At 42.3% G+C, this 144,179-nt stretch overlaps 1 protein-coding gene across 4 annotated transcripts; it reads left to right on the top strand.

Moving 5' to 3' along the window:
- Window positions 1-34,751: 34,751 nt before the first annotated feature.
- cntn3b (contactin 3b) lies at window positions 34,752-98,181 on the top strand. 4 transcript variants are annotated; one of them, XM_030420324.1, is made up of 23 exons: window positions 34,752-35,218; window positions 46,463-46,600; window positions 48,669-48,804; window positions 60,411-60,586; window positions 65,573-65,671; window positions 69,346-69,549; window positions 72,365-72,467; window positions 72,819-73,003; window positions 73,396-73,532; window positions 75,691-75,820; window positions 76,465-76,615; window positions 79,455-79,582; window positions 82,045-82,220; window positions 85,322-85,439; window positions 86,414-86,572; window positions 86,700-86,849; window positions 89,092-89,162; window positions 89,555-89,789; window positions 90,176-90,285; window positions 91,641-91,827; window positions 93,463-93,575; window positions 93,676-93,841; window positions 94,413-98,181. In XM_030420324.1, the coding sequence occupies exons 2-23, from the start codon at window positions 46,546-46,548 to the stop codon at window positions 94,502-94,504; spliced, it is 3,081 nt and encodes a 1,026-aa protein (XP_030276184.1). In that variant the 5' UTR covers window positions 34,752-35,218; window positions 46,463-46,545; the 3' UTR covers window positions 94,505-98,181. The 4 variants fall into 4 exon arrangements, with proteins under 4 accessions (XP_030276184.1, XP_030276183.1, XP_030276182.1 ...); XM_030420323.1 differs by lacking the exon at window positions 34,752-35,218 and adding an exon at window positions 37,293-38,031; XM_030420322.1 differs by lacking the exon at window positions 34,752-35,218 and adding an exon at window positions 37,294-38,020.
- The last annotated feature ends 45,998 nt before the right edge of the window (window positions 98,182-144,179 follow it).

Here is a 144,179-nt window from a genome sequence, read left to right as displayed (position 1 = left end):
GGCGGTAACATCGACAACACTGCGATGTGAGATACCAACATTTGATCAGGAGAGCGGAGGCACTGAAATGTTTATTTGGAGTTGTGTGTGGGTGTGATATTTGAAAAATCCCACTGCAAAAATGAGTTTTGTGTTGTGCCCGTGAATCATTCCAGGCAGGCATTTTTATTCAAATATGCCTATTGAGGCAGTCACATTCAAATGCTAAAATGAATGTTCCTTGATAACATAAAAACAGCGTGTAACCATCATGACGACGTCGGTGAAAGCGACTTGGCTCCCGGAAAAAGAATCACAGGTGTTTAATTTTTCAGTGATCGTGTCAGGTCTGCTGTGTGTGTGTTGCATGGGCTGCGCGTGATGATAAAAGTCGTATCAGAAGAACACTGTCGAATGATTAATACGCCGGAGTCACTCGTGATTTGGGTGCAGTGTGAAGGAACAGAAGAATGGCACCGTGCATAATCTCTCAAAAGGGACATGAATAATGACAAAGCACGGTGGTGTAAGTAGGCATGGTATGTGGTTTCATTTACAAGGGCTCATATAAATCTATCCTTATATCTCACTATTGTCTCTTCCCTCAATCTCCTCACTTTCACTGTGAAAAGGAAGACAGCTCTGCAGCAAATGCAGTAAACCAGAGCGCCCTACCCGACACTTATTATCCTGCCGTCGAGTCGAAATTGTTGAGCTGTTTCTCCATTTCAGCTCTCACTGTAAATTCATGTGCACAGATCAGAGGGCCTGCTGGCCCCGGCTCTGTGGGCATAGATTGTTGTCCAAGCCTGCCGATCTAATCCGGGCCACACTACTTGTATTGGGAAGAATAATGAGCAGATTCTTGGCTGATGCTGTGAGCATGCCAGAGGCAAATCTGCCCTCCATGTGTCTCTCCAAGCATGAACGCTGTGAACAGGGAGACCCCAGTAGTTTACCAAGGGCACTGTGGGATCGTGGACATAAGGCAATACATTAAATACAGTCTGAGACATGTTTGAATACAGAGAGGCTCTAACTGGTATATCGCTGCGTTATGACACTCTTGGGGTGACTATAAAATAAAGGCTGATATTTAACTGAGGAGCCTCTGAGAGCTGGAGTTGATATAGTTGCTGAAAGGATGTAGTAACATTTAACATCTGAAAATAATCCGAAAATATTCAACAAATGTCACAATTTCAATTCTAAAATGTTCATTATCCTTTGTTAGTATCCATTAATATGTTGAAATGTACCATTCAAATGGTTTATCACTGGACATTAGAACTCCCATTAGAGCCACATTGCTTGATTGTTTAATACCTCCCTCTAAAGATACCCTGTGCAGGATTAGTGCCCATTAGTGACACTTAGGAGCAATGTTTTGATGATAGGACCCTCCACCTTATTTGCTGTGAATGCACACAATCATGCATATGTAGACACAGGTGGTGCGCTACAGGCTACATTCATATTTCAAACAATTCCAGACTGACAGCTGGTGGCAGCAACACACTCAGAAATGTAGCACCAAGAAAAGACAAGTAAGAAGACGACTGAGCAACAAAACTGGCAGATCCAAAGTCCCAGCCCCCTGAGTTACTGTTGCTGTGGTAGATCAAGCCCCGACTGAGAGTGACAGGCTTTGAGGTCAACTTTTGTAGTGCCCAAATTGCGTTATTACAATGTCACATGATGCAATGACTATTTCACATAAGCTTACGTTGTGAAAGAAGCAGCTGTATATGGGTGGATCATTATTTTGAGCAATGACTATTTCACATAAGCTTACGTTGTGAAAGAAGCAGCTGTATATGGGTGGATCATTATTTTGAGCATCAAAGTCCACGGAAATGAATTGTTTGACAGAATTTGAGCCACAGTCTAGAAGAGCCTCAAGAGTAAATCTTCATTTCCATTCAGGATAGCCGGGTGCTAAACTGGAAGTTAGCCGGTGTCTTTCATTTGCAAGGTCTAAGGGCCACAAAGCACAGAAGATCTGGGTAGTTTAGACCAGGGAAGTCAAGCTTATTTCATGGGAATGAACGAAACTTTGCAGCCAAAGCTGTATCCAGATTTGAATGTTTACATCCATAAATGTGACTTATAGGCTGGACAGCCTACACTTATTCTCACAGCCTTTAGGCAACAAAACAATGCAAACTGAGGCCAAGTCATTCAAGTCACTATGAAAATAGGAGACGCCTCCATCTTTTCTGGCTAACCATAATTCATGCAATCTTAAAAACATAGCAGTCACCAACCAACCTACCTCAGAAAACATTGTTTTCCAAATAATTTTGACGTTACCACAGAAATCAGGAAGCAAACCTGGCTGACGTTGGAGATCTGAAATTAGGCAAACAACTTGACGTAAGGTTAGCTAACCGTTAAAGAGTTGCTAGCTAGTAAGGTTTGCATTCTGCCAACATTGGCTGATCTGAGCTGGGACTATATACAATGTGATGTGTCTGGGAAGACTGTGGCATCTACAGTATATATACTGTTACTTTACGTCTTAATGTTACCTTTGAACAAACTTATGTTTCCTTGGTGATGGTGAGGTCTACCACTCAACGTAGTTCACTTTTTACATCGCACAAAGTTTGCCTTCGGTTTCGGGGATGGAAAAAAACACATCAGTTGATGAAAAAATGCTTTCAAAAGTCATAAAAAATCAGGAGCAAAACAATCAACACTTTGTTCTAATTTGGTTAGATCAATGCACAAATCCCCCTGCAGTGACCATGTCCACATAACCTTTCGATCTAACAGAGAGGTGCTGGTAGTGTGCTTGTGTTCCAAAAGAAAAAAAGCACTGCACATTGGGGTTTGATTGACATTCGCTTACGCTATGGTAAATTGACAGGTGACTACACAGCTAACAACAAGCCTACAATGCACAGGGTGATAAAAGCACTCATCAGCGTCATCGAGGGTACGGACGATCTGCTCCCACAAATTGGCTTTACTATCTCTGTTTAGTTTCTGCCTGATAGAGCTCAGGATAGACAGCTCAGGATTGACAGGCACAGCATAAGAAAAAAGCTTCGCTATTTTTTTGGTCACCAGGGCAACGGATGACATGTCTAGCCCCATTCAACATTGTGTGGTTGCCTGAAAAAGAGCGACAGTTATGAGCCCAGCGGCATTCTGTAAAGTTCAGGAATATTCAACCAGAAGCGCTAGGGATGGTCGCTGTCTTTTATCTAGGCGGCCATGCGTTCTTGGGTACACTGAAAAAAGACGCTGGCGTTCACAAAAGATCAATATGTTGGCACTTGGAGGTTACCCTTAGAGGTTTGGGTTGGAAAAAAGCCACTTGGGGGCACTGCAACAAGCTGTAAACACACCAGTGACATATCATCATCTCATTAAACTGATAACAGAGACACAAGAGGCGCCTGTTAGGAAAAGTAATGGTAATGGTAGGCATTTGAACACATGGCTGATGCCGTTACGATACCGTAGGTTGCAAATAAACCAAAACAGTTTTGATTAATTCATAGAGACTTCTGTCTGTTTGCTTCTCACTAAAGCGGACTTAAGTTTGGTCAGTGATCGGCTGGTCTCATATAGCAAGTCTTATCACCACAGTGCTGGGTCTACCTGCAACTTGTATTTCTTTAAACCAATCACAATTGTCCGAGGCGACACCTAACCCAGGGTGCAGCTACCGTGCCCCTGCAAAAAAGCGTTTCGATGGACTTACCCGCAAAAGATAGTTAAAAGAACAGCTAGCTTGTTTTGGCTGGTGCCATTAGCGAACAGGTTAGTTTTTGGGGTAACTAGTCATTTTTTTAGAGTGGAGGTTGTTGTTGTTTTCTGCAGAAAACGTGGATTTTGACACCAGTATCACGCAGATAGCGGCGAGGCGGAGGGAGTTGTCAGAAATAGTCGCCCAATGGCATTACTCACATTCTGCATCTGGTGAGTCAGACTACCAGAAGTACCAGAACACTGTCAATCACTGAACAAACCACACCTACACAGTTCTGATGAAGCGGATTGACTATGTTTTTGTGTGGTAAATTTTTAATAAAATATATCTTTCTGTTTTTTATTTTTCAATTTTTATTATCCAAACCTTTAAGTGGTGCTCGTAGATAAAAAAAAATAATCACGATGTCGACCCAAGTTTTCAGGTGCTTTAATACAATATGGGGACTCAACATACCTTATTAAATGAAAAAAAAAATCCCTTGTTTGAACATTTAAATAAGCATAAAATGAAAAATACACCGCAGTGACTGACAGTCACACCAAATATAATTACATGACGGTAACAGCTCGCCCTTGAGTACCCCCCCCCCCCCCCACACACACACACACACACACACACACACACACACCCTACCCACAGACACTGCAGATAGACAGATATTAGCATATAAAGATGGCAGAGCTTTCTATACCCTCACGCAAATAATAAAACCAGCCGCTCCTACAGTAATACGTGATGACAGAGCTGCATCATGTGAATGTGGGAATATGTTTTGAATGCACTGCTGGGGAGCCTGGGGTTGGACCTGACGTGCGCTGGTTGTGATTGATTGTGTTGTTATTGCTAAGGACTCTCTTCCGGCTGCCTCCGGGACCCTTTTCGATCCATCCACTGTCTGTTTGTACTGCTGCTCATAAATTTTACAGCCCGTGCTGGAACCCACTGGGAGCTTAAACAATTGCTTTATTGATGAATTTCACTCATACAAGGAAGAGCACCACACCAGGCTGGCGTGGTACTTTGCGCCGCGGCAGAATGAATATTGCTGGCCTTTTTTTATTTGTTATTCATTTATCTATTTATTTAAATCTGATAAGTGCTGGGCGGTTGTGTAGGTGAGGGTTGCCCTTGAAAATGTTTTTTTTTTTACTGGTGTTCTTTATTGACTGCTTTTTACCTGGGCCTCTAAAAACAAAATGCATCTTTAGATGGAGGGTTCGAAATCATGGTTTATGTTGTTTGCAAGGTCTTAAGTTGTTTCATTACCTTCCCTGCGGAGGAATAAATGTAAAAGTGTGACATTAAACAACGACAGCCTTTGGAATTTGCATTAGGAGCAGGGGATTGTTCATTATAAAAGTAAACTCTGGAAGAAACGTTAATTACAGGGAGAGGCGCTACTGTGATGCAGGTGTTGTATGTGAGTGAGAAAGCAAGAAAGCAGAATTTACGGTGTGTGTGATGCTATTTATAGGTGCAGAGAGGCAGAGGGGGGATATGTTATTAGTGGGAGGATTATTGGTGTTATTAGTCTTGTGCTACTAACCTACATGGGAGTGAGCTGGGGAGATATATTGTGTCATTAAAGTGAGCATCTTTAAATGGACACCAGATCACGCCCGGCCACCGTAACCTCTCGAAAATCGGCCAATCAGCGGCGCCCTGGCTCTTTTTGAAGAATAAATATTGCAAGGAAAACATGTTTAATTCTTGCCCGGATCAGCTCCAGGTTTCCTGGTGAGTCAACTGGGGGTTGGGGAAATAGAGTACTGAAATATTTATCAGAGCGTTGCATATTCAGCTGAGGGTCCTTTGTGCGTGCTCGTGTGATCTTTCACAACACGTTCACAAATTAAATATTTATCGCATTTAAATAAAAAGGCGAGTGCCGGGTCTCGCCGAGTGGGAGTGTGTGTGAGTGGGTGTGTGTGTGTGTGTGAGAGAGAGGGAGGGAGGGGAGAAGCGAGTCCTGTGCTATCAGGGATGGTTGGTGTGGAGTCCCGAGAGGCGGGGGTGTGTTGAGCCTGTCAGGATGGAGATATGAGACTCACCTCCCTATCTACTCATTCACAGAGACTGGAATCAGCCTCAGCTTAACCACTGCGCCGGAGCTACTGAGGGGGCTGCAACGGACAAAAAGAGCACCGTGCCTGACCCGGTGTTGCAGTATGCCACATACACAGCTGCATACAGAATCATCCAAAAAGTAAATTACATGTATGCTTATCACATTTTTGTCGAGTTATGGTTAGACTCATTTTGACATCCCAGATAACCCCTTTTCTTTCACGTATTTTCCGCCTTAAAAAAGACGTTCTGCATTTTGCTGAGCTGCGTACTTACATAAACCGAAATCTATCCACCAGATGTGACGTCAGGGAGCGAGGAAGGACGGCGGTGAACCAGCTGCCTAGCTGGTTGTTTACTCTAGCTGTTTGCTGTTGTTTGTATTGCTCGCACATGATCGGGCACGTTTGATCACTTCCATTGGAAAATGTAGCTCTCTGACAATGACGACAACAACTCCCATGATCCCCGCGCCATCGAGCTCTATCTTTTATCATTGTCTGGATTTAGAGAGTTGCAGTTTGGTTGAGTTGAGGCAGGTTTCAACACTGAACACTGTGGTCATGCGGGTTTCAAAAATAGCCCTAGCATAATTCACATACACGTTACATACGTCCCGCGTGTAACTTCAAAGACCTGATGCATGTGACTACACAAGTAAGTTGAAGTAGCTTACCACTGACTCTTTGTCTCACACAGAATGAAGCCGTCTCCTGGTCAAAGTCTTCAGTTTCTTTTGCTCTTCATGCAACGGCTCTCACTTCCTCCTTTGCTTCTGTAGTAATTGCTACAGCCACTAGAGGTCACCATCCAACGTAAAACACAGGCTGGGTCCATCAGCTGTTTGCGCCGTTGACCAACACTGTTGCTTTTCTGATCAGGAAAGGCAGGAGACTTTACTAGACGGTCCACATGTGGAAGTCTTTTGTGACTTAAACTGCACGACCGAAAAAATGAGGGGGTGGAAACTGTTTATTATCAGTGTAAAGAACGCTTTCAGTCCAACCTACACCGCAGAATATAAGCTATCTATCAGTTCCAGTGATCCGGTCAAGGCCAAGTTTTATGAAAGCCGAGGATGGTGTTGCACTAAAACTGCCTTGTTATTAAGGTGCGACAGCTCACACTGTGGCTGTGTGTTCGACGCCAACATTTGTCAGGCTCTGTGATCAATGTTTTGCTAAACATTCTGACCTGCGTATTTGAGTTTTCAGTTCGTGGCAGCTGATAGAGGTGGTGATACCTCACTTTGCTGTGCTGCAATTATTCACAGCAAAAAAAAAAAAAAATCGACTTGTGTGCAGAGTCTCTCTCTTGTGCGGCTGATAAATGTATAAAATCCTGTATTGACACTTTTTTGAACGGAGCTTCGGCTGTGTACACTGCGGTGGTCTAATATGAATTTCCACACTAACACATTAGGCATGTATGAAGTGTCCGTGCCTCTGTGCTTGCGCAGAAGTCAAACATCAGGAATTTCCAGTTACTATTACTTTTATTTACATGGTTTGAGGCACATTTTCTCTGTACATGTTTTCCCTGCTACGAGCTACACTTGCTCACTGGAATGTGTGTCATGTTTACTCAGGGCTGCTGGATTGAAATTGGGTTTTTTTTTTTTTTTTTGGTGGGGGTGGTGGTGGTGTTGGGGGATTTCAGAGAGTTCTAACAATGCAATGCAGATGCAAATTTAACCAACCCAACAGACCTCAGAGTGCACAGTTTCTGTGTCTTTGGTTTAAAATATTCATGTAAGCGTTGTAGACAGTTAATTCCGTGGATCATCTATAAAGGTGAAGTTGCATTAGGCGCCGATTCTTAAAATGAGATGTTGCATTTGAAATGTGTTTGGACAAATGAAATTCCACTCATTCAAACTCACACAAATGGACAAAACCCACATCATCTGAATGGATAGACACCAAAAGAGGTCATTGAGAAAATTGTAATTTTAGTTGTAATAGTGTGTCTCACAATATAATGATATCACCCCAAATATAGTGTCTGTCATAATCTTTGTATTACTTGAATTTTCATCTCACTGATTTTGTCAGCAGATGCTCGGTTATCAGCTGAAATTGACCTGAAAACGACCTGTAGACACTCGTATTGATGCTTTGCCAGCACTGAATGTCTATATCTTCAGAATATGTCACAGACATGAAGAGCAAGGAAGGGCAATTTTTCTTCCTTTCTCCCTCTGCCTGCTTCCCCATCTCCCTCCCACTTTCTCGCTCTTTCAGCTGGCGTGAAGGAAAATCACATCATCATTTTTATTGATAATTATCAAAGGCAAACTCATTGTTAAAATATGCCAGTAACTGCTTTGCAGCAGCAGCGCTGCCTGTGTGGACACAGCAGCAGTTCAGCAGCACAGCCGCCACACAGTACACATGCAGGATACATTTCACTCATAGAGCAAAATGTCACGGGTAAACTCGCCTGGCTCAGGACGGTCTAGTGCCACCTCATGTTCCAAATTAGTGGGTGAAAAAAAAATCAACCTTGTTTGTGAGGTGGAAAAGCAAAAAATGTACCATTAGCTTCAGATTTATCCCATCTTTGTGTCTGGCATGACTAATATATATGTTTTTTAATTGAAGTTATCACTGCTATGCATACTTGTTCAAATGCACATGGCAACTAAGCAGGTCTTTTGAACAGGATTCCATTCAGTGGCATGACAAGCCTCGTTAATTAAAGCTGTTACAGAGTCTGTGTTGATCACATTATACTATTTTTGGACATTTCAACCTGAAATATTTTCGAAAGTTTAGAGCAAGGTAAATGAAGCAAAGCTGTTATGATTGGACTCTGTGACGGCCTGTTTGTGGTCTGTTTCTGTGCTTTTTGTTCCAGAGGTGCTTGGCGAGGCTGTGCGCGGCTTTGTTGCTGGTCGGAGCTGTACCGGTCCACACACCTGCAGCGCACTGAGTATAATCAGCAACTGCTCTTATACCCAGACGTGCCCTCTGCACGGTGCCAGATTATTGTCACCAGCTCCAGTGGTACTTGATCGCTCTCAGCATCTCAAGTGTTTATGTATTTAGAAAGCTTTCTTGAGTTAACTCGCCAGCGCTTTAACCCTGCCTTCCCCCTCTTCCAGTGTGACCAGACCATGCCTGTTTGTGTATGTAGGTGTGTCTTCTTCAGCAGAGACCGATTTTGATGCTGAAATGTTGGAAAAAATGGCTAATGTTGTGACTTTGTCCAGAAAAAGCATATTTCACTTCGTCCCTCCATGAAGGCTTCCCCTTACTGATCAAGAAAGTTTTTCAAGCAACGTGCGTCCAAGCCTCAGAATTAACACCTCACTCTAAAAGCCTGCTAACTGCTAGCTTATCCATAGTTGATGTTAACCCTGGTCAATGAAATGTGGCCTGTTGCAGTGACAGAAGTTTTAGGAAATGCAAGGATAAGTGTCGCATACTTACTTACCTCTGAACAGTAATTGTTATCCTGCCTCAAAAATCAGCCGCCATTCATCCTCTTCGAGTGTCTGTAACAGCCGGAATCGCCGGCGATGGTGCAGGAGGAGTGGTGTCAGACCGGACTATTGTCGATAATAATCATAAGTTTGTGGCATCTAGCATGCACCTACTTGAAATGGGTTACTGGCCTCCCCTCCCCTTTGGGGACGGTGGCCTGGTAACCTGTGTATGTGAGGCTGATGCATTGGTTATGGAAAGTGAGTCCCTCTCGGTGTGAGGTACCAGCGCGTTGCCGCGGTCACACAAAGTGCACGCTATTATACTTTAGTCAGCCGTAAAGTACGCAGACACGCTCAGTTTGCAGTGTAATAGTTACTGACAGGCTGTGTATTGTGTCGGCTGCCACAGAGGAGAAACGTGTCTGTTTATGCAATGGTAAGGCATCTTCTGGCACTCCTCACAGCGGGGTTGGTCTGGATTGTTCAAGGCTAGTTACCAGCTACGAGCCAGGCATAAGTAAAGTACAGTAGCGTAAGAGGTTTGGGAGCTGTGGCTCTGGGGAGGTGACATATGCAATCTTTGTGATTTGATTTAGCTTGTGGTGTCTACTACCCCTAAAAGCCCAAACACCTTTCCTGTCCAGAGGATTAAACCTTATCTACAATTCTGTCCCCCTGTTGTTAAACCCAAGGACGCACCACCTGCCAAGATACTTTTGCCCTGAGACACAGTGTGCCAGTCCATTCACAAGCCTTTTAAAGGGACAGTATGTAGTTCTGGAGAAGAAATTCAAACGCTGAATTTTAATATTACAATGTTAATGAGGTAATAATACAAACTCAGAAATATCTATTGCTTTCAAAAACGGATAAACAACCTGTTCTCAAAAAAGGTCCCCAGGACACTGTTTGAAGCTAGAAAGGTGGCAGGGCCCGCCACATATAAACACAGTAAAACAATATGAAACTGTGTTGTCCTTTAAGGTCAGTTTTTTTTAATTTGTTTTATTATGTTATAAAAACAAAGAGAGTGTGTTTATTTAGTTTGTTTAGGCATAAATAAATAAAAATCAGCCACTGAAGATCTTTCTCTGCTGATTAAAATGTCTTACCCAGAACTACATAGTGCACCTTTAATGTGCTAAAATGTTAGCACAAGTTTTGATAGATTTTGCTGAGAGTCATCTTAATGGCTCATCTCTACCCTAGCCGTCATTACATTATGCTTTAGCATGTCACAGATACACACAGAGAAAAAGAAGAACCCTGTACCTCACTAGCAGACATTAAACTAGGTAGAGGTAACCTCTACAGTTTACCCTGTTAGAGTAACATTAGCCTGCTAGCTAAAAGTAGCTGATACCTCCATCTGTAACATGACCCTCAGGAACTAGCTACTCAGGGTTGACTAGGACTATCATTCTTTGCAATTATGGGAAATGCAATGTGCCATAATTGCCACAGTTAGCGGGCAGAAGCTTTAACATAATGTGTGTAACTAATATAAGAATCCTAGATCTTGTTCAGAGCCAATGAGAGTCCACAGTACTGTAGGTAAATAAGGGTATTGCATACCCAGTTGGATGCGGTTTCTAACCAGCTTGCTGCTAATTTCCAAACGTCAAATGTCGCTGTTCTACCTTCCCGCTAACCACACGAACAGAAATCAATTAAGAGCTTATAAACACATTCAAAAAGTCCAGCAGCAGCGGGGACTTTTTCATCCCAGCATGTCCCAGTCACATCCGGCCTAATGTGGCACGTATTTGATTTCGTTTTTTTTTTAAACACATGCACGTCCCAGTGTTGAAGTTACCTTCAAAGCACAACAGAGCAAGAATGCGGCTTCTCACCATTCCCCGGGCCGATCTTGAAGGATGGGTCAGCACACCCTGCGAGGAGACGAGCCCGGTAGATAAAAAAGCCTCAGGTTCTGCTGTCGCTGTGGCACCGTGTGCGACCAACCGCGACAGAGACATCAAAAACGAGCCAAGCATAATTAGCATTGAAATAGTCAGCATGGGGGGGTGTTTTATGTGCAAAATGATACCTCATCAACATCAACAACAGCTATTAAAACATGACGGAATGCCTCTATTGATGAGCACCGGCCCAGCACGGAGCGCTCGGTAAATCTCTGTATGATCCCTCTGAGGCTTAAATTGGCCTCTTTTTATCTGAGGATACTGCGCGGTTATGAATTCAGCTAAACAAACAGGTACGTTTTTTCTTTACATTTCTGAAAGCGGCTCTTTAACTCCCTTACGGATCGTGCTGCGTCAGGCGAAAGTTCCTGTTGACAAGGACAGCCTATGGCGAGAGCAAATTGACCTCCTTGGAGGGGAGTTTCAGAACAGCTTTGTCTTGAGAATGCAGCACCAGTTCATTAAAGGTTAATGGTGCGGTGAAGATAAGTTTCATCCACCTCCTCTCTTCCGGACTGATGGCGCTCTGCTCGCATGTTGACACCTTCCACACAGGATGAATGTTTGAGTCTTTGGATAAGATGCAAAGGGGTTTGCTGGTGGCCGAGGCAGCAGAGCGCTCTTCGCAGGGGGGAATGCCAGGAAGTTCTCTGGGACAGGATTTACAACGGAGGACACCTGTATTCTCACCTCAGCAGACATGTCAGTAAATCTTCTAGTATTGAGAGGATAAATCTGAGGCGCTATGATATGTTTATAGCCCCGTGTCTCAGCTTGCTCTAGGCGCCGGCGCGGGATGTCACAGAATGTTGCAATACGGAGACTCAGACATTCCTGAACTGAGAGATATGTCTTAAAAAATTGCAAAAGTTAAGATCATGAACTTAAAAGTTAGCTTTCCCACCGGGCGTTAGAGATGTGGTGGTAGGACATACCTTCATATTTCAACAACTGCATTGGCAGTGATTACAAAGAGGAGCTGGAGGAGCTTGTCTAACTCATGGAAGCATTACGTTATCTGGGTGTAGTTGGAGCCACTGCACCATTTATATTCAAGTGTTTTTGAAATGAAAAGTGGTGATAGATATGGCTTTATAGTGCTTATATATTAGCTCTGGAGGGAAGTTACCGCAGTTAACGTTCCTGGCCGGCAGCCAGCGTGAGCTAACTTCTTCATAAAGGGAGACGTTTGAGTTTTTGATATAGGGTAGGACTATCTATCCATGGATATTAACTTCAGCTATGGACATGTTAAACAATGCATGCCCTATTAAAATGCAGCAGCCAGTAAAAAGTATATCCAAAGTGCAATACGCTCAAATAGTTTCTCCTTCTTCCTGCCCAGTAACCTGCGTTAACGCCTTTCATTGACTCTGCATGCTCGACTGCACATGAATTGCACATAAATAATATCTTGATACGTCTCTCGGTGGCTTTTAGCTAACTATTTGTCTCGACGGTTGAAATTTCATTACGTGAAAGATTAGATTTTGATTGTGTCTTAGGGCATCACTAGCCTGTTAATCAGACGGAATTACCATTTTGTTTCACATCATTCATTCAGTCTGATATCATGTTCATGTCAGGGAGGTGGGGAGGCTGTTTTGTCTTGTCCCAACCCAATCAGCAGTGACACATTTGTGTCACCACTCTCGGCTGACACGTACGCGTTGGCGGTCAGCACTTAAAGAAATGTGTCTATTTACATTATTACAGACCGTGTCCTGTAATTTGCCTTTGGTTAAAATACAGAGGAGCACGGCGGAAATTTCATTCTGCCATCCAGTCTGCAGGCTGACAACCGCCTAATCACTGTCATTTAGCGTTTGAAGTGAGGAAACCAGGCTCTACAGGTTCTGCGCTCGAGGCTGTTAAAGGATAAGTTATTTACCCCACTAAGCTGTAAGTGTTGAGTGCGCCCCGTCTGAAGAGGGCCCACGCGCTTGATGGCCTGTTGAGGGTGTACTGTTTTTTCCCAGAGACCTGGACCACGCCAGATGAACTCTATGGAGCCGTATCAGTTTTGTTTTGTCATTTACATTTACATTTTAGGGCATTTAGCAGACGCTTTTGCCCAAAGAGACTTACAGTAACTCATACACTGATGGCGGTGGCTGCCATGCAAGGTGGCGACCAGCACATCAGGAGCAGTTTGGGGGTTCAGTGTCTTGCACAAGGACACTTTGACATGCAGACCAGGGGGAATGAACCAGAGACCTTCAGATAACAAGATGCTGGCTCTACCCCTGAGCCACAGCCGCCCCTTCTGCTTGAATTGTTTACTTCACCCACTTTCCATCCACGTGGTGGGTTTTCATATTTGAGTGACCTCATCCTCGGTCATCCTTAGTCACGTTTCTCTTTCTAAGTCTTTGGCATAAAAAAGCCAAACAACAGCCCCGTAATGATGGATAATTATGATTACTTTAATGCGCCGAAGCAACACCGCTGGTTCAGATTGGCGTGACTGGTCCACACCCAGTCTGCCCACGTCCCGGGCTTCCAGTGTGACGGTTGCTAATTGCATTTGTGCCTTTTTTTTTTTTCCCCCTCCAAATTATTGTTTTATATCAGAGATATTATTAAGCGCATTACGTTTCAATTATATGTTTGCCCTCATTTAGTTATTTCATATACATCACTGCTGTGGCCACCTGTGCATATTCTCTTGAAATTGATTTTGTAACTCACTGCAGGCTTCACACTTCATCAGCAGTGTGCTATTTTAGACAGCCTGTGCCCGTGCAGTCCGCACTGTACCTGCTGGTAGTGCACCCCCACATTTAAGAAGCCCCCTCATTATTTTTTTTCGCCACGTCATTTATCCTGCAGTGATCTAAGCTTTAAATGAAGATAAACAAGGATCTCCTGTCGAATTTAAACCCCGTCACAGGCTACGACGGTGAAGGTCCTCCTATCTGTCCTCGCCTTTTCCATTTAGTCCGGTTCAGCTCAGTCACCATGCTGCACAAACCTGTCAGCTAAAAGAACGATCAGCTGCAATTTTTGCTAGTCTACAAGCTCTACCTTTCTGGCCACGGAGGCGAAATCATCTTTGACTTGTCAAACCCTTTGAAATCCTACACATTGTTCCGTGGCCTCCGGACGGAGCATCACCATGTCGGCACAATAACCATCTTCCTCCCACTTGCATCTGCATCCCAGAGTGGATTATCCGCAAACCAACAATGGACTGAAGGAGTCAATGTCTGTTCTGTGGCAGAGGGAGCAGTGAGGGTGCAGGATGGTGCCAGGATGCAGGGGTCATGTCTGATTTATACTGAAAATGTAGTCGATTCCACACAATCCGTCCCTCTAACATAGTGTTAGGAGTTATAACAAAACACATTGGTATTTAGAGTTAAGAATGTTGTCGCTGAATGTGGTAATCCAACATCCCTCCCCCACCTACTGAGTGCTATAACTAACTGTGCAGCGACAACTCTCACGCCTTTGTATTCTTATGTGCCGCTGTGTGATTTTTTATTTTTTTTTGCATTTCTTTTTGCATTGTGCCTTATTATAACTCCTGCTTTAAATAGCTAATTTAAGACGCGTGCTGTAATCTGTCAAACTATCGCGCTGCTCACACTTGGATTTATTCTAAGCTAAGATCTCTCTTTTGCTTTTTCTGTGCGCTTTTGTGGCGAAGCTGCACACAGTCTGCCGTGCCAAAAGTTCAGATGTTTCTGAACTTCAGAAACATCTGATCTTTCTGAACTTCGTCAAGGGTACAGCCAATAACTGAAGGCTGCTGCTGCTGCTGCTGCCATCAATAATGTGCTGCTGTCGACAAACGGAGGAGGAATTAGCAGACGGAATATTCCAGAACACTGAAATGACACGACAGAGGAAGAACTGCGAGAGCTATCAGCGTGATGAGATGTCACCGTTCTGAAGGCAGCTATCAGATTTCAAGATTCGAGGGAGATTGTTATTCATTTTTTAAAAAAATTTTGGGGGGGGGGGGGGGGTTGGCATTATAGAACACGGCTGCATGATGAAACGGGGGTTTGTTAACTAACTTCATGCTACAGGAACGTGGAACATGGTAATATGCTTGGCATCTTCATATGAACGGTGTTTCTGTGTGTAATGTAGATTGATTTCTGTAACCTCAGTAGCGTGTCAAGTGCTGTCAAGAAGTGCAATGATCAGACATGGAGCTGTGCTTAACCCCGTCTCCTAGAATTTATGTTACTGTTTGCCAAATGTGTCATGGCAGAGGAACTCGCTGCCTGGATTTCACTTTAAGAGTGAATGTATATCTGTGTTCTGCACGTTCATGGGGGGTGTGACCTGAGCGGATACTCTGGGCCGCGTTACATTTGTTGCTGATTTCTGGGAGGCATGTTGGTAGAGCTGTTTATTCCATGATAATCTGGGTGGATGTGCTTTAGAAATGTATGTATATAATGTTTATCATCATCACTGATGTTTGCCTTTTGTGATTATATATTGTGCGGCTCATGTCGGTGCTGTTGTTGATTCTGCTCAACAGAGACAGTTTCGGGCCAACACGGACAGAAGACATCTGCCGCTGATTTAAATTCATCCTAATTTTGAGATAATGAGTCACCAGTGTTGCTTAACAAATACAGATAGAATCATTCTTAACGATAAACCCCCCCATTTACTCTGTACATAATGGATATATTCATGTATACAAGCTCATAATGTCCATAATCCATCTACCCCATGTATGGATATTCATCCAATAGTTAGTCTTTATTTCCTCAGACTAACTCTGTTTCTTTTTTGGACTTCACAGATGCTGCTGTTCAGTGCTGTCCTGCACCACTCATCAATCTTTATTCTTTCCCTTTAACTCATTTGTTCCCTTCTTGTTGTCCCTTTTCCGAGCTTTATGTCTATTTCTTTGCAGTAGACTGAGCGCAATGCGAACTCAGACTCATGCTCTGGCACGTGTACACATATTGGCCGACAAAGGCGATTCTGATTAAACTCGATTCACTTTTTTTGTCAGAGGTCATGGAGTTTGTGGAGGGAGTGCGGAGAGATCTCGGTTGAGCGTGTCAATGTTTTCCAGTCTTGTCACCCTGTTCTGACTTTTCGGAAGGCAGCAGCATCAATCATTCTGGGTTTCAGTATCAGTGCAACCTTCACATCGCTTTGCCTTGGACATACTCGTGACAGGCTAGGTAAAGATGATGCCTACCTCTTAAAGACCATCACAAAACACTGGCTTCAGAGAACCTGCCCCCCTGCTGGCCTCTTGGTCAGTAATGTAAAACACTTGCATCTTTTAGAGCGGATGACTTACTCCATACGACTTCAAAAGGAATTTGAAAAAGAAAATGGGGTGCGAAAAATGGTGTCTCTCCAAACGAGATTATTTTTAAAAAGGCCAGATTTGCGTTGGTTTGCTGATTGTCCCATGGCCTTGTGTTCAGATTTAACTTTTTGGTTCCTTTTCTTCTCCCTTATTTGCCTTTTTTTTCCACGGTTCCTTTATTCTGAGAAAGGTACGGTAAAATAAGCTGTACCAAGGTGCTTAAAACAGATTGGTGGCGTGTCCAGAATATTGAATACAAGTGATGATATTCTTACAGTCTGACAAATTCAACAACAGAAGACATTTCTCGCTGCCCTTTGGGGCATCACGTAGAAGTCTGATCTGATGCTCCTATCGGCTGGAAGACGATTTATCTGTGCCTTCAGAAACCTTGAGGCTACAAATCACAGGATTTCAGTTCAAATGACTACATAAGGTTGGGAGCCATGGTGACAGTAATAAAAACATGATTAAGGTTACGAAACAGTCATGGGCATGGTGTTTAAAAAGACACATTTTGTTGACCAATTCATCTGACCTGACCTCATCCACATCCTGACTGTATCGCTCCATAATAGCGTCACCTGACTTCCTTCTTTGCTCATGCCACAGTTGCTACAGATGCTAGAGGGCGCTGTCACTTAAATAAATATAAATCAGTTGTTTTGGGGCACCAGCTGAAAGGACAGTCTCTTTTTTATCTCCACCAGGGAGGTTATGTTTCAACCGTGTCCATTTGTTGATTGGTTGGTTTGTCAGCTGGTTTACACAAAAAACTACTCAACAGAATTCTACGATACCTGAATGGAGTATGGGTCTTGGCCCTGAATAGAGCCCATAACTTTCGGTGCGGATCCAGATAAAGAGATGGATCCATGAACTTTTTTCCAAGATTGGCGTTCTTCAACATTCTCATTCATTTCTAAAGGAATAATGCATGGATCTTAGTGAAAACAACCGGCATATTGAAGTGAATCAGGTCAATTTGATGCAGATCCTAATAGTAATCCGGATCTAGTGGACTTTTAACGAGCTGTTATTTTTCTGTATCATGTAGGGTATTGGGTGAGGTGAAGGTACAGTGTATGCTCTACTGGGTGCCATTCTAGTTGCAAAGGCATCATCAGGCAACACAATGGATTTATTTTGTTGGATGTTTTTGGAATTTTTACTGACCAGGCTCGAGGAAATACATCTTGTAGGGTTGTAGAAGAAGGGAACTGGTATTGATTATATAGATTTTATTGTATCACAGCTAATGGTTCTGGCTTCACCTTGGCTCAGTCACGTTGCTCCACTGGAGATGTTTCAGAAGCTAAGCACCTGTTCTCAAGCCCCACATTTATAGAATAGTTCAATATTGTTCCGACTAATGATGTTTTAATAAACAGCCGACCGGTTCTGCAGGTCAGGCAGATGTGGAGAAAGTTTCGGTAGCGGATGCTTCGCGGCTGTGCTCGAGAATGAGAACCACCCGTCGCTTCTCACCTCGTCTGTCATTACTTATTTCAAATGCCAGTGTGGCCGACGTAAACTGTGCTCTTGTTAATTTTTGTCTGACGTTGTTTGCAGAGAATTATGGCTGACTGGGAAAAAAAAGGAGTGCTACAATGAGAGGCAATGACAACAAGAACAAAGGACTACAAAAAAAACAAAAAAACGGGCTGCTTTGTGAGAACAGCGAACAATGAGAGCGTTTGCGACAGTTCCTTCGGAGGCCCGGAGGTCTCCTGAGTCACTTTATGTCTGTGAGAGAGAGTAACCTCAGAAACCAACAAGAAGAAAAGTTGTTTGGGAGCCAACCGAGGAAGCTCTGAGGTTGTGCCGGAGCTGCGCTCAGAAGCTCGTTCTGGTTTTAATTAATACCAGTGGACCTTCCGAAGACCTCTGAGTGAGAAGACGTGTGAAACGGGTGCTCATTCAACCAGAGACAGTCATATTCACCAGCTAATTGCGTTCATGTTTTCGGTCGGAGGTACAGAACATGTTTGTGTGAGTACACTGTGTTGATGTTTGGGCATGAGAACAAGATTTTTTGTTTGTTTTGTCTGTTTTTTTTTTTTTTTTCAGCACTGCTACGCTGTCCTCTGTCACACGCCCGTTTGTTATCCTTTGATGAATTATATAATTGAACATTCTTATTGCGGTAATTACCACTGAGCCCAAAACCATTTAGCAGTTTGAGCTCTGCCTTTGGTCCTTATTGGTTTCATGTGGTTTCTTAACTGACAAATGTGCTGTTTCCAGCATCCATTAGCCTACTGTTATTGAGATTAATGTTGTTGTGATTGTTATTACCTGTACCAGCGACTAGCGAGAGAGGGCCGGGGTGGTGGTGGTGGTGGGGCAGTCAGGAGAAGCAATGCGACAACTTACTGCTGAGGAGCTGCAACGCCGGGTCTGTTCACTTGTTAACCCCGATCGCTGACCCTGACACCCGCCCCGCGTCTTCCAACACAGCAGCCGAGTTTCTACATTGCTCATCGCCGAAAAAGCTAGTGGCAGAAGGAAAGAATCAGTTAGATCGGTCCTTTGTGTCCAGCTGTGCAATACTGTCTTTGGCCCAGATCAGTCAGCTTCGCTCCAGGAGAGTGTTTGAGAGTCAGTGTGACGACTGTCTGATCACTATTTCTAGTAGTCTGTTCTCTCTACGCTCTGACATCCGAATTGCACTTCTAATTATATTTTTTTTTTTTTCTTTTCCAGGGAATGATCAGAAACAAGATAATTCAATTGCCAGTATGTTAGGAGGCCCCCCCTGCTGCCTCTCTGTACAGGAGGCTGATGTATTGGTTTCTTGCAAGTTCCTCTTTGAGTTCTTGTTTTTGAAACTTTCTTGCTGAAGCTACACATACCAAGGCGAGTCGAGATCGTGGATAAATAGCTATTCTCAGAGCCGCGAGGCCCGGGGCTGTGCATGTGCTTTAGTAGATGGGTAGCGATATACATAATATTTCCGTTTTGACAGCAAATCTGTTCTTAAGTTGGCGTGACAGCCACTCAAAATCATGCCAGAGAGCTATCAAATGGAATGGATTATTCCGCACGTTCCCTGTCTACAAACCAAACTGAGTGGGGCACGACACAGTTCCTCTGGCAGTGGTTTGTGGGGTGGCATTCTGCCAAGGAACAAAGGCCCCAGCTTGGCAGGGCCATGTGACGGAACAACAGGAACATCTTCATAGCCCCGGCTCAACCTTCGAAATCGCACAGGTAAAGAAAAACAGCTGTGCACAGTCGCAGCCGCGGCCTCACTCAGACTCGGAAAACACAGCTGCTTATTGTGCTCGGCATGGGAGTGAATCATCCCAATTAATGTCCTCATGATCCTTCCTTCCTGGTAAATTTGCGTAAATGCCGCCATCGGTTCTCTCTCGGAATTGCCTTCAGTACATCTCCAAGTATCAGTGTATCGACATCTGCAGAAAAGGCCACGTGTGATCACTGAGAGGCTCTCAGCTGCATGCACTATTTATATTTCCCCCTAAGAGGTCCCCGCTCTTCCTTACCATTCACTGAAATAAACAAGCAATTCACACTGTTAAATGTTTCTCTGTGCTGTAGTCATCGTTTGACATGTTCCATCATTGCCTGCACAAGACAATTTCATTACCATATGACAAGACTGTGGAGATACGACAAGACTTCTCTTACAATTTAATTCAATCCGGCTTTGAGCTAATTGCCCGCAGAACAAATCCAGTTTGCAGACAGGTTTTACTGCACACATCAGTGGGGAAAAAGCATGGCATAAATAATAAAAAAAACATCGACCAAATGCGAGTCAACAACATTAAACAAATTTAAAATGTTCATCATTCATTCAAGCAGAGGAACCCGCAGCCCTGCGTGCTGAAATTAGGCAGTCTACGAGGTTCTTTCAGTCCAGTGTGGAGGGCACAGTGTCAGCTCCCCTCACCACCACCACCACCGCGCTCCTCCAAGACTCGAGGGCCGTATGAACAATTACCATAACGATAACTATAACCGTAATGAGGTGAGCATCCACACTGATGTACGATAATGCTCTCTAAACAGCGGTGCCAGGTATGAGCCGCACGCTCCGGCGGTGTCGGCTGGGTGGCTGCGGCGGTAGAGCGGCCGTCCACCAACCGGGAAATCAGAGGTACGATTCCAAGACCCCACGGCGTAGCATCCATGGGCAAGATACTGAACCCTAAAATTGCTCCCAATGGCTCTTCCTTCGGTGTGCGAGTGGTTCTTGCGCCTGATGAGCTTGCATGGCACCAGCGTATGAATGTGTGTGAATGGGGGAATGCTGACTTGTGTCGTGAAGGCTGCTAAGACTAGAAAGGCGCCATATACGCAGTCAGCCATATAGTACAGTCCATTTAACTTAGGAAAACAGGTATTGATCACCTCACCTCACTGCTGTACAGAGAATCAATAAGAAAACCAAAAAGACATTTTAGAGTTTACACAATTCTCCAAAGATCAGAGGTGTTCAACATCTGTTACAGGAGAATCCGTCATGTGTAACAAGAGTCTTTTGAAGACAAATTTTAGTCTTACTTCTGCATCAGTCAATGTCAGATATTCTGGCAGTTGTCATAGAGGAAACCGACTTCAGACACTTAACCCCAGCAAAGACTGTTGTACCTGACCTTGCCTCAAGTAAAATGACTTTTTATATGTGGAATATTCGACCTAATATTGTGTTATATTAGCGTTGAATGTGCTGAAAATGTGTCATTCTGTAAATGTGTTCGTTCGCCCGCTGTTGTTGTCGTTATAGTTGTGGTGCAGACTCTACTTTCCATTTGAGCTGGAACGATTTTTCAAATGTTCTACTTACAGTTTTTGTGATAGTTATCTTGTGTGTCTGATGGCCCTTTACTCACATTCAGAAATGGAACGTAACTAAGTAGTCAAGGTACTTGTACTTTACTTGAGTATTTCTATTTTTTGCTACTTGCTATTCTTCCATTCCACAACATTTTGGAGGGAAATATTTGACTTTTTATCACATTCGTTTGATAACTTAAAGGGTAGCTTTAGATAAAATAGTATAAAGCCGTTTGTGGCTCCGGAGGAGGCTGCATGTAACCTGATAGATTGGCTCCAGCGATGTCACTCAGTGGCTAGGGAAATGTAGGCATCAGGGTTTGAAAAGCAGTCCACTGGTCTGGGGTCGCACTCCTACCACACTGTTGGACTCATTGCGGACAGTCTGAAAACAAATGATCGGAATCATTACAGCATTACCTTCTTATTCTCCCATGTGCTCTTCCAACATTTTAAAAACCTGGCGCCTACATTACCCACAAAGCAACTTGACCAAAAAGTGACATCACTGGAGGCAATTTAGCAGATTACATGCAGCCCCCCCCCCGTGACTAGTTTCTTTGTAGCATCCATGTTGAGTGTATTTTTAAATCAATTAATAATAATAATCAGAAACATGCTAAATATCCAATCTCATAATCAAACAGGTTGATAACCTGTCAACCCCTCGTATACAGGATACACATGTAACTTCATGTATAATATACTATCATGTACATTTAAAATGGGATAGGTAAAGACTTTTAGGGTTGCATTTTAAGTATTAGCAATATAACATTTGAACATAATATCTTCCTCAGGTATGACTTGTGGGTACATTTTACAACACCACTCACACCAATGAAGACATAATTACTTTCACCAAGTTTCCCCAGACTGTTTAGATTGTGTTTCAGCAGCCAAACCAATGTGATGAAAACATCTGAATATTAGAATTGGCAGGCACATGGAAAGAGCATAACCCAGGGGAGAGGCATTGGTTGAAACAAGCCCCCGTGAGAGGACGCCGACCCAGATAGAGTGAAATCCGTCAGCGCATAACCCCAATATCCTGCTCATAATAGTCATGTAATGTGACTTGATTTGATCTGATTTATAGTTTTAATTAACGCATGGAAGGCGTACGATTTCTTATAAACTGCGACCTGAAACACTTTATTTATACCTCGGAATTTTATCAGCTCCCCATAAAGTCTGCTCATGTAAATCTCCAACTCTAAAAGCCCTTCTCCAAACTTTAGTGATATTTCCCCCCACATTCCATCTCCCCTAATTCCAGTATCTGCCTGCAGTGAATTAGTTTGTCGAGGGCTGCTTGGAGGTGTGTAATGGCTAATGTTTTCCAGACGGCCTAATTTGTCCACGTTTTATCTCCGTCTTTATTCCTCCCTAACCTCCGGGGCCCCGTTCTTACTACTTTTTTCACTCTTCATAGGGATGCAGTGCTGATCTGCTTGACTCTGCAGCAGTTGAGTGGTCTCAACGTGTTACTGAAGTTCATGTACAGGTCAATGAAAGCAGCAATATTACTGAATCAGTGTTGAAAATGAGTACATTTCAGCCCAAGGGTTGAGGTGAAGAAAAACACTGAGCTTAATGCCTCTGCTCACTACCAGGAACATATTTGGTAACATTGATTTCTCTTGTTTTTATTAGATTACTCACACAAACAAATAATGATAACGTAAAATGTGTGATTTTTTAGTTTGTAAGAAATGGCCAGAATCTGAAGGCAAACCAAGCAAACCTACTTACTGCTGCCCACTATACTATCTCCTGCAGCTATCTATGGCTGGAGCGGCCCTGTTTGCTTAGGGGAGGCTGACTGCACGCCAACCTTGAAGAACGAGTGAGTTGGATGTTTGTGAAAACAGCGTGGAGAGCTAGAATATTTTCAGATCTTACTCTGTGAATTGAGGACATGTTTCAACCAAGCCTGAGTTGAAAGACAAACCAAGATTCTTTTGAGAACCCTCTCGCGGTACAAGTTTGCTAGCTGCAGCTAACCATGGTTATCATGCTAACACCAGTAGACATCTCTGCTATACAGTATGCAGATGTATTTGACATAATGTCAACACTGTTGTCCCTTCACTCTATATTGATAATCTTATTTCATTCTTAGAAATGTTTTAATAACTCTACACAACTAAATAAGACAGTAGCCAGTAGCTAAACCCAAACAAAATGGAGAAAAGCACCTAGCTAGATGCTAAAGATAGCCTAACTAACTTAGTGTAATCATTTTTTTATACTAGTGAAATTCACCTCTACATCACATGTTTGCATGTATTGAAACTTAAATGAGTGTTTGAAATAGATTAATTATATATTAATTGTTTGCTTTAAATAGTAGCCTATGAAGTTGTAATCAACTTAAAAACAGGCTTCATTTCTAATTCTGATGAATTGTAAATGAAAAAACATTATTTTTTCTTAACAAAGGTTTAAAATGATGTTTGATGCGATCTTTCCGTCTGTTTCACAGTTTGCTTGCCGGCTTGAAAATATCGAGCTGCCTTTTTTTTCTTAACGTCGCTGGTTTGGAAGTGCTAATGAAAAAGCATGATTTATGAACAGCAGCTCCAACATTACATGTGTAATATATGTATGAGCAATATTTTTTCCGTGGTTAAAAGTGGCCGCTATGTGTAATAAACAATACTTCATGAAGAACAAGTAATGAGACTGAGTAGTTCAATTGATTAGCACATTAACCCAACTGCCCAGGGGCGTCCAAAACCTACAAATGAACAAGCTTTCAAATGGCCAGTGACTCTGTGCCACCGTGTCGGCCCGTGAACTCATACAGTATGTTCCCTTCTCAGAGACGGTGTCTTATTCTGCGGCTGCATGTTTTCGTACTCGAGTTCACGATGTTCATATTTTTCTGCACACATGTTACTAAATTAAAATTGCATGACTGGGACATGTTCCAGCGTCTATTGTGAGCAATTGTTGGCTTAGTCGTGATGAATAAGTGATGACAATTAAGGTGTTTGTGCAGCGCAGTGTTATTTTACAGTTTGCCTTAGCCTGTTTTTATGAATGTTAAAGACGAGGTTGCGCGTCACAGGGTCCCCTTTATGTTGATTTCACTGAAGTCATAATGAGTAGTTTGAAATATGTTGTTAATAATCTCATGATCAGCTCTGGGGACTGTGCTGTCCCAGATACCCTGTGTTTCTACTGTAAAGGGCTGGTAGGTCACACGCCTGTGGGTTAATGTAACATTAATTTATTTTCTAGTATAATTACATAACATATGAGTGACAAAATATTAGGATAACCTCCTCTATCTTAGCTCACATTATACATTGTGCAAATTATGGGTGTGAATTCCAGCATGTCCAGTCACTTAGACAGAACCAGCGTTTTCCATGGCGACAGGATGCTAGTCCTCGTTCCCTGCGCAGTTGGCCCAGCGTGTCATTCGTTCATGAAGGGATCTGGGCTTGCAACTTTATAATGACACCATTATTATTGCTTAGACGACGTAGCTAGTGCTTCGAGAGCCTTGAAAGTGCCGCCGGTGCATCAGTTATCATGACACTTCGTTATTCACACCAGTTCCGCCGAGCACAGGAAGTGTCACCCATAATCGTTTCCCCAGAGACCTCCCGAGGAAACTCATGGATATCTTTCATTCACCTCTCTGTAAACAACCCAACATCATCGCGGCAACATCGTCATGCGTGTTTCGTTTTACCTTCCGGCCGATCCATCGGACTGTTTTTTTGTTTTTCCCTTGCCGTCCAGAGGGTGTCGTCTAACATCCATCATCCTGAATGTAGCATAAATCTTCGCCGAGGGGCAGTGAATCCCTAAAACGTCCTCTGGTTACCTGGCAACTTCGTCCACAAGAGAGACAGTTCCAACCCGTAACTCCTTGTAACACAAACTGTTGTTTTTATGCTTCTTGTATGAATTAGGCAAACCAGCTGCGTTAATTTGCAAGCGTTGGTAGTGTTTATATGCAGCTTCCTTTGATGTCCATTCTTATGATCACCCAAGCAGATTTTTCTTGCTGGTTGTTCCTTTATGTCTAGTGTTTGGAAATGTGTGTGATATCGATCTTCTTGGGGGGAAAAAAGTGTATTTCTCTAAATGCCCAGCAATAACCTCAACATATATTGTGATGTTGTGTCTGCAATTGTCTCCTGACGCTTTGAAGAAAATGGATCTCTTACTGTATGTGCCGGCTTGCTTTTGAAATGATGAATCCCACCAGGCTTCCAACAATATAGTCGTCCTTTGTGTCAGTGGGCTGCAGATTGCGAAGCCAAAAATAACGCTTTCCATCTATTCACTTAAGGAAACCTAAACAAAATGATAAACAATTACACAGGGAAGCGGAGGAGTCTCACAGCATGGCTGGCTCAGATGAGAATTTTCGTTGCACTCAACAATAAACAAATATGCAATAGTTCAGTGAGAAGCAACAACGTTCGACGAGGTTTAACAGGACAGTTCACAATACCTCAAGCACTAACTGCCTCTGCTCATGCAAACTGCTACAAAACAAGGCACATATTCTCAGATCTACATATTAATTGACAGAATTGGTCAGTGAAGGCAACGTGTGGGAGCATGATGTCTGCATTCAGGCTCTCGCAGCACCAAACAGGGGCAGGATTTTCTACTAAAGGGCTGAAAACCCAGTGAGAGGCATTGCAAAATGTGACGAAACAGCAGTCAGACAGACGTGTAGCACTCAATCAGGAGAAACACAACTGTTTTTTTTTTTAAAGTATTTTAAGAACACGTCCTGACTGTTATTCCTGCATACAACTACAGAGCAGATGTAGAGCAGACGCAAACAGCGCAGCTTAATGGTTAATCTTTAGATAAATTGTTCTTGAACAATAAATATATTGCCAGTGAAGGGGTGTTCATGACAAGGAGCCCTGGTGGGTTTCAAGATTACTAACAATATTAAGTCGTGCTGCAGCTGGAGCTGAGAGATCTGTGTATTTGCAGTCACTCCGTCTTCACATACAAACACACACACATAAGTTTGGGAATAGAACCTTACCTAGGATGAACGCCGCGAAAGCTGGCACCTAATTGAGTTTGGCAGTATTCTACAGCAAGAACAGGGGAAGCAGATTAAAAAGGAAGAGGAAAAGAAAACACTGGCGCAGGATGCAGACAAGCGCTCCATAACAACGAATAGATTTAATGCACGTGGGAAGCACTTTCCAAATGTTTATGGAAGGTGCCAAAGTGCTGTCTTAACTTTCATGACCGCGTTGGTTTGAACAATACAGTACATGTCCACGCAAAGATGATAAACAGGTCACGCATACACATCGCACTCGGTGATTTACAACCAGCAGCAGTCAAATCAACAACAATGTCTGTCAGAACGCCGGTGAGTAATCAAAGCGGCGCGAGCTGCCCATTTAATTTACTCTTCTGTCCACTTTAAAATGACTTGTAGCAAAGTGCATCCACGGAATTATGCCTCCACGGAATGAAAGAAATAACAAAACAGGGTGGCCTAAGGAGCCGTCAGAAGAAAGGACAGGTCGGTAGGTAATTCTAAAGTTTCCTCCACACGGCGCCCTTTTCAGGACAACTCCAGGCGCAGCTCCACGTTGTCACCCCGTTAAGTATTCTGCAGGTGTTTCTACGGCTCCGGAGAGTTGCGTGTAATACTAACAATAGTGTGTTAATATGTTAATGTGATCATGTTAGATCATCCCTGCAGACTTGTATCACCAGAGGCTACTTTGAATTTCGCCAATTTTGTAAAATTATTTCTTTGTTGTGGTTGATGATTTTTAATTGTCAGGGTGTTTGATGCTTATGTTTCAAATAAGGAAGAAGAAGAAGAAGAAGAAGAAGAAGAAGAAGAAAAAGAAGAAGAATTGTATCATGAAATATTCCACCGGTTTTTATATTAAAATTCTAAATTGTATCATGCCATCAGAAATAATAATCACAATCTTTCATTCTGTTCACATTCAAATATCTGTTCATGCATGATTTTACAGCTGCAAACTTCTGTCAAAGCTGTCTGCTTACCCCTCTAGCGTCAGTTTTATGTGTGAAAGGCACTACGGTCAAGTGAGCAATAATTCCTAACATGCAACGTCCAGTGAGACTTCAAAATAAAGACTCTGTTATAAAGTTAGCAAAACAACGGTATCGACAACACCCAGTTAGACTTCCAAAATAAAGTTTCCTGACAAATGGTTTGCATATTATGACATATTATTACTTTCGGACTGTTATAAACTTTGTCTAATGGTCGGGGTTTAGGCAGGGTTGGGCACCAAAAGGGTTAGATTCTCGGTCACAAGGATGGATGTGAACCAGGGTCCTGTGAATGACCCGAACCCTGACTTAGACTTTTCTCACTCTTTATACTACTGCACAAGTGTATCGTATGTAGATATTTATGCTATTTTAAGTGTTTGATCACTGTTTTTACATGAATTACCATAAATACATACTCAAAACATGCAGAGCTGCACAGCAAACCTAATATCAGATGTGGCCAATGTGTTTCTTTTTCAGGTCTGTATGCATTGTCATTAAATTTACCTCAAGTATTTCATCTTTTTACACTGAGAAGAAATTGTGTTTATTTTCTTTCCTTGGCATCCTTTGCATTGCACGGGGAGCATCCTACACTATGTAACAATAGTGGTTTTGTTTTTCTTTTCTTTTTCCATTTTTTTTTTCCAACGTTTTCCGCTTGTTCCATCTTTGACAAGTTCACAGCGAGGTGTTACCCGCAACCACTGTTGTTTTTTTTTTCGTTTTTTTTTTTCCCGAGCAGCACAGACCCAAAGTGCACCAATAAAACATAAAGTGTTATTCTCGCCAGTGGATGTTGTTATACCTCCAACTTTAGAGAACTGGCAGAAACAACAATGAAAGCAGTACAGTATGCTGCCAAGCCTGGAGCTTAAAAAAAACTCACCAGTCTCTCAGTCAAAGCTGTAAAACTCAGTGAAAAGCACTGTACACCTGCAGGTGAATTTCATCTTTCTGATCACTTTCCACTTGTTTTATTTTTCCTCTAGCTTCTCTCCACACGCAGTGTCCTTTCAGAAAAAAGAGAGAAAATGTGTAAAGCAATACGAACCTTTAATAGTTATATATAATGTATATTGTATAACAATGTATAGCACTTCCTGTTCTGGAAAAGTAAGAGAAGCTAGATAGGTATGGAGCAGCATGAGAATCATTGTTTTAAGTTTAAAGCTTCCCCTTCTCATGACCTCTTTATACGTTTTGTTTTTTTTGTGTTTTTTTTCTTCCGCGTTTCCAAATGTTCGTGCCGAACACACAGCTTTGTACAGAATCGCTCAATGTGGTGCAACAGCCCCTTAAACCTGACAGACTTACAGGAGAGCGAAACACATACAGCACCCAATGCATAGCAGAGGATTCCGACTGATGCAATTTGCACCAATAATCTTGACCCTCCCTGCCAGTATCATAACTCAGTTAAACAAGAACACATATCACACACACTGAAGATTAATACTTTCACTTCACCACAAACATACTACCGGAATCAGTGATTTTTCTTAAGGGATCCCAGTTTCAGTTGAAGTCTATAAAAAAATTTTTTAAAAGGACGCTCCATGTAATTTCTGATCTTGCTTCACATTGATCAACGGTTGATGAACATTGATTTACAGTGCTAAGCGTCAGATGGTAGTCACACAGTGGCGGACTCAGAATGTCTGAGGGGCAGGGGCAGAACATATAAGAAGGGCTCCAGCTGTATGCGGTGGGGCACCAGCACACAAAAAGTCATGATACATCTAATGCTAGAGGACACTTGATCACATTTTCATTCCCTGTAAGGTTCCCCATTTTTGTTCTCTGATGGAAGGGCAACTTTTGAGGGCACTTCTTCACTGTTTCTTCACTGAAAGGGCACCCTAGAGGACACCTTATTACATTTTCTCTGCTTGAGGTGCACCCTAAAGCGCACCTTTGCTTTCTTTTCTTTTTTCTAACACGGGGGCATCAGTGGTGTTATCATCATCAGATTGTTTTACCTCCATTGTTACAGTTCCAAACAATAGTATTCATCATTAGGGTACAAAAACAAAAAGAAAAACTTCACACAGTGTGTGCGAGTCAACCGCTTATGTGTGTGATGTATTTCCGGTTACTGCCTGCAGTGCCCAGGAGGTTTATGAGAGCCGACTGGGACAGCTCGGTTAATGAGGACATCCCGTCACAAATACATGGTTCACTTGAGCTCGGATGATGTGTTGGTGATGCATATTTCCTCACAGAGAAAAGAAGCCCGATCAACCATGCAGCATTACAGCTGATGACAGTAAAAAACAAATGCTCTATCAGGAGCTGAGAAGCATATGGGTGTACGTAAACAAGATATGACATGGTGTTATTTTGAATTGTTTCTGGAGCTCCTTCTCGTCTGTAAATAACTCTCAGTCCTAAACCACCTTTAAGGGGAACTGGTGGTCGTTTCACAGCAGGAATTGGTGATGAATTGCGGGAAAGGCTTAGCTCCGAGTACTGCTCTATAGTGGTATTAGAATACATCTAGAATACATCCAGTGTGAGCTAAAGTGTTTATTTGCCACTCACTACCCAAGGGTTGAGTAAATCACTTGTATTGTTAAGACCTGAGTGTCGGTATTTGGACAGACCCTCCATCCAATATTACACAGGGTGTGTGTAGGTCATGAAAAGTCTTGAAGCACCGAACTCAGGTACATATCTTCTCTTGCATGCTGTCGGCTGGGTTGTTGGTTAAAATATCTTTTTTTGACTCTGACTGCATGCTGCAAGGAGACATTTCACACCTCTAAACTAAAATGGTTCTGATGTGACAGTGGAATATGCTGCAGGAGGGTTTTTTACAAAAATAAAAACAACAGGAGTGAGCCTTTTTTTTGTTAACACTATCATATTACATTTGTTTTTCTCTGTGTCATGCTTTCATGCATTGTCCTGTCAACACCAGACTGTCAACAACCATATCGGTTGACAGTTAAAGCAGCTTATTACAGTTCATATTTAGATTTGTTGTGGCATTGACCTCTAATGGCCATAATAATTACAACAGCAGCAGGGGAGGAAGTCTTGTGAGTTGAAGGGGTAATGGGTGCACAGGAAGTGCAGGAGATAGATGCCCCGGACTATTCGCTGAGACCCTATTTGTACTGTTGCTGAAGTTTTTTTGCCGTTCTGAGCATTATTTGTGGCTTTTTGGTGGCGGTTTATATTTGGACCCATTTACTGCAGTGTATTGTTGTCGTGCGGTCGTTTCTGAGGTTGATAAAAATCCGTAAATTAGCGGTCTGCTAACTTGATCTCTCGGGAGGGAGTCTAACACAGTTTCACGGTGATTTAGACCATGGATTAAATTTACACCGGAATATCCCTTTAATGGAGTTGCTGTGTTTGAAACCCTGGAGATACACATGGAACAAAAAGGAGCAATTTCTCACTGTATTGTTTTTTTTTGTTTAAATGATTGATAAAAACTATCCTAGAGCTTGTATGGTACCACATGCTTCTGGCTTTTCTGAGTCGCCTAATTTATTCTGAAAACGGCAATATATGACACACCTAGACACATAATGACTATGCAATAAGCCTGTAAGTAGAGCGGATGAAAGGCAGACGAATAGAGTCTAGGGCTCAAAGGATTATTATTAACAAGCCACACTCTTTGCTGCATTTATCAAAAGGTGAAATTTCACACTTAGATTTGGAGGCAAAACCTTGGCATGCTGTGTAAAATGTGCAAGACTCAATATTCCTTCTAAAGGCCTATTGAGTTTCAAAGTTGGTCTGTAAACTTTATAGATCAGATGTAACTCAATGCGTCTTTGAAATGCAAAGCATCACCTCAACTTTTAATTGTGGGAGCGTATTAATTTTCCGTTGCTCGTCCTCCAAAGGGAAGTCAGAGTTGAGATTCAGCTCTGAAGCAGCACCATACCTGGTCGACCTTCAGTGTCTTGCTCGAGGACTCTTCAGCAGGACCTCTGCTCCCTGCAACCGATGCTTGTACTTGCACAATGGTCTCATTACTCATTACGCCAGCTTAGTTACCCGTGGATGAAGCTGGATTATCTGCAGTGGCAGAGGAGGTGGTAGCCTCATATCTCTGCTGACCTTGAGCTTTCATTTTTTTCCAAACACAAACCCCCACTCCACCACACCTCTCCATAGCCAATAAGACACCAAATGACCTTAATTAATAGCATTTCACCTCCTCTGCATTTTCCATCAGTCTCTCTGGGAGCCCCCTGGAGTTCTCCTTTGCCCAGAAACATTAAATATTCATATCTCCATCATTTTAATATTTAAGTGAATCAAATGGATTGCACCAGATAAAACTAACAGCAATTATCTATGCAGTGATAGAGAGATTTATTTAGTGTCATGAGTGACAGTTGGTGTAACATGAGGCTGAATGTCTGCCGTTCTCCTTCCTCTTCGTCTATTTTTTTCCCTCTTTTTTTTGGTTTTTGACAAGAGTGTGTCTTTAAAGGCTTCCCTTAACTTAAAAGAGCATCACTGGCACAGCTCATCAAGAGTTTTGAAAGTGAAATATCCACTTTTAACAAAAAGTGACACAGACCCTTTCACAGTGGCTGACAACATAAGAGGAATTACAAACTGCAGTGCCATTCAGCAGATTGTCGCGGATAAAGTGGCTAAAATAGCTCAAGTGGCAGCTCTGTTTTATTGGGATTCAGTGATAGTGACCCTCACATATATGATTTCACTATTGTTTGGGCTTCTTGGATACAGACTGCACTACATCGGCCTGAATAGACCCTGTTAGGTTGCAGAAATTAGAGCACTGCCATTGTGTGCACTTGAAAGGATGTCAGATATCTCCTCTGGGAGGAAATCTTGGTCAATTCTGTCAGTTGACCCTGAAAATACTGGCCTCAATCAATTATTCAGCATAATGATGGATTATATTGGTTATCAGTATCAGATGCCCTGCAGCTTTGGTACTGATGGTGGAAAGTCTGGTTCGCTTATTTATGGTCATAAATCAAGTATGTACATGACCAATGATGGATTAAATAAGGAACCTGCTGCATTAGATGAACACATTCAGCCTTTTCTCTGAGAAATAACGTACATGAACAAATTTACAACAGCAAATAAGGTTTGATTGAAAACAGAAGAATTGGGTTTTCTATGTTAAATGACATACCTTGAAAGTTGCAAAAACGTTGATACTAAATGTATTATTAAAATGTTCATTGAAATCATATTTAATTTGTTTTCCAACAATCGACTCACAGTGACTACAGCTTTATTCAGCTTTTTTCTATAGTTCTGTGTGGGCAGTGGCAGCCCATTGTCAAGGTTAGGGAAGGATCGCAGTCTGTGTTAAAACAGAAAAGGTCAGCTTGAGACAGAGGATTGAATTCAACTCACATCAAAACCTTTCTCTAACCTTAACCAAACTTATTTGTTTCCTAAACTTAAAGTTGTTGTTGATAACATTCAGCAACTTAAAGTGACATTCCACCTCCCCCATCTATTACATTCAAGTGGTTGCTATCTGATGTTGCTGATGCTATTTAATATAAACGCTGCAAACATAAGCTAGCTAGCATAAATGTTGCTAATGCAAGATAACATTAACGTCACTAATGCCTGGCAGCTAACATTAGGGCAGTACAGTATGTATGGTGAGTACTGTTGAGCTCAGCCATTTTTGTTTTGAGATTTTTTCCACAAACTAGAAATGGCCAAGACTCTTGATGCTGCTGAAAAACACAGATGCCATGTGACTATTGGCGGACACCACCTTGCTAGAAGCTAGAGCTGTTCAAAATTAGAACACAGAGACACTTTGTAGATGTATCATTTTTTTAAGAACGTGATCTGTCTATTTGAAAACATCACCAAACCATAGACTGGTGTATATATGAACCATGGAATCATCATTTATAGATGACATATACACCTGTCATCTGCCCCAGTCACTTTCTTGTGATTCCTACAAATTGTATTCACTCAGTTGTCTCTGAAACACAGTCCAGGTAGTATTTAAGTTGTCCAGCACAACAAAAATTTTAAAAATAATTTAAACACACCTAATTTCTAGGCTACAGGGCTGATATATCACTTTACTAGGTACTTAAAGCAGCACTGGTTTATTTTTGTAAACACAATATTGACATTATCATATCAGTAATGTTGCTCATGCTGCTGGAAACAGCAGTGACGAGACTGGTGAGCACAAAAACCTTCAACATATGGAACCTCAGTGGGGCCCTTTCCCTCAGTATTATGTAGATTGTCACTTAAGTTTAAACATACAAGTAAACCTATGCATCTACAGTGGTTATAAGGGCAAAAAGTACCATTTTTCTGGCCGTCACTATACCCATATAGCTTAGACAACTGTGGAAAGACATCATACTCTGCCAGCCACAGTGAACATATGTGAGTGCATTACTTTATTTTGTAACACACAATAACCATCTAAGACTTCATTGGAACCATGTTTTATTTGCAGATTTATGTGCAAGCCTTACTGTTGCAAGAAAGAAGTAGTATAACAGACACTTGAAGGCACAATCATTCAATATACAAAAAGGTATTAACAAAAACGTTCTCAAACTAAAGCTACTTTATTTATGAGCACGCTCTCAATAATGGCCCAATACAATCAAACCAGCTGCGTTGCATAGTAAGATTAAACTGAACAATAAACTGAACAAAAAGTTGTGCTCACAAAATCCTTTTGCTGCTTTTTTTCTTCCTCTCAACTGCTATTTTATTCTCAATTTGAAACTTGATTTGAATTTTTTGTCTGGCTCATCTGAAGGCATTATCGCGGAGTATTGATTTCATTTTGCATATTGACTGCTGGAGTGGTGTAAACCATGTGCATCTTTTCAGAAGATGAGGACTCCTGACAGGCTGTTTGTTGATTTAGATGCTATGGATTCCGCCAATCGTAATAGTGTGCGCATAGCACCAATGAAAAAAATCTTTTTTTTTTTATTTTAAAGGCCCCCAACATACTGGATCCCTGGTTACTCAGCAAGTAATGTTGTGGGCTGGAAAAAACAAAACAAAACAATGAGCTGAAAGATACTAAAATGCCCAATAGAGCGGAAGGAAACTACAAAGTCGAGAAAAAAAAACTTTCAAATTACACATCTGATAAAAATGTACCAACTAAATAAATCAATAAAGTAAACAGTTTATTAGATGACCTAATAATGTGTGACTTACTGTTTAATTTACTGTATATTGCTGTGACAACATAAATATAAGCTTCTATTATACAAAAGTTTTGTTTTCAGCTTTTAAAACACTGACAGATTCTCACAATGTTCAGTTATGTGCAGCATTTTTTTTTTTTCTCTCCTTGCACAAGGGCTCCATCCCAACGCATCTGAGCCCGCTGCCAAAGATTTCTGCCAGGAAAAAATACTGGGACACCAGATTCAAAAGCCGCATACTCTAGCAACAGGCCTGCGCTTTGGCTTGACAGCAGTTACGAGTCCAAAATGTCGAAGGCGATGCAGACATCTCAGGGCCGGTTTTGTAACAATGTTCTTTCATAGAGTAGCGTTGGTGCAGCAAGTATTGCAGCTGAGTCCAGCAAGGCCACAGAAAAGCTCCTCAAGAAACGGTGACTGTGACTGCGGTCCAAAAAAAACTCAAATAGGGCGGCAGGAGGAGTTCAGCTGGGTTGCCAGTCGCACACAGAGACACCTCACTCAAATATATCTCCAGCGGAACTGTTGCTGCCTCATGGTGCAGTGCGCCTGGCGTGTGCTCCTGTTTGGTTTCATGTTTTTGTTCGTTTTTTTTGGACGGACAAAAAGTTTTCAGAGCAGGTCGCAGCGTTGGATCCCTCGTCAGCGTGACACTTGGCCGGGCAGCTGGCGCACGCTGCCCCATTCAAGAGCACAAGAAGCAAAGCATCGGGACACGACAAGGTGGACGGATAGACAAAATGTTCTGCACCATTTGTGAGAGGGCAGGTAGGACAAATAACAGTGGATCAAAGTATTTGTGATTCAGTGCTGTTTGTTTGCAATCTTAACATCAAAGGAAATATGTCTTTTAACACGCGTGACCCTGTCCGTGTCCGAAACAAGAATGCAGAAGCCCAGAGGTAAAACGTAACAGCAATCCCATGTTGTTAGTCCATGTGTTTATAATAAGCATGTGACTGAAAAAATACCCTTGAAGAGCAACACTTGTGACTTTTCAAAGAGCTGTTAAAAAAAAAAAAAAAAAAAACTCCCAGAAAAAACACTGCGTGATTTCAGATGGTTGCATCATGAAAACTCTGAAATCTGAAGTAGGTGACATAATATTTATAGGGCACAAGGCATTAAAGGCCAGAGAGGGCAAGGCACTGGTCAATGTAGAGATTTCGGGCCCTGTTTCTATAACATGTCTCTCTCAGACTAAAAGAATGAAGAAAAAAAAAGGATTTTGGTTCAGATTTCCGCTCTGAAAATGTATTCAAATTTGTAATTATTTCATTAGACTTTAATTTGCGTATTTAAAAGTGCGGTGTGTAAGATTGAGTGACATCTAGTGGTGAGGTTGCAGCTCGCTACCAACTGAATACTCCCCCGCTCCTCAGCTTCTCCGAGCATTAAGGAGGACCTATGGTGGCTGCTGAAAACGCAAAGGCTAGAGTCAGTGTTCTGTTTGACCATTAAGAGCTACTGTAGGAAGATGGCAGCGCAACATGGAGGACTCCATGGAAGAGACCCTGCTCCGCCTGTTTATATGAACGGCTCACTCTAAAGTAAAGAAAACACAATGATTCTTAGTTCAGGGTGATTACACACAAAATCATAGTCATGAACAGTGGCTACCCAAAGTGGTAAGGTTCAAGGTGTTTTTTATGTGGTTAAATGGCCTTAAAATATGCAAGATCCCTATTTATTATTGATTAATTCTTAGCATGGGAATTTGGGATCCTTTAAGATAGGTGTTGCTTTTCGGCCACCGTTTAGTTTCCATTTTGGCCCTCCAAGGGAAATAGTTTGGGCACCCCTGCTCTAAACCCTTCACAACGGACCTGAAGACTTAAGACTTGAACTTTCAGAGAACCTGTGAAACAAAAAGTAATGATCTTAATGTAGCTGTTCAACTGAGGAAGTCTCACGGTGCTATCTATTGGTTCACGGTGTCAGATCTTCTGTCAGTGCAGCTTGTGAACTGTGATTGTGTTGTTCCGTTCTGTACACGCCACATCTCTAGCGTGTCTGTTCCTCAGTTAAAGGGCTTTTATTCTCAAGTTTTTCTTCACCCGAATCGAGGGTCAAAGGACAGGGGATGTTCACTGTACAGACTGTAAAGCCCATTGAGGCGATGCGATTGTGATTTTGGCCGACAGAAATAAAATTGATTGGATTTGATTTGATTTAGTTCAAATGTTTACCCTAATCACCATTTTTGTCTTGAAAAAGAAAAAAAGATACTGTTTACAATATATTACACTCAGCTAAGCCACACTTTCCGGTCTCATTCCTAAAAGGTTTTTCACAGAGGGTATTCTCATACATCACGCACATCAACATGTGCATAATATATGATTTTATCCCTAAAACATCTATTAAATGCTTCATTCGCATCTTGAAATGTTAAAGTTCTGAAAAACTGTCATAATAAAAAAAACAACATTGTCTTATAGTGTCACGGTGATATCCTCATGGCGAGTCTCTTTCTCCCTCAGCTGCAGTGTCTTGCCTCTCCTGTGGTCTTTCTTCAGCACATCCACTTTTGAGACTCTTTAAAGTGCTCCATATGAAACCCGCTCAGAAGGCTCCTACACTAGGAGGGCTCTTTCTTCATCTATTAAAAATCATTCTTGATGGGTTTTTTTTTTAATGTATAAAAAACGTCTTTGTGGGCCAATTTTGCTCGTGCACATCACTTTTGCCCCCTCTGCCTCTTCTTTGATTGGTCAGCAGAAGCCTCATGTCCACTATACCTACACGCATCAATTTACCGCAAACACACCTTAAAATCCGTTTCCTGACGGGTTCAGACACGAGGCAGTTCGTTTATTCTGATAAATGTTTCACTTTCGGCTCATTATCATAACGCCCTCCTCAGCCCTTTCCTTTCTCGTTTTTTTCACATCCCGAATAGCTGATGATTCGGGAAATATTTCTCTTTTAATGTCCACCTCGTCTCCACTCCTCCTAATGACAAACACCCCGAGATCCAACGTGCGCTCTGCTTAAAGCATAGGAATGGCAGGTGCCCACAAGGGTGGTGGCGCATTACTGTGCTGCGATGGGTGTTTTTCACGCGTCACCAGTGGGCGCCTCTTCCTGCGCACAAAGAGAGCAGAGCCCGGGGATGCGCACAATGTGAGTCTCCGCTCAGAGGCACCGCTGTCCTCTCTGCGTCTTGGCAGCATCTTTTGTGGAGTGTAACACGAGGAGGTCGAGGATCATTCCCCGGCGCTGCGCGTTATCGTCCTCGGCACCGCAAGAAAGAGAGAGAGAGAGAGAGAGAGAGAGAGAAAAAAAGAAAAAACTCACAGACTGTGGAATTTACCGAGCTAGAGGTTACTGTTAGTCCCATCCTCCAAGACGCACTTAGACGGTGCAGAATTTCAAAAAACTGCTGGAGCAGAGAGGAGAGCAGAGCAGAGCAGAGCAGAGCTCTTCTTGTGACTGCTCAGAGGACAAGAGTTGCTGCGAGAAAATGTTCCCCGCTCGCCAGAGCCTGAAATAACACATCCGACGGATACTGGAATTACAATCTAAAGCAGTTTAATGAAGAGGAAAAAAATTGCGTCCTAGGAGCAAGTAAGTATCCGGTGAGAAACCCAGCCCTGGCATGCTTTTTGCACGTTATTTCCCTGCCTTTTCTTTAAAAAAAACAAAAAAAAAAAAACAACTAAAAATCTGAATGTGTGAGGAACTAGGTGCTGCTAAGTTGGCATCCTTTTGAAATAGTAGCGTATAACAACTTCAACGACACAACCCACCCCCCCCCCAAAAACGCCACATCCCCGCGTCGAGATGTCTTAATCTGACGCTGGGAGACAGAGTGCTGCCTGCTGATAGTGGCCGCACATGCATGATGCTGATGATGGCGTTTCTAGACGAGCCTCGAATGTTTTTTTTTTTTTTTTTTTTTTTGGACGGTCCTACTGGGATTTCCAACTGCTGGGTCTCATTTCTCCCCCTCATCTAGGACAAAGTCCATATGGTGCCGCTCAGCCCAGTCACACAGAGAGAGACGGCATCAGGACTGTCCGCCCGGAGAGAGAGAAGAAAAGCTGCCTCTCTTAACTTGTTACAAGGCAATTATCCCAGTCCCTGCAGAGGAGGGGGGTCTTTAAAATGTGATCTTGTGTTGCTGAATTGTATCAGTGTCACCTAAATTATTATTTGTTTTAAATCATAAAATTCTGGTAATTGTCTAGCATTTTCTCCTCCAGGATGAGGGTAATTGCAACCTACAGGGGAGAGTTACCAGAGGAATGAATGCTTCACTCTCTTTTTTTTTTTTCTGGAAAACCAAATGTTTGGCCACCAGCGGTCCGCACACAAGTGTTCTTTTCTCCCACCCAGGCTGCCAAAGGACAGACCCAACAGCGAGGGGGAGAAAAAAGAAAAAAAAAAAAAAAAAACGCTCGTCCCGCTCCGTCTTCAAAGTGTCCTACCATTCAGCCGGGATTGTAATCGTTCTCCCCCTCTATTCATGTTTATTTATAGATCCTTTGCACGTATTCTGAGCTGTAGCCAAATGAGAGGTGAGACACGTCTTTGAAGCCATGCAGTGAATTATTCTATAACGCGGCAGCATCCAGCGTTGGCAGTGCAGGGGTGAAAAAATAGGGGGAAAAAAAACACACACATAACCCTTTTTGATTGAACCAGAGTGGCAATTACATTGCACGGGCAGTTTCCTTTTCCAGGAAGCCTGAGAAATGGATTGAATAGGATAAAAAAAAAAGAAAAAATAATACATCTAAAGCGTCTGCCTGAGTGTCTGCTGCTCCTCATCCTTGACCTCCGGTTGTATCTAGGATGAGGGTCTGGGGATGTGGCTGGCTGATGATGGGGTTGAGGAATGGATCGCTGCTCCCTTCTCTTTTAAGTGCACTTACTCTCCTGCCCCTGCGTTGGGAGGCAGCTGGGGGGGGATGCAGCCGTGTTTAACATTGCAGGGAGTCACTGGGGGCGTCCTGCTGTCTTCAAGGGATTCAGTGATTTTTTTTTTTTTTTTTTACGCTTGAAAATACACAGCTGTGTGGTGTCGCCCTGCCCAGATGTTAAGCTCCACTGTGGTAAACAAACATTCATTATGTAAGGAATGAAATGTCAGGAAAGGTGATGAGCGAATGAGAAATTCATTTCTTTGGGGTTTTTGTGTGTGTGTGTGTGTGTGTGTGTGTGTGTGTGTCAAATTCCTCAGATCGATGACGTCCCCTCCTCTTCGACTTGAGTGGCGTTTCCAACAATCGGACCCACTCATTCAGCTCGCTGCACGCTGTCCTCCGGCATTCAGACATGACCTTAGACACAGTTTCTTAATCACGCCGCCGTATTCATACATGCACGGTGTGACCCGTCCGTCCCTTGCACGTGTGAAGTGGCTACTTTTTTATTTAGCCTGCGAGGGCTTTGCTGGAAATGAAATGGAAGAAACATCTCAGGAGAGAACAATTCCTTCACGAATGTTAATGTAACAGCTGCTGAGATTGTGTGTGTAGAATGGGGGGGGGGGGGGGGGGGGGCTACATGAAATGCCTCTTTATTTGAAACCTCATTGTACAATCTGCCATGGGAGGCATTACTCGCTCTCACCTGAGATGATGATGCGGGAGTTATGGCGCAATCAATACCCAACAATTACTCCAGCTCTGCTTCTTCTTCTTTTTTCTTTTTTTTTTTAAATTTTCACAAACATTTCGCCGTTGCCTAAGCCCCGGAATATACAGGCACTAAGCCCCACGCTTATTTGTTAATCACGTCACTTATTGCGCTATCCGGCCCTCGCTCATGTAAAATAGACTCATGCAGGTCTTAGTCGGAGTGAATTAGGAGGCATCAGCACGCCGTTGATCGTGAATTCTTCATTCATTTGCCAAAAGCACAGAGCAGCTGTGTGTTCAGATGGAGTCGGTCCCTGGTGGCGGATCCTCGTCTCCCAGGTTGTCTTGCTGAGTGATTTAATGGAGATGGCAGCAGATAGTCATAAAGAAAATAACTCAGTGGAGATGAATGCATCATACGGTTGTAGTGAATTCATACCCATTGTGCCACTGGTGTTCAGTTTTTGAAAGAGGGAGCGCTTTTTTTTTTGTTGTTGCTGCATGAGCTGATATATCTGGATCTCCCGCCTCCGTGTATCGCCTGTGATCTGAATACAGACCTTGAGCGTGCACACCCCTCTGATAGAAAACTCTCTCCATTCCTCCCTCCCTTATTAGATTCTTTTGCAATTATGCTGCCCTCAGGGGGGGAAATGGATGCCTTTAACCACCTTTCCTATCAATTATGTGCCAAACAACAGCCCCACTAACCAAGAAGTCATCTCATTTACTCTGGAATGCGTTTAGTCAATGACTTCCATTAGGTTTAGCTTCTGTGGAGGTGAAAGTGTGATGCCTCATTACATTTGGCAGAGCAATCTTTTGCTCATCATTTCAGCTGAGAAAGCCGGAGAAAGAAAATGCCGTCTCACCTTCATCACCGCGGTGCCCAAGACGAGTTTTTTCTTCTTCGGTTTTTCTCGGTGTCCAGGGTTTGTTTTGTTCTTTTTTCCTTTTAGATCTGCTAAAGCTTAACCTAATATGCAGCTCTGCAGGGTTTGACAATGGTGCAGCTTTTTGAAGGTCAAAAGTTATACAATCCTTTCTTCAATTTGAGCAGCTCTGAAATGGCTTTTGGAGCATCGTGAGACACTTAAGTTTTTCCACTAAAAAGCTGCCCACTGAAAATGAAATTCTTCAAGGCAGGACGAGTCTCCTTTTCTGCACGATCTGAAAGTGCCGGTTCGGGTTGTTCCTAGGACGTCCTGATAAATGTTGCTCGCGGGTCATCATTGCAACCGACCAATCAACAATTCGGTAATGTCAAAGCTTTGAGACTGACATGGGGATGTTAAACTTGCTTAAAATGTAGTTAACATAGTGAAATGGTTTCGATTCAACCCAGTCATCAGGATAAATGTTTGATCTGTAAGTTTATGCAAACCAAGAAAATATTACAACTTTACATTTCTGTAGGTTAAATTCTATCTTGTCACGATGCTTAGCTTACGGTCCGGTGAGGTTAAGGTGGAAATATCAAAAGCTAGGGTCCGGACAATGTTTTATTTTCGCTCAAAATACCCGGGTTTTGTAGCCACAGCCGTGGCTTGAAAAAGGTCCTGAGATCTCCTTAACAATATCCAGTAGTGTTACCCTTCTAATGTCGAAAAGCAGTCTTGAAATGCAGTCACTGGCTTGGCAGCCTTCTCATTTGTGACTCCACCTCAATCCCCTCCACCTTCTGAATCAACACAAAATGTAACACACTTGGTAGAAATGTCAATAAGGCACAAATCCATCCCGTCCTGATCAGAACAATGACCATAGGTTAACTGTGAAAGTAGTTTAAAATTACCCCAGTGTTTCTTGTGTGGTGGCACCACTCTAGCTGCTGTAGTAATTATCATGGCAAAAAAGAAGGAAGTCAGGTGAAGTAGTATAAAGAGCGATAAGTCCACATAGGGAGGTGGTCAGGGATGGATGGTCGGGTCTTACAAGCACAGGTATGTCACCCTGGAGACCGCAGTTCAAGTCCAGTGTGATAGAAACAGTAAACAGCTCTGACCAACTGATGAAATGAAGTTAAGTATGTCATGTAACTGAAGTTACACACGCAACGTAGTTATTTTAACCCAAACCACAATGATTTCCTAAACCTAACCAGCTAGTTTTAGTAAGTAACCTTATCAAACTGTGAAAGTCTGGTACAAAGTCGCTGCTATGTTGCAACTGTCCTATTCTTTTGGGAAAAGTGTTAGAGGTCGTTTTGGGAGTCACTGGTAATTCGCCTGTTCAGCCATCACTGTATGAGGCTGTGCTTTTCGTATGACTCGTACAAATTTGAATGTATCCGTGTTTTGCAGAAACTTTATTGCTGCTGTAAACCCAGCCAAGTAGTTTGTCAACAAAATCATTAAAAAAAGTGTAATGATAATATATTAACGGTAGCAAAATACGTTCCAAACAGGAAAACAAACCCCATTGCACTTTACCAATGCAGCCACAACAGCTCGGTACCAATGACGACTTTTCCTCAGATAATGGTCCAGGAGCAACACTATCATGGGGACACCAGATAAATTCACCTTTCCTGCACTATGACTGGTAAAACCGGCTTTTAATGGGCCTTTTAATGGGCCATTAAATAAGAAACAACTCAAAGAAGCAAACGCTCAAAAGAGGGAAATGTCACTGTGTGTTTTACAGACTGCAGAATGAAGCTGTGCTCAGCGACAGACATCAATCATATCAGCAGAGACACCGTGCCATGAACTGTGTAACACCCAACTTGCAAAAAAGTCTTTTTCGAGAAGATTTTCCTCTCAGGATCTTGAAGCTTTTTGGACTGATGGGTTGGGATGACGAGGTCGGATTCTCCAGAAAGTGGATGGCAGTTAATACCGCACTCAAACTGAAAAATGCAGCACACATTTTTTTTTTTTTTCTTTTTGCTCCAGTAGAATCTCAAACCGTGTAATCCAATGTGATGGGTTTTTAGAGTGGCAAAACGCCCCCTAAATTTTAAAAGACACCAGGAAATCCACTCTGAATCGCACTGTGCCTGCAATTACACCAGATGAGGAACAATTACTGGCACCAGGATAGTATAGCTAAGCCAATACTGGCCATTAAGTTATGATCAGGAAAATGAGACAATTCCCCCCCCCCACCTCCTGCAGCTGCTTCATACTCCTCCATAAGATTATGTAGCCATGATTTTCACGTCAAACCACAGCCACAATCCTACAGTTACAAGTTGATGAAACAAGTGAGTGGTTAGTATTTAGGTCTGTTTCAAGAATTCCAAAGATAGCCCCGGGTTAATCCGCATAACAGGGTTGTGTTGTAAGGATGAGGGGTTGGGTTGAATTCCTAATCCTGAGAGGCATATCAGTTTCCACTTACTGTGATGTAGGTCAGAGCTTGAGCAAAGCCCCTCCTGTGCCACTGATACTACAATTACAGTCTTAAGACGCTCCGTTCCACCTCCGTATAAGGAAAGTTGAATGGCAATTTTAGGTCATTGATCACTGGTTAGACTGGATGTCTGATGCAGCAATTTGAGGATGATCAGCCTTTCGAGCGGAGCGCCCTTTTGACACTAATGGGTGATGAAGGTTGGAGATACCTGGAATGATGAAATCTTCTCTCACAATTCAATTTTATATCGAGATATATTGATATTATGATGCAAGGATTGGATTTTTCTTTTTTTTTTGCAGGTGAGGGAATTAAATACCTGTTAAATCAAAGCACGCCATCCAATTGATTGATACGAAGCAGTTCTTCTCAAGGATTTGCAACATTTCCAGCGGACATTTCCAGATATTAAAGGGGCACTCCAGCATTCAAGTACAATTTTTCCACAAAGTTGGGGAACTAACAAGAGACAGATTTTTAAAGGGAACAGTCGAATTCATGTCATTGAATGCTCAAATGTCCTGACCTTTAGTCCTTCGGGAAAGTCAAGCCCCCAAGAAAATGCATCCATTTCCCATAATGCCATGATGATGATGTTTTCTGTGCAGCTTGTAACAAAGGTCTTTTATTTCAAATCTGCTGTTAAATCTCCCAGATTTATTTGTCTCATCCCCAGCTGGTCACATATTAATGCTTTCGGAGGACGGTCGACCCGACCTATAATCCCAAAGCATCTGTATTACTAGCTTCCCAACAGAGTCTTTAGGCAGTGTTGGGGAAGTTACTTAAAATGTGTAATTATTTACTTCCTACTTACTACTCATTGAGAAAGTATTTATACTGCTTTTTAATCACTAAACAGATAAAGTAATTAGTTACTTTACTTGTTACAGTACTCAAACCAGCTCCTTCAAAAACTCCCTGCCTTCCAACTAGAGCTGCAGCAATTAATCGGTTAATCAGTCAGTAGTTAATCACCCAACTATTTTGATAATCAAGTAATCAGTAATTTTTCAAAGAATAATAAGAATTTTTAAATGTGAAAGTTTTCTGGTTTACAGTAAATCATTTTGGGTTGTGGTGTACCAAGACATCTGAGGACTTCATCTTGGGCTGTAGCAAACACTAATGGACATGTTTCGCCATGTTCTGACATTTAATAGACCAGACAACTCAGTGATTAATCAATATAATAATCAACAGATTAACTGACAATTAAATAAATAGCTGCAGCCCTACATCTAACAACTCCAAAGTCACCACATCCACTCAACTTGTGTATTCTGTGTGTAGAAATAAAAAATTACTAATGGTCATTGATATCCATCATTAGTAAATGGGACATTTGTAGTTGATTAAGTTAATAATTATTTTAAAAAAATACTACCAAAGTATATATAGTGTTATAGTGTTTGAAACTGGCTAGAATAGAATCTGTTCCTTTATTTGCCATGCCTCTGCCGCCTCAGTTGAATGATAAGGAAACATTAATGTAAGTTGCAGTTTACAGAGTCAACAGCCTTTACAGCTATTATCCACAACTCGTAGTGTTGAATTCAAAAAGCTTTTTAAGCTCTCAGATGGTTTGATTGTGTGTTCACCACGGCTTGCTAGTCTTTCAAAGAGAACAACAATAGCCCAGTTTACTGACAGAGCAACAGCACCTGGAGCGCAGCACAAGTACTTATTATTCTGTGCCTTTACACTGTCAGATCCACATTATAGACTTTCACCATCAAAAATGGTAATTTGACTTTGAAAACAAAATTACAGCCCCAATTTTAACTGACCATTACCTACCAACAGCTAGCTAAGCCCTGCACACAGCACATGCTCAAAGTGAAGCTGCAGGGGTGTTCCCATGCCTTCAAAACTGAACAAAAGCCAGATAATTCCCAAAGACCATAGACAACTGAAGTTACATAGCACACTTCTCTTCTTCTGGCAGTAACAAGCTGCCTCCCCGCCTCCCGCCGCCGCCACGTCCCAGACCGGTCTTAAAACTGTAACTGTGTGTAGCTAAACTCCAGGTTAAACAGAAAAGCAGCCTACCCTCAAAATGTCACATCATCACAGAGATTAGTAACTGCAGCGTAATTACCGAATTTCAAAATGTAGCCCCTTAACACTGTGTTACTGACAGAAGTAATCCCAGAGCTGTAATCCACTCCTCAGGAAGGCGTCGCTGCCCAACACTGTATTCTCCTGATGACGGTTATGCTAATGACACAGTCAGAGTCATTGTCTCAGACTTGACAAAGCTCCTCCAGAGCCACAGAGGAATACAGCTGTTTTCACAGGCCGAGTAGTACTTCCTCTACAGTAAATGGATCTTAATGTGTAAAATTGTTGGGAGTGCCCCTTTAGATGGATAAACACTTTGGTCGAAAAAGGTGCGGTTGACAAATTTCTATCCTGGTAAAGAATATATTATCATGTCAGTCAACGTTATTAGATGACGAATGAAACGCAGCCAGTTGTCATTGCTTAACTGTCCGGCCCTCTTGTAATTTGTGCACATCTAAGGGAGTGATGCATGTGCATCAGAATGAAAACAGTCAGTTTGCTTACATTCGGTCGGCCACCAAACCCTTTGTTAAAGTATGAAGTGGCAATTTGAGGAGCGCTGGTACACAGTCTGCCAGCTCCTATTAATAGTCAAATAGGGAGAGAGACGTATCTTTTGAGGTCAGTCATTTCCCTCCTCACTTCTCTTTAAAGCGGCGGAATTGAGCTTGTTAGGCGGGATGAGAAACGCGCCCAGCAGAAGAAAACATACTCATTTGGCAGCTGTTTCTTCTTCTGTGCCACCTGAAAATCGCACTGGCGTGTTTTACCCTCAGGTTTTTTTTTTTTGTCTACTGCTGTTTTCCCCCCGTCGCTTCTCAGTTCCTCAAGATTCACTTTCTCTCGTGGTAACTCTGAAATAATAAGAACCTATTATGTAACTTAGCAGTGCTGTAATCGTGTTTTTTTTTTTCTTTTTTTTTCTGATGATGAATGCTTGTCGTATTTGGATCAAAATGTCATATTTTAATCACATCCATAATTGCTTTCCCTTCAGATTAAAATTCTTGTATTCAAGGCGAGAGCGTTCCTTTCACGAGGCAATTGGATGAGAGTCTTATTAGCCCCCGGCAACTAAAGATGATGTTACCATGGAGACAAATTGTTCTGCTATCAATCACTGGATGCCTTGCAGGTAAGATATTATAACACGTTTCATATTGAGTCTCAATGCAATTGTTGTCATGTTCTATGTCACCACAATGTGTCTCCTAATAAATGAGTGTGTCTGTAATGTGTTTTCATTACAGAAGCATGTCTTTTTTCTGTGTTATTCGGTAATCTCACAGACTGGATGACTCCAGCGTCTGCGAGGTTCAAGGTTACAAAAAGCATTTCATTCTTACCAACAGTGTTTCTATGAAATATAGAGTTTCATCCGAAAAGGTTGTAAATAATCTCCGAAAATCTCTTCTCCTCGACCAAAAAGGTCTACACTGATTAAGTTGCAGTCGTTGCATGTACAGCTCCCCAGCGTGATGTCCTTCACCGCTCCCCCGAGCGCCGGCCTGCTGCGTTCACAGTACACTGTCAGGGACGTCCGGGAGTCCGATCCCGTCCCTGTTTATGGCCTGTCCAGATCATTATCAGGATCCATGCAATGAATCCAGCCCGGCGTTTTAGCACAATCTACTTGCCACCGCGCCTCATGCTGCCCTTGCGCGGCCACCAGGGATTTGAGCAGGAGAAGCAGCAGAGACACTCCACCAGAATGTCAACCCTTGTTCAAATGACATTGTAAATCCCAATGAATGTTATTCAAATTGGCTCATGGGTAATTCACACCCAGTACTCTGGGGAGCAAGATCCAAGCGGGCTCACCTTCCTAGCGGACAAGTGTTTTTTCGCCACTTGGGCCTCGGCCGCCGCCTGTAGTTGCCAGTTCTTATTCAGTGTTGCGATCATACACTTGGAACACCCTCGAAAAATCACTACAGCTGATAACAATCATTACAACAAGTTGTCTGGCTCTATTGTCTGGGATTTCACAAAACGCAGCTTAGAAGTTAGGCTGAACGGCATTGTATTCAAATCCACATTAGGGAGAGGCTGATAAAACCAAACTGTGAGGTGAATGAACAACCAGCAAAAGTCGCTGTGTCTTTTCTCGGTCTCTCGCGGGCGGTGAGATATGTTGATTCCCTGACATATTATCACCGGTTAAAACCACGTGTAGAACTGCTAGCCACATGCTGCAATCTGTTAGCAGTAGGATATTAATTAGGCCTACTCTGGCCGTCTGTTGACTCCGCTTTCATTTAGTACCAGATTGTGTTCCACATCCTTTCCTTTTAAGCTGCTGGCAGATGAGTGCATCCTTATGGCCTCAATTAACCGGTGCATGCGTAGTATGACATAGACGGTCTGGAAATAGATCACTCTGCTTTATTTATCTACCCTGTCACTTGCAGGGAATCATTAATTATGGGTGAAATAAGTGAGAATTGGCTTTCTACACCAGCAGTCAACCATTGAAGTCTTAAGCGCTCAACTTAAATCCCCTTATTATCTATCGCTATGACATTATTCATGGCAATTAACACGGAACCTCTTGGTTTAGTTCTATAACTGAGTATACGTGCATTTAGCTTTCCCCGGCCACGTTTAAACAGTGTCCTTGCTATTTTTATTTACTTGCATTTTTTTGTTTTTTTTTTACCTGAGAGCTTTGAAGCAAGGAGATAATAAATATGTTGGACCGCGGCAACAGCATTTATAATATTTCATTCATCATGATGATAAAGTGACAGAGAGAGGCCCGGGCAATGTGGAAAACGGGGCCTGCATACAAAACTGGAGTAAACACAAGCCCCATGGTCAGTGTTTATGTGCGCCGGGTTCATTTTAAACAAATGCAGAAGAAGCATACAGTGAAACAGATACTGAATATGTCAGCATTAGCAGTTGATGCCTAGCAAGGGTAAGTGGGATGTACACCAAGTGTATATACAGTACCTTTATGAGAACGTCCCGACGTATTTCTGTTGTCCTCTTCGGAAAGAGACACATTGTTCAGAGAATATGAGACAATATATACAGTATACAGAGAAAGCGGTATCGCAAAGGTGCTGTATTTCAGCAAGATGAACTATTTTTCCCCACCCTGCCTGTGTTTTCACTGCATTCTTCCAGTGTTTTCTCCTAAGGTCAAAGAGACAATTTCCCCGCCTTGTACTACTATAGACTTTCTCCCCTTTCCCCAGCCTGTACAGAGGATGTCATATTTCAAGGGCCAAGATGGAGGACGGAGCCAAGTGACCTCATTTTACCGATCAACTCCCCAGACCAGCGCGCTACGTTCACGTGCGAGGCAGAAGGCAGCCTTCCTCCGCAGTACAGGTAAATTACCACATCAAAGTTCCGTTTCCCCCGCAAGCCTCCTCATCTCCAACTGTCTACCCGCTCCAGCTCCACATCCACATCACATGATGGGAATCCATCGCTGCTTAATTGCTTCGCGAATCTCCGTTGCCGCTTCCACGGAAATCAAAGAGGGCACCGATAGCGTTGATTGCTATTGATTTGTTGAAGAACGTCGTTTTTCTGGACATAAATGCTTGAGAGAGATTGCACACCATCCGACTGAAAGACGGGCTTTCAAAGAGCAGCTGCCTAATTTGAGCATCAATTTTTTAATTGAACAAAGCTTATCTATTTTCAGCCTGAGCTATGATGTTGAGTTAGCTAGAGTCAGGTTGATAGTGCCAACACCTCAGATATGAGTGAAGTTAACTTCATTAATGATACAATTTAAGCCACTGAGCGGCTTAAGATGATGATTTAAAGTATGGAGCACGGGCTAAGGAAATCATTAGCGTAGAAAAGGAGATCCCAGCGACTCATTTGCACCGCGGATCCTTTGATATCTCCCCGGCTATTCCCCGGCGGTGCACGGAGCCCGCCTGAAAATGGCAGCGGGCGATGTTTTTTGTGGTAGATTGTGTTTCAGAGCTTGGTCAGCACCATGTAGATGCGCAGCAAGCAGGGCAGAGAGGCAATAACCTTGTGAGTGACATTCCGTTAAATGCTTACATTTCCTATAATGTGTCTGCACTGAAAACATGGTCCAGGCACAGCTGGGGGGGGGGGGGGGGGGGGATCATTATACTTGTTGTGCAACCTGAGCTTTCCCAGGATGAAGCCGAAACCGTCGCTGGCATTATTTCCCCCGCAACTTAAAACATTCGGATGTTCACCGGTGGCGCTGAGGAGGTTTTTCTCCTTCGGGTCCTCGATGGCCTTGAAGCAATAGCGGGGAAATGTGTAGGTGTCAGAATGATCTGCAACTTTTACTTCAGCTGAGCAAGCACGTAATGTTACGAGAAATGCACATACCATCGCTATTATAGTGTGACATGTTAGCTACACACCAGAGCTGCGCCAATCAATATTTCCTATGAATAATGGAACAAATGACTGCGTAAAGTGAAAAGAGCTGGATCATCATTAGAAACCAACAGAGATTTGCAACCGACTCTGCATTTCCCTTTAGCTTCATGGAGTGTTTTAGTGTCCTCCACCTCACTGTTTCGATTTTACACCCTGAAATCTTGACTGTTTTCAGTATCCACACTGGGTCCGGCAGCAGAAAGAAGGCACCTGTTTTTAAGCAAAAGAAAACCCAAACGTGAATTATTAGCTAGTATACTAATGATCCCACTTCTGCCTTGAGTTCTTGATGTTTCTTCTATTTTGGGGAATTTGGGGGAATTTCTTCCACAAGAATGGAACAGAAAATTCATTATGATAATGTTAGTCGTTTTCTTAACAGAGTTGTTTATTTATGTATTTACAAGACCAAACAAGCTAAAAGAGCTTGTCGAGCACAGCAAACTAGCCGCGAACAGACACATCTCGCAGCTGAGCAAGAGCTACGGTGCGCGTTTGTAGTTTGAGTTTTGGAGGGATTCCCGAAGGAAGCGAGGAGGTTTTTTTAGTTAGATACTTAAAAAAAATTTGCTTGCACCCAACTTCCACAAGATCTGGTGATAACGATATATTTTATGACCCTTCCACTGCTCTGATGTTATATAAGCCTTTTGTTATAAACTTTACCCTGCCTCCCTAGCGAGTCTTGTCTCATCTCCTATTTTGTCTACTTCTAGTTTTTATTTCTGAGTTCACTGATTTTCCACCATTTTCAAAGCACTCAGCCTCTGTTTGTAACACAACACAACACAACACATATATCTGACTCCAGCGATATTCATCTAGGTCAGTAGTTCCTCCGCTTGGAGTCAGTGCCCTCAATTATGAATGAAATATCTGAAACCAGGTTTAAAAGGAAGAATTGATGTTTGAGTGAGTGAACGCTCACCACTGTGGATTGACGTGCCTGATAATGCTTTTAAAGACACACGATGTCTTTCTTTAATATTAGTCTGAGGAAGGAGTCGGGTTCTTTTAGGTTTATTTGGGTTGCATCAGTTTTTCTGACACTGATCGTCCTTGACTTTTTTCCCTTCGGGCAAGGAGAGGACTGTTTTGTCCTGATGATAAAATAGAAAGCATAAATTCTTGCCAATTTACTTCACTAACACTGAAATTAGAACCTCAAAGTGTCCTGAGCAGACTGAAATAATGCCTTTAGGATGTGGTCATGCTGTGACTTTCACCAGATTCTGCAAACTATGCATGGGCCCAGACCCTGCAAATGAACAGTATTTGTATAATTAGATATGCCAAGCGAGAGGGTATTAAATTCAGGGCCCCTCACTTAATTTCCTCAGTTACTGCAGCTATTAAGAAAAATTCATCCATTTGGTTTAATATCCATAGAAAAAAAAATTGGGTCGCACAATATTGAATTTGTCAGAGATGATGATGTCAGGGAGCCGCAGTAGCACTGGAAGTGTCAGTCTCCTTTTCGTTGGGTGTTTCAGCATTCCTGCCGTGATAAAGCGTATGTGAAATGTAGATAAGATGAAATTATGATTGGATATTACCTGAATCCAGTGGGCAAATACCAAACACAATAGATATCCACCACAGCTGGACTTAACTATAGTATAGTAAGAAGTAATTCCTATAAGATACAGAATGGTTTTAGTATTTTATTTGTGTCTTTGACATACAATTGGCCAGCCTTCACAAACATTTTATCTGTCGTTTAGACAATATGCTGCCTTGCATTAACAGACTGCCTATAAAGAATAAAAATCATTATTGACTGATTAAACTGGAAATGGTCAACTGACCTCCCCCAAGCATTTCGAGGTTGTTTTATCGTTGTCACAAGACAACCGGATAGTTTCTGTTTCCCTCAGAGTAGCAAGCAACTACCAACAACACGGGACAAAACATGAGCTTATTCATTCGTTTAGTCTGTAATGGAGACATGAAGGTGGTTGTAAATGGTGCCAGGCTGCCAGCCTGACTGGATCGCCAGTCAGCCCTCATTTCCCTGAGAGATTTTGTGCCCAGTGGCAGACGCAATTGCACAGTGAGAGCGAGGTTTATAGAAAACCAATCTAAATGCAGATGTGTCACTCTATAGCCAAGACACCAACCTTTACCTCATAATGGGTTGTTAAAACAAAAAAAATTGTCTATTGCACTCCCAAGGAAAAGGAGCATTAGCCTATTATGATAATTACACTGAACTACAAAAACAAAGTACATATATCTGCATGCTTATACAAAAGAAAAATCTAACATCACCAGTCAAGGGATGGCCATGTCCGTTCCCTAAAATGAGTGAATTGTGCATTTGTTATTTATTATTTTAACCAGTGGATTGGCACACATTTGTTGTTCTAGTGAGCATGTACAGCGGCAGGATGTACAAGTGCTGAAGGTCATGGTAGGTAGTTTAGCTCGAGCACAGAGGAATTTAGCTATATCATGATTTGACCAAACATATTTTTAGTAGGATCAATTCATTCTTGGTGTCGGACTTTTAAAAGTTCAGTGCATACGATTTAGTGGCATCTAGCAGTGAGGCGGCACATTGCAACCAACTGAATACCCCTCACTTCACCCTCCACTTCAGTGGCCACTAAAAATGCAAAAGGCCCTCTCCAGATCCACTTTTTGGTTTGTCCATTTTAGGCTACTATAGAAACATGGAGGTGCATCATGGTGGAAGAGGCTTATTCTAAGGTCAAGACAATGACAGATTTTTGGTTTCAGGTGATTCGATGCAGATGCAAATTTTGTCATAAAACTCATATTATGTTCCTGTCTGTTAATACCCTGTTTAATGGGATTAATTGAGCAAACAAAACATTTTTACCAGACTTATACTCAAATTTGTGTAAATCATTACCAGTAGCATCATCACTTAGGGACTATCAAAGGACTATCAAAGATTTTCAGACTCATCAGTTTGCGTCGATACTACCCAGTAATCACACATGGCAAAATCCATCATGGACCCAGTAGACCAGGACGTGTTGCAGCACCGTATTTTGGAACATCTAGGAAACCACTACATGTAAGTGATAACTAGCAGGGATGAGGTAGTGCAAACCCCCTAAATGTGAAGTTAAACTTGCACAACTGCTCCTGTGATATACTGAAAATAACAGATTGGATATATCTAGCTGTGATATGGACGTGGAGAAGTCATTAATCAGGCTGTTTGACAAGCTCGAAAATTCTGTCCGGCTTGATTTAAGCAGCCGAGCACAGATAGCAGGTATGTTAAAATGAGAACATCAGGCTGTCATTTGTGTTTATGCTCATAAGCTCTTCTAGTTAGCTTCATTCTGTCTGATTTTGTTTCCCGACGCCTCACTCCGCTCCACCTCACCCACTCAGTGACACCGTGAGAGTACGACTGGGAGCCCTGACAGTTCTGCGGTTGACAAATGGTCCAGCGTAGCGCCAGAGCACACTCCGGGGCTCAGAGCTGTGCGTTATGAATACACCTGTCACTGTGTTTACTATGAATCTGCTGTAACACAGGATCAAGGGCACCGCAGTGATTGGAAAGGGGGAATGAAAAAGTACTCTGGCTGGTGTCTGCTATCATGTAATGTGACTTCAGGCAGATGTATGACTCTACCTTTGTTTACGGGTCGGCACAGGGTAACAGGGACATAAATAGAACGGTGAGCGTGTGATTAGAAGGTGGGTTTTTTTTCTCCTTTTTTTGGTTATGAATTCAGCCGCAGTTTTGAGTCAGATAACAGGGCTGAATAGAGAAAATGTTTAATTGATTTTTATCTTTTGGAGGGTCACTTTTGGAGAAATCTCTGTGATCCTTGGGCTTTTGAGATCTTACAAAAACCAGTTGGATGAACTGGAGGAATGCAGGCACGTGGTCTTAAATAAAAGGCTTTATTACTGAACTTCCAGATAGTAGACACTGTATATGGACTGGCGCTTGATGCACATCCGTTATTTATTTTCATGTTTTAATTTCATTCGAAATAAAACAGCATGTATTCACTGTGAATGTTTTTATGCCTGCATATAAAGGTTTTATGCACATACATTATATATATGATGACATTTCACTGAATCCATAGGATTTTTTTCTAAAGCTGATACATACACAGGAAACACACCCACACGCGCGCCGACAGACACTCACATTTATACAAGGTGGTTTTAGGAATATTTATCGTGTTACATTTGGCTTGAAGGCCAAACGAACATCAATTTATTAAAGAGCAGCAGCAATAACCTGCTAAACATAATTGTAGAGAGTACCCTGGTCAGCAGTTGAATTTCCATTATCAGCTCTAAGCTCTGCGTGTGTGCGTGCGTGTGTGTGTGTGAGCGAACAGTATGTGGTCTGTGTGGCCACTGCTGTCTCTGTGGGTGTCTGGCCTCAAGGAAAGCCAGGTGAGCCAGTGCTGCAGTACAATCCCCGGTCTATTTGATGAGGAGACCTCATGCAAAATTGATGTGAACCTCAAGGTCACGGGGAGTTCATTCAGAGCATGCTCAGATCAGCCCGCGCCTGCAGCACACCGCAGCAAATAGGACTGTTCCCCCGGACTCCGTTGGACTTAGCGTAAGCTCCTCTCGGCCTGATGGGGCGGTGGATTCAATATGATTCACTTTGGGCTCGCTTTATCATCAAGACCTCTGCTTTGCCTGTGTCACCTTTCTGTTTTCACTCCTCCTCTGTATTTGAAATGGAATTATAATGAAGGAGAAAGGGAGATGTTTTCTTTTGAACAAAGAAAAGATATGGCTCTGATGTCTTGTGCTCGTTAGCAACACGCTGGCCACAAATAGAACGCTGCCTCTCGGTTATGGTAACAGTTGCGTAGTTGTCCAAAGGAGTAATGGGGTATTGTTTTGTGGTTGTTTGCTGGCCTCTTCGGCGTGTGGCCCCTAAAACAAAGTGATGTGTACACGACACGTGACATCTCATCTTAACATTTTAATATGTGCACGTGTTGTTAGCAGTTCTATCCAAGTGTTTCTCTGAAATCACTTTCTGAGGCGTGAAGAGGTGAAAATGTCCGGAATATCAGATGAGCAAAGTATTAGCAAAATGAGAGAAATGTCAGATGCATTATGTCTTGACCCCTGTCATGACCGCTCAGAGTATATCGCCCAGTTGGTGAGAGGAGAATTCTTTCAACCCAATCGGCAGAATCAATGTTGGCAATGTACGTTTTTTGCGAACCACAGATATGCTGAAACGTTACATTTCTGTATGCATTTCTTTATGTTTATTTAGGTTCAATTTTCAAAGTTATTCAGCCCTACCTCATCAGAAAAACGATCACATAGGTCAACTAGGAAAGCAGGATATTATGAGCTATATTGATGTTTCTTGGCACGGAACTCTAGTGGCCATAAGTATTATTACAGGTGCAAAGGAGGAAGTAAGGAGAGGTAATATAAAGGGTGGAAAGTGTGTATAGGGAGTTTCTTAGGTAACGTGATTTCAAGGTCTAGTTTGTACGAAAGCTCAAGAAGAGCTTTGCGATCGTAGGTCGGCTCAGCCACCATCTGAAGTGTCAGTATTTTGTGAGTTGGGAAACCCAAAGCATCAGTTTTTGATGGGCTTGATGAGGCACAAATCAAATATCTCGCAATTTGGACTTTTACAGCCAAACCACAATGTCTTCCTAAACCTAACTTAGTAGTTTTGAAATTAGTACCATTCAATTACAGTCGGTACGCTTTCTGTTGGTATGCTGCAACAATCGTGTTGTTTTGGGACCGGTTAAAAAATGCTGTTTTTAGTGAGTGTGGTTATCTGCCAACTCAGTTGTTTTGACATGAGGATGTGTTGATCTTATCTTGTAACAACATCGGGCTTATGTTCTGGTTAGGTTTAGGAACAAAACCACTTGGAAAGGGAGTTAGGTTTCGAAAATTATCCTGTTTGGGCTTAAAATACCTGCTTTATTGCCACAAACCCGGCTAGAGATAGTCCTCTGGTCTGTTTAAAAATATCCAGTGGTGTCACACCTATATATGTTGAAACGCAGACCCGAACTGTGGTCAGGCTTCTTGCCTCTAACCACACCACCAACCCCCTCCATCTCCTAATGCGAAAGTCATGTCACAAATGTGGATGCGATACAAGACGTTTCCCAGAAATGTGAATGTGGTTGGTATCGTATGATGCCTATGAATGTGAACGCATCAGTGGTTTGCTGCCAACTTTTTATCCTGGCGACTCTTTCATTAAACAGTCCTCGAGATGAATATTTCTGTATCGCTGTTTCAATGTTTAGTGAGAATTATCTACCCATATAGTGGATACCCTAGAAAATGGTGCAAGATCAATAGTCACTGATTTATCGGCACCACTTTCTGATAAGGTGCATCTTATGAATTGTTTATACATTCCAACTAATGCCTTCATTAATAGTTGATAAATCATTGACTTGCTTCCTTAGAGCAGCTGTAAGCACACGTTTTTACTAGACCAGCTTTCTGAGTTTTAGCTGATCCATAAAACATCAATTATTTACTTATTAACCCCCATAATAAAGTTTTTAAAGGCACTTCATTAATCAGATCTTATTAGAAGGGGGCGCTTACTTATCTACCATCATGCATCGTGCAGAAGTGGAAAACAAAGCAAATGAAAGGAATGAGCCGAGTAATATTAATGTATTGTGTTAATATAGTTCTCGACATGGAATTCAAACGAAGGATTCGTGAAGTTTTGAGCCTACATTAATGATCTGGTGGCGGATGTTGGAGGTGCGGAACGAAGTAGGGTTGCAGTAGATAAGACAGGGGCTGATATTCATTGCATTGTCTCACTTTAAATCATGGCGCAGTGTTTTATCACTGGGGTGGAAAAGGAAGAGGTAAACATGTACATGAGCGGTCATTAAGGGAAGGCTGCATTACTCACATTACTGTGTTTTTTAATTCCATTGTGTATAAAGGCGTCTCAGCTTGGCTTACAGAGAGGCCGTGCTCCGTGTGGTGTGCTGATGTTTCGTCCCGTTTTCTGAGTGTGAAGATTCACATTTTTTCACGTACTCTCACTATGTGAGAAATCACAAGTGCTTTAGATAGTTCACATTGCATTAAGGCTAGGTATGAGGCCATCGATGACAAAAAAGACAGCCGCTTTTGTTGATCTTTCCTCATCTTTGCTTCAAACCCCTTTCCTGGGTTCACATAAAAAAGGCGAGCTCTACCCTGTAATGACACCTTCCCCATGTCTTCTCATATCATAGCCTGTCTCGGGTGTATCTATGGCAAGAGTAGGTAGGTGGCTTACTGATTGTGTCTGCGGCGCAGAGACGCCTTCACACCCAGCCAGCTGTCTGCTGCAGGGGTGTGTGATCTGTCCAGGCTGCCCACCTTCCTCCCCCATTAAGCTCAATCACGCTGGGTGGCTGCAAGTCTAAATATCTTCTCATCCCTCTCCATTTAACCTCCTCCCCTCTTCCACATACAATAATCCTCCCTTTGGCACAAACAAAGGAGGAATTCAGATGGAGAAATACAAGGACTTTAAACACGACAGCAAAGTGTGTGATGTAACTGGGTACGCTTTTACATAGATTCTTGGAAACATAAGCTTTGCCATGACAAGGATAGAGCATTTAAAAGTAATATTGTTGGAATAGTGACAAAATCAGTGAGATTAAGTGACTGGAGCAGACTGTTAGATGAATAATGCAAGCAACAAGATGAAAGACAGCTTCGTCTTGTAGTCTGTCAGGCAGGAGACTGGGGAGAGCCATGACTGACTTTAAGACTGCATGAAGCATCATTCTAACAGCCTGTTAGTTTGCCTGGGAGGAAATAAATGATATTGATTTTTTCCCCCTCTCCTTATCATTGGAAATGTCATTTTACAGTCCTGTCACTAAGGCCGACTAACACACAGCACTCCAATAATCCTTTGTTTCTCCAATCCTAGAAGGAACGGGAGGAGTCATTTTTCACCAGTGTTAATGATCTGAGATAAAGTCTCATCGCCCTCCATATTTGTATACGTTCCTCCTGCGCCTTGCATCTCCCTCAGATGTGGCACTGTCACACCGACAGACTGATGTCAGTGAATAACGCACAGTGTGAAGTGTTTTCACTGTACAGCGTGAACAAAATTTGGCGTTTTGTCTCTTTTGTAGCGTTGATTAATAGCTCATACTTCCTGAACTGAGCTGGCATGACAGAGTATCTTGTGACCTTTCCCTGAAGGAAATGGTCCGTAGACAACGCAATACGAAGGTGTCAGAAAGCAATAAGTCAGAAACACAAAAGCACAGGCATAAACTAATTAGAAAAACTCAGAGCGCGCGCACCGCTGCCAAGGCTGCACAGTCCTTTAGACACGTCAATTTCAGAACACAAAATGTTAAGGCATATTTAATCTGCATCTGCATCACAATGTGCATAGTCATCATGGGATGCTTTTGCCATTTTTTTTCAATTTCTTTTTTTTTTTTATTCAAGTAAGTGCAGTGCAGTCTGCAGACACACCGGTGCCTCTGTGAGGCTGCTGGCACGGAGGTGCTTTTGAGTTGAAATCAGCAGGCTCTGGGAATAGCAGCAACTTAAAAGTCAATTCAACATAGTGGCCGAGCCCTGTAATTATAACCTAACTTGATGCACAGTGGCCCAAAAATGTATGTCCCATGAGCTTACATTGTGAAAGAAGTGGCTGTAAAATGATATTAGAATTTGATACAATAGGTCAGGTAACATTTGGAAAGTTGAGAAGAGTTGCACAACTAAGTGATTTTTCAGTAAGCGGGGAGCTAAACCAGAAGTTAGCCTCCTAGCTATAGCAGAAGTCTCTGGTGGGATGGCACTATGTGAAAGATCTGGCTGGTTGCATACCTGGGAGTGGCACACATAGCAACACAGAATTCATTTCTGAGGAATGAATGGGACCCTGCTCAGAAATTGTATTTAATTTCTCCTAAATATATCCAAAATGCTAACATTTTCATTATGACAACACTAACATGCTAATGTTTAGCAAGTCTAATGTTTGTCATGTTTACCAGGTTAGTTTAGTTTGTTAGCGGTGGTGGACATTAGCAAAGTTAATTTATGTACATTTACGCTTTGGACTTAAGTACAGTTGTGAGTCATTTGTACTTAATTTCATTGTTTTCATAATTGGGTATTTTATACTTCTACTCCCAGCCCAGTCCCCACAATAACAGTTTAGCAGTTAGTTTCAGGCGAGAAAGCTACCAGGGCAGTGTCTGCGTTTCTGTGTTTCAACATTTGTAAAAGTGACACCACAGGATATTTTTAAGGACACCTCAGGACAATTTTCAGCCGTGCTTGTGTTGACCAAATGTTTTTCTTAACCCTAACCAAGTGGGGTTTTTTTTGCCCAAACCTAACCAGAGCATAAGCGCAGCATTGTGACGAGAGATTAATTAAAAATTGCACTCAGCCAATGTGTATTCTATTCCATTTCATATAAAACACAATGCATTGTCACATTAACATTGTTTACAACAGTAAATAAAACCACCCAACAGTAGGCCAATGTAAAATGATCTCCACCACTGCTAAAACATTCAAATGCAGCTTAATGTTACTGCATCTATAATAATAACCAAAGATTTTTTTATTTTTCATATTGCGACCTAAAGACGGTATTACGTCTTCTCCTGCTGTGTTTTTTGTGGATTATCACTAAACTGAAAATAAGGTTGATGCTGATGGGTATGTCATTAGTTTTGCAGGTATCTGATAAACTCCAGTACTGACAAAGTGAAAGTTTGAAATGGAAAGTCAAAATCACCAGGATTAGATTCTTACAAAACACATGAACGTATGAGTACCGTTAATATTTACCAAATTTCATGGCTATCCCTCTTACAGTTATCGAGATTTTTCACTCTTTATCACAAATGTTGACCTGGTGTTGGCGGAATAGAAAATTCTGGGGATCAAAGAAGTCAGCAGGAATCATCCTTTGGGAACAGTGAATTAATTTTATGCCAATAATGTGGCTGAAAATAGTAAATTGCTCCATCACTGTGCTATGAAACACAACCTCATGTATTGCTACATGCGCAGCAACACTTGTATCTCCTGCAAGGACGGTATTTCCATCAAATGTCACTACAATCTGTTAACATTTGTCAGATATTCTGCTAGCAGACTCAAGCTGCACCAGAAAAAAAAAAAACAGTGAACGTAATTAAAAATGAGATGAAATAAAATCCACTTCACCATGCAAGCAGGAGAAAATCAATACTCACCACAACAGATTTTCTCTCTTTGGAATTTTGCCTAAATTAAAAGCAAAACAAAATACTTAAATGAAGTCAAACTGTTGAAGAAAAAAACTGGAAGCCGTATCTGTGCTTAATGTCAAGACTTTTATTTTTGCTCTTTCTCTCCTTGCCTGGAGGCTTATTCACAGCATTCAGATCCCTGTGTTAATAATACAGAGCCCTGCTCTCATTACTCACCTTTTATCTTCTCAGCATGATGTGGGTGGACCGATCGAATCGATCTCTGTGATAAACACTGTGAGCGTGCATCTCCAGGGGGCTCAGCTACTGATTGTGTTTGCGTTTTTCCAGATGGTCACTAAACGGAACACTCATTGATCTGGGGAATGACTACCGGCGTCACATGTCTGGGGGCAGCCTGATCATTAGCAACCTGGACAAGGACCAAGACACCGGGGTGTACCAGTGCACGGCCTTCAACGCGTGGGGGTCCATCCTCAGCCGCAGAGCCAGCCTGCAATTTGCATGTAAGTGATCCCCACAACTGCTTACACATTTCTGGCACGGCTCTGACACAGTTATGACATCCTGGCACTTCTTCGTATCTGCCGTATATCAGTCTGACATGTTTGTTACATGGTTGTGGCCCAGGCTTTCCCTTTTTTTTTCATTTACTATTCCAATTTCTCATTGAGATTGCCTGTGAATAGATTTCCGAGAGGGGAAATGGTAATCGAATGAAATGTCAGACGCAACAAACACAGTGGGTGAGGCAGCTTCTGACTGCCTCTGAACTCCATTGATTCTCATTAGTGGCTCCAACTCTGACAGCATCTTTGCTCAGTCCGAATTGACTCATATTTTGCCAAGTGATTCGCCGGCCCCTGTGATTCCCACTGTAAAGGAGAAGAACACAAATAATACTTAAGAAGAATTTGCATCCTTGTAATCGGCAGCCACGTCGTTTTGAATAATATACACAGCAGACCGTGAGCGGATCAGATAGTGACAGGCTGTCTGCTGCTCCCGTCTTGCTGTTTTAAAAGGCAAAAGGCGGGTTGGAAAGTGATGCTGTTGAGTGGGGGCCTACCTTCCAGACAGGCGCTGTAGAGGCACCTCTCTTCTCTTGATCAAGCTTGCTGGCTATTGATCATGTCCCAAGGATAGAGAGCCTTTCACTTCCTCTCAGGAGATGGGCTGCTATTATCCCTATAGCCCAGTAATGAATCTCACTTGTGGGGACCGGGTGAAGAGCAGAGCTGCTTGACATTTATTGTCTTGCCTAATGCACAGTGAGGGAGGTCTCGGAGATCAGCATGGCTGATACTCTGTTTTTGCGTGTAATGAGGCCACTGCCCTAAGATAGAAATGTCATGCCTTCTTTGCTGCTTTGCCTGCCTTCAGAATTCAGCTGCAACCACTAAAAGCTGCCATATCCTCCCACAGCACACAACTGTTGGGGAAACATCGGGAATAATGCTTAGAATTACAGAAAAATGTCATCTACAGCATCAACACACGCACTGTGGAACTGATAAGTTAATCTTTACATACCGCCTGAGAGAAACTCTGGTTTCATGTAATCTGGATGTTATTTTTATAGCTTTGGCCGTCACCATTGGTTAAGATAACATTGTACTCTTCGAGTCAATTGCTGAGATCTGGGAACTTTGCAGCATTGGCCTACTGCATGTGCACATTAATGTTTCTCTCCTCTCAGTCCCGCTCAGCCCAGACTTTACATTTGGACAAAGTTATGCACACAAAGATCACTATTAAAGGCCCGGAAATGTGACATTTTAGGGTTTAAAAAACAAAAGTTTAATCCAAGGAGTGGAAATGTTCCTTGTTTGTGATCAGAGGTGTCCTGTCATTGTAACATTTAGGTTTATAATGACGAGTTACGTGGGCTGTCTTGCAGTACCACAGTTGACCACTGGGGCAAATTAGCATCAAGTAGACAGACACGTCATTGACGCCACATTGGCAGCTTTGGTCATCGCTGCAGTACGTCATTATCGCCATCATATCAAGCTGGGCAAGCAAGTGTTCAGAGATTGAACACTGAAAGATTCCAAATAAACCTTTGCCACTGTTAGGAATAAAACCCACTAGAATGTTTGTATTTCTCAGCAGATCTCATTGAGTAGTTTTCATATTCAAGGGTAAATGATGTGTGGGGGTCAAAAGAGTTTTGTCTCCAGTTACTTAAAGTCTCAATTGTTAAGGTGCATTCACTGCCAGACTCTCAAGAGAGGAGATTCAGAGTGACTGGAGGGAAACTCTTTGTACTCCACATAGCTACGTCTAAGCCCTTGAACATAAGAAAGACTCACTGAAATTGCCGGAGAAATATAAATGTTAAAGTGCTTTTTATTTAGAAAGAACATAGCTGCACCATTTACCCTCTACATATTTGCTGTGTTGTGTCGAAGGTGTCCCCCACAATGACAAACCCACAGGAAGGACACATTACCTAACCTGTAGAGCCTTTTAGCTCCTGTCAGCTAAATGTTGGTTTTATGGCCCTTAACTGTCCTCTTCGGTCCACTCTCAGCTCTTTCATCAATGTTGCTTCCAGCCACAGTTGCCAGCTGCGTTTAGTGAAATACTAAACGCTTCCTGAATCAGCGCCAGACGGCAGACGGACACACTGGGTGGTTAGCTGGTGAACGCAGTGGAGTATTTTAGTAGCTTGAGAGCCAGATACTTTACCTCAGGAGTCGGAGGAGACCAAAAACAGAGCTAAAAGAGAGTGAATGTTCAACTTACATTCAACAGGTGGAGTAAAACCTGATAACAAGAGATGTTAGCAGGTTGTTTTGTGTCTGCTGGATGTGCGGGTAAAAGCAAATGCTGGAAGAAACATAATCTCAAAATATCAAATTTCAACATTCATTTTTTCTCAGGGTGATGATAGGTATGCCGTCAGTGTTGGGAAAGTTCACTTTCTACACGAACTGGTTCAAAGTTCAGTTCACAAATTTTAAAACAAACTAGTTCAGTTCATAGTTCATAATTCAAACTTTTAAACTAAGTTCATAGTTCCAAAAAATAACTAGTTCATAGTTCTTTTTTTTTCAATATGTTGCCACGAACTATTATTTTCACAGTGATTGCCACAGCCCATATAGAACCACAGACAGCAATTATTTTATCAGTTTTAACACTGAAACTGCAACTCTCCAACAATATACTGCAAAGCCAGGTTGTCCTGCTGCGACTGGGAGATGAAGACAGTGGAGCCGGTACTGTACGGCATTAATGTGATTTGGGTGGTAGAGGATCTGTTTTGGCTTACCGTTGCCGTGTCTTTTGATTTTTTATTCACTCGCAGTTGCTTCTTGAAACCCGGCGGGTGAAGTTTACACAAAAAGGTTCCGATTTTTCCCACCTGGATCATCACTAACCCTTTCATAAAATTGTCTTAAGTAATCATACGAAGATGCCGTATTAATGGTGGAGGCAAAGTCTGAGGTATCGCTGCCTTCATTTGTTTTTGCCTCCATGCTAGCGTTTTGATGAGCCGGGGTTTTCACCTGGAAGGCTCTATGGAAATCTGGCACTCTCTTGCGAAGTTAAATTGAGAGTGCGCCGTTCACAAGAATGCCAGAATGAACGCGTTCGCAATAACGTTCAGCAGGCAGAAAAACAGTTCATTCAGTTCACGTTTGCCAAAAAACGATCGTTCACTGAACGCGTTCAGGCACAACACTGGCCGGCGTTGTGTCTGCACAGCTGGGCTACACAGTCCGGGTTGTTTACCACCTGTGAAACTGTCTGAGCGCTAACATTTCTTGCTTGTGTTGCACTTTGTTGTAATTATGTCGCCTCGCTTGTGATTCTCAGCAATTGCCTCGATAGCGCTGTAATTGATCGCAGACAACGGCCAAAACCACCAAATATAGACCCGAGTTTAAAAAAACTTTCCTAAAACAGGAACCCAAGAATGCAATAGCTGTGTTGTGTTGCCCTCTCGAGCAGGTTAAAGTAGCCTCACTCGAAAATCACTGCTGGACACAATTTATAACGGAGAACGTCTACACAACACGGCGGCGCCATTGCCCAGACCGATCATCATGGAGCTGTAATGGTCGCCGTGTAATCTCTGGGCCAGCCATTCTTATATGGCAGAGACTGATTCTGCTTACAAAGGAATCACTGCAGCTACAGTGAGTTTGGCCTCCAGCTCTCAGAGTTACAGTGTGTGGTCAGTTCACTCCAGTGAAGCCCATTATTCTTCCGCTCAGAGGCCAGAGAAGGGAGGCGCGTATCCCCTCCAGCGTCGAGCCCGGCCACATCTCTACCCTCCCCTGTGCCATTTTTTGCACGATCTCCGTGAAGGAGTCATCCTTTCCTCAACCCCTAAGTAATTATCCACGGCTCTCTGATTCGCCTCCCGCTGCTTCCAAAAAGTGTTGCTGTTATAATTATCATCCGCTGTTTTTTCTTCGCCGGGCTTTTTTCAATCAAAATCGAGGAGGTGAAACTCTCTCCAGCGCCGGTTTCCTCAGAATCGCAAATGCCTTTAGGAGATCGACTCTGCATTTACAGAGGCAGCCTGGTGAGATCAGAAGGACATCGCCTCTGTCTGTATTTCAAGTCGGCCATCTCCTCCTGTGGCCTCCTCTGTGTCCTGCCGTGACTTGCTCTGTTTGATTCCACTGCGGTCATCAGAGAGCCGCTCATTAATCTTACCAACACTCTGTCCCACTTCTCTCCATAATCTTCCCTCTCCTAATTTCCCTTATCGGTCACACTGACTTTCTTTTGTTTGTGTTTGGAAGGCTCACTCTAGGCTGTTAGCCAGAGGGTGCAGACAGAGTACAGAGCGGACTGCGGCAGCTTCCCTCCATCAGTCATGAAGCCAGGGGTGGTTTATCATCCCAGGTTTGGGTTTTGTCTGCCAGCAACTGCTCATTCATTTACAAGGGCTAGGTTGCGCTGAGAGTATTGATGGGGAAGCTAATGCTTTTAAGTGCAAGATTACACCACATTTAATAATGATGTTACTTATTGCTGCTGGCACAGCAAACTGTCATTTGTCATGCAGGCTCCCCCGTGTTTGTTCAGTCCGCGCACAGCGTCTTCTTCCCCTCCGCTCATTTTATCCTATTGCAGCCTAATCTCATCCCAGCGTTGAAGTGTGGCGTCGCGGGGTAAACGTCACCAAGTCAGGTCCATCTGTTTCATCAGCGCCCTGCATGCCTTTGAACGCCTCATAAGCTGTCAGCCGGTGTCCCAGGCCAATCAATGATGCCCCATTAAAGTCCCACTGCTCAAAGTGTAACATCAAAAACATGCCTCAGTGAATCAGCGGAGGGAGTTTAGGGACAACTTATGTCTCCTTTTTTCAAAACCACTCCTTTTCAAAGAAACCCTGGAGTGTATGGACTGTGTAAAAAAACGCACTTTTTTGGCTGTCTGATATTCTGCTCTGTGCCGCTGATGATTTGACGTTCTTTTCTTCAGCCGCCGTCTAAACCCATTTCGATCTTTTTCTGACATATTAGATCTCGATAACTTCAAAACTCAAACCGTGAGGAGCGCTGTCAACGTCCGTGAGGGCCAGGGCGTGGTTCTGTTATGCGGACCACCTTTACATTCCGGAGGTAAGTTTGCTGCGTGCGTGTGTGTGTGTGTGTGTGCGCGCTGCTTTTTCTTCCCGTCGTGTCTTATTTAAAACATGAGTCACTGGAATTACCTCCGCTCGATTCACGTGGAAACCTTTGATAAAGGATTACTCCCTTACTCCTAACTTAATCTGTTTTTACAGCCATTTATGTGTACACATGCTCTTAATAATCATCCTCTTATGTATTTCATACTGAATATTACTAAGTAAATCCCCTGGGTGTTTCTTTCCTCATGCTGCATTTTTTTTTCTAATTAAAGTTTCTGAAGTAAGTCTTGAAGGAATAGCTTGGCATTTTGGTAAATTGAAGTCTTTGGCTTCTTGCTGAGGGTAAGATGAGAAGACCACTCTGGTTTTTTTTCATTGAATATGTAGCTACAGAGAGCGGAGACAGCTAACAGCGAGTATGGCCTTTTTACCAAAAGTAATGATATCTGCACATCAGCACCTCTGGCACCTTGTTTCCGCTTAGCTCTGTACACATATGTGATCCGATTCCGTACTCTTGAATAGGCAAAAAAACCAAACAAATAAGCTGCAAAGAGTTGGCCGCAAATGTACCAGCGTTATTTGGATGCTAGCTGACAGAGTGCACAGAGTGATTCATACTTCCTGGCTCAGGTCTCGCCACGCGTTATTGGTCCTATTTTTGTCTCGCTGATGCTACTACAACAGTTACGGGGGAAACAGGAGAAGTCCCAAGTGCAGACATCACACGTGTGGCAGGATTGGGAAACGAATGGCGAGCTTTATTTAAAACATAGCTGAAGGATACAAAAAACAAGAAAACCAGTTAAACCAAAAACGAGTCACGGCGACAAAGTAGCAACAAAAAGGGCTGAAACAAAGTGCAAACACAAGCAACGTACAAATCAGTGAAAACACAAGGAGCATAAAACAAAAACATAACACGGGGAGACACCGAGTGCAGACAGTGGAGAAGACACTGGAGGTGACGAGGGCGGGAAACTCAGGGTGGCATCACAGGCATCACAGACAAAGACATGAGGGACAACAAAGGCTATACACACACTCTAACGAGGGGATCAGGTACAGGTGGAGTGAGGCGGGAAAAGGACAGGTGAGGAACTGAAAGGCAATTTCCTCATGTTGTCCATAACCGTCCATAACGTTCACACCGAAGCATCAACACAAAAAGTTGTGTTTTTTAAATATAGGATTATGGGCTGGACTCCAACTAGTGATCTTATGGACTGTAGTGGAAACCTTCTATTAATTCACATTAAACTGTGTGATAAGTGTTCATAGATAGATAGATAGATAGATAGATAGATAGATAGATAGATAGATAGATATTCATCTGTGAGCATCAGAATCAGAAATCCTTTAATGTCTCGCAGACGGGGACATTTGTTTGTCCTAGCAGCCAAGACAAAACCAATGGCAAAAATAGACAATACAATTACAAAGGTAAGAAATAGAATAGACGTGTAAACATACATATACATATAAACATGATTAGCTTTAGGCGCTAATAGGCAGATGACCAGTATCTTCAAACATAGCCAGACTAACAGTGTCCCCTGTATCACGTATTTATGCTAAGCTAACCAGCTGCTGCCCGTACTCTTATGTTTCTGTCAGAGGATTTATCAATTAGACGATCTGAAAAAAAAGATGATCAGAAACTATGCTGATCATCAGTTTTTTCAGTGTTCTTCGGTGCTCCCTGCCCTCCATGTTTCGGATGTTCCCCAGCACCACCACACCTGATTCAAACAGACGGGACGTTATCAGGCTTCAGCGGCTTGATCACGGTCTGATCATTTGAATCGGGGCCGTCGGAGCAGGGCGACATCTAAAAATGTGCGGGGACCAGGGACGGCAGAACACCGGATTCATCCTTTGAGTCGTTTTTCAAGAAGAAATGTCAAACACTTGCTGGTTCCAGCTTCTTAAATGTGAGATTTTCTGACATTTTACAGACTAAATCAAAACCCGGTGAAAACATTCTGCAGATTAATGGATGAGATTAATCATTAATTGCGGCCCTTATCTAAAGAAATTCAAAAAAAGATGCTTTAATTCTTCAACAGAGAGAGATGAATATGTATTCTTCCGATGAGAATGCCGTGGTGTGGAGATCCAGGCGCAGACTGTTTGGCCCCACCTCGCTGAGTCTCTGCAGAAAACTGAGAACATGGACAATGGCTGCTGCCTAGCTTGCCTGCCTCTTGACACAGTAGCTTGCACATCGGGACAACCAATTTCCTTCACAAGAGAACAGTTTGCGGCGCAGTGCATTGTACAGCTGGTCTATGGGATAATGGGTCAGAGTACTTTGTGTGAAATACAGTTTGACAGCTTCCCTCTGACATAGGATTATATGCGGTTGGCTGCTGGAACCGTAGCGCTATTGTGTTTTCCCACATTTTTCAGAAGTGAATGAAAGTAAGCCTGCTGTTCCATTTTTTCCTCTCCCTGCCCTGTTGCTCCCTCTCCTCTACTATCCCCTCTATCCCTCTCTCTTCTTCCTCTCCTCCCCCCTTCCGCCCTTCCTCTCTCTTGAATTTTGAAAAGCGTCGAATTGCCACACCACCTTGAACTCCGCCGAAGTTACCACTTCACTTATTTAACACCTACAAGGCTCACCCTCCGGTTGTCATGACGCTCCATCGACTTTGAATTCCGTGAAAGCTTTTCCCTCCGCTGCCGCATCCATTATCACATCACTCGGATGTGATAAATTAAATACAATATTGTCACAAGCGATTGCGATTTTATCACTTTTTGTGCTCCGCCAAAGACGTTTGTTTACTCGCCGGGTGCGTAAGTGCACAAGTCACTTTCTCTGTTGTGTAAAAGCCCTTGTGTTGTATTAGCACTCCTCGTCTGACTTACAATTGTTCGGCAAATTTTCCATCACAGCTTATTACAGTCACATAGTTCAGACGGAGGTTAGGCTGACTCCGACTGTGTGGCTCATGCTCGCCTAATCAGAAAGAGGTTTGTGTCCGCATCGCTGCAACCGGCCCGGACGCCCGATCCCTCGCGAAAAGCCAGGAGGCGCGCTCTCTCAGGGGGGGGGGGGGGGGGGGGAGGCACGGGATATGATTGACAGTCATCGCGTACGCCTTTTGACTCGGCGCACCTCACCTCCGAAGACGCAGATTACACGGAGCATCTCCCCGCCCCTGCGAATCTGTGCAGCGTGCGCTTCTCCACACGACACGGTCACTGTTTATGGCAGACCTGCTGCTTGTGAAGGGGCGTCGCAGCGTATTTCTGCTTCCATACATCAATCCACCGACCCTTCAATCCACCCATCCGTCCGTTCGGGGCCTCCCACGAAACGGAGCAAGTCACTCAGGGACCCGGGGAATGGAGGCCGCGTGTCAGGGGAGCAGCACTGACGCACTGTAATCCATTTTGTTGCGCTCCCCTTTACTTAGGTCTCCCATTTCTTCTGCACCGATAGCTACTACATTTGCCACGGTATCTCCTCCCAAGGAGACCGCTAACATTTATAGGCCGCAGTAGGGTATGTTCCTTTCGGTTCAGCCGGCCCCCCCCAACCCTCGGAGGTTGATGCATCTAATACTGCATGTGCGGAATCAGTCGAGCTTTGAAAGAGCCATGGTGGACCTGCTCTAAGTTGAACCGCTTGTCTTTTTTTTTCCTCCGGTCCAGAGCTGACATTTGCGTGGATCTTCAACGAGTACCCGAACTTCATTCAGCAAGACAGCCGGCGATTCATCTCTCAAGAGACGGGGAGCCTGTACATCGCAAAAGTGGAGCCATCCGACGTTGGCAACTACACCTGTGTGGTAAACAACACTGTGACGAGGGAGAAGGTGCTCAGCTCTCCGACACCGCTGGTCCTCAGAAATGACGGTAAATGCATGAAACTACAGGGAGCCTTTGGTTTGTACCCCACTGTCTAAAAATCAGTCAAAAGGGATTTTTTGACTTTATTTGTATTTATCAGATTAAAACTGTAGTCTAGTCTGAGTTTCACTTTTTATCTTCCATCGCTTGTTATTTAAATACATAAGCTTATTAAAACTAAGCTAGATTTCCTTGATATTATGCCATACATTTTTTTTCAGACCCTCCTGACATCATTTAATAATATTTAGATGTGACTGTGACATTTTAAAAGTCATTAATTCATTAACAACAGCTATATATTTAGCGAGATGTAGTGACAATGAGAAGCTGTTACACCTGACAGTGTTATGATATTCGCCAGGTGACACCTCATCACACTGGTGACAGCGCTATACTTAAGCTGCTTGAGCTAACGTTAGCGTTAGCTTCGCAGAGTGACAGCACGAGCTGATCTCAATTCAGAGCTTTTAAGGTGTTAGGCTGGAAGCGATGATGCGACGCGGTTAAAAATGTAGCTGAGACTGACACGAGGCAATCACCAAGATTGTTCGTGTTGGAAAACAGCGTGCCAGTCTGCTTTTTATAGACAGTGCACGGACACTTCCTGTGCGGCATTCGTTTCACACCACATCATCTTTGGCGTAGTATAAACATATAGACACTGCAGCATGCAGAGAGCAGACTCACCTGACAACAGCCATCGCCACTACTGTGACAGCTTGTTTAAAACACTGTTAATGATGTAGTTATAAATAAAACTGCCGCTCGTCAAATAGAGATTTCCGTATAGAAATGCCGAATTTCTCACCCATGCGTTGCCGCACATACCGTTGCCTGTTACAGTTGTTTTTTAACAGGATGGTGAGACCTGCTTCACATGTGCTGCTCATTTAAATTCTTTTGAAAAAAATAAGAGGGACAAAACAAACAAAAAAATAACAACCTTTTCAACCAACCCGGAGGCCTTTTGATCTGCGAATCACCTAATGATCGCTGCAGTGCTGCAGCGTGTGTCTTCTCAGTCGCACACTGTGCACAGCACTGTGATGTGTCGTTGGCACCACTTCCTACAACCTCTGCACTCACATGTTTCCTGATCACGGCTCCAGATTCGGTGGGTTAAAGGTGACTGATGTTACAGTTGAACAACTAACTGACTGACAACAATTACAACAGCATGATCAAAACATGGGTTAAATACCAGCCATATGGCCAACCCTTTTTTTAATGTAAATCATTTATAAATGGTCAGTTTATGGTAAATTAAACATTAGCTAATAGTTATTTCACCATTAACACACAATAACATGCTTGATAAACTATTTAACAAGCAATTGCTAACATCAGTAGCAACTTTATAACGGCCACCCAAATACTGTTATAAGTACTATTATCAGTTGCAACGTACAATACATTGGTCCTCAAAAAATGGTTTACAAAGCATTTACCTGCTTGTTACCAGTCATGTAACTATTAACTAAAGTTTAATTAAATATAGATTGACCATCTGTTAATGATTTAATGTTATTAAAGGGTGTTGTCACCTATTTTCCTAGCTTGGCATCCAAGATGTTGTTATTATCAACGGCCTATAATTAATTGATAAAGCATCAATACAGCAACAGTCCTATTAGTGCGAAAAATGTATTTTGGAGTCTCAGCTCCCACCCTGTCAAAAATAACACTTTGGGATGACGCACTCATGAGTTGGAAAATAAGGAGCATTATTATTTGAAGAGTTGCGAATAAGACTGAAAAAACTACTTTTTCTTGTTGTTAGTAGATAACATGGTGCAATGCGTACTTAAAGTGAAACTCTCGACAAAAAGCAACCGAGGTGCTTTTTGTGATTGAATATGAGTCAAACCTTAATTACGACGAAAGAGGCACTTTTAAGATTTACCATAGTTTCGTTTTCGGGCAAGATAATTTTCAATGGAGTGCAGCGGCACTCTTATGCTAGCATCAAAATCGCTATGTTTAAAACAATAAGAAGGCTCGACACAACATGAAACTTTGCTCGCAAAAAGTACTCCAAAATATAATGACTTAATAACAGACATTTGAGTAGCTGTAATTGTTAACTTCAGGATGTGGTACTCGAGTACTTATCGATCCTCTCTATTCAGTCATGATTCAAATAAACCATTGGTTTACCAACACCATTGGTCAGCGTTACACTGAATAATGTCAAATCGTTCATGAGCTGCTTTAGGTTGAGTTACCGATGTGTTGTATCATTCAGTTCATGTCTCTGTCCTTCAGAATGTCACGGGTCATTACTGACTAAACACGGAGGATATTGATTGCTTGTTGAAGGAGATGCAATTCCACTTTCTGTATGTTTTTTCCCCGCGGTGGCCAAGATGCAAACACTTATCACAGCTTTTCGAAGTCTTTATTGACCTTTAATCTGAAAACATGCACTGGACCCCAAATCAGCTCTGCTGCCACACTGCTGGGTTTGTAATTGATAATAGTAAAGGGCATACTATTATCTCTGCGCACAAGTCCCTGACCTGTTCTAGCGATGTGAATATAAATACGGTCATAAATGAAGTCACTTTGCCACAGGTGATAGATCCTCACTGAGCAAGTCTTTTCCCTGATGTGTTCTCTGAATCTTTTATAAGCCACCTCTGATATGTTCGCTCCTCTCCAGCGGCCCTTCAGTGGTCACTCCTGCTCCTACGCATAAAGCCTTCCCTGTCAGCCGTCCCACCATGTTACTACGCTCTCTTTTGATCCGGCTTGTGTTTAATGTGCGCTGTTAATCACCGGTGAGAAAAGCTTGTCATCTCTTGTCTCCCTCTTGTAGGAGTAATGGGCGAATATGAACCCAAAATAGAAGTTCATTTCCCTGATTCGGTTCCAGCTGCGAAGGAATCGGCGGTGAAGCTGGAATGCTTCGCTCTGGGAAAGTAAGTCAGCCCCGTTCTGTGTGTGTGTGTGTTTGTGTGAAATAAGCTGTAGGCTCATCCATGTATAGCTCTTCTCAAGATGATTTAAGAATGCACAAGCAGAACATTACTCAGTCTCAGATTTATCAATCCATGAGGGAGCAAGGGGCCGCAGCATAAAAAGACAAGGGAGCAGAAATCAAAGTTCTTTTAAAAGCTTCGGAAATCTGAGCAATCACAGTTTGATTTGTGGGGGAACAATAACTCACACGGCTCCGGCTTCAACCGCAGTTCTTTCAGTGCTTAATCAGACTTTGATCGCCGCGACTGACAGTTGCCACCATGGGAACTTTTTGTTCGTCTCTTTCGCAGCCCTGTCCCAGAAATAAGCTGGAGGAGAACGAGCGGCATCCCCTTCCCCAGCAAAGTCAAAATGAAGAATTCAAACGCCGTCCTTGAAATCCCTAATTTCCAGCAGGAGGACGCGGGGACGTACGAGTGCATGGCGGAGAATCGGCGGGGCAAAAATGCCGCGCGGGGTCGCATTTCATTCCACGGTTAGTGAACCGTGTGAAATTGATTGACAGTGAAGGCCGGGGTGAATGTGTGTAGCTGATAACCACATGTACAGAAAACATGCATGTCACCAGCAGCTGTAATCTCATTTGTTTGCCAGAAAAATCTATTTGTCTGTAACACATGGAGCATAATGTTAACCATGAAATGACGGAACAGGCTATGGAAAGATGAATTTTACAGCCAATATTCATCTGTTAACTCACCTGTTCTCCTCATTTTGCTGATAATCCACGCATTCAGTGAAAACTTTGATGATTTAATGCAAGGCTGCTTTGACGGCTTTATGAGTCCGGATACCGCCCTCCGCTAATCCGCTGCTTCTTTAATTAAAACACATGTTTCAAAAGGTAATCCTCTCATTTATTCTTAGCCAAACCTCACTGGCTCCAGACAATGGCGGACACAGCTCTGTCCATCGAGGAGAGCCTCTTCTGGGAGTGTAAGGCCAACGGGAAGCCAAAGCCGTCCTACAGCTGGCTGAAGAATGGGGACACGGTGACGCCTGAGGTATGCTGATCCGATCAGACGGGTGATAAATTAAAACACAACACTGAATGAATGTGCGGGGGGAATGTAAGTTAATGTATGTTGAAAAAAAGTTTGTTTCAGAAGAACGGCGTTCAACCCTCCGAAAGAGTTCCCCACACTTGGAAAGTCTGTGTTAAGGAGCACGGAAGCTGTTCTGAGGCTTACTGAGAAGCTAAGCTCAAAAGATCAACTCGCCTCTCTTTACACAATTTGCGCAGAAGCCTGTAATATCGTTTTCACAGCTTTGTTGATGTTTAAAGTGTTTCAAAAACACGGCAAATTAGATCTGCCGACGAGTTACACTGAATCAACAATGTGCAGAGACGGGATTAACTGTGAATTTACCCTGTGTTCTGGATGAATGCATGTTCTCTGTCGGTACAGTTTTTTTTCCGATGGCTGTAATCACCTCCGCTTCCATTTTCCCACTTGCAAGGTAGAACTGCTGTTCATGAAAGTCAAGGGGTACTCCAGCGATTCAGTACTTTTCACGGTGTTGCAGGCAGATGTGAAAGGAGGCAGAGGTATCCTGACTTACACCTCCTAACAACACATGTATACATTATCTGGATAATCGATTCTCCATTACGCTGATTCTTCCTGCAGTATGATTTGATCTCAGTATGCATTGATTTTTAAATTACTTTGTACGAGAGAAGGCTTGAGAGTTAGACTTTTTAGATATTGTCATGGTCCCAAATTGAGTTGACTCCAGGCTGAGATCTGATTACAACGTTGTCAGCCCTACAGCATATTACTGTTCCCAAAACAACATGACCGTTGCAGCAGCAGCAGGTGTAGCAGACCTTTATCATACACTTGCTGTTTGGTTGAGTTTAGGCAAGAAAAGTACTTGGTTAGGTTTAGGGAAACATCGTGGTTTTGATTAGAATAACTGTTAGTTAGTCCTCTTCCGTTACGAACATACCTGGAAATAATTCCCCAATTACTTTTGATGCCGTAAAAGTTGCCCCCCCTAGACTTGGCCACCTCAAAGTAATGTGAATATGGGTCTTGATAGGCTGCTTCTTGGTTTCTGATGAGGGTGGGCTGTGTAATGGGGTGTGTCCAAACAGAACCACGATTACCATATAAAGCCAATGGAAAGACACTGAGGCAGTGCAAATTGAAATGAATATATGCAAAGAAGCTGAAGTGTTGAAAACTAAATGAAGAATATCTGCGCCATAAATATACAAAGACAAAAAGGAAAAAGGAGCGAGAGTGAAGGGAACCACGAGGAAGAACCAGATTTCCTGGTGAGTTCTGAGCTCAGTCAGAGGCTGAGCTGAACAGAAACACACGCTTCCAGCTAATGTTGTTTGGGGCTGGAAACCATGTAACTCTCAAAATACAACCAATTGGATCTTTTCATGGCACTCGTTTCAAACTCCATACCTACAGTTTTTTTGATACAGGTTTTTCTGAGCCCAAGTTACAAGCCCTCAAGGTTTTCTCAAACTGCCTTTTGACGCTCCCCCGAGACATTGTGTGACTGTTTCCCATTATGACCGCTTAACATACCAAATGTGTAAAATCAGTGGAGTGCCCCTTTACTTCGGTAATCAAAGCGGAACAGTGCAAAAATGTAGAAACATGCTACAGATCCATCCCGTATGTGGTGTTCCTGTGGCACAGTGTCTTTCTTCCTCACTAATATGTTCTATCTGACTGATCAACAGCCTGCCATATGCGCCTCTAATTAACGTAAGACACCACATCCCCTGCAGCGAGGAGGATCTCTGACTAGATTGTTGGGTTAAAATCCACTCCAAGTCATCATCCGAGCTGTCATTATAGTTTTTACAACTGAGCAACCCCGGAAGATAAATGGCTTTTTAATGTGCCGCTGGTGCTATTGTCAACATTGCTTCATTTCTGTGTGTCGAAGATGCAGGTTAGCAGTTTCCACCACTGCCTCCTCATCTGTTCCCTTATTACACGCCGAACATACGTAGAGCGCCACAAGGCTCTTTCGGCGATTTCTCCCTCTCCCCCTCTCCCTCCCTCTCTTTCTTCCCTCCTGCTGTCCTCTTCTCTTCACGGTGCACCAATAATTGCTGCTGTGCTTTTTAGACATAATAGACCACACTGGCCTTGCAATGGATATGCAGAACTCTTTCTCCTTCCTCCGCAGGGCCGCGTCCAAATCGAAAACGGGGCTCTCTCCATAGCTGCATTGAACCTGTCGGACTCCGGGATGTATCAGTGTGTGGCGGAAAACAAACATGGCATTATTTATTCCAGTGCCCAACTAATGGTGTTAGGTAAGAATTGCATCCCCCCCCCCTCCGCTTTCATCCTGCTTATCTGTCTGTGCGTTTGATCATCTCCTAAGATAAAAAACCAGCAGCCTGCCTGCTAAAGCTCTCCTCAGCAATCAGTCTGCACACTCATTTGATGTCACTATGGGCTCCGCCAGCAGAAATATGAATCTGATGGAGTGTCTCATTTTACTTTCAATCGTTTCCATCGTATTGATTTGGATACTACAAGCGCATTTCTTTGTGGCATCGTGCGTTGCTTTCTCATGTAGATGGGGTATTGATTTTATTTGCAAAGCTTTGATGACTTCCATCTGACCCGGTTCAATGAGAAATTCGATCCTGTCTTGATACATGCGATGACACTTGGGGCTCCAAATGATGGCTGACAAACTGTGATCACAGCAGGTCAGAGGATGGAGTGAGGGGGAGGTTTTATGTGTGCAACAGTTGGGCGGCAGGTGGATCTGTAGCCCTGAGCCCAGTCGGCATTTCTGCTGAGTCCATGCTGAGATTTTTGAGCTGCCATCGCTGCTGAAGCTGAAGGAGAGTCGATATCGGCGCGGCGCGGCTGATCTGTGAGGGGCTTCGGGTTGTCTTTATTTTTAATCTCGCACCTTTTTCTCTCTGTCCTTCCCAACACACAGCTTCACCTCCCAGTTTCGCCAAAAGTCCATTAAGGGCCGTGCTAAAAGCTCGCTCAGGCAGCGAAGTCACTCTCGAATGCAAGCCTCAGGCCTCGCCCCCAGCAATTAGCCTGTGGAAGAAAGGGAACGAGATCCTGCAGAGAACTGAAAGGTAGGATAAAAGTCCAAGTGCACATTCCTCACAGCTTTTATTCACATGCACCGTGAGCAGACTTGTTTGAATAGCGTATTTGGCATTTGTGCAGGTGCATAGAGGGAAAGGCTAATCAGGAGAATGGGAGCAGGGCGCCCACCAGGAAAACTGCGCATGGCTAATGTGCTGTGTGCGCCCTCATGTGCAAATAGCTTGGTGTGAGGGATGAAGATGCTCGCCGGTCCTATCAACACTGCATGCATGAAATATTTAAGAAGATAAAAGATTAGCAAATGGAGTCTCTCCCGAAGATAAAGTCTGTCTGCTCTCAGATCGAGGAAAGTAAAACTGACGCCGTTGCGCCTGAAATTCAAGGTAAAAGTGTTGAGCTGCACCGTGGGTTTGATTCGACCTTGCCGCAGATGTGAGAGCAGAGTCAGACTCACCCAACGCGCAGACGTGATGCAGACAGTGAGCAGACTTCAAGCACCGCTTTAAGTGGCATTAAGTGGTGCTTAATTTAGTTTGTTGGCCTTCTCTGTCTGATTTCTGATTGTATACACGAGAAGCCGTATTTAAGCCATGCCAAGATTTCACACGATACTCAACCAATGAAAAGGTGGAGGAATCAGCAAAGGGCAAATCGGGAGCCAAGGGTGGCACATTTGAGCAGTCTGTCGGATGACTTTTCATCATCCCAATTGGAGGGAGAAGAAAAGGCTTAAACGGTGACTAAACCCTACTGCAAGTCACAAACACCAAGAATTCTAAGCACTCCACACACACGCACACACACAGGCAGGACAGAGTGAATAAGAACGACTCCAACACCGACGAAATGTCTAACTTTGTGCTATTTGAATCACTCCCATGCTGTGTATTCAATGGGAGATCTGAAAGAGAACAATAAGAGCATCACGCATCTTGTCAAAACAGCGCAGAGGCTCCTTAGTTGGCTCCAGATGGGGAGCTACATCTATAGCTGCAGGAAATTGGTAAAATTCCCAAGCTGACTGACATTTAGCACGCTGTATGTGAAGCCCACGTAGTCTTTCAAGGTGCCCACATTAGATGTATGCAGACACGGGATGGGAAGTGTTTTCTCATACCTGCAGTCATGCTCTAAATTGGAGCAATGTGTCGGAAATGAACTGTGAATCAATTTTCTCACTAAATACAGTATCGGTCCAAGTTAGTTTCACCCAAATGATTAAAAAAAAACACATTTTCACAATAACCCCTGATGATGTCTAGCCATGCAGATAGTTTTAATGATGGGTTAATTTACTCAGGTTTTTTAAGGAATCCGTCTCTGAGATGTCTCCACCCCGCTGTTACTCTGGATAATTAATACTTCGCCAATAACAATTGCTAAAAATTAGGTTTGTCATTCATCCATGTTTGGTTTTTTCCTGATGTTTTTAAATTCCAGCCCAGTCACTAGGATATAAAATATTTTTAAAAATCTGCAAACCACTGATATGTTGACATTTGTATGTGTCATAGGCCCACACATTCTATTAGCATCTCTGCAGAAAAAGTCAGATCGCATATACGTTACATGTAAATCACCTGTCTGGAGATGATAGGATTGCAGTGGAGTAACAGGCGAGAAGGCTGCCAAGCCAGTGACCGCAGTTCAAGACTGTGTTTCAACATTTGTGTTAAAGCGTTAAACCAGTGGCATATTTAAGGAGACCTCAGGACAATTTCCAGCTGTGTTTGTGGTGACAAAAAAACAGATATCTTTGATGACAAATAAGGACATCGCCAGCCACGTTTGTGGTGTCAAACATCTGACATTTTTGACAAGAAGTCAGGACATCTCCTGCTGTGTTTGTGGCAACCAAAACAGGCATTTCAAGCCAAAACATATGATTTTCCTAACTTTTAACAACTGTTTTTTGTACTTAAACCCAAAAAGATCATAAGCTCACACGTTATCTCAACATAAAACAGAACATTGAAAATAAACACCTGTAAAGTAACAAGGTTTGCAGAAACACACATTGCTGGTATTAATTCTGGAATACTGTTTATTGACACCACAAACAGTATATTAATCACCTTTGTTGCACTGGGGATTAGGGATTGGGGAACTCAGAGGCAGACATTTTAGTCCAAAACCTTGGTAAGTAAAACAAAATGATTCTTAAAGGCTAGAGCTAAGTATGATTATATTTCAGTTGATCTATTTTTTGAAGCAAGACTGCAAAGCAGTTGAAAACACATTATTCCTCTTGCAGATAAAAAGTTATATAGCAATGAAATGTACCCTTGGCTGTGTCAGTTCAGTGTCCTGACTCTCTGACTCCATTTCTGTTCGAATAATATATACTTTGTGGAGCAATATGCTTACTCTTGCCTGAGATATATTATTAAATATTCAGCAAGTCAGTGAACCCCAAGCGTGTTAGTGTTTGCTTACTGACCTCAGCAACATAAAGCCTGTAAAGCAAATGTTATTTATTCATTGAGCTATTCAGTGTTGCTGTTTGTAAAGATTTTTCCTCATTTAGTAATGTGTCCCGGAGTTTAGCCCACCACTGAGCCAGGGTGGCTGGGTCAGCCTGCCTGCTGCTCACCCACCTGAAAGAATTCATTTTTCTGGGCTTTGGAGGGGAGCTTCCAAGTACCGGGAGGGTCAAAACGCGTCAGAGGCCTTTTCTATTTTGACAAGAACACAGCTGGAGTACGGTAGACCCACAACAGGAAAGGCCGAGTTATATGAATTGTCCCATGTCAAGATATCGAGTACGAAAAACAACAAAAAGTGATAGAAAGACTGCAGGCAGATGAGAAACGCAGACCACTTCCATCTAACAAATAAATTAAAAAGCTGTTCTGCTTCCCTCAGGATCACCTTGCTTCCCAATGGGACGTTAAAGATCGCCAATGTAACCAAACGGGATGCAGCCAGCTACACGTGCGTAGCTAAGAATCAGTTTGGGACAGCGAGCACAACCGGGAGGCTGCTTATCACAGGTGAGTACCTTTTCTCCTCCATCAACAGCTCTTCCCTTCATTGAGTCTTCACTCCTTTGTCAATATCCCGCTTGTTCAGCTCCCATTCCAAGTATGCAGTAAACCATAGTAACTTTCCCTTGAAAAACATCATAGTAATATTTGGAAAAAATGGGTTCCTGATTTGTAAAATAGACGACAAGAGCAGCTACTAATTTCTAACTGCTGACTGTCGACTTTGACAAAGCTCGTTAGCAGACTTTAGCAGCTGTAACGCCTGCTAACTAACATTGCATCTGTGAGTTTCCCCTCTGTCTGACTTCCCAAAGTTCCCAGCTGACTCAAAATATGTTTATGTGCCTTCTTGCCGAGAGTTTGATGAAAAAATCAATAGCACTCTCGTGTCTGTGCACATAATATGAAGCTGCTGCCAGCAGCACGGCTAACTAAGGTTAGCACAAAGACCAGAAACAGGGAAACAGTCTAGTCTGGTATCGATCTTTTCATCCAACACTGAGCAGAGGAAAGCAATGTTTAACAAACTTTTCTCAACTTTCCCCTTCAGAGTGAAATATGCATTTGACGTTTACATACATGATTTCATGCTGCTTCCGTGCTGCAGTTATGTAGAGCGACTGTGATTTAAGCTCATAGGTTGGTGTCAAAGGTCGGCATCCTCGGCAGTTATCATGCAGATGACATGGTAATAAAGGAGCCGCATTGTGTTTGTACTGCAAGTTATTCAGCCCCAGTATTAATGAAGGTTACAGTATCATATGAATACATGTTATATAAAACACACATAATGCAGGGCAGAGGTTCAATATAAAAATAAATGATTTATTACTTGCAAACAGCACAAAGTTTGGAAATATTGGTATAACTTGTTTCAATTTAATTTGAATTTGAGAATGAGAATAAACTAATTAGTGCTGTCAGTGTCATCTTTCCAAATCCAATACAAAGCCAGCCAGAGCTCTGTTATAGTTAGCATGGCAGAATCCAGTGCTGCTGTTCGACCGCTTTTCATACCATCAGTGTGTCCGTCCAGATCAGACCTTTTTAATTAAACCTTTGTACCCCGTAACTGCACCTATAAAGTTATTTATGTGGTCAGCCAATGGTATGCTAACTCTAGCAAGGCCTAGGGTACTGTGAAAGAATTCTTGGGAACTGTTTAACTTGTTACTAAAGAAGGTGTAGCAGACTTGGATGTATTAAACTGGGGCATTTATTGAAGCTCAATCAAGGAGAAAGGCTTTAAGCATTACAAGTGAGAAGCCTGTAGCGCAGGACATACTCTGAATGGGAAGTATTTAACCCTTACCAGACCCATGACAATTACTGAGTGTTCAGTAAGGTTAATAATAGCTAACTTTTAGGTATGTAAGAATTTAACTGGGTATTGGACTCTAAAAAAGGAGCTATGCACAAGTTATCCCGAGTCCTGAAACAACCTAATCTGTCTCTGATTAGCTAGTGCGTGTTGACTTTGTTGGTTGGGCTGGTCCGGTTTAGGCATGAGTCAGGATTAGGGTGAGCATATCAGGGACAGCCAATGAGAGGGCAGAGTAGGGTTAGGGTCGGTCATAATTGGCCATCCTGCTGCCTGCTGTAGGTAGCGCTGTAGGTAGATGGTAGGTTGCCTTTTTGATTATGAATGGGCAGCCACCCTCCAACACCTGTGCCAGGTATTACTCTTTCTATCCAAAGTTTTAACAGGCTGTGCATAGTTACAGCTACAAAATTAAGAGTGGACAATTGCTTATTGAGGAGATGTTTAGCAAATTGTCAATTTCCTCTCAGTTCATCCAGATAAAGGTCAACGATTTCCTCTCAATCTATGACCCTAGAATACTGTCATTTTTGTTAATTTACATTCAAGTCATATTGCATTTGTAACATTACCAATCAAGGTTATTGTCAAATTAATATGACTGGTATACATTATGCAAAATAGCAGTTAAGCAGGCAACAAAACATTATCCTTGATTTAGTTAAAGGTCATTATTTATGAATGCGGTGACATCAACACGTATAGTCCTCCAGTTTAATCTGTTGTGCGTTGCCACCTGACTTATTTTTCTCATTAGCTTCCATCCTCCTCATACACTGACAGCTGAACCATTTAATGTCATAGAATTTAATTACTGTGACCTTTCCTCGCCATACTCTGAGGCCTCCAATCCAGCGCAGCTACCAGTGGGAATGTGCTTCCATCTCTGTAATCCTGTTTCGTCCAAATTGATCCCAGGACATGAAGTGTAAACCTGAGATGTCATTAACAGTTGCTATTAGACAGGCTTGGAATTTAAGTGCTTATTAAAATCAGGAAAAGCACACATCCATTGGTGATTTAATGACGACGACTTGATTTAGCCGCGAGTTGAAGTGAGATGGCAGTTGCAGGAGGTCACGGTGGTGCTAGAGGTTCCCGCGGCAGAGATATTAACATGCGACGCTGTCATCTGTTGTCTGGCCAGAGCCCACCAGAATCACCATGAGGCCGACTAACATGGAGATTATTGTTGGCGAGAGCATCGTGCTACCCTGCCAGATTGCCTGCGATCCAGCTCTGGATGTGTCTTTCTCGTGGGCATTCAACGGCCAGCTCATCGACTTCCAACGAGACAGCGATCATTTCGAAAGAGTGGGCGGGGTGAGTCATCTCAAGCATTAAACTCAGCTACTTTCCGGCTATTCTGGGATTAATTGGGACATACTGTGTGATGCGCAAGGGCATGCTCCACTGCCCTGCTGAGGGCTTTTTAGACACCAATAATACCCAAGCAGATGAATTAATGCCAAGACTTGTCTATTTGAGAGTGGTCAGCGGTGGATGGAATATCAAAAAGATAGAGATGTCTGTTAAGGATCAGTTACATTCTTTCATTCACATGCTGTTGAAGCCTCAATGAATGGCACTATCAGGTCAGTAATCGGGATCTTTCCTTTTTGAATTGGCTGCTTGAGCTGCCATTTGTTACACTTCTGAAGATATACTGTTGAAATGCCATTTCAGTCATGCAGAGGGTCTCCATTTATGAAGCCTTTATATTTTTCATCCTTTCAACTTCTAATCCCCTTACCTCAAGGGGGAACATTTTCTTATCATCTCCCTCTGCCATAATTGAATTTGCATACCTATTTATGAATCTCGAGCCCCAAAATAATTAAGTAATGAGCTGCCTGGCATTCACCAAGGGCAGCCCTGGCACCAGTTAACGTTCATATAAAATCTTTATTCTGTGAAATAAGAAAAAGTGAGGACTTTTTGTTGAATAGTTGTTCCATTTGATGAAGGGCAAAGTAAAATGTTCAGAGCTCGTCTGGATTAAATAACTTTCAACTCTTTTTGCTTTTTATTGTGCCATTTATCACCCAAGGTCAGCAGTCTGATCAGTGCTATTCACTAGTTAATGGTTGACATTACATCTAATTGCCTTTATTGTCTTTCGGACATGCCAAATTCCTATCTCCATGCATGCAAACAGCAATTACCACTGACATTGAACGGTGCAAAGGCACATAATGAGATATACTTTTCACAGAATCTGTTTCCCCTGTCCAGAGAGATTACCAGCCCCCTGCTCAACAGCTTCTGATGAATTAATTAACATAATTAAAGCAAATCTGCCTCATCACACCCTTCCTGCCAAGGCAGGACGCCTTGCTCTCGCTCGCGAGCTCTCAGGTCGGCCAGGTGGTGGCTGACATAGCACAGAGAATCAGACATGGCAGAGCCGTGTGTAAAAACTGTCAGGCGAAAGGAGAGCAGATGAAAGGAAGGGGGAAGGAGAAAAGAGAGCAGGAGACGCAGTCTCTTTAGCCTGTGGCCGCACAGAAGTGCCATTCGGCTCGGAGCTGCTTTGTCAGGTGCTTTAGAGAGGTGGAGATCCGCTGGCTTTTTTTGCCCGGTTGCCAGCCCAGAGTGGAGCTCTGATCACCAGCTGCCGGGGATGATGAAATCTGCTATGGCAGCAGAGAGTCTTACCTGGCTCGCCCCTTAGGTGTCTCATTTCTAAAGCAACACACTACTTTCAACAGGCTTGACATGCTTCATGACAGGCACTTCAAGAGGTGACTTTCAGAAAGGTGGTTCCCATGTATAGTCAAAATGTGAACAGAATAATACTCTGTGGCTAAAATATGTTTTACCTTGAAATACAGTATGAAGTTTTAAAGAAAAAGTCTGGTGCCATTCTATATATTTCTTAACTATCTTGGGTCTGGGGTGTGTGAATGTGTGAACTGAAATTTAAGCACAATTTTGAATTGATATCCAAAGATCTTGCCACGTGTCTCTCACAATTGTCAGCTTAAGTGTGGTTATTTATTTATTTTCTCTGTGCCCTAAAGCGCTATTTCCACCCAAGAACTTAGAAACAAAAACAAAACATCAGTGATTGGTGTGTCACCTTTTTCGATTCTAAATTATAAGAAAAAAAAAGATCAGAATTTGCTTTCAACTTTGAGCATGAACTCATCCGCAGTATCGCTGTCAGCCTCCCGTTTGCCGCTTTGCACGCAAAAAAAGACTTGAAAAAAGCAGAGCTACAGTACAGTAGCATACCGCTAGCCTACAGCTCTACTTCCACACTTATTCTGTGTGAACGAAGATGATCGACTGACTGGTGCCGGAGGTGAGGTGATGTAGGTTTTATTTTATTTTTCAGGGATCCGTAATTGATTTGTATAAGAAGGAGGTTTCCTCAAGGGGGAAGAGCTCCAATGAAAGCTGACAGAGATCATTTATTGATTTGTTTGGGGAGAGAGTTTCCTCAGGACAGATTTGAGAAAACAAAACTTTGTAACAAACTGAATTTCTGTCTTTTGTTATTTACTGTTGAAGGGGAGAGTTTCAGGACATAAATAAATGATCTGTTGATCCTTACAGATCCAGATGTGTTCAACAATGACTTCAGTGCTTGTTTTTTTAATAAAATTGTGAATTTAATTCTTTTATTGTCCCGCAAACTGGACATTTCTTTGCCATTGCCAGTTACTCTTGCACTGGATAACTTAACTTGTTCACAGCCAGAATAGCACATTTTTGAATTAGCTTATTTTATAAGCAATCTGACAGTAAAATCACAGAAACTGGTAATCTGAAAAATGCTAAATGTCGGCCCTGATAATAACCAGTGCAACAGAAATGTTAGAGAAGATGCAGCGGACAAGGGCATTGTGGGTTTTGTTTTTGTTTTTTTCATGGGATTTGCTGTCAGTAATGAAAAAACTGAAAACACCAGCGTCATTCCTTTAAAGATTTTCCAAAAATACAACTGTCCTCATACAGATGAGAAAGTTGATTCAAAGTTTGTTGATGTTTTGTTGTGCTCCCTCATGGCCACCACATTCATCCTACTTATGTAAAATAATATTTGTTCTTTACACTGGGAGTTATACTCATATCTTGCTTGAGCTTGTGTAATTACAGAATAATTAGGATTGTCTTGCCAATTAACTAGGCGTTGTTTGTTTTGCGTGTCCTGTGTATAGCTGGTAGCTGTTTGTGTCGGGTGGGCGCTGGTTGGGCGGATAGCGCCTGAAGGGCAGCCAATAGCATTATTTGCGCAGAGTACATCTGCCATGTCTGTTGTTGGTGTTTGAAGAGATGCAAAAATCAGTGGCCCGGAGACGATGTGATTGTGCAAAGCATCATAAATGTTTCAAACATCCCAGAGCCAAAAGCTAAGTGATGAAATAGCACTACATATCTTACTTAGCCTTATTTATTTTTTCAACCATCCCTTCCAGACTATATCAGGGGATCTGATGATTCGTAACATCCAGCTGAACCATGGAGGGAAATATGTGTGTGTTATTGATACCGATGTGGAGAGCCTGTCCACATCTGCCATCTTGGTTGTCAAAGGTAAGAGATCCAACTGATTTCAAGAGCTTTCTTTTGAATGCTAGTTTGTGAATACCCTTAGTTTTGTTATTTCATGTGTGTGTGTGTGTGTGTGTGTGTGTGTGTGTACGTGTGTGTATATATATATATATATATATATATTGTAAAATGAAGTGGCATTGAAGCGTCTGTACAAGTACTCAAAGAGACAGAGATGTGAAAAATCCCTGAGGCTTCCTGTAAATAAACAGCGAAGCAAAGCAAGAGTGGATGCTACCTCATTCTTGGCTCTGTCAGCTCCTGTTTACATTATATATGTGTTGCTTAAATTCGCAACAATGGCACACACTCACTCACTCACTCACTCACTCAGACTGGCATGCATGACTTCAGGCTGGGGTTCGTTGATATGAGCTTAGTGTATCTGGTGTACTGTGTGGGCTTTTCTCTTGTGATTTACATTGGTATTCATGCCCTTAACAAACTGTAATAGCTGTCCCAGGTGCTTTGAGAAGGCAATGTTTATCACAGAAAATGACTATAATTGGCTCATTTACACATCGGCAAAATATCATGGAAAGCATTTGAATAATCGAGCAGTAATGCAAACAACAGCAACATGGTAAAGCCGGAGCGTGTAGCAGTCACAAACACTCCCATCTCTCTTTGTATTAACTCTTCTTGTATTCCTCTCACTAGTGTCTGCTCCCATGTAGAACCTCTTTTTCTTTTGCTCATAAAGGATCCCATTCACTGTCTCCCTCCACTGCTGCTTTTCTTATGTTCAGTAATCTCTTCATAGCGCTGCACATCACACATGCCGTGAATGAAAGCCCCTGCATGCACACACCAAGGACGCAGCCTTTAATTAAAGGGAGCGCGATGGCCTTGATTTGTAACAAGGTGCAGAAATCCTTATGAGTTTGATTAGGGGAGGCTTCTTGAAATGGATGAACGCCACAGGTTCACCCTTTTTTTTTGTCTGATTGATTTAGGTCCGCCAGGTCCTCCGGACAAGGTGGCAGTGGAAGAGATCACAGACAGCACGGCCCAGATCTCCTGGACTCCCGGAAGGGACAATGGCAGCCCCATCACCGGCTACATCATCCAGGCAAGGACACCCTTCACAGTGGGCTGGCAGGCTGTTGACACAGGTATGATTAAACACTCCTCCTGTCCCCTTGTAGTATTTATCCGGGTTCTTTTTATTTATTAATGATTCAATTTGAGTCCAGTTGGGAGGCAGCCTCGTTTTCTAAAGAATTCATTTCCACTCTGCAGTGCCGGAGGTAGTCAATGGTAACATGCTGACAGCCGCAGTGGTGGGTCTGAACGCCTGGGTGGAGTACGAGTTCAGGGTGGTGGCCCGCAATGCTGTGGGCCTGGGAGAGCCCAGCCCGGCCTCGGCTAAGACCAGGACAGAGGATGCCAGTATGTGAAACCAAATACTTCACCTTGCACACACATACACATGTAGACAATAGTACTGAAGTATTTCAAGCTTTGATTTTAAAATGATTAGTTACTGGTTATATCAACAATCTTTCAGGAATTACATTTATCCACCATACTAAAGTTAATTCATTGTGATCAAGATGTTTTTCTTAATTTTCTGTTTTTATCTGTTAATCTTTAGTGGATATGTGGTGGTAGAGCAGAAATTCCCTTGACACTACCTTTTGAGGTGGAAAAAGTCACATCGCTGTGTGTTTGATCATCTGATGAAAACAAAAATGTCCCGACAGCACTGATGACGCTCAGGACTCAGGCTGCCTTTTAATTGACATTTCAAGCTGTGAAACTGCGGAGGAGCCGAACAAAGCCAAACCCCACGTACATCAGAGATTTTTGCGATTTTTGAGAAGTCTGTGTGTGTGTGCACCTCCGTCAACAGAGGATTTTTATCATAATCATCTCAGCGAGTTTCATTAGAAGGGAATATTTTATTTCATATTTTATTATCTACTTTAAAAGAAAGTAACAAATTCCTTTAATAACTGTTTATATATAACAGTTTAAAACAGTAGTGCAGCAGCAACTTAAATAAATCTAGGAATAAATAATTCTCCCGAAACGTACTCATGGAACTTGTTTGCTTGCGGAACGGCATTTTGAAGGGCAAGCGATGCAGCCATACTGCGTCCATCCAGTGTGCCGACTCAGCAGAGACTTTGGGCACACGTCGGAGGTCCAAATGTCAGTTGTAAAGCTGATTGCCGGCACATCTTTCAGCCTCCAGTTGTTCCCTCACTGTCTCATAAAGTTTGGGGAGAGCAGGTTCAAAATTGGCATCACTTGTGCCACCTCTCCAAATTGCAGCCTTGCATACTGAACACGTCCCCGTTTCACTGGTGGGGTTAAAATACCGCCAGATAGCTGAAATTTTGCTAGCTCTTTCCGAGTCACATGAAATCAACTTCTTCTTCGCTGCTCTGAAAACAGTAGTTGCCAGGAGCTTCCTGTGTTGGCTTTTACAGCAGCGTAGAAGAGCTGATTTCCGGCGTGGGACGTTAAGCAGAGCTAACGGAGCTACCTGGGGAGTAGCAAGGTCCCGATGCTAAATTACGTGGCATCACATCGGTGCATAGACTCTTGTATTTGCACAATACAAATACCTGCATTTTGATCAGTATCAGCGTCATTTCCTATACTGGTATTGGAACTGGAACATCCCTAGCATAATGCAAACATGTGACATGGTTACATAGTGTGATGTCATAAAGTCACGGAATTCAATTCAGGACTTACGGACGAGGCGTTTCAGGAGTAGTGCTTTCTGAGGGAGAGAGGAGCTCTTGGTGCACGGTTTGTTCTTTTTAACTTTCAAGATCTTTTACATGCACCAGAAAATGTATCGGATACTGAAAGAGGGGGAAATTAATGCTGCTGGATGGTGGATGTGTTTGGACTCAAGTCTGATTACCCACCGCCATCCAATGGATGATTATTTCGTTCTTGAGTGCCTGGTCTCAGTGCCTCTCTCCATAGATTAGATGTCTGTTAACATAAACAATCTGCTACAGCGCAACACAGAAGTTCCACAGCGCCCCTCCAGAAGTTAAACTACCGCTCTAATGGCATTTTGCAATGTCTAGAATATAGCTACAACAACAACTTCAGGTTTAGTAGGGCGTCTCTGTTTCGGTTCATTGTCGTCAATGAATAAACCCACGGCCACATACACGCCAGCAGTCCCAGGGATTGTTGGGATCTCACTCTCCAACGTTCAGCGCTAATAGACAACCATGCACACATAAATGCTGCAAAAACCGTTTGCTGACTCATAAAATGCGACGCTCCACTTACCAAAGGATACTATAAGGACGTGCACGAGTGCTCCTCCACCTCCACTATCCACTATCAGCTTTGCCATCACACTGCAGTGCACAAACAGCTGAGTGGGAACAGGAATGGAGTGGGTTGAGTTGAATGTCGTTGGCAAAATACTACAGATCCCGGCTTGGCGTTGATGCACAGTGACATGTGGGCAGTTTCGGCAATTCATTAGTTTGTGCAATGTTTGCGCATAGTGAGGGGATTGTGGGGTGTAACATAGAGGGTAGTATCTGCAGCAGGCGCCCTTGTTGTCATAAGGCTAGTAGTATGGTTGAGGCTTGTCATTGAGCTTTGTAAACTGTGTTCTAATTGCTTCCCTCTGGGCTTTACCTCTCAGTTCCTGATACAGCTCCCACTGATGTCGGGGGTGGAGGCGGCACAAAGTCTGAATTAGTGATAACATGGGAGGTAAGTCATCTGTCACATTTTACTGTTCTCTCCATAGCCGAGTAATGGTTTTGCTTAATTGTGCAGAATTGAACGGAGCAATTTTATGACCCACATTAGAGCGAGACACCTCTCCTCCGGCTCTGCCTCGGAGTGCCATTTCTTCCTCCAAAAGCAGGGACAAAGAGCACTTCCTCTGAAGAGTTTTGCACTTTAGCCACAATTACATAGCCATGCAGCAGGGAAAGATAAGGCGGAAGGTGATTTTGGAGTGTTCCGGGCGGTAACGGCAAAGAAAAGGGGCTGTGTCTAATCACAGAAGCCCTTGTGGAGGTACAGCGCAGAGACGGGCCTGTCTGTTTCTTTGTCTGTATGCGTTTTAATATCACTATAGTTTTGTGTTTTGCTCCCAGCCTGTTCCCGAGGAACTGCAGAATGGAGAGGGCTTCGGATACATCATCGCCTTCAGGCCCGTGGGCACGGTCACGTGGACGAGAGCGGTCATCTCCACACCTGGCGTGGCTCGTTACGTCTTCCGCAACGACACCATCCCACCCTTCTCGCCATTTGATGTGAAAGTGGGGGCGTACAACAACCGGGGCGAGGGGCCCTTCAGCTCCATTGGCACCGTGTTCTCAGCAGAGGAAGGTACGGCACCGAGTGACGCTTAAATAAGCTTTAATCTCTCTCCTTACAACTATGACCTTGGAATAGTAATGATGAAATGACTTGTGCTGTTATTTCCCTCCCCTCTCAAGCTGGGAATGTCAACTTGATATTAGTTATCATGCTGGTAGATTACAGGAAATCCTAGCAGACACTCACCACACCGCGCTGTCAGGGAGGTATCCTGTTAATTGAATTTGCTGGGCAGATAGTCTTCCCTTATGTCAGTCACAGATTCCATTAAAAGGGAGAAGGGGAAATAGCTTTTCAGTGAAACTACAGGTCTGTGCCTTGCCTCTTATTGCTATTAGTGTGTGTGATGTGTCGGAGGAGTCTCTGGGATTCTCACCAGCGCTCTATTTCTGCAGTCCCCAGCGTGGCTCCTAAGAGGGTTAGGACTAGAAGTGTGTCTGCAGTGCAAATTGAAGTGATCTGGGAAGCTCTCCCTGCCATCCCTGAAAGAGTGCTTGGATATGAGGTACGTTGTGGCTCTCTGCAAAAATCCTTATTTTCTTTTTTTCTCAAATAACGTGATAATTGGGCTTTTTTTTTTCTGTGCCTCGTTTATCAGCTCACAACTGTTCCCTTCATTGTCCTTAAAATGTGTTTTCTCTCTCTTTTTTAAAATCATTATATTCTACTATATCTCCTCATGTATCTCTGCAAAGAGCTTGTTTTAGGCTTAATAATATCATGAAATGACCTCAACGCTGTGGTGTGCCAACAGCAAACCCACTAGAGGAAAATAAAATCCCTCATCCTTTCAAGAATGCAAAGAGGGCTTTGCTGGTTTTTTTTTTCTTCTCTCCCCCGGTGCTCTTTCAATATCTGTCACCTCTGGCCCTCAAGCACAAAGCTCTCCAGTTGCCATAGCAGTGGCCACATTGTCCTTTCAGAAACACAGCTTATTCCTCCAAGCGCGGTCTTGAAGTGGATTTAAGCCGCTGAATCTCAGTAGGCCACCAACAGTATAGATCCGGAGCTGAGGACGCCACATGCATGGCGCTCAGCCTCTAATTAGACGCCGACTGCAACTGCAATCTAGTTTGGGTTTAATGTAATCATTATTACTGCTCAAAAGATTACATTACCGCAGACTGAACTCTGGTGCTTATCATACACAGCCGTAATTGATAACAAATTTGAAATGAAATAATTTATAGGAGGAGTTTCCCCCCGAGGGCCGACTTCACATTTCAGTTTAATTATTTATTGACTTAACTTTTATGTCACTTAATACCAGACACATGAATATTGAAGACGACCCAAAGCGAGGCGGCAAATTAGTCCATTTGCTTTATCAAATATCTCTTCACCTGCGCCCTTAATTGGAGTCGGATAGCCTGAAGGGAAGCAAACTCTGCATCTTGTCAAACAGAATCCTGCTTTGCTTTAGAAAGTGCTAATTTGTTGGAACGCATAAAGCCTTTTGAAATATTTGTAAGATGTAATCAGGAGCTCTGCGCTTGAAGTATCTTGTGTCCTCTGATAAAACTAAGAGGTGTGATTGTTTTCGTGAGCGAAGCTGGCGGTAATCTCGAATCCCTCCGCCTAGGTCAGTTATCGTATGACCCTCTAATGCCCTGCCTCTCGGGTTGAGAGGATGTGCATCAGTAATTGAGACTCCACTAGTGAAAAATTTATTATTCATCATCGCTCTCTCCCTCCCTCCCTCTCTCCCTCCCTCCCTCCCTCCTCCTTTGTAATACAAACGGCATTTCAGATATCATGATGGAATATGAATTTCAATAATGCAGTGAAATGCACCACCAGAATCCGGCTTGTTTGTGCCCACGATTGTGATTTTTTCCCCCTTTTTTTTCTGCCCAATAGATCGTGTACTGGGAAGATGACACCAAGCCTGACACTGTTGGCAAAGTGCGCATATCTGGAAACTACACGCTGGTGAACATCACGGGGCTGAAAGCGAACACAGTGTACTACCTCTCTGTGGCTGCTTTCAACACGGCTGGCCCCGGGCCACAGTCGGCGCCCATCAACTCCACCACAAAGAAACCACGTGAGTCCGTCCCACAGGGGCATTCAAATCAGTCCTAAAGGGGTCCTCGTTCATGAGCCATGTCTCCCTCAGATGACGTCGTACTGTCCTCAGCGTGATAGGCGTAGCATTTCTTCAGCTTTGCTGCTTGTGCTCACAAAATCCAATCTGACAAGCCAGCTTTCCATTTACCTTGGGGAAAAAAGAGGAGAAGATAAATCAGTGGGTTGAGTGGAATGGAGCTGCAGTGACAATTTAAGATGGACAAGTGATGTTAAAGCAAAACTAGACAAGTGCTGTGCCAGCTAGTTTCTTCAAATTTAGGGATTCCAGCTCGTGGAGGTTACGCAATATGATTGAAAGAGTAACCACAGTATGCTCGTGTTTCACGACAGCAGGAGTCCAGCTTCCCTCGGCCACATCTCTTTTTCACTTCCTGTGGCCAGAGATTTGCTGCCAGTGACCACACAGTACTTGACACTACCGTTTGATTTTTCTAAAATAGTGAGAATTCTATGGTGGGCAAGTGTATCAATGTTTCTGCATCAGTACCGCGATAAGAGCTTATATAATGTCTTAGGTTTTGGGATATTGTTATATTGTGATATGATCGTGAGTGTTGTCTTTTCCTGGTTTCAAAGGCTGCGTTACAGTAAGTTGATGTAATTTCAACTCAACTTACCAGACTGTTCTACTTGTTCTAATACTTCTCAAATCTCAGTGTTTTAAAGTTTTTATAAAAGTGCTGATAATTATTCATGCAGTATTGTTGCGATATTGAGGTATCGGTTGAGGTCAATCATGTGGTCATGCAGGTAGTTAAAACCAGAAGTGGACTCGGGATCTTTGAGGGGCATGGGGTGAAAAAGTTTGAAGGGTACCAGCTGTATGCGGTGGGGCAGCAGCGGCCAGAAAGTCAGGATATATTTATCCCTCAGTGGGCATTTTTTTGTCACATTTGTGTCACTAGAAGGGCAGCCTAGAGGGCACTGTATTATCTTTTTTTTAATCTACCATAGGGGCATCCATGAGGGCACATCTGTGGGGGGGGGGGGGGGGGGAATCTCTAAGTCTACATATATCCCTATCCAAGAACACCTCTAACAAGCATAATTTGAGTCCAGGTGGAACTCTTCCCCTCACATTTTTTGAAACATTTCCTGATATTTGATTATATTGCCCGGTCCTAGCATATATGAATTTGAGGAGATATCAAAAGACTGAGACATATATCGCTATAGCCTGAAAATATTGTGATATGACTGAAGGCCTTACCGCCCAGCCCTAGGTGGCCCTGAACACACAGCAACGCTAAAAGAAGAAAAACCCAATATGCAAATAGACTAAATGGATTCAAATGAAGAAAATGAGAATGCTGCACACATGTTCTCTTAATTTCGTCCATTTGCGTGTTTTTTTTTTCTGAGTTGCAATGTGTGGAGCTCTCAGGGCCACCTCAGAATTCATTCTGTCTTCATTAGCGAGGGGTGCTCCGCTGCAGCCTCCATCTATTATTCAGACTGACAAGATGAGAGTTGGTCCGAGTGGAGCTTCTGTACGAAGCAGTTGCATACCCTTCTACACTCTTATACTACACTCTTCTATGTACATGCATCACCTCATGTGCAACGTCTTTACCTGTGGTTCTTTATCTAGCTCCAGATCGGGCTCCACTCAACATCCAGTGGACCATGATAGGCTCCACCCTCACGCTGCACTGGGATCCTGTCGTTGCTGTGGAGACGGAGTCAAAGGTCACTGGATATTTGGTAGGTCCCGATTCCCTGCAAAGCCCTGATTTATCTCCACAATCAAGGATGACAGTTTTTGCATTGGCTCATTTCTCTGGGTCGCCCTCTCCCGCCTCAGGTGCTGCTTAAGAGACACCGCAACAACGACATCAGCACTATCTTGACCAACAAAACCACTGCGGAGCTCAGCCTCTCCGCCAACGACAACTATCTCATTCAGATCAAGGCCATGAGTGAGGGCGGCGAAGGTGTGGGCAGTGAACCCATCCACATCCATAAATTAAGTGAGTGCACTGTTGCCTTTGCCTCTTTCTACCGTTTTCTTTTTTTTTTTTTTTTGACCATGGATAAAGCTTGAGCGAGGATTCAATAATTCAGAGACAACATTTAATCTGGCTTCATTGCATCCCTTTCCAACCATGTGTAATAGACTTATTTTCGAGTGCGAGAAAAGCGACCTTTTTAGAAATGCGTGCGCGGTGTCATCCATCTCTGCCATTGGGTTATTATTCCTTGTTGACTGGCTGCACAGCGCCGCAGCATATAAAGCAGTCCCGTGCTCCCCATCCCGCTGCGGTGCAAAATTGTGAGGCGTCTCAGTTTGCCGCTCTCTTTCTTTGATGTGATACGAACTTTATCTTCTCGGGATACTTAAATAGCCTCTCCTGTTGAAAGCCAGTAATAATGTAGATACGGAAGGGAAAAAAATAAAATAAAATCACAGCTGGCTTTTGATTTATGATTACGTGTCAGCAATTTAGAGGAGACAGCGCAGCCGGTTGCTCGCTTTTTCTCCTTTTGATTGGAGGGGTATTTCTGGTCCCTCACGAGCTGCTCTGCTGGTTTCTGTTGCAGGCATGGGAGCGCGGGGTTCAGGAGCCGTCCGCCTCAGCCCATTGTACCTCTCCGCAGTCCTCATCAGCGCGCTGCTCTGCGCCGCCTGGTGATGTCTAATCAGAGCCCACGGAGCGCCCTCCCTCCCCCTCCATCCCTTCAGTCGGCCCGTCCTGTGTAAACCCTCCACTGGACTGGCACATGGCCGGGGCTTCTGTGGCAGGACTGGGGAAGACTGGAAAGGACCGGACTCCGCCAAAACTCTTAAAGGGACCACGCCACTTTCTTTTAAAGGACCACCCGATAGAGACGTGATGATTTGCGTGCATGATATCTTTCGGTATTTCTTCCAGCGTCATAAGTGCCACCGTGCTCTAGGTTTCATTTTTTTTTAGAAGTTACGATGTCTACATGACTTATCTAACGAGTATCTTTGGAGATACTACTGCCTTAAAACCCATTTTACACATACAGTCCATACCAAAGTAGGTGATAGAGGCTGCTTGCTTTATGGTTTCGTTAATCCTATATAAAAATCTGCTTTCCAAAAAAGTGTATTCACAAGAATTTATCTCCCCGAGGCCAACTTCTCAGCAGGTGATTATCCTGTATTCAGTGGTTTTTATCGTCTCTAGAAATAAATCTTAATCCATTCCGTCGAAAGAACATCAACTACGGCCCACAATTATCACATTCTTCGCAGCTTTTGCCAAATTAAACATCCATTGCAGGCTTAAAAGTTTTTACAAGGCTTAGTCGGACGTGTAAAAGATGCACAGCAAATTGATCAACTGTGCCTCAATCCCACTTATCTCTGTGTAATATTAGGTCTCTCCGAGAGTTGCTGGCTCCTGAGCTTAAGGCCCTCTCTACATTACTCTGATAGATCCTGGCATTTGCTCTCTATCTCATGCTCCCTCTAAATAATAAATGCCTATCACGCTCTGCATTCTCAGTCTAGCGAAAAAGTCGGGATTGCAGAGAATAGAGACGCGTGTTGTTACTAAGTCAAGCAGATCCCATGTGTGCTGTTCCTCCTCTACATTTAGACGACCTGTGTTCTAGATACGTATATCATATCACGGAACATGCACCGTTCTGCACCCCAGATGACCAGCTGGCCCGGCGCATAATGGACTACAGGATAACAGTGCCTTCACTAGAGCTCACTCTTTTTCTCTTTCCTTTTTTTCCTTTTTCAAATCGCTTAGGAGAAAGATTCATGCTGCAGAGGAGGCGTCGTTTGCTTTCCTCTCCGCAGAAATTAGCGAGGAAGGACAGGAAGCTCAGAATGTAGAGGGAGCCCATTATTGGAAAGGGTATGTTGATTAAATTTTCATTGAGAAGTACACCGGGGGCACCCAAGACAAAAAGGGTAGGAAGCTTTCCGAAAAGCTGCAATGGATTGAGATATATGGCGGAAATTTGGGTTTTAGTATTTATGGTCTGTGGTATAATAAATGTATGACTCCATCCGTGGCATAATTTATGGGCTATTAAGGCATCAGAATAATTGATGCCAATACCACGGTGAAAGAGCCCTGACTGGAAATGGAGCGAAAAGGCACGGCTGTCATTTTATCCCCTACCCCATCACCCTCTATTGGACACATACCAGACTGAACGGTAACAAAGGAACATTGCTACTCTGCTGAGAGAGCTACTTTTCACGCCCTTTTATCAGGAGGATGAGTCTGTCAAAAGCCACCCAAGTAAGAGCCGAGGTGTGATTACTGGGGTCCTGACAATGTTCGCGTGGATGTGGAAGGATACAGTCAACTGAACTGCTACACATTACTGTGCCTTTGCCGAACATGGGGCTGTGTAGGTCATTAGCTCGGAGGCTGTTGTCGTCTGTATTTTGCACTCTCTACCCCCACCACCACCACCACCACAACCACACCCCAACCCACCCTCCCCAAAGTCGAATGAAAGCACAAGGAATTGATGCAAGGTGACTGGATGTCCTCACTTAGCCGCCTGAACAGGTGTGCAGACCCCAGAGGCCTCGTAAAAAAAAGTCCAAACAGCCGACATAATCAGGCTGTCCTATCTGCTCCTTGACTGGTTTCATAAAGCTCTGTGCCCGTTGATTAGACTGCTGCAGACCAGTCAATGGGATATTGATTTTCCTGCCCCATTATTACGGCTGTCACAATTCAGCTGCTTGATTGACTGATGGTTGCTTTCTTATTGCACTCTGTTCTGTTGTGCTACAGTCAATGATGTTTCAGATGTCCTCCACCGCTTCGCTCCCGATCGGACGACAGCAAAGGCATTCTTTCTCTGTTGTCGTCCCGTTTGCTTTTACTAGAATTCTCACTGTATTTGCTCAAATTCTTTTCCACATTTTTTACAAGTATTTTGTAGTGTAGTGGTAGATTGTGACTTTGAATTGGGGCAGTGACCTGAAATTGATTGGCTGGCTGATTCTATTGAGTTAAATGTCAAACAAGACCACCGTTTGGGCTGTTGTGCTCCAGCGGTACTGTAACTTTCTTTCCAATAGCATAAAAAGCCCAGTCACACCAGCATTCACAACAGTAACATCTGAAGGCAAAATTTCAGTTCATTTTATTTGCAAAGACTCACTTGTGGGGCTGATGAAATCTGTTTAAATATTTTTGCGTGGAGTTCAACTTACCCTTGAGGGAACTGAGGATTTCAACATGGAGGAAGCTAACGCAGAGCCGTGTTGCACTCCACTTTACGTAACCCTCCTCAGATGGAGTACAACATGCTCCACAAAAGAAGTATTGCTTTGAGTCTGGTTTTGATGGTACAAATACATTGTGTGAACTTAATATCCTGTCATTTACTAAGCTGGTTAGCTCGCTAACTGTCGGTGAGCTAGTTTACTAGCTAGCTTGTAGAGGTTTTTATTTAGTAAATATGTAAAAAAGAAAAACTTGATGTTGGACAATCTTGAGAACAAATACTCTCTAGAACTAGCATCTGCGTGTTTAGCCATTAGCTTGACAGCTTCATTAGCCCTTAAACTAGCCCTGCAAGTATTCACTATGTCAACGAGCCTCTAGCAACGCCTGTTTCATAAAGACGTACTGATGAATAGCTTAACTCTGTGCCACTTTCTGGTGTGACCGGGCCTCAAAGCAGCTTGTGTGTGCAAATACGTGATCCAAGTGGTGTTAATTATTATTTTTGGTTAATATTCAACTAAGGTAACCTCATCGCCAGATGTTAAACTACTAGGTTATTACTTTACGTGTGACAGTTTCTTAGAATTTTTGTATTTTTTTTTTTTTTTCAGTTAGTTGTAATTCAGCCTAATGTTTCTTACCTCTGCTCATGCTCACATTAGAAAACAAACTATCGTTTCTGGCCTTGTGCTTTAATAAATACTATGAAGAACAATCTAAAGGAAATGAAAGAAGTGATGGGAGCCACCAGCTGGAATGATCGAAATGTATTGATCTCAGAACAATGTGTCTGTTTATATCCACAAGGTCGGTTTGTTTAGATTGGTTTCTGTGGTTGTTGTTGCTAGAATGGAGTGTACCTGGTGCAGTGTAAATAGCTTCCATATATTTTTTAAACATGGCCATCAAAGACAACCTTATTGCTTTTTATATAGTGTTTTCTCCGACCTTAATACTGGTGTATTAATCAATGATCTCTGTGAGATACTGACATGTAGAATGGCATTTTCATATTGAAAAGTAACTGTTTTGTCTTGTATACTAAAATTGTGCATGTTAATCATTGTTTGTGAATATGTGTTGGATTTTTTTCTAAAACTATAACTTAATAAAAATGTTTATTCCAGCCAGTGGGCTGCTCGAATGCTTCTGCCTGACCCATAAACACACCAAGAGTGTTCTCTTTCATTAGGAAATACAGGTCCAAATCCCCCGGGATCTCCAGTGACCCAAGGTCAGTTGGGTGTCAATTAATTTGTGGTTATTTGAGTAATTGTGGCATTAAAAGTACGGAATCAACTATAGCAGTTGTTAAGTCCTCAAGTTCTTGAGTTTTATTGTTTTTGTTGATATTATTCTCACACCATGTATATCACTTAACCAAGTTGTGTTATCAAATTACCACAAACTGACGCATGAGACACATTTGCCCTTGAAGTATTATTACTCCAGCCAGGACGGCTAATTCTAGCCAGTTCTTGCACTGTGCACTTTACTAAATGGGAATTAGAAGACAAGGTACGTAGTCTACACAGTACCAAGAAGTACAAGGGGGGTTAACTAGTCATCATGGGCCCAGCAGCAATTTTTGTTCTCCCTGAGGCCTCCTAATGTTTCCTAATGCAGCAATGTCTGATTTTTTTTCCAGTATTAATGAGGACATTGTCCAATACCAATACATTTTTCAAGATGGTGATCATTAGCCTAATCACAAAGATAACTAAGGGGTCGCTCCAAGAGCGCAGATGTCCACTGTGGACACCCAATCTGCACGCACAGACTCCTGGACAACAGCTCTTCCATGAAGTGTAAAGTTCTCAAGTGGAGTTTATCGTAGAAAATTCATGTTTTGAAGTGTATGATCAGTCACAGCTTGGTTCGAGGAAACAAGCTTTTTTACAACTGTGGCGATGTGACAATTGCACAAGTTCTCCCATGAAACCACTGTCCCTGAGTGCTCCATAACAACAGATGTGCGTTTAAAGTTTTTAGAAACCATGTGTATGCTATGAGATTACTGGTACCCACGAATGTGGATAATGATATAAGTCATTGTAAAATGCATTAAGCTCTTCCTTGGCCCATCCTACACCATTCCACCAAATTTCATGTAAATCAGGCCAGGGTTTTTTTTCTGTAATCAGACAAACAAACCAACAAAAAAACTTAATCTCCTTGTTGGATGTAATAATTAAACTTATTTAAAAAAGCACTGAGCTGTTATGCATTACATGAGACAAAACTCTTGACAGACTTGAAAAGACAGCTTGTTTGCACAACATATTCAGTAATCAGAAATGTATGAAACTATCAAATTGTATGATCACCGTATCAAAATGTGTGAAGTTTATTTACGGCTGTAATGAAGCCAAGTAGATTCCAAGTCAAGCTGTCTCAATTGAAGCTTGACATTCGACAAGTGAAGGACATCAAAGCTGAGACCAACCCCAGACTAAATTGGCTCTAACATTGTCACTATCTCATCAAATGTAATGATGATGGATGAATGGTGATACAGATCTATTTTCAGGAACTCCATGCTCTGAAGTTCCTATTATGCAGAGTGATTGACTGTAACAAGCTTGAGCATGAAAACATACATGATTCTACAGATGAAACCTTCACGGTGATTGTGGTTCTGGGTAGAAAATTGCAGCCGACGTCAATAAAGTGACTTCTGTTAAGCACTACATATGACATTTTAAAGCAGGCCCATAGATCTATAGGCCCTGCTGTTGAATTATTCAGAGCACTTAATTGCCAGAGCTTTGCGGATATCAATTGCAATCCAATATGTAAACGAGTTGCATTAACTTTAGCATAAACGGTGACATCACATCACAGCAAAGCGAAGCTTGATTGAACTAAAAGGTGCCTCCTTCCTTAATCTCAGGCATGAATGGCAGAAATCCTCTGCTTGTGGGATTCGCACATCAGTAGCAGGCGGCCCCTTTTTAGTCAGCGAGATCTAAACAGGATTATTTTATGCCACAGCAGTTTGTAGAGCAAAGGAGTGTTTCAGAACATAATCACCCGATTCATCAAAGCGCAGCTTTGCGCTGCCTTCTCCACTGTGCATTTTACCCATCATTAGCCCCTCACAGGCACAGCGTAGAGGAAGAAAAGATGTTTCTTTATATCTGACCAGAAGTCCTCTCTAAGTAATACACAATCCTGCGAGATCTGAACCTGTGCTTACGTGTCAGAAAAAGGGGCTGCTTATTTTCTCTCACCTCTTGTTGACCTCCTTGTTCGTTTTCACAGGATCTGTGATGAGATGCAATCTATTATGCATGCAAATGATCACTGAATGTCCTGTTGTAATGAGAAATACATGAAAGCTTTCATATAGCAGACCGTTGCTCACACTCTCGTGGCCTATTCCGGTTTTGAAAAGGGATAGTTACTTCAGCGCGGGGAAAAACATTTTTAAAATTATAGTGACAAGCACAACAGGAGGGCTGTTTCACAAAAGTTTGAACAGAATACGCACATAAACTGATTTCAGAATGACAGTGAACACTCGTGGGGCTGTGTTTTCTGTCAGCCGAACTGTAGCAGTGGTGTTTGCTCCGCGGTAGCATTGTACGCACAATCTGTCGACCATAAGTTGTTTGCAGGATATGTTTAGATGGTTGAGATGAATAACTCAACACCGCTTCATACTTTCTCATTTACAAAGTGTGTGTATCAGGGTTTTATAATGAATTTTTTAAAAAATAAACGTGGTCTTTTTACACAGAACCACTGAGCCACAAAGTTCAACATAAAAGTGCATTTAAGAGACAAAGAGACAGCCTCCTCACTTGTGCAATCTCTCCAGAAATGTGCTGTTTTTCATAAAAGATCAAAAGAGTCTGACCTTCCTCCCATGCACTCGCCACTTCATTTAAAAGGTTTTTGAAATACAGAATATTGAATTAGTGGAAAAAAATACCAAAGCAATCATTCCTGACACAGTCCAGCAACCCTTCCTCTTACATTTCTAGAAAGAAGCCCTGCTCCATGTGACTTGAATCATATTATAAAAGGAACGAGAACATTCGGGGAAAAATGTTTATTCTCTTTCTTGCAAATCAATCATGAAACAAAGGGATACAGCCAAGAGGTGGTTAGCTTAGCTTAGCATAGCATATGTCCAAGCAAGTCTTGGTTTTTGTATGGAATGAACAAACATGATATTAAGCATTAAAGTAAATGAGTGACACAGTTGCTAATAGGTGAATTGCGTTATCTTTGGACTAGCTAAGGAGGCATATGTTCCAAGGGTCCTATATTTCCAAATTCAACTACTGTTGAAACACTTTAACACCCCTCCTGTTTTTGTGTCAGAGCCTTTGCCCTAACCCCTGGAACATAGCAGTAACTCAAGCAGGGGTGCAGGGGCTCAGCCACAATCGCCACAGCCAATGACATCATTGTAACTGGTGCATGCCATTCATGCTTTTTGTATTATTTGAATGGCCAGAGTAACCTATATCTAATAGTTACTGACAACAATTAACATTTTTGCACTCCAGCACGTGGCGGACCTGAACAGCAATGCAGTACTGGCCAAAGCAGTTAGAGTCAGCAACAGCAAGGAGATGAAGAGGAAGAGAAACTACCCAGATTCCCTTCCCTGGGTTGCTGAGTTAGGAGACAGAGATGTTCACAAGTCATTTTTTTGCAAATCCAAATCAGGTCACAAGTCATTTTTTTGCAAATCCAAATCAGGTCTCAAGTCTTTGAGCTAGAGTCCAAGACAAGTCTCAAGTCTCTTATGGTTGTAATGTGTGTTCTTTTATGCTGCATCCCATCCGGTCTGCTTAGAACACTGCATCGTTATAGGTAAGGAATTCAAAGCATGTACCGTGTTATCATCACTCCTATATCTATTAGCATAGAGAATTATCAGCACTGATTAGGTTGTTTGGTATATAATCACTTTGACTAGGCTATTACAATGCAATATGAAAAAAAAAAAACCCACAATGAAAGCTTTCCATTAGAATGAAATATTGTATTTTGCTTTGCAGCATAAATACAGAGCTACAGTAGCTACATGCAAAACACTCCTGCTGCCAAATTATCTGAAACATACTGCAGGTCCATAAACTGGTGATATTAAAGCATGAACAGGTTGGTTCATAAAAGAGATATCTACCATTTGTGAAAATTAGCACCTTTCCTGGTGTGACAAAAAATGATTCCTTGCATGAGTATAAAACTCACAATGAAATATCATATGAGTCAGTGGCCATCTTCAGTCCTTTTCTTACAGAACAGAACATTTTTGTGGATACAGTCGTCTGTGTTGTTCAACAGTAAACATGGACTTTTATTCCTGAAAGAAATGTTTGTGTTTTGGAATGAAACCCTTCAAAACCATCCTTTTCTCTAGGATGTTTTGCTTGCGATCAGTTCTAGGTTGACTGGCAAGTAACACACTGTGCAAAGTGTGAAGCAGGCGCTGACGTTAACTTTCACATCATCTATAGTGACTGACCTTTCCAGGTATGTTTTCAAGTGCCTGATAAAGTCTGATGTAGTCGATCCAGCATCCTTTATTCAGCCGTTCAGCAAACATTGCATTTAGCAATTCTTTTGTGTGTAGTTCCTGCAGTATAGGCACAGCTTATGAGAAGGAGGGCAGCAGCAGTTGTTGTGCTCGCCGCTATAGTGTTAGATTTACATTTAGGGCATGTAGCAGACGCTTTAGTCCAAAGCGACTTGCAATAAGTACATTTGTCACTAGAAAGAAACCAGAACATATCACTTAAAAAAAAAAAAAAAAAGAAAAAATAGAAACAATTGTCAAGCTCTCGTCTGAGCATCGTCGCTGCTATTTCAAGGATGCCTTAAGTGCATAAGTGCTATGATTTAAGTGCTAAGGAAAAGAACACACAAGTGCAAATATGTTTTTTTTTCTCGTTTTTTTGGGGGGGAGTGGGGAGGAGTCATGCTATGCAGGGATGGGATGAAGCCTGAACAGATGAGTCTTGAGTCTTTTGCGGAACACGGTGAGTGGCTCTGCTGTCCTGACATTGGTCGGGAGTTCATTCCACCACGGAGGCGCCAGAACAGAGAAGAGTCGTGACCTTTGCTTGCTCTAAGCTATGCCGGTACCAGCCAGCCAGCTGATGTAGGAGAGCCAAGTGCTAACTGGGGCGTGTGGTCTGACCAGTCTTTGGAGGTAGATGGGTGCAGTCCCGTTGACGACCTTGAAGGCCAGCATCATTGTCTTAAATCGGATGCGGTCTGCAACAGGAAGACGGTGGAAGTCACAGAGGAGGGCGTTCAGCTCGTCAGACAGTTTATTAATGTTGATGTGCCACACAATAAAAAATAAAGATTGTTCACGAGTCCCAAATCTTGAGTCCGAGTCAAGACTCAGGTCACCAAGTGTCTAACTCAAGTGCGACTCGAGACCAAGTCGCTAACTCCAGTCCCCATCTCTGTTACGAGACTCTTTCTAAACTTTGTGAAACAATGTCTAGGACTAACTCTTAATGCTTAAGCCTTCTTGTCAAATCGCCATTTGTTATGCAGTAAATTAATTAATTTTATGTGTAAAAAAATGGTGTCTGTTCGTCCTAGCGATGTATATTTGCATGTATATCAGGGAAGCGAGATCTGAACACAAGTGGTCATTTGAGATGCACATCAATACGCATAATGCAAGGTGTGAACTGGCGAGCTCTCCTCTCGCGATCAGGGATAAACTCCCTCAAAGAGTATAATAATGCAGCGCAGGGAGGATGCAGACACTTCAACAGGGTCTGGATCACACTTGTATTTCTATCAATTGATGGTTTTAATTATACTTTGATTTTGCGGTTCCTCTCGGACTCTGGCTAGCTGCTAATGCGAGGCTGAGTGAGCTATTTGCGCGCTCCAGCTTAATAGTTAATAGACAAACAAGAGATGAGGTATCTATCTTTTCATCTAGCTCTTAGCATGGACGGCATATTAAATGTACCCAAATGTCAAACCATGATTTATTTCAACTGAAAAGTACAGAAGTCTAGCCTGGGGTACATCCGGTCCATTTTATCCTTCAATCTTAGAGTCATGATTTGCGAAAAAGGTCAAAAATAAGCTAATGTCTCCAATAAAGTACAAGCGAGGAGAAAATACAAGCTCAGGAAGCTCAGTAGTGACAGCATAGCATATATTTATGCTATATTTAGCACTAGTGCACTGAGTGAAGGAGGATGCCATCAAATGTGAACCGTGGTTATTAAAATCTATCTGGTGGTGATCTGCCTCACATAGGGAAATCCTGCGTGTTTTTGAACCTCAGTCTTGGGATCAGGGCTTATCTTATCACAAGGCCATTGTTGCAACGAATGTTACATCATTAAAGTGGTAAATGTCACTGAGTTCTTCACTAATTGCAGAAGAAAATGTCATCGCAGAGAGAAGCACAGATCTTTAAGGGAAATATTAACATACGTACATATATAGCTTGGTGTTTTTCAAGGCATCAGTTCATCAGGAGCAGACACTTAAAGTCAAAAGGTCGCTCAAATAGACGATTCTGAAGAAGGGAATTATCTGTCCCTCTTTCGGCAACATCCAGTTCCTCCAGTGATCAGACTAGTCATGGATTTCTGTTCAGCTGCAGCAACGCTCCTTACCTTTGTCCCTGGGCATTATAGATGCAGTGTTCAGTGTTCGCTAATTAGGAGGGCGCCTATTTTACAGACGACAAGGGAAGGGACACAAGAGGGAGGTTTGGAAATTAATCACTGAGGTTTATTAATGAGGGGGTATCTGCCCTGTGTGGCCGGAGAACAATATGAGACGGAGTGATCAGAGGCGAGCCCCATCCATCACTGTGGGAGCTACGTGAAGACACCAGCGGAGCGAAGCTTTTAGAGGCACTCTTTAATGCGGGCACAAGTGAGGAAAAGGAAATTATCATCTCAAACAGCATATCATTATTTAGACCCAATGTGGACCTCAAATCAGAGTGTTTGCAGTTGTTTAAAGGGGAAATTCTGTTTGAATGGATTTTATGTAACCTCCCTGTTGCTCACCCCCACTGACACAGCATCGGCTCTCGCCTCTTTCTCTAACACTCCACGTCGCAGCAAGTGATTTTTCTACACAGGGCAGGTCTGTGACATCTTTACAAAACCACTGCGTCCTGGATGGATTCTGGTTGACTCCAGCTTGTCCTGTGTACTCCATCGCCAAGAAATGATTAGGTTCAATTACACATAATGTGGTGTACAGCTGTGATCAGCAGGGTCTGAACCAGACTGTCTTCCTACTCCAATACTGTCACAGCTACTTCATAAAAGGGTGATCCACACACACCATGTGAACACCTGACAATAGTGAAAATATCTTCTGTGCTATTTCACAGCTTTATTATGCTTTAATTTTCATTTTCTTACAATTGATACCAAGTCTAAGGCTTTGTTCAGACTGCCCACAAATCAGATTTGTTTCTTTAATCAAGTCTTTAAGACTTGACCGTTATTTGCAAGTGATCAGATTGCAGGCCCAAGTCGCCAGGATCTGACATTGGTAGTTAACATTTCTGCAAATCACAGTGATATACCAAAAACGGCCTATCACATTTGAACTTATCTGTGGCTTTGCAGAAACGCGCTTGGCGATTTGGTTGGATTGACATTGTTTGTCCAGACATCACCTACAGACAGTATCTGCATGGGTTGTGATAACGTTGTCACCCTGTATGAGGGCGATGCAGCTGTCCAACGTAAAGGCGAAATGGAAATTTCTCCTGCAAGGTGCCACCCCCACAGTTTCAGTATCTGTACATGGAATGCTAGTAGCAGCATGAATTCTTCTTCCTGCCAATTTCCCCGGTGATGTTCTGTCGCGGGAGCCGATGGAATCAGATGAAATCACATTTTGAACCACCTCCGGATATGGATTGTATCTGATTTGCAAAAAAATTGATTTCATGTGGTCTTCGGCTGTCCAGACTTTCTAAAATCTATCTGAAGATGCAAAAAAATTGATTTGGGCTGGCAGTCCAACAAGGCCTAACGGCTCTGTGAGCTAAATTGTACTTTGAGCTAAATGCTAACCTCAGCATGCTGGCATGCGTACAATGACCATACTAACATGTTGATATTTAGCAGGAAACATTTACCATGTTCATTAAATTGGTTTAGCCTGTTAGCCTTGCATTTGCCAATCAGCACTAACATGCTAGCAGCAGGCTAATTGGAGGCTGATATATTGCACACCAAAGAGAACTGTCAACCACGGGTGTCATCTTGTGTTTGGTTGAGAGAACAGAGTAGTGCCATGTGAGATTGTGAGAAGTCTCCTGTCTGTGCCATGGACTGTAAAATGTCTGCACCAGAGAGGAGTTTTTAAGTAATCTGGATTTATTTTAAATAAATTTCGAAAGAGCTGTCAAATTTAGAATATATTTACATTTGAAGTGGCTCATATCTCAAATATAAATTTATCCATGAGTGGAAAAAGTAAAAAAAAACAAAAAAAAAACACAACTGACACCACAAGAGGGACAAACTGGGACAAGGTCCTCCCTTCCAGTGCAGTGAGGTCAAGGGAACCTCACATGGGAGCTTTGACTCACAGCAGGCTCCAGCCAAACCACCTCAACCAGCTCCCAAATCTCAGGATATATTCAAGGCTCCTTCCAGGAGGCAGCTGGTCAGGCGTGGAGGGCCAGGAGACAGTGGCTGTGCGCTGGCGGTTTCATTGGGTGACTTCATAACCACTGGCAAGTCCTGCAGAGGCACACAGGGCCACCTCAGCGAAGAACTAGGTCACTGGTTATTTACATAAAAAAATCAGTGCTTTCAGATGACTGCTGGAAGTTGTGCAATATCGATGTGGGAAGGAGTTGACCATGAAAGTGTAACAAATCTTACAACATTTTCTATGTTGCAGAGATCAAGCCTGATTAAAATGCACCAGAAGAAGACTGCTTGTCAATACTCGTCTCCTCTGCTTTTTCTGGTGGTGAGGTTCAGGCTGGACAAGCAGCTTTCTAACGAGAAGGTTTCCACTTCAAATCCCAGACCAGCGGGGAAAATCCAAGCAAGAGAAGTGAATGGGGAATGTTTTTTTTTTTTTTTTCCCCTCCCTCGACGGCTACCATGGAGCTGCCCTTGATATAGGCACTTAACCCGCATTTGCCCTTGTAGCTGTGCTCTGTGGTCAACGGCACAGGACTGTGACTGTGCTAGGCAGCTCCTGGCTATAAATGTTAGTGAGCGAGTGGGAAGCCTGGCATCTGTCATCTCTGCATAGATAACGGATAACAAATTAGAAAAACTAGGTTAGCCTCTTACCTCTGAATGCAAACAGTGCTTTATTTTCTAAGGGCAACCCATATCAGATAAATTGGCCCTTTTCATCTCACAATATGAACACACAAGGATGTGGATGTTGAACAGATTAGAAAAATAGTTTTGGCTTCTATTTCTTTTCTTCCTCAGTCATTGAAAAACACTGAAGACTACCACTGAACTCAATAATAATTTCACTTCATTATAAGTTGGATCTTCAAAATTGAAAGTTTATTCTTCTCCGCCCAGGTTATCCATGCCCTCTGGCCTCAAAAAGCCTGACACCTGTCTGAGCTGTCTGCTTTTTTTCAGGCAACCAATCAGATATCGGATCCATCACCCGGGTAACCAAGAAAATGAGGCGAGAGCTTGTGTTTCTATACAGAGCTTTATCAGACATAACAGAGATCAGCTGTATACTAAATGTAGCAGGTGTTGTGCTCATCACATCACGTGTTGCAAACTAACTGTCATGTTGTTAACCCTGTGTTAGCATAGTGTTGGCAGGTGTCAATCTAAACCAGCACAGTGTTTTTTTTTCCTCACTGCACAAGTGTTCCAGCCTCCCGAGCGCACCACCAGCACCTTTCTGCTGGAATGAACATTATGTGGACTAAGGCCCTAAATGATCTCTATCTGTACCCACACTCTTAATGGTAAATGGACATTTCTGTAGCGCTTTTCCAGTCTACTGACCGCTCGGAGCACTTTATAACACTTGTCAGATTCACCCATTCTCACACACAATCCCACACCTGCTCATCAGGAGCAATTTGGGCTTTGGTATTTTGCTCAAGGATTCTTTGACATGCTGCCAGGGAAACAAACCAGCAATGTCCAATTACTGGATGACCCGGTCAAAGCTACAGCCTCCCAGTGGGCGGACTTAAACCTGACGTGTAAGGCTTTAACTGAGAGTTGTTAATATTTTATCCTGAAATTGATATGGGTTGGATCAGAGGTTGCTTTATTTGTTATCCATAAGAATAGTTTTTACAGGGGAGCCTCAGAGCCTCGTGTTTTCGATCACAAGGGTAAGAGAGCTATTGACAGAAGAACCTCCCAAAGAGGTTTTGTGGCACCTTTAAAATGCGACTCCAACTACTTGCACAGCCACAAACATCCTTGTGAGGAAAACATAAATATTCCTTGCTTTGTCTTTGTTCAAAACCCGTTCTCGAATCACAAATCACGTCGTCTACAATTACCTGTCTGACTCTGTTTGACATCGCTCGTCTCCTCTGCTTGAATGGCACCCTTGTCTTTTCTCTTTTAGCATTGCTTCTGCCTTCGAGTGCTGCACCATGTGCCAAAGTGCAGTCTGTTGTCTTTCGAGGTCTTTGTGGAAGACAGAAAGTTGAGCTCTTCATATTTTTTTATATATTTACAGACGTCTATTCCTTGTCTTTCTCCCCTGCTCGTATACCTGAGCTCTTTTGTTGTTGTTTTTTCTGTATTGAAAAGTATCATGTGTTGTTCAGATTTTGATGCCTTTAAATGCAAATTTGTGATTTGGAGATATGAAAATAAAATTGACGAGGCTTGACTTATATGTTCTGGTTTGATCAGTCTCAATGTTGTCATTACCAACAGATATGAACTACCAGTAATTAACCAGAATTAAAAAGGTGATATATGTATCAACTGGTCTCAGGTTATCCGCCATTATCGTAAGAAACAAGGATATGCACAGTCCCTAGCCAACGTTACCATTAGCAGCTGTTTACTTACGATGCTGGAAGAAAGTCTGGGATGCCTTTTCAGTTTCGAACTTCCTCTCTTTACTTGCCAAGAGTTGTTTCCAGCAGTGGAAAGACACATGGATGTTTTTCACTTCTTTTTTGCTGCTGAACATGGTTTCACGGTTTCTCCCCAGCAGACGGTGAGGATGGTAGTGATAACGGTAGCTTGATAATAAGTCTAGCCATCATTAAAATGTAATGTTTCGTGCGTCCACTACCTGGAATTCAATGGTCCAGCCGTAGATATCTCTGCAACACAATACATAGACAGCTTTGACATATTATCAAAAGTAATATTTCTTTTAATACTGTTGATAGTTAATTGTTTTTATGTTTACAAATAGGATTCTTACATATAGCTCCTTAAACTGTACTACATATATTGTGTCAAGCTCCTGTCATCATTTGAGGGTTTTTGTTTGATTAAGCGTATTTTCATCAGGATCACCGTAAGAAAACAGTATTGTTGAATTAATTATGAAATCAGTTTTATCCACCAAATGTGCTGTAAGTGTCAATCCTCTGAGTCATTATCCCTCTGGAATGGATGAATAGAAGACACTTTCATGTACAACTGTTCTAACAGACCAACATGGTAGCTAACATGAGACAGCAGGTTCTTCTTACAGATTATACTTTATGTCACTGACAGATGTTGGTTATTTTGTCATTGGTAACCATCTGAGCATAATGTTTGTATGTAAGTGTAATGTGTCTTTTTGAAAACAGCAAAGGTAGAACTTTTTTAAAAAGTAAAAAAACAGCAAATAATAACTTGACTTGTAATTGATCAATTGGTATCAGAAATGGCTTATATGAAAGGCAAAGGCCTCTAGATTAAGCTTATTATACCAAAATAAAATATCATTCATTGAGTTTTATCATTTAATTAGGACAGAAAGGTCAGATTTTGCTTGGACAAAAGTGTTGTTGCATACAAAAATAATGTACGGTAGAAATTATACTTTATTTTGAATACACAAACATGATACAATAACATCAGAACATAAAGTCATGGTGCCTTAGGAAAAAGAATTAATATCGTGTATGACTCCCATGAGCTTGGAGAACTGCATCCATACATCTCGGCAATGACTCAAATAACTTATTGATGAAGTCATCTGGAATGGCAAAGAAAGCAGTCTTGCAGGACTCCCAGAGTTCATCAAGATTCTTTGGCTTCATCTTCCAAGCCTCCTCCTTCATCTTACCCCAGACATGCTCAATAATGTTCATGTCTGGTGACTGGGCTGGCCAATCCTGGAGCACCTGGACCTTCTCCGCTTTCAGGAACTTTGGTGTGGAGGCTGAAGTATGAGAAGGAGCTTCATCCTGCTGAAGAATTTGCTCTCTGGTGGTTTGGAATGTAATGGGCAGCAAGATTTTCTTGATACTTCAGGCTGTTGATGTTGCCATTCACTCTGCAGAGCTCTCGCACACCCCCATAACCCCAAACCATGATTTTTCCTCCACCAAACTTATCTGTTTTCTGGGTGAATCTTGGGCCCGTGCAGGTTCCAACAGGTCTTCTGCAGTATTTGCGGCGCAGTTCAATGGATGATTCATCAGAAAAATCAACCTTCTGCCACTTTTCCACTGTCCATCCTCACCGCAAGCTGTGGGCCTTGGCAAATGCAACACGATTCTTTTGTTGTCTTCTGTTTAATGCTGGTTTGTGAGCAGTAATTCGGCCATGGAGACCACTGCATGAGAGAATTCGACAAACTGTTCTTGTAGATTACAGGGGTTTCTGGTGACCAGTTCTGCAGAAAAAGGGCTGACTCTGGACTGCCAAAGCAACAAAGGGTCCTCTCGAACACCTGTCTTACGGGGTCTGCCTGACCTCAGCTTGTCATGAACGTCACCAGTTTCTTCAAATCTTTTTTTTATTCCTCTCCACTTGACATTTGGATACATTGAAGATGTCTGCCACCTCAGCAGCTGACTTGGTCTTCAGGCTCTTGATGATCAGCACTTTGGTCTGTGGTTGAATCTTTGGCATGTTGTCAGAGGTCAGGTTGCACTTCACATGAAGGTCTGGTGTGCTGGGGTTCTTTTTATACACACCAGGGAATGTGTTAATTACAGTATTTGTCACAGATGGAGCCCTAATCTGTGATTGTTTGAATCGTTTAAGGACACAGCAAGACTTTTGTCCAAGCAAAATCTGACCTTTCTGTCCTAATTAAATGATAAAACTCAATAAATGATACACAACTTTATTTTGGTATAATAAGCTTAATCTAGAGGCCTTTGCCTTTCATATAAGCCATTTCTGATTGATCAACTACAAGTCAAATTATTATTTGTTGTTCCTACAACTTGGCTTAGCGACAAGACTTTTGTCAGGGACTGTGTATATATATATAGCTACCTGTGGTCTTTTTCTGAACTTGTCTCATTGCATGTTGGTGAATCTTTTTTGAGTCATACTTCCATTGCCAGTTTTATTACAAAGCAGTGCATGGCTGCAAATTAGAGCACTACATGCAGCTTGGTGATGAAGACAGTGATAGATGATCATCTTCATGCTCTATATTTTTTCTCATACCATGTGGAATTCTCTGCTAAAAGAACTTAAAAGGATTGTGCCAAAGATCAAATAATAACACTTTATGATAAATCTCCCCCAGGATCCAAGCAATAAGGTGCTGAAACTGAATTATAGATAGATTTGATACACACTAGACATTTTATACGTTTCCAGTATACTTAGTAGTTAGAGGGGAGTTTTAAGTTGCAACCTGAAAGTCTTGAAATGATGATTTAGTTAAAGTGTTTTCTGTGCTTATAGAGCTGTTCAAACATTCATTAGTACACAGCAGAGTTTCAGGAAACAGCGCATCCACTGATCTTAAAGATAACAGTTAACAGTTCAAAGAGTTCTCTTCTCAACTTTTATTTCAAAATCATAACCGCACATTCTTAACTCTGTGACATCGTTTGACACTGAACAAATATTTTCAAACTTAAAATCTAAAACTATAGGAAGAACAGTTGTTAGTTAGGTTGTTTTTTCTTTTGCCAATTCAAAGGCCCAATTAAAGATTGATCAGTTGCTACACCGAGTGCCAAGAAGTGCTACGTTGGCAAGCGGAGGATTCTGTACAGCCAGCAGACACTATTAACGTTGATTTGGCTTCATATATCTGGCCGCCTCATGAATGCAAATCCAACATTCACTCTCTGTTCTTCTTTGCTTTGGTCTACACTTACTTCTGAGAAAAATATATGGCTCTTCAAATGCAAAATACTCCACTATGTTCACCAGCCAGTCGCTGACTCCCTGCTGTCTGGTGCTGGACACATGCAAAAACAGCTCTGTAGAGCTGAGAGGAGCCGTGGAGTTGGGCAATCATTTGCAGGGTTTTTTGTCACTAGAAGTGACCCCTCTCAGAATACACATAGTCATCTGACCCAGTGCTAGAATAAAATTGTAGTGAGGCTTTAATTACCGTCTGGTAATGGTTTCACTTTGTGAATCTCTGCGTGCGTGCGTCACCATGGCAAAATGTGAGACACTTACTGCAGCAGGGACGATAACAGAAGCAGTTTCAGTACTTTGCCAGATGTTTATATTTCTGTCTGTCTGTCTGGTGACATTTTCTGGGAGCTTGACAGTGTCAAACCGTCCAAAATGCAGCCTCAAAACTTTACAGTTGTGCAGTTGAGATCAAAATGAAGAATGCATTTAAAAATGGGCTTGGTCCAAGCAAGGGAACTCAACGTAACACCAGCAGACACTTCACGCCCCTGGCACACATTCCTTTTGATACACACATGAAACTTTACAGGTTTGTAGTTGAGATCATAAAAGAGTGCTGTAGTAATAACCTGGAAATCGGTTAGCATTTTTGCACTTGCAGTTCACTCGTCTTAAAGTCAATAGTTTTTTTAATGGGTTTTCAGTTAAATGCCTGGAATAAGGTCAGTACTTACCACAGACTCAAGATGTTTACACATTTTACATTCTACAACCTAAAATACATCATCGTACGTCCCACGGTGTGGCTGTAAAGCTCTTACATGTCATAAAAATGGTGATGAAATGGTATGGTGGTTGTGAACAAGTGGCTAAATGAGACAGAAGTTGTTGGGGACATTAAACGTCATCACGCCGAACAGTCTAGACTAGTGAGTAGATGAGACTGTAATTACAGGACGACTTTAGTTACAAACCATTCCAACTCTAACTTTACAACTTGTAGATTGATCAATTTATACAAAACATGTTTAGTTATTGTGTAGTAAGCCACTTTGTGGTGGTGACATTGAAGACATATGACCACAACGTAGACTGCGAATAGCATAACACTAGCTTTTTACTTCTAGAGATTTAAACCACAGAAGTTGTTCAGAAATCTGAAGATTATCTCTCTGAACAAAACATGTAAGTATCATGAACTTGTCTTTGCCACGGAGCTTACTTTTGGCAATAATCTAAAATCCAATTAAAAAATCCCAAAGGCTTTTGTTGAGGGAACCAGGGTAATGCTAACTTCCAGGTTAGCCTCCACAGTCTGCATTCCTACACCACCATATCAAGGAATCTCTTGACCGATGTCACGTCTGGTGTGATCACATCGCATGATGGTCTCTTGTATTCTTTAATTTGCTTTGTGAGAGATGATAGAAAGGTTTGCTTTTGCTAGCTACAGATTAGCAAACTACTGCCATGCCATAATTGATAATCTGAGTAATTCCACAAGCACTATTTTCTATTTTCAACTGTGACGGATGTGTATGATTGTAAAGTGGAAAAAAATGCAGACCCTTTCTTCAATTTGCTTAAAGGAAAACTTTGCTAATTTTCAGTTTGCTTTGTATAACTACAGTGTTGATACTACCATGCAGTATATGCAAACCAATAAGTAAGAAGTGAACTTATTTGCTGTTAATACGGCATCATTCAGAGGATTTTAGATATTGGTATGCATTCATGGACCTAAAAAGCATCGGATGGAGAGAGAGCCACTCTTATCCCACTTTCTTGCTTAAAATGTTTAAAGAAACATTTTTCATTCACTGTTCATCTGCAATAGAGAAAGATAGGAAACTTGAAGTGGTCACCATATTTTAGCGTTCTGTTTAGCTGCAATATCATCTTGGTTGTTGCGAACCGGCCAAAACCAAGCACAGCCCAACTCGCAGTATGTATGGTGCATTCTGGTTGTTGTAGGGTTTCTATCTATCTTCTAGCAAAAGGGAATATCACATCCTTTTTTTCTCTAAATCCTCTGGTCACGTTGCACCAATTTCAAAATATTGATGCCCTTCTACTCTACAGGGACAACCCAGTTGTATGCGAGGGCCATCTTTCTAGCTGTGAAATACTTCTTTAATGGTTTTTGCAGCCCCCACATGTTAAATCTGTAGAGTTGATGTATAGTCACACACTTGAGGAATTGCAGGTCAGCCATGGCATGGATTATAGCAGCTACATGTGTGCTCTAATGCCACTCCATTACTCTTTAATGCAGAAATATAGATGAGGCTTTAGTGACACATCCTAATGATTAGAATATAGGCTTTATACACCCTTTCCTCAAAGTTATCTACACATGCACATTAAATAGGCTGAAAAATGAATAACAAGTCGACACAGTGCATTTACATGCATGTATTCAAATGCAGCACATACAGCGTGGCCTTGTAAGTCGCATGCATCATAGCAAACCATTACGCAGCTGGTACTGTGGAACGGTGACAGCTTTAAGAGATGTGCACGGAGAATTTAAACAGGCATTTAATTGAGCAGCTAGCATAAAACCGCAGCCTGGCGGATGACATATGTTAATATGTCAGTTCTTTTTCTGCACTGTAATTTGTTCTTTTGCACACAAGCCTGGAGCAAATTAAATATGTATTCGAATTATTTGAATTATACATTTATATCAGCAGCGAGCCACAAAAATGGATGTTGTGGTGATTAACACTCCTAAACTGCTGTTTCGTTATATCAACCCGTGTCGACACGAGTGCAGTTTCATTTATATATTCTTTAATGTTCATCTTTGTCCAATTATAAATATTTTCAAAGGAAAAATGTCAGTTCTAAGCCATGTTTTCTTGTTTTTACCGACTGGATCTCTCTCTGTAATTTTCTCAGTTTGGATCTTCGCTTGTAGCTCGTAAAAACATGATTTCCACAGTCTGTTCCTGGTGTTCGACTTGCCCTGGGGTTTCCTGAAGACTGAGGTGCCAATCATGGAGCCTAGCGGTATAAATGAGGTCTGACACTGGGCATCAGAAATCCCTGAGCTGGTTGTAGCATCTCCACTTCTTCATCATAGCTTAATTAAGCCACTGACAGATGTGGATGCTGATGGTGTTGAAATTCTCAGTTAAACGTACTCGCAGGAAATTTCCTGCTATAAGAGGCTCGAGTGGGCTATGCGGCCTCGGTGTGCATTGTGTGTGTATCAGCACAAAAATCATGCTGTCGCTGCTGATAACTGTTAAATAGATCCAGCTACACTGGGCCGGATGAACTCACATGCCTCTCCAAGCCGTGGCAAAAGGACACTGCAGTGTGATGTTGCGTATCATTACGCTAATTATAATCCCCAACATCCCCTCCGAGTTTAATTTTGATATTTGCTGAAATACAATTTGCTCAAGAAAATCGCAGGGAAGATGTTATTATACGTGTCACACACATCTGCTACATTCTGAATAAGCCATGAAGTGGAAAGATATGTCTTAATTTTCTTTTTCTTTTTTTACAGTGTTAGAATTCATGCACAGGCACATTCTGAACTGCTGCGGAAAGCGACATACCAATTATCGGTGCCAATATCATGTGATGGGGAGGCAGGGAGAGTCGATAATTGCTAATCTAGTTCATAGCATAGTGGCTCTCCTGTGGTTTTGACACGGGGCCTCCTTGATCAGACGCCAGCGTTTCATGGCAGGACCTGGATTTAGTGAGGCCTGTCGAGGCAAGAGAATGTGAATTACGGCTCAATGTTCCTCGACAGTGCTGAGCCGGTGGCTTCATCTGTTCTGACAGGCTCTTGACTGTGTGTGATGATGAGAGACAGCTCCGGGTTGGCGCTCGGCACCGGCTCTTCAGCTGACAATGTGAATTATGGAAACCCGAAGGAGCAAGAGCATGCATCAGCAGACCCCCACTCCTATTAATCCTTCCCTCAAAGGTTCCACCGCGGAGACCCCAGACGTACCTCAGAGCAGCTCGCACGCACTTCAAACACCGGCTGAAACACGTTGGGGGCAATAGACCCAGGTGCTCCACTGAGCTCTGTTTCAGCATCCTAAATTTCTCTGGCGTCCATACATACGCAATTCTTCAGTGGATTTTATTTTTCTTTGTGCTGAATTAACAAATGATGGAATTGGAAATATAATACCCTGACTTCTTTTTGCCTACACATTAAATGGTTTTGCCCCTGTCAGTTTGTCAGGATTATTTTTCTCTCACCTTCTTAAACACTTCAAGATATGGGCCGTCTTTTTGTTTACGTTTTCGTTAATAATGCATGGATCTTGATGTAAAAATCGAGCATATTTAGGTGGCTGAAAATGATGGTAAAGCAGTGATACAGGGCTTTAAAATGTTATATTGGATTAGGCCTGACTAAACGTCTATTGAGCATCGGTGGGGGTATGCGCTCTACTGAGTTCCCTTCTAGTTTGCTATGCCTCATATAGTGTTATGATGTACTTTTTTTGAAAAAATAACCCTATTATGTTGCCCTGAGGTGTTCAACATGACAAAATAAAAACATTACGAAATAGTGGTACGAGTATAATACATGAATGAACTAAATATGAATATTGAGAAAAAACATTAGAGCATACTTAAACTCAGATGCATTATTTTGAAATATTGGATCATTCTAAATTTCATATAAACAGTTACACGCTCTGTGTCTTTCTTACACTGGCAAACTACTGCTACCAGAACTACTACCAGATTAAGCCAGCTAGCTCCTGTTAGCCACAGCCTCATCTAGTAGCCATACGTCCCTTATTGAAACAAAAATGCCTGATCCTATACTAAATATATACAGGACGTGATTTATCAAAGCCCAACCTACTCTAATACACTTTTCAAAAAGAGAGTTTCACAAGGCATAGTGGAGACCTATAGGTAAAAGTAAAACTTTTTCATTTCAAAAAGTTATTTAGCTAAGAAGTATAGTATAAGTCAGAGCTCTTCAACATTTTGGGACAGAGACATCCACACAAGTTTAGTGTAATTTTTTTAGTGTAAAAAATTATATTACAAATTGAAATGCGCCTATAATAACGTCACAAATAACAGGTCAATATGTTCAATAACACGTAGTTTGCTGACTAAGTTTGCTGTTATAAATAGGTGCCGCACAGCGATTTAGTGAACAGAGAAAACTGTCTTCAGTGTTGTGTAACACTGAATGCTAATATAAATATGTAGGATCCATGTATTTTCAGACACATTTAAATAATGGGTTTTTTTAAAATGCATGAATAAACAATATCATCAGCCAAAAATGTTCTGGCCCCTCTGCAGTAACTTTGAGCCCTATTTTGAACTGTTTCATTATCTATGTATTTTCAGAGCAGAAGGTCTCCTGCTGCTCTCTCTCTCTCTCTGTTGCTCCTCGCCTGCTCTTTTCTCTCCTTCCCTTTCAGTTCTCTCCCTTTCTCTTGGTTCTCTCTCAAGTTCCTCCCTCTTTCATCTCTTCCTTCTGCCTCTCTCAACCTTCTGTATACTTTCTCTTATACCTATCTCTGTCTCACTCCTCCTGTCTCTCCCAAACCTCCCTCAAGCACTGGAGGGCTTCTACTCTCCTCTGCATCACAGGAGTCTCACCCCTCCTCCTACTCCTCCTCCTCCTCCTCCCTCTGCTCTTGTTATTGGAGGGTGGTGAGGGTACAACAGCATCCTGGCTGGCTGAGGCAATAAGGACAGGAGCTGTTATGAATGGCCTGCCACCAATTGCCTCATCCATGGCATCATACCACTTACAGGATGTAGTACTAATCCCCGGGGGGACATTTCAATCCCTACAAAACAGGACAGCATAAATATTCACCATTTATTATGCCACTTCCTCTTCACCCAGCCAGCCAGCGCTCTGTACTCCCTGCTGGCCAGTTTTCTTTCACAAATGTCTTTAAGCCATCACAGTTATGTTCACAATTATTACAACAGATTATGCAAACAGTTAACAGAGTTTGAACAAGACCACACGATAAAGAGCAGGGTGCTTGCAGGGTCCACTGAGTTGTAAGAGAGATTGTAAGACATTTTAGGAAACACTGGCTCATTCCAATTTCCAATGCGTATCCTTCAGGGCAAAATGTAAGGGGTACACCCTGTATCTTCGTACATTATTATTCCACGTCAATGATGTTTAAGTTATGACTGGACATTTCTGACATGGCGTCTTCCACTGGGATTTCTCTTGTGTCACTGTTGTGTCAATCCTGCCACTATCACAATGCAATTTGCAGTTCATCTAGGAAAGCATAGATGCTAGCAGTTTGTTCACAACGTCACGCTATCAATCAAGTCCATCAAATCAGAAATGACACCGCTCCGTTGCTGGCATCTAACCTTACCTTAACTCGAACCAAGCCGATGCACGACTATGACACACTAATCACCAATAACAATGCAACATTAGCCAGCCAGCAAGTAAGCTTCTGAGAAATCGGCAAACTGGTCACGATTGTTATGCTCATTATTAATGAAAGGACAATATTACCTTAAAATGCACAACACCCAGTTTGACATTTTCATCTGAAGAATACTCAGATTGGAGGGCCGTGTAGCCCTAACACCCCTGTATCCCAACACGAATCAGGACACCCTACCCCCAGACTTGAATGCGCAAAACAAAGCGACAGGGTTACATTGTGAGGGGTGTATTGAGATTGTGCCTTAGAAAAGAGCTAAGGCAGCTTCAAGCTCATTTCGGAGAAAATGTTATCTTTTTCAACATTTTCCTCCTGGGGGAAAGGCACAGTATATCAGCTGATTTACAGAGCAAATAAGTAAAGAAGAGAACTTGTGTAGCTACTGTTTATTTAGAACAACGAGACCTTGTTAGGCCTGAAATGCAGATTACTGAATTTAGATTTTCGTAGACTTTTTAAAGCCCACGGGAAGCCTGAGAGAGAACAGGTGCTTCTTTGATCTAATTCAAAACCTTTGATGGCAGCATTACGTTTCACTGTAAACAGGCTTTTGCTGGCTGCTCGCCAACAGCTTTTCTGTCAGCTGTCCCTGAGGGATCAGCGCTAATTCAAATATATTTGGCAATATGTAAAAAGTAGCGAGCTATCTCGGTAGGTCAGCCATGTCCCCCCTTATCCCCTCATTTATGTTACATAACTTTACCACTGACGGCCTCTCATAACTTCTGCCTCCATAGTTGAGTCAGTTAACATTGCAACCACAACAATGCATCTACATACAATGATGTGACTAAATAATGAACTAATATAGAAATATATAAAACACTTGTGAGGTGAGGTGTGGGGTGGTAGATCTATTTTTCCAAATTGTTGTTTTTTTCTTTCACACAGAAAGTAAAAGTATTGTAATTCGCTCTTTTGCACCACCATGACTAAAGGTATATAAATCGATTTGTGCAGAACGGGCGTCACGTCACGACAATGACAATGGCAGTCACGTTGATTGTGTTTCTCATCAACCTGTATTATTTGACAAAGGACACAATTATTATAACGGTATCTTCTTGTGTTTCCTTGTGCAGACTTGCTATATCTCTTATGAGGCTCTATGTTATTTTCAACTGGGTCACATCCTATTGAATCATAATGTGTAGTAATATTTGTGCTCCGAGTAAGTGAGCTGTAATACATGATTTGAGGGTTGTCACACCATTAAACATGTTGTCATCTTCACTGTCTCCTGTTACCATGGAGACCAGATGTGTGTTGACTCCTGTGACAATTTACATATCAGCACTGGGGTTGTTCTGCATATGTGGAATATGATTTTTTTTTCACTTTGAGAATTCACGATGCAATGATGACCATCATCGTTCCAGAATGATGACACCACCATGCACAGACATTTCAGTTTTTTCAGCACTGTGGCTCTCTAGTCCAGCCTGATATTTCTGCATATTTTGTCTAAAGCTTCAAAATAACTTAGTAAATCATTTTCAAGGCAGATTAATTTTCATACAGGACTAATTTAATGCATCCTTGATATTTCTCTTGTGTAAGCCACGTTGGGAAATACAGCACCTCTGACATATTTTGATGGAAACATAAATAGTTAGAGATAATTGTACGATTGGAACCGTTTCCTTTTTTTTCTTATCTGCATGCCAAAACAGATTGATTCTGCTGTCAGTGGTGATATGTAAATGATTCGAATCTGCATTGTAACTGAACTAACCCAATATTTGTATGACCTGATTTAATATTATAACCCCGACCTTACCGAGTTTGTAACAAAATAATATGAATAAGAAAACCAGTTACAATGAAAACAGGTGTTGCTGCAGCTCTGTGGTAGCCAGGTAGCAGAATATTATTTTAACATTATAGGCCCAAAACTTTTTACATTCTATGGCCTAAAGATGAATATGTTACACATGTATAATATAACATAACAATATAACATAAACACTGATCAAAAATATAAATACAACACTTTTGTTTTTGCTCCCATTTTTCAGAAAACCAGTCAGTATCTGGTGTGACCACCATTTGCCTCACATCTCCTTCGCATAGAGTTGATCAGGTTGTTGATTGTGGCCTGTGGAGTGTTGGTCCACTCCTCTTCAATGGCTGTGCGAAGTTGCTGGATATTGGCAGGAACTGGAACACGCTGTCGTATACGTGTCGTACACATGTCGTATCCAGGGCATCCCAAACATGCTCAATGGGTGACATGTCCGGTGAGTATGCTGGCCATGCAAGAACTAGCCACAATAAAAGGCCACTCTAAAATGTTCAGTTTTATCACACAGCGCAATGCCACAGATGTCGCAATTTTTGAGGGAGTGTGCAATTTGCATGCTGACTGCAGGAATGTCCACCAGAGCTGTTGCCCGTGAATTGAATGTTCATTTCTCTACCATAAGCCGTCTCCAAAGGCGTTTCAGACAATTTGGCAGTACATCCAACCAGCCTCACAACCGCAGACCACGCATAACCACACCAGCCCAGGACCTCCACATCCAGCACGTTCACCTCCAAGATCGTCTGAGACCAGCCACCCGGAGAGCTGCTGCAACAACCCCCCCCACCCTCCCCCCCCAAAGCAAAACTGCACATTTCAGAGTGGCCTTTTATTGTGGCCAGCCTAAGGCACACCTGTGCAATATTCATGCTGTCTAATCAGAATCTTGACATGCCACACCTGTGAGGTAGGATGGATTATCTCAGCAAAGGGGAAGTGCTCACGAACACAGATTTAGACAGATTTGTGAACAAAATTTGAGAGAAATGGATCTTTTGTGTATATAGAAAAAGTTTTAGATCTTTGAGTTCAGCTCGTGAAAAATGGGAGCAAAAACAAAAGTGTTGCTTATAAATTTTTGTTCAGTGTAATATAACACAGAGAATATGTTTGATTGTAATTAGTTGGCTGTGCCAACATGTTGCTCTGTGTAGACTACAGTATATTTTATGGTGTGAATAAGTGCACAGGTTTTCCAATGTCAACATAAGACTGTATGACAGACACTTATGTTTCTGTCTTTGTGCCGATGCAGTTCGTTGCTGCCGCTTACGGCCTGAACATGCCGGCTGCAGTACAGCTGCTGAGCTGTGAGCAGCTCCCTCCCCCAGCTGTGAAGGAACTCAGAGACGCCCTGTTCTCCGTCACCAACGAGAGAAAGTCTCTCAAAGCTCACAATGAGTCTCTGATGACCGAGATTGGCCGGCTGAAAAAGACCCAGTCAGTCAAAGTGAGCCAGCTACATACAAAACTGACAGAGAGGGATTGAGCTCTAGAAAGGGCCAGAACCACCCCCCAAGTGCTGGCTTGGTCGTCAGAGAAGTGGAGGTGCAGATGTGATCCTCTGGAGAAGAGCCTCGCCCCCCCAAACACACCAGCTGCAGGTACGCTGCCTCAGATCATCACTTTACTTCATGATAATCACCTGTTAGATTCTGACAGCTTGTGTTGGACTGGATCAGAATCAGCACTGTTTATGTGAAGTAAAATTAAAATACTGTTTATCTCTGCTCAGGAGCAGGTGGTGGCGAACAGCAAGGTGGAGGTGAGCCAGCTCCAAGAGAAGCTATGCTGCAGAGACCAACTCCTCCAGAGGGCCGTCAGGAAAAGGCAGTCCATCCGAGGACACCCTGGACCTCCAGTCTCTGTATGAAATCCAGCTCAGTGTGACGCTTTCAAAGAAAGTCTCGTCTCCAACCCCACCCAGCTGCAGGCACGCTGCCTCAGATCATCACTTTACTTCACCATTATCACCATTATGTTGGATTCTAACTACTTGTGCTGGACCGCTTCAGAATCAGCTTTTCCATGAAAACACTCTGTTCTTTCCTTTTGTATTTCCCACTAACTCGCCTCCAAACTAACCGTCCTGAAGGAGGGGGAGGAGATGAGGAGGGAAGAAAGAGGGAAGGTGGAAAATGAGAGGGAAGAGATAAAGAAGGAGGGTGAAGCAAAGATAGAGCACAAGCAGGAGGAGGAGATGAGGACGAGTGGGGGGAGAGAGGAGGAACCTGCTGCTGGGTTGGAATCAGGGGAGACATCGACATCCCTGAATCCCCAACCTGCCTCCCTCCCCCCTGCCTACCTCACCCACTGCCGTTTTCCCCTTCCTACTCTGTACCTGCAACCCCCCTACCCTAAACTGTTCACCCCAGCCTACCATTACCTACTGCCATCTTCCAGTCCGCTCCCATGTAGCTATATAGTTTACTATGGGCAGGTGCACACGTGCACACATGAACAAATTCACACCCTTACTCCCAGTGTTAGGAATAGTTTTTTTTTTTCAGGAATAAAAGCCAATTGCTTTGTCACACACACACACACACACTTACTCAATATGCAACCAAATTAAAATGGTGTCCTTTAAACCCAAAATAAACAGCTGCAGGCCTCAGTCCTGGCTTGGAAGCATTGTGACCAAATGCAAATAAAATACATGTGCACCACAGCATCTCATGTTATCATACTACATCTTGCCAAAGCAGTAGGGGAGACTGGGGTAAGATGATTTTTCATATTTAGGATCACTACATCAAGGCAATCATTGTTTTGTTGCTAACTAATATATCTGCATATATTTCAGGATGTTGTGCATCCCTTCAAACAAACAGAATGGGCTCTATCTTAACGATCTGAAACACAAGTATCAAACGCAAAACGCAAGTAGCTTTGTGGGCGGATCTCAGGCGCTGTTGCTGTTATGCCGGTGGGATAAATGACTCTTGCGCCCGACGCAAATCTAAAATGTGTTGGTCTGAAGTAGCTATATTTCTCATAGGTGTGGTTTGGGCGTAACGTGCAATAAACCAATCAGAGCATCATCTTACATTCCCTTTAAAAGCAGGCGCGCTTGTTCCATGGCGGATTGCTATTATAATGGCGAATTTGCCAGGCGCACACCAGGAGCGGTTCACAGCCGAGGAGACCGACGTTCTCGTCAGGGCCGTAAGACCGAGAAGTGGCCTTGTATGGGGATGGGAGAAACCCATCCAAATTAGCTTTGGTTAAACAGGCGTGGGAGGATGATAACGCATGACATCGCACCAGGCCTCGGGAGCAGTGCGCACGGGCCGAGCAGTGTGCAACGGCCAGCTGATGACGGAGCAGCACAAACACCAAGGTGCAGAGGATCCAGACCCACTACACGCCGTGGCAGCATTGTCAGACCGGACAACACTGTCCAGGATGCGGCAAGGTATTAATGCCCGTCTTGACACACATCGCGCATTGCCACTCCCGGAGGTAAGAAGAATTACTTCTTCTGTTTAAATCTTTTCAACTTTTTTTGTATGGTTTGCAAAAATGGGAACTGCTTCCTTGTAGATGAGAGAAGCAAAGTGTATGCACGTTGAGCACACGCTACATTATGGCCAAGCATGCGCCCTTAAAATAGCATCTGAATAAGCGCCACTGACTTTAGACTAGGTTTTTCCTGGTCTGTTGCGGAATTGTTTTCTGAAACGGCAAAATAGCACCAGTGAACGTTCGCGCCAGAACACGCCTCCTCTTTTCGCTGAACCGTCCCCGGGAGCGCAAATTCATTCCCTAATATAAGGACGTGTGCCTGCGGAGGGAAAATTCCAATGTGCGCCGAATGCAAAATAGGAATTACACAAGCGCCAGTGTACAAAGTCAATTGCGCTTAGTGCAAGATAGAGCCCAATGAGTGTAAACATAACTGTTTCGATTATAAAGCATGTCCAAAAAAAGTGGTCTTGTGGAACAACTTACCCCGTGTATGGGGTAAATTGATCATAGGAGCAGGGTAAGTTAAGCTGGGGTAGGTTGTGAGCTGAGCTGACCATAGACATATATGCGTGTACGCTGCATTGAGCGCTGAATCGTACGTAGACATTGCCACCGTGTTGGATGTGTCAAACTGGAGAGAACGGGGAAGATGTTGCATTCATGTTGTGCTTGGGGATGTTTCAAGTGTTTTACAGTCGAAACCAGATCCCACGGGATTACCCTTCACAGGTAAGAGTGAACAATTACTTTTGATTGTATTTGGTTATTATAACATCATTTTGAGAAGAGAATATGCTTACTTTGTGGGTAATACTACAAAGTCCCGCTTTTATATGATGTTCTGTTCTAGGCTGGGCAATATGGATATAACTAAGTGTAATTTTGATCAAATACCTCTATTGATACAGAGAGAATATCTTAGGGATGACTATTGGTGCTTTTATGTGGTTTTGAGATAATAATGATATACTGCCCAGTCCTTTTGTTCTCTTGTTCCATATGCCGCATCAAAAGTTCAAATGATGCTTTGTTCTCTGGTTCCAATGTTTTTGCAGTCTTCTGTTTAGTTTCTGGTGGACTTCTACCTCCACTGTTCTTCATTCCTTAGAGGTGTCATAATGGTATGTATGGCAGTGTTGATGTTTCCAAGCTTTCTGTTATAATATTGTTTCTTGTTCCTTTGACATCTACAAATGAACGAAATCATGTAGTGCTCTCTTGAGGTATCTTGGTTTGCCGTGATAACATTGACAAAACATTTCCTTTTAAAGGTGCCTATCTGTCATGGGATCCATCATCAACATTGACACCCTGATGTCGATGATTCCAGAAAAGCTTCAGCTTCAGCTTCAGCATCAGCGGTACATCTTGACCTACCGCTTTAGCCAGGATCACTTGGAGCTCCTCTTCAATTCAATCAGGGCATCAGGTAGGATATCACAAACACTTTACAATTTTCTCTATTTCTGCATAAATATGACTTAAAACATTATTTGATTTTTCACAAGTCCTAAAACTACACATGTAAAAGAAATGACAGTTGTGCGTGTTCCAGTTCCAGGAAATCTTCCGCCGTCCGATGGTGCAGCATGATGTGTCTCTGGCAGCACAGGATTAGACTGTGTCCCAGTCTGCTTTTGAGACCATTCCACATCCACTCCACCTCCATCCCCTTTCACCAACATTCGTGCCATTGTGTTTGACCATAGCTACCAACCCGCTTTGGTGGCCTTGTGGACAATGCCCTTGTTTACATCTCAGGGTTTGTCGTTCACCAAAGTTTTGCAAAAGCTGTCTTGTGATGTGCGTCCTGGTAGTTTGGTGACTGATGCCGTACCTGCCTCCTTTGATCAGAGCTACTAGCTCACACTGAAAAACAAAGGAGGGCGGATCATTCCTTCTGAGGGAACAGCGAAGGTGGTCGGATCAGCTGAGCGTTTCATTCGCCAGGCAGCGTCAGGGCAAGCTGTCGAAGTGTTCTTGATCAGTCAGTTTGTCCGGGCTGAGATTGGTTCAGCGGATGTGTTTTTTCTTGGGGGGCAAATTCAGGAAAAAACAGTTTGGAATTGACAACCACCATTTTGTGCAGATGTCGCTGGTTGTGTCTGTCACAACCCGAGGCTGCACCACATTGCCAAACGGAACACTTTTTAGTTACAGAGTGGCAACGCACAGAAAAAGCTGTGCAAAACAATTCTTTTCAAAGTGTGAAAATATTGCTTTTTCTGGCTTACGCACACACGCACACGCACACACACCCACCTACCCACACACACACACACACACACACACACACACAAACGAACTGTAGTTATATAGATATAAAAATGTATATGCATATGTTCTTCAATTTGGGTCAGTTTAAATTAAATTAAAGAGGACTGTCTAGACCTGCTCTATGTAAAAGCCAGCCAGCCAGTTGCAGTGTCTTATTTTGATTTGCAGATTTTGTTCATTTTTTTCCCCCAGGGATTGTCATCATTAGTAGTTAAAACCACTGGATATAAAAACGATTAATCAAAATCAGTTAAATGTAAACGTCTGTGCTTTTTATTCCCACAGATGTCACATTTACATGTCAGGATCTGGTTATTATAGAAACAGCTTCAATATTTAACTGCAGTTTATCGTCACAGTAACAGCGTTGCATACATTGGCAGCTGTAAACACTATGAAAACATTATTAAAATACATATGTGGGTTTGGTGCCTACCTGTATACTAAACATAAGGAACGTTAACAAGAACGTAACAAACGTTGTTTTTGGTACCTGTCTGCTCCCCAAATATATTCGTATGTTTGTGACTGGGCGAATGAGAGGCATTAACTTATAGCACTTTGTGGAAGCACGTGTTATAAAGTTCACTCCATTGACTTGTATTAGTTCACAGGGCAGTGCTGACGTATCGCAGCAACGGGCCAACCTGCTCAATGCAGCATCTACACATATCTGTCTATGGAGCTGACCACCCTGCTCCTCTGTGCCCTGTAAACAACCCTGTTTGAATTTCAATTAACTTTATTAACACAATGACGGAGACTTAATAGTCTGCTAAAACTCTGTATTTAATGCATAATTCATTGTTTTAAACACTTATATGAACCCATTTTAATGTCACTTTTTATGAACATCTTATCTTGTTTATTTGTAAACATCTGTCAGTCTGAAATAACATTTTTATATTTCTATTTAGTCTGGGCAACAATAATATAGACGAACTAGAGCAATAACTGATTAGTTTCAGCATTCAGTTTGGATATGCGTCCATGGTAACAGCCTGGCTCTAGTCATGGTGATGCTGGTCTGTCAGTAGCTCTGCTGGAATAGCTCAACAACTATTGAATGGAGAGAGCATCGGTGCAGACGCTCTCAGGGTGAACTCTGCTGTATATAGTGGTCCTCTGCAAGCAAGCTAACACGGCAAACTGTGACGGTGAACATAGTTGGCATTATGCTGCATTATGTTGGACATTAGCATGCTGACTTTAGCATTTAGCTCCAAGCACAAGTGTGCCCATACGTACAGCCTTGCAGACCTGAAGCTGGATTTGTGTTTCGTGAGGTAGCTTCGGTATGAATGTTCTTGTTATATTATACACTGAGAGTTAACAAACAAAGAAGCTGAACCTAAAGAAATATGAGAAGGATTTGGGAGTGCTGTAAGAACAGGGGCGCAGCATACAATTCTGGACTCTGTACATGGATATGCCCCGCGATGCCCAAACCCATTTCCACATATTGCTAAAACTAGATATTAACGATCAAAAGCCGACGCATATTTTGCAGTATTGTATTGTTAAAGGCGATGTAGAAATTTAAACTCTGAATTTTAATATTTACAATATTAATGAGGTAACAAACATAAATCAGCAACATTATACTTTCCATAACCGAATAAACAAGAGGTTCTAAGGTCCCCAGAACACTGTTTGAAGCTAGAAAGGTGGCAGGGTCTGCTACATGTAAACAAAGTAACACAGTATGAAATTGTATTTCAAGGTCAGTTTGTTTATTTAGTTCATTCATTCAGGAAAACAAAGAGTTTTTTTCATTTATTTTTTTTATTGTAGGCATGGAACAATCCGTTAATGAAGATCTTTCTCTACTGATTAAAATGTATTTTTTAAATCTACAAAGTGCACCTTTAAATTCAGTGAAGTACACTGTGCCCTATCTCTAACACTAGAATTGTGATGATAACATTATCACGTGCAACTGCAGTTATACCTATGTGTTATAAACAGAACAACATGAAGTTCAACAACACATATTCCCAACTGAAGGATTAGAAGAAGTGCTTGGATTAGTTTCTTTTTGCAATTTTTGTGCTGAGTGTTTTAATATGAAAATTAACCAGATGTGGTGTCGTTGTTTCAATGTGTGACTTCCTGTCTGCTCTGTGCTGCATTCAGCTCAATTGTTCTCAATTGGTCTAAAACTATTTAGACTCGGAATAATCAGGTGGGAGAAGCCATCTCTCCCCAACAATGACCCACATCACAAAACAATCACAAGACAAAAATCTTTCTTAGTTAGGTTATGTTACGTAAGCCAGCTGTAATAGCAAACCCATGTTTATGTTTATTGATATCTCTGTTGGGCATATCAATTATTAAAGCAGCAAAGGAGGACGTCAAGTAAAGTAGGATAAAGAGCGAGAAAGTCTGCACTGGGTGGAGGTTGGGATGGAACAGGACTTTCACCCAGTTCAGAATGGTGAGTTCTTTTAACTCATTAAAGTGATTCATTTACATTACATACATACCATGATGTAAGTTACCTACATAACAGACAGACAATCTGAACTAAAGTCACTTAAGTACTAATGTTATTTGAACCCTACATGTTCAGTGGATCCATGAACTTGCACAGACATTTTTCGTAAACAGGAAAGAAGCCATATGTCAAAACAAGAAACACTTTTTACATTTTACTTGAGTAAATGTACAGGAATCTTCAAGTCTGATGACAGTTTTATTGTGAAATGGTAAAACCAGCGGTAATATGTTGGATACATATGTTGGGGAACAGAAGCCATTATCTATGTTGCCTTCAAAGCCACCATACTAATCTAAAAAAAAGCAGTACTTTACACGGCGGAACATGGGAGTTGAGTGTTTCTGCACAGTTGACTGCTCTACTCCGAAATCAGTCCGCCTGTGGAAGATAACATCAGACTAGATAGTGTAACATCATGAAGCACAGAGAGAGAGCTGAATTATTGTGCTACATGAACCATACAGCAGTTATATTGTACAGTGACTTTTGCATCGATAACGACAACACCGACAGTAGCAGAGAGAGGATGAGCAGACGGGAAAGGAAATGGAAACAAACCTGTAATTTAAAAATTACATTTCAAAATAAAGGTCTCTGAGCATGAAGAATTCACTCCTATGATTAAATGTTGTTTAAAAAAAAACTCTCACCTGTTGAATGTTATTTCCACATTGCTTAGTTTTCTGCATCGCTTTTCATTAGAAAACCCCAAAATTCTGGCACTTCTGAACGAGTCAGACCACCAAAGCAAGATTGTGATGGCAGAGATACATCTCACAAGCATGACTGCAGCCACCTTCTGTATATCTACCGTAAGTTGTTGATAGGGTTGCCAACATCCTGAAAAATAAATAAGGGACACCTAGTTGGCAAAATAAATATTTATTTAACAGAACTGTCCTGCTTAACTAAAAACAGTATAAAATAACCGAAAACAATAGAAAGTTGCTACTTTCTTACTGATATATGTATAGTTCATGTGTAGTATATCAACTGCCTGGGCAGTATAAATTATGTACGTTACATCTATCTATCTATGGACTGTTTGAACTGACATGTGTAAGGTTGTATATATGTATGTATACAGTATAGTGTGTATTCTTTATCTATTAATCATCGATGTATTACTTTTATGTATTATTGATCTATTTTATGTATTCATCTATCGATTGTATGTGTTTATAACACTAAACAATTTTTCGGGCCATAATATACTGATGTTTATTGGACCTCTGCCTCCGGTGTTGTCGGTGGACAACAAACCGGTCAAGGGTCCACCTGGTTGTCCCTCACATTTTTAATGTGTCGACCACTAGAAGCATGCTGTTTCACGTCAAACAGTCCACCATGGGCTACAGAAAAGGTGCGCCAGCAGACAGTGCATTGCGCCTTGTAGACATTATCTACACATTTTCCAGCCACATGTTTTCTGTTCTCCCATTCGAGTCTGTATTTTTGCAGCCTTTTCTTTTTTTGTTTTCATCGGAGTAACGTAACTGCTCATGGTGGAAGGCGTACCATCTGCAGTGTCCTGTGAATCTGTCACGTCCGTGTTATCTATGCTAGATTGTTTTCCCAGTTGCCCCAGTCTCTTGTCTTTAGACCAATGAGAAGAGCCGGATTCTGCATTGTTATTCTCGTGTGTGAGTGTGCTGTCAGCTCATTGGTCACAGAGCAGGAGAGGGCTGGCAATAAGATTACCCTAAATTTTCATATAAAACACCCTGTCATTCATTGATTCCATTGACACTTTAAAGACCATTTTGATTCTCACGGAAATACGGGACCAAGTGTGTTTCCCTTTTCAGCTCAATACGGGACGCTTAATTTTGTTTCTAAACACGTGACAATTCTGTTTTTTTAAGGGACGGTTGGCAACCCTAGTTGTGGAGCTGAACAAAAAGGAGATGATCTTGTGTTGCGTTTGGTGTTATTTACAGCAGCAGCCTCTGGCAAGTTGAATCAATACTTTTTTTTACATTTTAGCTCTAACTAACAGAAGCTAACTGGCAACATGTGCTAGCATTGTTCGGTGTGCTAGTTTAAGAGAGGCTAGGCATGTGATTGGTTGAAAACTGAGGGCTTCTCTGACTGGCAACAATGTTGTATATTTTATTGCAAAATGTAATATCAAAACTATGAAATGACAATTGACACTTGGAAAAATGCCATAATACGTTTTTTGCATCCTGAAATGAAATCAAATTGTATTATTATTATTACTATTAATATTTGTAGTTGTAGTTATTTTTCTATCCCTTTAATAATGAACATTTCTGGGTTCCATACCTTTCAGTTTGAGAGCACTATTAAAAATCACTGATCATTATGATTATTTTCCATAAAGGTGAGCTCTCAACTCTGATATTAATTTACAGTGTCAAGGACTGAGTGGCTGTTTGGCATCTAACATCAAAAGTCAATGCTATCTACTGTGGCTTATTTATTCAATAATCTCTATTTTGCATTTATTCAGGAATTCAATGATATCTTATGATTCAGACCATTCACTGAACCCTAGCTTGAGCCTCTGCTGAAGGAGATATGAAAATTGAGCCATTCCCCGAGAAAAGACAAATCCTGTTGCGTGTTCCCCACTAATCCTCCCTTTGGACGGTAAATGCATCGCCGCGCTTCGAAACACACCACCCAGGGTGAACTGTGATGTACAATCTCCAGGAGACAATGGAATTGGTGAGTGTATTTTCTCATCTCATGCCTCTGCCAAGTTCACATGCCCACACACACACACACTCCGGTGCCAACTGCATCCCTCCCCCCGCCCCCGGCCCTCACAACCCATCCGCCACCGCAAACCACCATAATATGACAGATTTACATGCCGGGAGGCATTGGTAAGAATATATAGACAACAAGCAAACTTTGTATAAGGACTGTATCTTGCACTTAAGGACAGTTTTCTCCACAAAATGAGGCAGTGAATAATAGTCACTTTGAATGAGAATGAGTTTATTCTCATCTCTTGTAAAAATGAATCCATTGTCTCTACGAAACGACTCTTAATCCAAATATAATATTGCAGCTAATGGATACTGCATTACAATACTGGGAAGGCATTGGCATTTTCAAACAGTAAATCTGACCAGCATGTGGCGATTATGAGGGGCGCAGTGCAGCAGAGACTATCCTGTTGCACATATGCTGTCAGCTAATCTCATTACTGAGAAACAGCAGTCTCCACGGTTGGCATGTTGTGTGAGGTTAACACAATGCAAGCGCACACACACACACACACAATGCGTTGCTGTCGAATATATCCATTTCACTTTCAGCACATTTGTATGTGTCGATAAAGATCTTTGCTCGCCTCTAATGAAGGTTGCGATTGATTTTACATTCCGGGCATGCCGTGTTTTCCTAGACATCGGATTGGGATGTTCCAGCATTAAAATGTATATTGTTGCACGAATGCACGTGGTTTTGTGGACAATTCCTTCTGACTGGAAATTAGATGAAGTGTATCACATCCAGAAATGTATGCCATTAATGTTTACTTTTGTGCTGACAGAATTTAACAGTTCAAGGTGAAGCTTATACCTTTTTTCCTCCCATTCAACGTGGATCTGCATGCAGTTTGAATGTACGTTCTCAGTTAAAAACCACTAGGCATTCATTCCTTTCATGGTTTTGTTGTATGTCATTTAGAGGCCATCTTTCCTGGCTGTCAGGAACAATAACATTTCTGTGAAAGAATTGTCTAGTCACATCGTCGGGTTTTAACCTCTGCTGAATTGAATAAAATCCAGCACCAGGAAGGACATATTATTGAATTGACAGCTTCACACTAGCGCGAGCCAAACCTCCTCCTTTCATATATGCATTTGATTCCACACAATTAGATTACTTTAATATCAGTCACATTTCTTCCACCCAGTGTTTCCACACAACATCAGCATCATATTTCATTATGTGCGACTACTTTGAGGTCCTCCTCTGCACCCATAAATACCGGGGATTATTCAATTGCTGTCAATCTGTCTGCTGCCTCATAAATTTACTGCCATCACAGAGGGTCCTGGGATTGAAGGGGAGAGCTCCTGAATCTCAGATTGATTTCTGCGTGGGGGATGAGGGGTGTGCCGTACTGCATGCGAAGCACTCTCCGGCTGTAGCCACCGGTGCACTGACACAGGATCCACTCGCCCAGGGCTGTGCCTGATCTGTGCAGCAGTGGTCACATGGATGCCACCGGCCTCAGACATGCAACTCTCATGAATTATTAACAGGTGGGGGGGGGGGGGGGGGGGGGGATACAAAAGACATGCAATCGCGACAAACCTGGGTAGTGAGATGCTCTGGTTTGACGGTGGATTGAGATGACACTTCATTGAAGCCATTATTTGCTTCTGATCAACAACCTAATATGCAAAGCTCGAAACAAAGTGGGCAGCGCTAACCAAACGGTGAACGTTAAAGCGTGAAATTGCTATATTTTTAAGTTTTTACCTGTACTTGTTTCTAGTTTCAGCCGGTTACTTGCACAACCCTATATAACACACTGTGATGCAGTTGTTGGCACATATGAAGCAATTTAAAGGTTGATTACACATTTAATTGTGCTACAAATGGTTGCCCATCAGAACCAGAGTGGAAAAAGACATTAAGATTACCTAGATCAGGTTTGCCGTTGTCATGAGATAATTGGTTGAGCAGGGTTTCAAATCTATTGGACGATGAATGGGTGGGAGTTGCTATGGTCAGTGTCCAAGTGGAAGTTAAAAGTACAAAGATTGCCAAAAGTTTAAATACAAGCATCTCTCAAATGTGATGAATATAAGAAACATTAAAAATACAGGTATTCAGTGCCTTCTGACTTTTAGTAGAGTTAAAAAGGCTGAAAGTACAGAAAGTGCCAAAACAGACATCCGTCAAGATTCAAGGAAACATGACAAATTCAGTTCTTTTATTAATGCCAAGGGGCTCCACTGTCGACGGAGTGTGAATTCAATATTCTTCCCTTCTGGGAGAGGGCGGGATTTTTTCTCATTCCCCAAAACTTTAATGATGCTGCAGAGCCGTGGTTGGCATGTTCATAATGTCGAGAAATGGCAGAGTCCATGTTTTGTGTCCATGTTGCGGTGTTACCATAAGATATGCAATCTTTAATGCTCTTTTTGTATGTCCAACATAAACCAGGCTGCAGGGACATTTCACCATGTAAGTAATGGGTGTACTGCTGCAGTTAATGAAGGATTTGATGGGATATATTTTTTATTTTTTCTACCAGCCATGTGGATGTGTTACTTGGTGTTTGACGAGTTAGAACATTGTGCACAATGACCACAGCGAAAGAAAGTCGTAGGTTGATTAGACAGCCAGGAGGCAGTGTGAGGATGTTTTCTGGTGTCAGAATGAGCCGGTCTGTCATTCTGATAACGTTTAAATGCGATCAGGGGACGCACAGAGCTGATATTATTAGGAGAGGGGTCACTTCTGAGGACTTTTCCATGTATAAGGATATTATTTTTTAACCTTCCCGTTAGAGGATGTAATTTATCAGTGTCCTCCAGTCCCTTTTTCTCCTTTGAAAGTTGTTGTCCTCAGCTGCATTTTGCTGGAGGCGCTGCAGAGAACCCTGTTTCTGCTCAATTAAACTGTCTTCATGCTTACATGTCCAAGTGACAGTTGGTTGTTCCTTCATGCATATATATATATATATATATATATATATATAAATATATATATATATATATATAGATATATATATAGATATATATAGATATATATATATATATATATATATATATATATATATATATATATATATATATATATATATATATATATAGATATATATATACATATAGATATATATAGATATATAGATATATATATAGATATAGATATATATATTTATAGTTATGTTTATACATATATAGATATAGACATATACACCCAGGCACTATTTCTATAGTGCATGTATTCATCAACAGTTCCCCCGAGGATCTGTACCTGTATACACAAATCTGGGGAAGTACTGAAAGTTGACAAGTTGCCATTACAGCCGTGGCATCTCCCCACAATCAGTGGCAGTTAGTGAACAATATTCTGCTTTTACCTTCAGTGTTTTGACAGATGTGTCTGGGGAATGTATGTGAAATATGCAAACCTTTATTTCATAAATAAATTATTATTATTCTTATTACTGTTATAAGTGGTTTATTCAATATTGTTGTAATTTCGACACTCTATCAGTGCCCTGTAGTTGGCAAGTAGTAGGGTTTAATGTCAGTATAATAGGCTGTTCTTCATCACATGACATGTGGGAAAGGGTCCTGTTTTTTTCTCTTTCTCCATAATATATTCTGCCTATTGTCGAAACCAATGTCTAATAAGTAAAAAAAAAAAAAAAGGATAACATTAATTTACCTCCTACCTGAGGTAGTTTTATCAGCAACTGGGGGGGCACCCTGTAAAGTCTAGCCAACTACTTATTCATACACACATATCATAGTATTTAGAACCAACAGATTCACAGAGGATGCCATATCCACTGCCCTCCACTCAGTCTTAACACACCTTGAAAATAACAACAGCTACATCAGGATGATGTTTGTTGACTTCCGCTCAGCATTCAACACAATCTCACCCATGAAGCTGATCACACTCGGCAACTGAATATCAGACTTCCTCACAGAAGAAGTGGTAATGCTAAAGAGAGACGTCTGCACAGAGCCAGAGGGATATTAAAGGTGAACAGCCACCCCACAGCCTGTTCACCCTGCTGCCGCCTTGCAAAAGATACAGAAGTATCCTCCACCAGCCTCACCCTCCATCCACTCTTTAAAATTGTTTGTTTTTTTCTATGATGCAACATGAAGGGGCTCAAACTTCGGTTTCCTTGTTCAACCCTGGTGTTGTAAAATGGTAGATAAGTGAACCTCGTACCTTGCTGTCGCTGTCAGCAGCAGACACTAAGTTTCAGTAATGGTGGATCCCATAGACAGTCAATAGTCATCAGATTCTTCTCTAAAAGTGATTGATGGTAAGAAGTTGAAACAGGTAGTGAAATTCATCTTTAACAATATCTGAAAGCACATCAGCAAATCATCGGTGTGAAAAAATGTAAAAACACAATAAATACACATGTGCTATGATAATGTCAGCAAGTTAACATTATCTGAACGTCTGCCAGTCCAACCAGTGGATTTTGAGATCTTTTTAAAGGACAAGTAATTGTTATGATTCATAAAGGTCTGATGAGTCCCCGAGTTGTCATCTGTGATGTAGCCATATTGTCTATGAAATGAAAGGGTTTGGTTTCCTTACACCAACTCACATTTTTTTGACACAGGTGGAAAAACTCAGTATCACAATAAGAAATCAGAAAAAAAAACGAAAAAAAAAAAAAAAAACGCCAGAAGCAAGTTGCGGTTTAAAAACCATTTGTGAATACTACTGTGCAAGCTTCTGACAGAACTAGAAGGGTTGACGACCCCATGTGAAGAAACCTCTTTATTCACATCAGTTTCTGTCCCTCTGAGTAGTATATGGTTTGTAAGTGCACTTTCACCTCGAAGGCAGATATAACCAAATAGCATTACTAACACACACACAGATGATGCAAAGCTTCCAGTGAATATGTGCAGAAAAACTATCCGAGGTACTTGAAACACCCGGTGTCTCCTATAACCTTCCCTGGTTAAGGTGACAAACAGACGTGGATGCTGGGTTTGTTATGGAGCCACTTTGTTTTTTTTTACAAAGACTTAAGGCCTCTGTAATTATTTCTTGGCTACTTTCTCTTTGTCACATGTGAGGTACTTGACAGACAGCTGGAATTACAGTGTACGATGTTAAGTGCTGCCAAAGCCAGCCATGCTAATACCGCCTCTCATCCTTAACTGCACATGAAATCTGGATAGCTTGAGGCGGAGGCATTCTAGAAGCTTGTAGTGTATATAATATTCATGCCTGATGAAAACCTTTTTTTTTTTTTTTTTTTTATTTAACTGTTCTTACATATTCTCCCTGGTTTTTAATTATTCAAAACTCTGACATTATGTAGGAGAGTTTGAGTGGAAAAGTAAACTGTTCACTCATGGGTCAATATAGGGAACTCGAGTGTGGCTCGGACTGGTTTTCATGTCTGCTGGTAAACTGTCTCTTTCACTGAAGGTCAAACGAAACGGCAGCTGCAGACACAAAAGACAGACAGTGCGTTGTTGAACTGCCGTCTGAGTGTGGCTGCACTTGAATTCATCCATACATCATGCTCAATTGTATGTGTCAAAAGTCGAATTTTGAGCTTAAACATTATAAGTGAGATGGAATGTGTACTCTGCAGCTATATAATACGGCTTTTCCAAAAAACGTCTGAAGCACTTTATTTGCTTATCATTTCACCTCCCATCTCTGTTTCAGAGAGCGCTGACTTCGGCAAACGGGACGAGCTCCGTGACTTTTCCACCAGACTAAAGCATTGTGTTTGTCTTGCCGCGGCCTCCTCTCCCCCCTCGGCAAACACTGCTGTCGCACGGGGCTCCTGGACCTTGCTGAGTTCTGAATACAGACGCAGGCTTGTCTATCAGAACGGCTCAGTCAGCACAATTCCTGCAGCGCAAAAGAGACCTGGTCCCGCGGCAACACCCCCCACCCTTCTTCACCCCAAGTGTTCTCTAATAGCACTCCACTCGATGTGTGAGAAGCCCAGCTTGTGGTAGACCACAAAGCATTGAATCATTGTTTGCTGATAAAACACTCAACACAGCGAATGCGTACAGGCAGTCCATCTCCAGAGTGCCAGCAATGACTGCAGATGAGACTGGGCAGCCCACGCTGGTCGATTTCATTACAGGCAGATATAATGGCATTGTGTTTAGCGAAAGGGAATGGCAACTTCACTGGATACCGTTTCCCAGGTTTCATTTTGTATTTCTTAAGCCAGCCCAGGTGGGGGTTATCAACAAACAGGATTGGGGCGGATTTTTGGTTCATGACTATAAAGGGATAATCTCATGACTTCTGCAACAGCTCTCTGCGGAGGGGCTCACATTTAATAATTGGGCCGGCTTCCCAAATGAGATGCAGGAATCCAGCATGAGGGGTGAATGTTTGATGCAACGTGTTTCAATTCTCTCCATCTCCGAGAAACACTGCTCTCCGCGGCATTAAAAGTTAAAATAATACGGTAAACAAAAACACGGTAGTGACCTTATTTTATTTTACCATATCATTACCGGACCAAAATAAATAAATAGACAAATCCCCTTCTCAGTGAAAAAGAAAATAGGCTCCAATTTTCATGCGAGGCTCCCAGACTCTGATGGCGATGAGAAGAAGGGCTTCGACAATTACCCATCAACGAGAGATGTGCACTCAGGTAAAAATAGCATGCGGTACACGCAGAGCTTGTTCTGCTGACTGAGAACCAACGGGCAAAAAACAGGCTGAACTGAAGACTGTCAAATTAGGCACCAAATTATGCATTAGGCAGCAAAGGCATGGCTGGTGACTGCTGTGCTGTAAAGCAGGACAAGTGCTCCGGGAGGTGAGACTGGGAGGTTGTCTCCCTGTAATGGAGCCTGACACCCCTGTGAAAGAGCAGACAGAATGGAAAAAAATAAATCTTATATCCTTTAAATTCTACACTCCGCTGAATTATTTAGGTTCTTTTTTAACGTTAGTTTAACGTTGAATCAGTCTTTCCCTATGCGCAGCCGACACTTTCACTCAAACTGCTTTTTTTGTGCGTTTTGCAGTCTGCTGATGACTAAGAGCGCTCTACAGCACACGCCTCATTAACCCATTCGCACGCACATTCATACACTGATGAGAGAGGCTTCCATGCGAGGGTGCCAACCTGCTCATCAGGAGTGATGCAGTGCTTCCTATCAAAGGCACCCCGCGGTATTCCTGTGCTCAACCATTCACACACACACAGACATACACACACACGCACACACTCAAAGCCATCGGGAGCAATTTGGGGTTCAGTATCTTGCCCAAGGACACCTGGACTTGCAGTAAGAGCCCGAGATAATCCAGTGAGCATCAGCACTGCCTCCTGAGCCACAGCCATCCCTATAAGGACGTGTGATACAAGAGTTTTTAAGAGCTTCAGTCCATCTATACGTTATTTTATTTCTTCTAATAGGCATCAATGTTATTTATACTTTTTGGTAACACTTTCTATGAAGCCCGCTCTTATAACGCATTATGATGCGATCATAATACAGTTATGATGAGGTTATAATGATCTATAATTGGTGTTATAATTACTTATACATGTTCATGATGTGTTGTAATAACAATTATAAACAGAATATAATGTTTTTTTTATAATGTTTTATAAGGGTTCGACCATCATAATGTATCATAAAGTAGTATAACTAATCTCTCATGAAAATATTATAATCACTATTATCATACTTTATAACGTGATTATAATTTATTGTAAGTGTTATGTCAAATAATAGCCGTATGAGAGTGTATAATGCTTAAACAGTGGTTATAAACCATTATAAGCGGTCATTGGATGCCACCAGAATGTCCTCACTTTACTTAAAGCATCCAATGACCGCTTATAATGGTTTATACACTCTCATACAGCTATTATTTGACATAACACTTATAATAAATTATAATCATGTTATAAAGTATGATAATAGTGATTATAATATTTTCATGAGAGATTAGTTGTACTACTTTATGATACATTATGATGGTCAAACCCCTATAAAACATTATAAAAAAAATTATAATCTGTTTATAATTGTTATTACAACACATCATGAACATGTATAAGTAATTATAACACCAATTATAAATCATTATAACCTCATTATAACCGTATTATGATCACATCAAAATACGTATAAGAGTGGGCTTCATAGAAAGTGTTACCTAATTTTTTCTGTACCGTATGTGAGTCGATTGTTACGTGGTGTGAAAAATTCGACCTCCCCCGTTTCGCGGTTGCCTATATATGCCTGTGGATGATTTGTTTAAGTTGTTGAATGCTGCTGGACTTGGGTCGGATTTTCAGCAATAGTCCAAAGGACAGACATCCTGCATGTCCTTGAGTGCTTTGTCTCACAAAGCCCCTTTAAAGTAGGGCCGGGTCGTACATTAATATTAATGTTTAATCGGATTGATGGATTGATTGAATCCTATTGTGAAAACGTGATTTTGTCACATTTACCAAAAATGTGTTATCCAAATGAATCAATATAATCTAAATGAATTACACAAGTGTTTCCTTATATCTGATGTAATCCAGAGCAATACAAAACAGCTTACAGTTCATATTTAAAAGACGGCCAATACTGTGAACCTTCTTCTTATTCCGGGAAATGTTTGTAAAATGATCCTAAATGGCTATTCCAGTCCAGCCCAAAGTAAATTCAAAGCTGTTGTTGAACCATTCAGAGTGGAGCCGTGGTTTGGGGCTCTTTTGATGGGCTGTGAGCAAAGCTGTTAGAAGCCCTTAAAGTTCTTCTGACATTAATCTGCAGGAGTTTGAGCACACTGAATTAGTTCTTTCCCTTTCTTGCCTCAGTTTTTTTGATGCAAATATAAGCCTGCTGATGAACTGTAACTGCCCCTATTTGCTGGAAAGCAGTGTTCAAATTAGATTACAATATCGCTGAGTAAACACGGGATCCAGGTTGTTACCGCAAAATCCCCCTGATTGAGATAAACACTGCCTATTGAAAGAGCAAAACGCATCCAACTACATAAACTTGCATCACTTCCAAGTTTAAAAAAAGTGTCATAAACTATGGATTTCATCGGGAGGCTGCCATGCGAGTAACTCAGGAGAGAGGAGCCCATTGAGGCAATGTGATTGGGATTTTGGGCTATATAAATAAAACTGATTTGGTTTGATTTAGAGTAGAAATAAGAGGGAGTGGGTCGCTTATCTTCCCAATCACTAATGTGTGGTTGCAGGCTATCGGGCGGGCATAGAGGTAGAGGCATAATTACGTCTGCTGTGAAATGAGTTGTCCTATCCTTACAGATAAAAGCATGAAAAAGCATTCACGATCACAATTTCTTTGCCATTTGGTCAACATTTAATCACAGACCGTGTGGTGGATCTAGAGAAGACAGCTTAGGTTGGAGTTCGATGCACTGCTAAAACACCCCGGCACGAGACACAAATGTCATACATGCGAGTTTGTTCTGTTTGTTGATGTGATTTAATCTTGATTTTTTATTATTTTTTTTTTTTTATTAATAGAATCACGAAAATCGAGTCTTTCTAACCATACACTTAAATCGAGCCGCTTGTCTACTGGCCTAGCCGTGTTTGTAAACCAGGTGTGTTAGGGTGTGTTAAGACCAAATGTAAGAGAGTTTTTGCACGGGGCAGTCACATACAAAGTCTTGCAAAATGCTTGATAGAACGCAAGGTGACACCATTAGACGCTTACATGCTTCCGCACGAGTTGAAATCGTCTGATCCTGAGCAGAGAATTCGGGCAACACAGTGTCACAGCATGGAGATGCTCCTGACGTCACAGAGGAACAGCGACACTTACTGTCGCTGTCGGTGAGCACAGATGCTTCGTGATTAAGCTCACTTACACCGACAAAACAACAAAAAAAAGTGCTCAGGGAAAAGTTAGCATTAGCATTTGCCGCCTTCCCCAGTAAGTTTGCACAACCACGCTTGCCAGGTTTACTAGAAAATTCAAGGTTCTCGTTTACATGATTTCTTTTGGCAGAGGAGATATGCCCGACAACGTTAAAGTGCCTCAGAGACTCAATTCTAAAATGAAGAATAAAAGAGTGCGAAAAGTAGACTGGGTCAGCAGCAGGGCCAGTACTGGAAGTACTCTGCAGTCCTGTCTTTCCTCAAAGATCAGTGGGAAGGGGAGTCGAAGGAGACAGGACCCCAGTGCCAGTCAACAAAACACAGGATGCAGAACCAGTCGAGCACCAGGGGTCAAAGGCTGCATTAGCAGGGCCACTGGAGATTGACCCGAGAGGTCACTGACAGAAGTTGGACTGAACACACACACACACATACACACACACATTCGAAGAAGAGTTTTTCTACGATTGTATAACTGGCTAGTATTTTTTTTTTATTTTTTACAGACTGCAAAAAGAAATTGACAAAGAAAATGTGAAAAATATCCAAAGTTAATCTGTTCTGTTACGTGTACCAAACCTGCTATTAAAATTAAAATCACAATTTATGATTCACACCTATTTCTATTACCTAAATAAAATGACGTTAAATGAAAACCGTAACTGAAATGGCCTCAGACTGACTCCTGTACCCGCCTGTACTGAACCTGTACCGCAAAAAGTTTTCTCAAGAGAATGTGCGGGAATTATTCTACTGAACGGCATGACACATCCGATGAAAATTCATTATGTACTACGTAATAGAATACAGTATGCATTACATTATGTGCACATAAAGCTTGAATTGCCAGTCCTACCTGCTCCACCTTCCCTCTCAGAGGAGCCGCTTTTCCCTGAGAGCCTGCTTCCTTCTCTTTAAAGGTCGCCGCCCCAGCCGAAGAGTTTGTTGAGTTGCAGATTATAAACTAAAATATGAATCTGGAACTGTGGTCCTCAATTTGCACTCGGCAGTATGATGAAGAGCTGAGTATTAATTATTAATCAGTTAGTATTTCTCTCTCTCTCTCTCTCTCTCTCTCTCTCTCTCTCTCTCTCTCTCTCACACAGACAGACACAAATATTTCATCATATCCAATTGGTTTATGATAATAAAATAAATTGTTTGTTGAAGTGGTTGTGCTCAGAGAATGGCCTTACAAGGTTTGGCGGACATTGGCAGGTCAGCAGGCGGTTGCAGGGTGCCAGGTCTCCACGCTTTACATTTTTCACCTTTTACAATGTATTCATTTTGACACAACAATCATAATACTGCCACTCAGCAGAGACGGACGGGTAGCCTGTAGCTGCTGTCCATCCGTGAAAAATCCTGGCACCGATTCCTGGGCAACAGGTCATCGCAGCGGGCCCCGGTCAGCCTCAAGTCGCGCTGTAAGCAGCAGTCGTCCCGACAGCTTCCGCAGAAGGGAGTGAAGTTCACTGAGCTGTGCGCGCCCTCCAGATGATGTTACGAATCCAGACATGACCACAACAGGTCCAATGCAGCAGTGGTGTTTATTTCAGTCATGGTTGCTGGCAGAAATCAACGTCACTCAAGTGTGTGATACCTACGGAGGTAAGCGCCTCCTCTTTCCAGAAGGAGTACCCCCATCGGCTGGCGAACATTTGTCAGTTATATCTGATAAATAAAAAAAGATGAACATAATTATCGCAGCTGGCCCTACATATCAATCTAACGCCGACAATGATAGTCATCCAGCATTTCTATTTAACAGATTCAGTGTGGACAGAGAACGTCTGATGCAGCGAGATAATCAGACGCTTGCTCGCTGTTTGGGCACGGTGTCAGAAATAACGGTGGAGTGAGACATCCGCACAGAGCCCAAAGGATACCACAAGATGACACCCACCCCTGCCACAGTCTGTTCACCCAGCTGCCATCTGGCAAAAGATACAGAAGTATCAGCTGCCGTGCCACCAGACTGCAGAGCAGCTTCTTTCCTCAGGCTGAGAGATTCCACCGCATAAAATTGTTTGTCTTTCGTTTCTTTTTTTCTGTTATGTTGCACACAGGAGCTAAACACAGTTTTGTTTTACCACCCTGGTGTTGTAAAATTACAATAAGCGAACCCTTACCTTTGACCTTCAAATCAGACGGCACCTGCCCTCGGCCCCTGGCCTGCCAGTGGCCATCACAGCAGAGATGAGCAGAGCAACACAATTTGAAATAAAAATACTGGATTTAGGTGATGGGTTCACCTAAAAAAGAAGAACTAGCTGAAGGGTTGAATAATTCAGAATCACCCTCTGAGGACCATGTACTGTAAGTCTGAAGCAATTTTCCACGGAAATCCATTAATAGCAGTTGAGATTATTTCACTTTGGACTGAAGTGTTTTTTCGAAAAGACCAAGCGAACAACACCGCCGTCCCCAGAGCGTCCCTGGGCGCCTAAAAATACTCATGTGTGTGATAAAGGCAGCGATCCTGTTATCACCGCTGTCATCTGTCTTCTGTGTAACGAGGATTTTGGGTTTGTTTTGTCTGTTTTGTTTTGTTTTTTTTGTAGGTTTTGTTGTTGATAGTTCATCGGTAACGTGTCTTGTTTTACACATTTGAAATTAAAAACCCTATTCCTACAGAATCTAATATAAATACATTGATTCTTTCCCCTAAACAATGCTATCACTATTCTGTAAGTGCCCTCCCGAAATCTTGACCTCTATTTCCCACGACTGACTTCATCTCTATATATTGCCATTGCTGCCCACGGTTTCTTGAAAAAGTGCCAAACTAATTAGTTACTCTTTTGAGCCGTAATAGTCTCTGAAGAAATT

This window comes from Sparus aurata, chromosome 6, assembly GCF_900880675.1.
Source record: "Sparus aurata chromosome 6, fSpaAur1.1, whole genome shotgun sequence".
Lineage (NCBI taxonomy): Eukaryota > Metazoa > Chordata > Actinopteri > Spariformes > Sparidae > Sparus > Sparus aurata.
The sequence above is the reverse complement of the archived record's forward strand: the minus strand, read 5'-3'. Positions and strand labels throughout refer to the sequence as shown.

Coding starts and splice junctions, on each gene's coding strand:
- cntn3b (XM_030420324.1), top strand. CDS start 46,546: ATGATGTTACCATGGAGACAAATTGTTCTGCTATCAATCACTGGATGC. Junction 86,573..86,699: donor CTGGCAGGCTGTTGACACAG/GTATGATTAAAC, acceptor TCCACTCTGCAG/TGCCGGAGGTAGTCAATGGT. Junction 89,163..89,554: donor AATTAGTGATAACATGGGAG/GTAAGTCATCTG, acceptor TTTTGCTCCCAG/CCTGTTCCCGAGGAACTGCA.